The sequence below is a fragment of the Lygodium microphyllum genome, chromosome 12 (genome assembly GCF_053477565.2).
Source record: "Lygodium microphyllum isolate KBCC chromosome 12, Lygodium_microphyllum_v1.1.10, whole genome shotgun sequence".
NCBI classification, from domain to species: Eukaryota; Viridiplantae; Streptophyta; class Polypodiopsida; order Schizaeales; family Lygodiaceae; genus Lygodium; species Lygodium microphyllum.
In genome coordinates, this window is record NC_141146.1 from 104,355,017 (window position 1) to 104,499,195 (window position 144,179).

The window sequence follows — 144,179 nt, forward strand, 5'->3', positions numbered from 1 at the left end:
GACATAAAACATACATGTGGTATTTAATAATGATGATAAAGCATGTAACGAGATGTACAATGAGAAATGATAGTATGTCTAATCAAAATTTACCATTATGTAAGATAGAAGTGGTACAAAGTTTGGTATATCTAACTAATGAGAAGGAAGCAATGGTGGAATAAAGGTAGAAGTTATGGAGTGCAAGATGGTTGAGAGGGAGAGGAAGACGAGAGTTGTGTGGATACAAAATGAATGGTACATTGATTCTTTGTTAACTTTACTTATATGGCTACATTGTATGTATGTATACAATGGGTGCCCTCACGGCTATAGGACATTAGCTTATACCTCGACAACCTCCCACTTAAATGCCAAACTGCCTTCGTGGGAGTATAAGAAGAAACTAACAATACTATCCAAGACAGTAGCACTCTATAGTGTGCTTGGAAGGGAAACTCTTTGTAAGAAGATTTACAATGTTATCATTTGTATGGATCTTGACAAGCTCACTGTGCTTGTCCTTAAGCACCTTCTTTGTGAAGTGATACTTCCCCTCAATAATGTTTTTTCTTTGCATGAAAGATAGGGTTTTGTGCCAATTGAATGACACTTAGGCATGCAATGTAGTCACTTCTCCTATAATGCATATCTCCCATTAGACAATGTCATGAGAATTTAAGTCCATGCTACGAAAGCAAAACGAAAGTTGTATCCTAATGAGTTCAGTAGAATGCATACATGATATGTTGAGATGGGAATTCCAAGATGGTTTCACTATAATGACTTAACCATGGGCGCAATGACAAGTGTTGAACATGATTGGAAGAGGATGAAGTGACAAGTCAATTTGGAACTTGGGTAAGTGGAGGTTTGCATGTGGCTTGAGTTCACCCGTGACTACACGCTTATACATTATAGGTAGCGGGTGCCCCCATCAATGTCACTTTATTCTTTATTCTTTTAGTATCTATTGAATAAAGGAAGGCCGGTCACACATTGTGACTGTTGGAGTTCCCATATATTGTGTCTCTCTCTCTTGCTCTCTTGCTCCATTCAACATAGCTCTTGCTTTGGTCTTGCTTCTGCTTGTATGCTTCCACTCAGGCTCTACCTTTCAACTAGTATCAAAGTGTGCATTTGAGGAGATTCTTCATCCTTTGCTTTAGCCTGTATTCAAAGCTTCAACTCAAGGTTTCATGGCAGCCATTGTTTCTTCCTCCCAATGTATACATTTAGTTTTTTCCTTCTCCTAGCTTGTTCTAGCTTTGTCAAGGAGCTTCCCAAGGCTTAACTGGGGCTTATCAAGTGCCCATTGACTCAAGGAGCAATCATTCTATCCATTTTGAGTGGATACAAAGTATACTTCAAAAGTCATGGTAGAGAGCTATGATAGCTTGACGGTACTTTCGTATTTTTGGTCATAACTTTTATGTACAGTATTGGATTCAAGCATTTTATAGCTAAAAATGAAGAGCAAGACAAGAACTATAGATTTGAGCACTCATAAATTTGATTCCATATAGTTTTCAATTATTTGTTTCACACAAAACATAACATTTCCAGTTTGGATAGCAAACGATAAATTTTTGGGGATGCTATTTTGGTGCCCGAATGGTATAATTATGCATTGGGATGCTACTTGGATTCCTTTGAGGTTGATTAGCTCAAATTTGTAGAGGACTATTATTGTGATAACTATTTTAATAGAAAGCATACAATAATGAGTTCATGCTTTGAATGTCTATTGTGCCTATATGGTATTTCGGGTATGCTACGTCTATGGTGATGTCTAGAATTGATGTATGGGCCCAAATATGGTTATACCATTCTTTGGCACTTGGATTTGAGCTACATTTGATGTACTTGGACTATGGTTAGTTGCTTTGAGCTCTTATGCTTGCTCACTTATGGATATTGTGAAGCTTTGTTGGACAGTTAAGCTCCCAGATGTATTTGTGATGTGCTTGGGCTTCTAGGATGCTTTGATGTATATGTCTTGAGCTTTGCTTGCTTGCTCACATTGGATTCTTGAATTCACTTTCTATGGGAGACACTTGTACTTACTTGGTAGAGCTGGGTTCTTTGAGATAAGGGGACTCTTGGTTCATGCATATGCTCTTTTATATGCTACCGAACGTAGTTATCTCCACTTGTGAGTTGATTTGATTCCATATGATTTGGACATTGGTACTTACCTCTACTAGCAGTTTGTCAGTGATGTATATGCTTATGGAATGTATGGTTTAATGACACATTCAGTTCATGATAGTCTTTGGTACCGATTGTCTATGCTTGCTTACTACTAGTTGCATTCTTTGTATCTTGGTTACTACTTGGATATCCTTGATAGTGGGAGCTTACTTTCTTGGCTATTTTCCCACAATTGGATGGCGTATACTATTTTTTAAATTTCAATATTGTTGTAATTACAATTTTCAGCATTGTCTTGGAGAGGTGACATTGTATGTTGCCAGTTTATTGCTTGCACTTGGTGGATAGCTCTATAGTATTCCCTCGTGTTTTGCCCTTGTTTTGGCTGAGTCTTGTGGGCTGATTTGTAGTCATTTATAGCTGTCAATTCTCTTATATTATGCATTGATATATTGTCATCATCACTAGTTCTTCGAACAATAGTGTTGTTTTCTATATTCAAAAGCTTGATGGCATAATTTTCACCTATTGGAAGACACATATATGGTAGGTATTGGTTCAAGAGAAGCACGTTAGACCTTTGAAAACCAAGAGTGTGAAGCCCAAAGGCCTTGATAAGGATATTTGGGATGAGTTGGATGAGCTATGTGAATCCACTCTTATATTGTAATTGTCAAAACAGGTTTATTTCAATGTTGTGGCACCTAAGCATAATGCTTGGCAATTACAGAAAAATATATGTAATCTTTATGAGAAGGAAAGTCTTGCTTCATAGACATATTGGCTGAAACATGTCATGGATATTCGCATGAAGGAAGGGACTAGCATGTCTATGCATTTGAACGAATTTCATTATATTTTGAGCTAGTTAACTTTGCATGGCATTGGGTTCAAGGATATTCTCCCTCCCTTGTTCTTGCTTGTGACACTTCTCGAGTTATGAGATACTTTCCGTATTGCCATGTGTGCAAATATGCCTAACGATGGTTTGAAACTCCAAGATGTTGAGGGTGCCTTGCTCATAGTGGAGATAAATAGAAAGAATGTGGATGTAGCCTACACTTCTCATGCATTAACAACTAGAGGTAGACATGATGGTAACAGTGGTTATGACCATCGTGGTAGAGACTCACTGAGCAAGCAATCTTGGAGTACGTCTCATGATGTTAAGGCCTCTCTTACATATCATGATTGTGGGAAGCATGGCCATATTTGGTGCCAATACTATAAGATGTGTGATGATAAGTGCAAAGAGACAGGAAGGGCAAAGTGTACGAAAAGTCTCGTGATCATACCATTGTTCCTAGTAAGTCTAGTATGAAAATTGAGGAGATAAATGCCTTGGAGCCTAAGTCCGATAATGTTACATCTTGATAGATTCTTCTTTTGATGCTAGTTAGTTGGTTGATGCCTCATCCACTTTTTTTTAGTGTTTCCTGTTTGATTCAAGGTTTTCTTTCCACGTTACCCCACATAGGGATTGGTTTCATTCCTATCGCAACACGATAGGTTTTATGAGATTAGAAAATGACTTGGCATTGGATATTATATAGCATTGGTGATATTAGATTGCAATTTCCTTTAGGTAGCAATTTTATTTTGCATGATGTACACCTTGTTTTGGCTTTGACCAAAAGCCTACTCTTTGCTGGACAGTTGGATGATGTAGAATATCATGTATCCTTAACAGTTTTCACATGGAATATTATCTATGGGAATCTTGTCTTTGCTCAAGGTGCCAAGGTTGGTAGCCTCTATCCCTTGCTTGTACCTGGGTCTATTGACCATCTTTTGGCTATGGTTGATATACCACATGTATCTTTATGACATTGTCACCTTGGGTATATATCTTTAATAGGAATGAAAATGCTTTCTTATTTGCAGTATCTTTTGTCCCTTGACTATAAATATTTTGATTCGTGTGATTCATAAGAAGTTTGGCATTACGCACATGGGTGAACCTCTAGCTCTTATTCATTTTAATGTGTGTGGTCCCATGCCCTTTCAATAAATAGGTGGTGCAAAGTACTTAGTGACTTTCATAGATTAAAGTTTAGGCATATCCTATAAAGCAAAATCAAATATATTGGTTACCTTTTAGTGTTAGCTTGCTCTTATTGAGCACTAGTCTAGGTATAGGTTGAAATGCCTAAGGTCAGATAATGGGGATAAATATGTCTATAAACCATTCGAGAAACTTTGTGATGAGTGGGGTATTAAGAATTAGTTGACCGCCCCTTATCCCACCCCAAAATGGTGTTACAATGTATGTAAATAGGACACTTCACAAGATTCCATAGTATGGTTAGCCAAGTAGGCTTACTGCATCATTTTTGGATTGAGGCAATTACCACTGGCATATACTTGATAAATAAATCAATGTGCATTGCTACTTGTTCTCTAATTGTAGAGGATGTATGGTCAGGAAAACCTTCATCATATGCTCATTTGCATATCTTTGGATGTGAGACTTTTTGCCATGTTTCCATAGATAAATGCAATATGTTGAATCATAAATTAGTGAGATGCATCTTTCTTAGTTATGGGGATGCAGGTGAGATGGGCTATCGCCTATGGGATCCACAAGCTAGGTCATCAGTAGTCATGATGTTTTCCACAAGGAGAAGATGCATACACAGTCTAAGGAGGTAGTTGAGGTATGCATGGTGATATTTCGGGAGGAGTCTTCTTTTTACTACATAGCTAGCTAAAGAGCCTATAGTTGATGCTCTAGTGGCCCTGGGAAATAGACAAAATTGCTATTCGCACTCTCATCCAACCTAGGCTCTATTCTCTAGGATCTTTATTTTACTTGTTAATGTTCCTTGAAAGCATGCACTTTTCAAGTTAAGAAATTTGGGTAGACCAAATTAAGCAATGGTGTACACTCACAAGAGTCGAGTGTTACCCTATGTGCACATCCCTCAATATCTACCTCACATAGTAACGACAAACAACAAGCCTTTATTCAATCTATCATTGTTATTGAACTCAGTGCATAAGGTATAGCTTCCCTAGGTTCTCTTGTTTATGAAATACTATCCTTTACTTAATTATTATTAGAAGAAACTCTAATACATACCTTGTAAAGATCGAGCTTAGCTTGGTTGCCTCGTTTAATACAAAATATAAGTTTAGATCACAACCAAACAAGATAGTCCCATTGATCAGGTTGTTGGATAAGATGTATTGGGCCCACAAATTACTGTTTTGAGACGATCTATTAGAGATAGACGTTAGCTTGATTGGTTTGAGTGTTCCATAGACTAGGTTATGGTGATAGAACTTGATGAGCCTCTTACTTACGAGGAGGCTATGCGCAGAGGTGATAGTCACTCTTAGGAGAGAGCTATGCAATTAGAGTATGAGTCATTATAAAAAAAACATACATGGGATTTGGTTTCTTTGCCCCATGGAAAACATACATTGCTGTGCAAGTGGATGTATAAGTTGAAGAGTCCCCTTGGATATCTCAAGCTAGCATATAAGGATAGATTAATTGCAATCTTACTCCTGCAGTGATATGGATCCATGTCTCTACATGAAGAAGGCTCGTGATGGCAACCTTATTATCTTGGTACTTCATGTGGATGATATGTTGATTGCTAGCTAAGATCATGATGAGTTGAATGCTTTGAAAACTCAACCCAAGAAGAGCTTTGAGATGAAGGATATGGAGTAGCCCTCACATATACTTGGGATATGCATCACACATAATTACTCTCAGGGCCTCCTTTAGTTGTCAAATATGGCGTACATATAAAAGGTTCTTAAGGGCTTCCATATGCAAGATGTTAAGATTATTGGCTGTCCTTTACCTTCCCATACGAAGGTCAGTCAAGCATGTTATCCCCAATCAGATGGGCAAAAGGCAGAGATGGCCAAGATCCTTTATGCATCCATAGTGGGCAATTTGATGTATGCCATGATAGCCACTCGCCCTGATGTAGCATTTGCACTAGGAGTTGTGGCATGCTATATGGCTACACATGACCATCAACATTGGGACACCATGAAGGGTATCATGAGATACCTGAAAGGAACTACAGATATATGAGCATTTCCTATGGTGATCAAGATACCATAGTTGTGGATTATACTGACTCCGACTATGTAGGATATGCAAATAATAGGAAGCTGCCTTTGGGTATGTCTTCACTTTTGTTGGAGGTGTTGTTTCTTGGATGTTCACATTTGGGTATCTCACGAGGAAGCTTTACCAAATTCACCTCAATTTCTATATTGTTCTCAATTATCAAGTGAAAACCTTACTACTGAATTCTTCCCAAATCTTTCTCTCCTTTTGATGATAATTGAAAAGCCATATTGAAATCATCTTAGATCTTTCTCAAAATCCCACAAATACTTTGCAATATTAATTTAGAAGTAAGGACCTAGGAGACATCATGAAGAGAAGGCCCCTCACAAACAAGCAGAGGTATGTCAACAACAAGTGGACTTACGATTATTATTAATGTGAGTTACTTTCTTTGATTTGTTATGATGAGGGATATCAATCTCAACTATACTAGTGATGTGATGTAGTGCAATAAAGGTGGGACCCAAAGCATGAATACTTGTCACCTTTGGATGATTAGTAGCAACATCATGCACAATTGTTGGAGGAGCAAGTTCCCACCTCCTTTTGTGATTCCTTAATTTCATATTTGAAAGAGATTCATTTGTCTCCAATACACTTTAAAAAGAAAGTGAAGATACTATCCAATGCTCGTTGGTACTTTACGATATGCAAAGTGCTCTGAAGGTAAACTCTTCGTAAGAATATTTGCACGCTTATCATACATATGGATCTTGACATGTTCAATACACTTATACTCAAAAACCTCCCTAATGAAGTGATACTTCACCTTAATGTCCTTTGTCTTTGCAAGAAAGACGAGGTTTCATGCCAATTGAATTAACACATTGACTATCATAATGCAATGTATACACCTCTCTCCTGCAATGCCGGAGTCTTCCACTAGATGAGCTACAAAGTGGATTGAACTCATCTCAGAAATATGGTGGAATTCAAAAAAAGGAAAACTTGGAACTCTGATTGGGAAAGGGGATGTTATTAAGTGTTCACATTGCTTTCAAGGGTGGTGGGTTTTAAACTCCACGCGGGAAGCCGCTCTTAGGACGTAAAGAAACGTGCGTCTCGCTCACCCTAGCTCCCAACTTAGGTTGTCACCTCAGTGTGAAGTCATTCAGCCGAGCAGCGAGACACCAGCACCTGCGGAACACAGAGAGAGAGAGAGAGAGAGAGAGAGAGAGAGAGAGGCGCCTCATGAACGGGTTCAGCATGCCCAATGGAGGTGGCGCAAGGTCGTCGCAGGATGCAGGAGCCGTCGCCTGCACGCCTGACAAAGCTGCCGACTACGCCAACTATTTCTGCACCTACGCCTTCCTGTACCATCAGAAGGAGATGCTCTCTGACCGTGTGCGCATGAACGCTTACCACGACGCCATTTTCAAGAACACCAAGCACTTCAAAGACAAGGTGTGGACCTTCTCTGTTATGTTTTTAGATCGGCATAGGATGTCTGGATGCCGCAAAGGAGAGTTTATAACGAATCATTGCTGGCGACGTGTTGTGGTTTGCCGTAGGAAGTCCTAACAAATGTTTAGGAATGTACATAATATCTCGTGACTTATGCGCTTTACAGCAGAAGACAGGCCCATTAAAATTTAGTAAGTCAAAGATCTGCACCGAAGCGTGTATTCTCCATTTGTTTCTGTGCTAATTCGATTATTTGCTTTCTGTGTTGAGAGGACTAACCAGCTTCAAATCTAAGCATTTTGGGAGTCATCTTAATGGGAGTGCACTCGCATGCTTCTGTTTTAAGAAGCTTGGTTGCTTGGTCTACTACAGCCCACTGCTAATGTCATGCAACTTAGGCTGCAACATGGGTTTGCTATAACTGCATTGCAAGTGACCTTACATTGATGCATTTTGCAGTAGATTGTGACTCCAATGTGTGGTGGAGCATCTGACAAAACTGAGGATGGGCTCAACTGCCTAAGTTCTGTCACACTAATAACAGTTGCGGTACTAATTTGATACTTAACTATTGTTTTCTATATTCGAGAAATCTAACAAGCTTCAAGCCTGATCATTTTGGGAGTCATTTTTAGTAGGAGTCACTCACATGCTTCTGTTTTAAGAAGCTTGGTTGGTTGGTTGATAATTCACTGCAGATAGCATGCAACAGAGGTTGTAACACCAGTTTGCTGCAACTGCTTCAGTGACCATTTTCCCTGCAGTTTGCAATTGGTCATGAGTCCAATGTATAGTGGGATATCTAACAAAACTGAGGGTGGGCTCAAGTGCCTAAATTCTGTCCCACTAACAACATGTTATATATGACTGGCTCTACACATTTAACCACTTAAAGTTTGGGATCAGCGCAAAATAAGTTCTTAAACGTGTTCGAGCAAGCCAAAATTGTCCAAAGTTCTTTCTTTCATGTGTCGTGGCAAGAATAAGACATATGCTTTTAACTCCTACATTGGAAATATCTTCCTTCTCTAATATACTTCTGCACATGTTATAATGAGCTGATTTGCTAGGTCTTTCCTAGGCTTGAAAGGAGGCTTTTGCATCCAATATCATTTGTAGACGCTTTCAAACTAGTATCTTTTGCTTTCAATAATATGTGCTCTCTTTATCCATCCCTTTTTTAATTCTAGAACTTAGATCTAATGGTTGAACTTATTTTCTCCTTCAAATTGGCCTCGGGTGAGATGTCATCACTAAGAAGTAGTCATGTTAGGGGTGTTTTCATTTACATCTCATTGGTTAGTGGGCTGCTTGGGTGGGCATTTATGATTTTTCCTAGGTTGGGCAGCTCATTTATTGTCCTAGACACTTGCTTTTATGGCTGGCTGACTGTGCTCTAGAGATCTCAAGGATTGCTGCATAAGAGGTTCTACAACCCATAATGGCTATTTGTAGATGTTCCTCTACTTTGTCTTGCATTTGATGGAGAGAGAGATTGGGTGTGCTAAAGAGGGTCATCGAGAGTTGTGCTACCAAGGTGTATATTGTTTGCATCTCATCTGTGGATTCCATTGCTAGTTCTTGATCATTATTGTGTTTATCATTCTTGTGTTCTTTCTTTTTGTTTTCTTGAGTGCTTATGTTTCGATAGTTCCACTTCCTCTACACACTCTCACATGGTTTCTAATGCCTAGCATCCTTGAGTTTGGTGCTAGCTTGTTTGTGTGTTTTGCTATGCCTGTTGCAGTAGATTTTGGAGGACAACTTGCGTTATTTGCCTTCCTTGGCACGCTCTATCCTTGGGCAGCTTGTTGCAATATATAGAACATTATGTCTTCTCCCTTTGTCCCTCATTGAGACTCAAATGATGCTATGGCATATGTGATACTTCTTTAGTGCATCTTCAAAGAGGCCTTATGACAATTACCTTTTGTGGGATGGCTTTGGAGAGATGGGCCAAGCTTCATTTCAACCCTTAGGAACAGTTGGAATGCTTATCGAGGATCCCTTGACCCTTGAAACGGCTGTTCTCATTTCAAGTTCATACCGTGTCCTCCTTGTTGCATGTTATTTCTTGCCATTTCCACTTCCTTTGCCCTTCCACATCTTCTTTCTTTCTTATATTTAGCTAACATAGGTCTCACCTTAACCTAATATAAGTGCTTCATGGAATGTTATTTCATTTGCATCATCAATAAAAAATCTCCCTTATATGCACATGTTTCAGCGCGCACGCGTGCACACATTCACACGTGTGTGTGTGTGTGTGTGTATTTACTCCCTCATTGTCCACCATGTAGGTTATTCTTTATTTCCTCTACACCTAGGAAGCTTGTTGTGTTGCATAGAACAAATCACATCTTCTCTAATTGCTACTTATTGAGAATTGAATGATGCCAGAGCACATGTGATACTTATTCGATGCATGCCCAAAAAGGCCCTATTGCAACTACTCTTGTGGGGTGGCTTTAGAGGCATGGGCCAAGCTTCCGCACATGTAAATGATTAGGTTTAGACTCTTAAGCTCGAGGTTGGAGATTCCATACATGTGTTTCTTCTATGAGTTACCACAATCCAAGACTGTTTGTATCATGTTTGTGGCTTCACAAGAGGCATACTAGGTGGGAATTTTGCTTTACAAACTACCTGTGAGTATAATGGTAGGAAAACACATTGCAGACTTAAACTCACTAGCACAATGGCTAGCCTTTAGCACATGACCTCCATGTTGATAGAGTATGAATATGTTGAGGTTGTAGGGGGTTTGCCTTCTCCAGTTGGAAGTGGGTGTTTGACACCTTTGAGTGGAGAGGGACAAATAGGGATTATGGTCTCTCTCGTATTCTTGGTCAGATGATTTTCTATTTTGTGGTTTTTTTATGTGCTTTGATTTATTTGGTGATTTTGAAACCTTGAAGTTGGTGTTCCTTCAGGTTCATTATGGGAGACACAATAGTGAGTTCACTTTTCTCCTAGTTGGTTTTGACATGGGGAACCCCTTCGATATGATGGATGAAGGCGGGGAGTTTATGGCCATGTTAATGCTTTTGTTGGGCTGTTTGTGATCGTAGTCTTTCTAGATGCCTTTGAAATCTGCACAAGATGTTTCCAAAGGTTAGCAAACTTTAAGTATGAAATGATGGTTTTAGATGCATCATCATTTAGAGGCAATTCTTTCATAAAAAAGTAAAAAAGCATATTGATGGCTACTCGAAGTAAGACATTATTCATTTGTGTTGAGAGAAAGCATCGATTAAGGATAGATTTCAAGTTGCATCATTTAACAAAGAAGTTCCATACTTGGATGCACAATGGTCTTAAGTGAAGATCTCTCTCTCTCTCTATATATATTGTTGAAAAGCAACTTGCACTACTAAAGCTGGTTTTGGCAAAAGCAAAATGGGGCCATGTAACCATTGCCAAAATAGTTAGGAAAGGGTGGTAATAGGTATGCGGAGACACTTGGGATGGTGGTTTGCTACATATAAGGGTACATATTTGGATTTGATAGGTCTTGATGTGCGATGTAGCACATAAAGTGACAAGGATATAAATTGTGTATTACGTGTGGGTGTTGGAGCACAAGACTTCAAGACAAACATTGATGAATGTGTATCGGACTTGAATTTTGGAGGATGCTTGTCATGTCACTAACAATGTAGATACCCAAATGTGGCAAGTGTTGGTGGGTAGTTTGGGCTATTTAGCTCTCAAGGGTATGTAAGCCAAGAGAAGGAAGTATCAAAGTCGTAGGGTGCCTTGGCAAGAACTCGAGAGCTACAAGCACATAAGGAGGCAGATATTGCTGTTTGTCGCATCTCTATGTAGAAGGTATCCCTTTTCAGGAAGTAAAGTGCATGTATTTCCTTGGCATATGGTGAATACAATAGGTTAAGTTGGCTAGCTTAAAGTCTCCTTTGTATCATAATTTGCATACAAAGGACCTTGTGGATAAGTTTACCTTGTGGATAAGTTTAAATGCATCGATTGTGATTTGCTTGATATTATGGAAAAGTGAGAGAGATGGATGTAATACTATTTGTAATGAATGGTTAGATATAGATGCAAACTCATCATAAATATCATTGCTACATCTATTTAAAGAAATTATCGAAGTCATAGGGTATTTTGGCAAAAGCTTGGGAGAGACAAGCTTGTAAAAGACACATTTGTTGTTCTTCTAGCCATGTTATGAGAGTGATCAAAACTTGGCAAGGATAAGGATTGTTGTCTCATAACTTTTAAGAGAATAACTTAAAGAAAAAGAAGAAAAAGAACAAGCTGATTCTTTATTATAAGAAGATGGAGCACACAATATATTTCTTGATACAAGATCAATACAATGATGCAAACAACAAGGCCAGACTCATTGTACAAGAAAAGTTCTTGATATAAGGCTAGACCAAATATAAGACAAAACAAGAACTTGAGATACATGGATTGAACCAGGAGTGGAGATGATTTACCTTGTAGGAGCATCATAATTAGTGGAGGGGGTTTAAAGGGCTTGTAGCTCGAGATCCCTATTTATGTTATAGTAGGAGGCTAAGGGAAAGCTTCTAGATATGAGATGATGTAAGCATTGACATAAGAATATGATGACTAAGCATGATCACATCATTGATAATGTAAGTATTGTTGATATACGTAGTGATAGAATCAGTACTAATGTCAGTGCACTAATGGCTAAGGGAAAGCTTCTAGATATGAGATGATGTAAGCATTGACATAAGAATATGATGACTAAGCATGATCACATCACTGATAATGTAAGTATTGCTGATATACGTAGTGATAGAATCAATACTAATGTCAGTGCACTAATGCTAGTAGTCTTTTATAAATTTCCAATGAAGATTCTAGAACCTTCTAGGATCTTCAAAAACTTTCTAGAACGTTTTGAAAGTTTCAAAAGATACTAGATTTTTGTGTATCCATGACATTATCCCCTTTTTCAACAATGAGTTTTACAAGGAGCGATGGGTTTCTTGATATGACTCTTGGTTTCAGTAGATTGTTGGTGAAACTCTTTTACTTTAGTAGGTGCTTGATGGAGGTTGGAGGTTGGTTTCCATGTTTCCTCACTAGTATTGTAGCCCTTCCAATGAACAAGATATTTAAGTCTTGCATGAGAGATTTTGAAATCAAGGATTATCTTGATTGCGTACTTTTGGGTGTCCTTTAATCTCAATGGTGGTGGTGTTTGTAGGTTCCTTTCCCTTATTGAGGATGCATGGGAAGGCTCCAAGATTGAGACATGGAATGTTGGGTGAATTCTCATCGATTGCAATAAATGGGGGGGGGATAATTGATTGGATTTACCAGGTCAATGATCTTGAATGGCTTAAGTCCTTGATAATCCAACTTTTGGGAAGGGCAAGGAGTACAAATCTTGCCACCATAAAAGCTAACTCTATCTCTAGTATCGTAAGTTGGATGTTGCATTCGCTGTTGATCAATGATGTTTTAACTCCTTATAGATTTTTGAGGAGTGTTTAGCTAGATTCATAGTTGTTGGATTTTTTTTTTTTTTTGGGTGACTTGTATAAGTACTGATTTTAGGGTGTCTTTCATAGTTGGAAAAGAATGGGATTTGTCCAATAGAGGTATGACTAGCATTGTTGTAGGCTAATTTATCCATAGGAAGTATATCCACCTAATGATCTTGATGGTAGTTTATTCTACATCTGAGATATTGTTCCAAGACTTAATTTATTCTCTGTGTAGAAGGTTGCCACTCGGCAAAACTTGCCCATGCAAGTGAGGGAAAGGCTATTAGAGGCTAGTGGAGCCTCATTCCAACATTGTGGAGGTTAAGAGAGGAGGAGAGAGAGCTACTGCTACAAATTTCCAGCTATTGGTGATCAGCTCAGCCATTAGAGGTTGTCAAAGAGCTTCCCCTAGTTGATCAAGAGGCCATTGGAGGCAAGTGATAGCCTACCAGGGTTGTCTATAGACAAGGGACAACAATTTTGGGTCTACAAGGGTAGGCGACAATTGGGCTCTTGTTGATGGTGGGCTGCAATAAATCTACCATCCGCAATAGGGCAGCATTAAATTTTATATAATTTTTTGATGAAACTTTGAAATTTCTCTTTCCCTAGCTTCCTCTCTATTTTCTTAGCCAATTTATAGTTTGCTCAAGAGATCTCAGCCAAATTCAATCCCAAGATGGTGCAATTGAAGAATTTCTATCGCTAAACTCTACTCATCAGCAAAAATTAAGGTTTACCAATTGATGTGGGAAGAGTGTTGAGTAATTAAGGCATAGCATTGGAAAATCAGCAATTGAAATTTGGGCATTTCAAAGAATTTCAAGAGGTTAGCTAGCCCACATTAAGTTTGGGGCACGAGTTTTCATCCAAGGAGCACATTGAAGGCCAATCCCCAATCAAACCAAGAGGCAAATTAGTTTGAAGTCTTGTCGGTTTTGCTATGGACAACAAGATATATTGAAGATTGACTATTAGAGGAGATGAGGTTGGATTTCGGTGTATTTCAACCTTTAACAATACAAGTTATAGAAATATTGCAAGGGGTGCTAGTTTTGGGGCCAAGCGGATGTTCTCTATCCAAGATTAAATGGTAACATTTGCATTGCACTTTATGCAAATTTTGTGCTTGCTAGAACTAGTGTTAAATCAGGTCATCTACCACCCATTCCCAAAAGAATTGGCAGGTTTCATGGTTCCTTTGCTGGGACACCATCAACTCCCTTGATTTGGTGGGTTGTGCTACTTGAATGGAAGTCAAAAGCTTTGTTTTAGTGCTAAAATTGTAATCAATTGAGCATTACAATAAGAATGTCTTCATATGTGAGATGGAGTCAAGCAATGATGAGGCTTCTCAATTTGAAAATTCAGTGTGTTAGGGGAAATGCATTGACTAATCTTGGACAAGGCACTCAGCATGGGCAACAAGCATTTATTGTTGGTTTAGACCAAAATGCGGGTCTTCTAGGTTTCTTGAAGTTGATCATCAGCAAGAGGAAGAGGAAATTGATAACCAATTTACGGATCAACCAAGGACCATAGCTAAAATGTTTGTGCAATTGGCAAGCGAGCCTCAATTTATGTCCTTTTTGCCCTATCTAAAGGAGGGTAGCAAAGACAGAAATAGGAAATCGTTTTCAAGAGCTTTGGGACATCAAGATGCACTGAAGGAAGAGCCAAAGTAGCAAGATGATTCTCCAAATGTGGATAATGAGCATAAGCAAATGATGCCAATGGGGCAATGGATCCATATGCAAGGCCAACTTGGAAGTGCTAATCCAATGCTTTTTGGGCAACAAGGCATACATGTTAATGTGGATCACCCAAAATACTTTGGTTGTGGTTTGGTTTTCGAGCAATGGTTGGTAATGCCTCAGCCATGGAAATGCAAGGACCAAATGAATTTGGTATGCAGCCACCTATGCATGGTATGCAAGGTCCAATGTATCCAAGTATGGCAAGTGGGATGCAAAAACTTGTGTATAGTTATTAGTAATGTTGGCATGATACTTGGGACACAAGGTAGCATGGTTGCCAACGTGTATATGCAAGCTTTTGTATTTGGGACTCATGGTATTAATGTTGGTCATGCATATGCTTTGTATAGTACTGGTTATGAGGGTAATGCAATCAATGTATCATTTTTGGCAGCAATTTGAAAGTTCCAAGGATCTGCGTGATCTAAAGGGAAAAATATCTAGAACCTAGTGTAGGTTTTTAGGTAAGAAGAGTTAGAGGTAAATTGTAAAATTTCCATGTGCTTTTGGGTGAAGTTCTAGTATTGTTTCATTTATTGATGGATACAAATGGATGGAGGGTGACCTAGTAGATCATTCTCAGTGATGCACTTTACCTTGATGTGTTTCACCTAGAGTCGATTTGGGATTAGACTCATTTAGGTTCAATAGGGTTGAGGTTCAAAAGTATTGCTTGATGTTGAAGGGGGAGATTGCATCTCCACTCTTGTATTTATGGATGAGTTAGCTATGTAGTGGATCTTGGATATACTTGGTTTGTATCTGGGTTATTGTGTGCTTATAGTATTTTTGCTATTGGGATAATGATTTAGTGTATTAGTCATTGTAAGTTCGCACATAGATGTGTATGGTTTGCACCTAGGCTCTGAAACTATACATTTTTAAGGCTATGGACATGTGGAGTACATGGGATACATGGAATGTACATTTGCATGTGATGTATATGTACAAGGTATGTACGGGTAACATGGATGGTATACAAGTATACTTGTAGGTCATGTATGAGAAGTACATTTGCTTAAGTTACATGCAATTTGCAACTAATGTATGCTTTACATAAGTATCATGCAGTACATCATTGATATGCAGCAGTAGCTATGCTTAGTTGATTCATGTGTGTGGATCATAACTATTTTCAGTAGCTAGAATTTTAGTCATGCAAAGGACACGAGCATGCTTAAGCAACAAGTGCGTATGTTGTTTGACTGTGATGTCAATATGTATTTCTAGTAGTGGCAATGAATGATTTTGATAAATTGCAGTACAATCAATGGTGGTCTCAATGATTTCAAGAGAGGAAGGTCTGTCATAGGGAGTGAATTTTTTAATACATTGCTTAGCATTTGATTTAGTTGTTAATCATTAATTGGTTTTGAAAGCAAAAGTATAATAAGCTATATTGGATAGGTACTAGGTGGTGCTTGGTGTCAATTTTGGCCTAGGGCATTTATTTGAGCAATAAGTGTTAGTAGCGACACTAGGAACTAGGCTTAAATTAATAGCTAGTTCAAGGGTCAATTCATGCATAGGACCACTTGGGGGTAGAAATTTTAGCCAATTTAATTGTGGATGGGTATTGCTAATTTTCTAGGTAGAGACAAAGGGCTAAATTAATTTTCGAATGATTAATTTTGACAAATCAATTAAATGGTTGAAAGATGTCTTCAAAAGGGTGCCACTTGGCAAAACTTGCCCATTCAAGTGAGAAGAAGGCTATTAGAGGTTGGTGGAGCCTCATTCCAACATTGTGGAGGCAAGGAGAGGAGAGAGAGTTGCTACTCCAATTTTCTAGCCATTGGAGGTTGTTAAAGAGTAGCCCCTAGCTCATCAAGAGGCCATTGAAGGCATGTGATAGCACTTTAGGTTGTCTACAAGTAGGTGACATTAAATTTGGGGCCCACAAGGACAAACAATTGCATGTGGGGCTCTTGTTGATGGTGGGTTGTAGTCCATTAACTATTCACAAGGCATCATTAAATTTCAGCCAATTTTGGTGATGAAACTTTGAATTTATTTTTTCTCTCTCTCTCTAGCTTTCTCTCTATTTTCTTAGCCAATTCACATCTTCTCTTAAGAGATCTTAGTCAAATTCAGTCCAAGAAAGGTGCAGTTGAAGAATTTTTGTTGCTAAAATCAAATTATAGTAGAAATTAGGGTTTAGTAGCCACCTGTAAGAGTGCTAAAAAATTAGGTCCTAGTATTGAAAATTCAGTAGCTGAAATTTGGGTATTTCGAAGGAATTTCATGAGGCTAGCTAGCCAACATTATGTTTGATGCATAATTTGTCATTCAAGGAGCAAATTGAATCTCGTGCAAACCAAGGCGTAAATTGGTTTTAAGGCTTGTTGGTTACTGTCGACAATAAGATACATTGAAGATTGAAGGAGATTAGGTTGGATCTTAGTATATTTAACCTTTAGCAATATAAGTTAAAGAAATATCACAAGGAGCACTGGTTTCAGGGCTGATCGTTTGTCCAATGTCCAAGATTAAGTGGTAGCATTTGTATTTTAGTTTGTTGTTCAATGTTCAAGATTAAGTGGTAACACTTGTATTTTAGTTTATTTAAATGCTTGTTGTAATTAGTGTGAAATGAGATCATCTACCACCCATTTCCAAAAGGATTGGTTGGTTTTACTATCAACCACTACAACAGTCTTGTGGGTAGAAATAAAGTGTGCCATCTTGGTGAATCTATTAACAACCATGAGAATGGGGTTCAATCCCTTTAAAGGAGGTAGATTGATCATAGCAAAAAATTGAGATAGATGACCTAGTGTTATTAAGGATAGGTGAGAGGTGCAGTAACCCATGAGGTCGATGGTAGGGATTATGGCTCTATTGCATGTATCATATGTATGTTTGAATTGTTTGATTAATTTTTACATTTGAGGCCATTAGAAGTCTTGATATATGGGCTCTATTGTCTTGTTGACTCTAAAATGTCTTTCAGTTGGAAGGTCATGCCTTGTTTGAAGTATATGTAATCAAAGTGATTTGGGTCGTATATTAGAAGCACTTGATATTAGAAGAGACGTTAAACTTCTTGGAAATCTTCAAAATTTGTACATCTTTCTTGCATTTTTTGTTTAATATTTTGAGCAAAGAGATCCTTGGAAAGTTTTTTCTTTACTATTAGAAGGAAGCTGGATCTTTTGGAGCCTTGCTTGATATTGAATATGTGAAGAAAACTGCTAGGGTTTGCAAAGAGGACACATAGAGTATATGACCACGACAGAAACACAAAGAGACAGACATAGACACAGAGGGCAAAACTCAAACCCTAAATGCAAAACTCATAAACTCAAACCCTAAACGCAAAACTCAAAACTCAAACGCAGAAACTCAAATACAAACATAAGAAGGGAGAGAGAGCACAACTCTGAAGTGAATGAATGCTGTAAATGAATGTAAGAGTGTACATTGTGGTCAAGGGTAGAGCAATGCTAGAGTGTGATGTCTATTGGAGACGGATCCCAAGTCTGTGACCACTAGTCGGAGTGTAGGAGTGCTGAATAGTGAATGGAGCAGCAGGCTGGTCACCAAAATGCAATAGTCTGGAGGTTGGAAACTGGTAAACGCAGTAGTGTACCGCCGATCGGAGGCTGGAAATTGCGCACAGTCTGCCGTAAACAGCAGGCTGAAACAATGTTTGATGCGGTTGGCAATGAGTGGATGATCAGATCGCAGCAGATGATAATGTCACCAGCTGCTGACACCAGCATGGATGAAGGCGCCAATAGCAGGAGCAAACACGGATGGAGTGGTTGCAGTCTCGAGGGTTGGACTGCCACGTGGGAGGAGGTTGATGGCTGAAATTTGCACGTGGAGTGAGAAACCTGCACAGATGGAACGAGGCTGAATGGGGACAGCCTGTCTATTTATAGATGTGAAAGGGCGCCCCAAAAATTAGGGTTTCCACTAAACTCTCTTGAATCGCTCCCCATTTTAGGGTTTCCACTGAACTCTCTCGAACCGCTCCTTGTTTTAGGGTTTTACTCTAGAAGAGCATTTTCTAGTGTGTTTTGGGGCTGTTGAAGAGGCTAATCAACAAGTAATGCATGGTTTAGCTCAACACCCTCTCTTAGGTCCAAAATTAAGTCGAAAGGTTAGGCCAACCACTTTGATGTTTATTGATCCCAAGGCGTTCCATCCCAAAGCAACAAGGGCATCCGACAAAGGGTGCATGTCGGCTACCCAGTGGCCTACCAAGACGATAGAGATGATGGTTATCTTACCAAGAGAATCCAAGTAGTCACCCTAGAGAGGACAGAGCATCGGACAAAGGGTGCACGTCCGCTGCCCAGTGTCCTATCAAGCACTACAAAGGCGGATGGAACTACATGGAACTTTTATTTTGTGAATAAGTGAGGTAAATTTTATGGGATGCGGTTGATTGAGTAATAGTTACCTAAAATTTGAGAGTAGGGAGAGTATACTCAACACATCACAAAACAGAACAAGCTAACCCATCCACTAAGGGTGTTGATGACGAGGAAAAATAGGTGATGAGGTATCCATGTGATGAAGAAGGATAGTGGTGTGGTGATATTTGCCGCCGTTGGAAACAGCTTAGGATTTACTCAAGTGATGCTTTGCACAATGGGATGCAAAGTATGCTACATGTTGAAGAATGCTCATGTAGCAAGTGTCACTTGGACGGTGTCCCTCATGGGGAAATTGTTCACTTGCCCAAGCGCCTTAGTACAAAGATGATGAAATCATGCAATGTAAAGGGTAAGGTACAACAGGGGGGAAAAGCCGATATCGAAGACAAAGTGCTAAAGTCTGTAGAATACCAAGAAGGGTAGGAACCCCCTCTCAACGTGGATGTAGATGTCGAAGAAGGAAGAGGAGCTTGATGTCGGTCTTTGGATGGTATTGAGAGCCATAAGGAATGAAAGAAGAGGAAGTAGATGAAGTGGATGAAGCACCTCGCTAGAAGAGCAAGGTAGAAGTCACTGCTATGATAGCATCGAGAGAGATGTTACACGATCCATCTTAGGAGGGGAAACTGCCGTATTGGAAGAAGAGCAAGAACTCCTAGGATAATGAAAACATAAAAGGAACGGTGCGCATCCCCATGTCTCTTGTCCAGGTAGGACCAAAGCAATCTGCAAGTTAGCCCTACATTGAAAGACAAAACCTTGCAAAAGAGATGAGAATCTGCAAACACAGAGGTAAGTGATGAGATGCTCCAGAGCAAAACATAACAGAAAGAAAATCATACGTAAAATAAATGCGATGAATGTGTATGTGTGTGAGTAAATACAACGGAAGTTAAAATAATGGAAAGCTAAGGACAATGAATCCTATGGGCCCGACTCTAAGAGTGAAAAATGAATGCTAGACTGACCTAGGGTATCCGAAAGGACCTAGAGACATTCTAGTCTAAGAAGGTGGCCACTATTGCGTACGTCCAATAGCAGGGCTTTGCCAAGGGAATGCCTGACGAGGTGGGGAGGAAGGTGAGATAGATGCATGAAGTGCAACGGGATCGGAATCTGCGGAATCAGCTAGTCCCTCAGGGGTAGTGAAAGAGATATGCTGTTGAGGTTGTCCTCGAGCCACATGTCGAGCAGCAACAACGGGTGTTGAAGGAGCAGATGAAGCAGGAGCGGAAGATGTAGCCCCCCTGGGCTGTGCAATCGCAATGGTCTGTAGAGGCTTTTTAGGTGGAAGATCTTGGGCCTTGGAGCGACACTCTTCGTCCACATGGCTTGCTCTCTGGCAATGTGTGCAAAACCGGTTTTTCTTAGGGAGTTGTTGCCCGATAGGTCTAGCTTCTTTGGTTCCATTTGAGGAAGAGGAGGCACCCTTTGATTGACTTGCCTTTGCATCTTGCGAGTTCTTGCCACTGGTGGATTTTCCTCCTGAAGAAAAGGCAACCAACCCCCTCTGCTTTGAATAAGATTGTGATGAGGATTTCTTGGGGACTTGATCATGCAGTCTTGCGTAATGCAAGAACTAGCACTCAAACTTGTAGAAGGTTGGCAATCGAGATTGAGAGATGATGGGAAACTTATTAAAGAAGAATATAACTTGATCGTCATTTGACTTTGGAGAGCCAGTAGTGGCGAACTCGGCAAGTAACCGCCTATATTTAACCAGCTTGACTTTCACATCGTTTCCTTTCTTAATTGAGAACTCTTGAAGCTCAAAGTCGAGATTGATGTTCTGAGTACGATCGCGAACCGTATAGCGGTCGAGAAGGTGACTCCAACACTCTGATGCGAGCAGGAAGTGCTACAACTGAGAGTGAAACTCAAGAAGCAATCCCTGCATCAGATCAACAGATGAGGTCCCAAAGACATTGAGACTTAAGCACTTGTTGTATGAAATTAGACCAAGTGGTGAAATTTGACCCGTTAAAACGTGTCTTATTCGCGAAGGCATTCTTGGCCGTTGCAACATGAGTGGTAGTGGGCTCGGAGATGGACAGTGTGAAAAAGTGTAGTGTGGGTAGGATGGGGGAGTGGAGTACACTTGGGAATGGGCCCTAGAGTGCCCACCAGGCATACGAGTAGTGTGCAAGGTGGATCCATAGGTAGGGATGGGTTGAGTAGGCATGGGCATGATAGCCACATTAGGAACCCGAGGAGGTGGGACGGTAACACGGGAAGCAGAAGAGGGGAATCCCTGTGTAGGTGTCACCCAAGGATGCCCATCATAATCGACCCAGGAGTTATGGGTGTGCTCATTTGCGGAAAGGTGAGAGGCACTGTGTTAAAGGGTGGCATTCCCCCTAACGAAGTACCATGGTGCAAAGAGGTAGAAAATGGGGTGGAGAAGGAAAAGGTGCTAGGGGTAGAGATGGAAGATCCAACCCCTAGGGTGTGATGCATATGTGGAGTGTAATCCAAGGTTTTGGAAAGATGATGAGAGGTGATCAAGGTGTGATAGTGAAGAGGGTGGGATGGGAGGGAAGTGAGAAGTGTGTGTGATAAGCTCAAATGAAACATAAGCCGTGAGTCCCCTCTATTGAAGTTCACATATGCAAAGCCATCCGGATCTTGTACCTCAAAAGAAGAAACAGGGGAGGGTTTTGATTCATGCAACACAAAAGAATTGGTACAAAACTTGGCATTGGACCTGGTTGAGATGATGAAGATGGATCGCCGGATGTTCCGAATGCCGTATGTCCTCCATGATTGGGGAGAGGTGGCCAGCCTCACCAACCAGTCCGAATGTGGTAGCAAAATGTAGGAGGGGTGTAAACATCACCGTACTTGTTGCGATAGTACTCCTCAAAGTCCTCTATTATGTTAATGAAATTTGGTGAATGTGGAGTGTCGTCCTCCTCATCGAGTCCGTAATGCCGTCTCAGGTCCTCCAATGATGGAGAAGTTTAATAAGACATCATACGAATTGAAGGTCTTTGGGACATTGTGATTCAGGTACAAGTCGTATTGTGTGCCTTGCACAAAGACTAGCTCTCCACAATATTCGTAGGATACTCTTCACAAGAGCATCGGCTCTGATACCATGTGAAGAAAACTGTTAGGGTTTGCATTGAGGATACGCAGAGTGTACGACCACGACAGAAACACAAAGAGACAGATACAGACACTGAGGGCAAAACTCAAACCCTAAATGCAAAACTCAAAACTTAAACTCTAAACGCAAAAGTCAAAAACTTAAACCCTAAATGCAAAACTTAAAACTCAAACACAGAAACTTAAACACAATTCTGAAGTGAATGAATGCTGTAAATGAATGTAAGTGTACAGTGTGGTCAAGGCAAGAGCAATGCCGGAGTGTGATGTCCATTGGAGACGGATCTCAAGTCTGTTACCACCAATTGGAGTGTAGGAATGTTGAATAGTGAATGGTAGCAGGCTAGTCACCAAAACGCAGTACTCTGGAGGTTGGAAACTGGTAAACGCAGAAGTGTATTGTTGATCGGAGGTTGGAAACTGGGTATAGTTTGCTCTAAACAGCAGGCTGAAACAATGTCTGATGTGGCTGGCGATGATTGGATGATCAGATCGCAGCAAATGATGATGTTGCCAGCAGCTGATGTCAACATGGATGAAGGCGCCAATAGGAGGAGCAAACACGGATGGAGTGGTTGTAACCTGCCTGTTCACTGGGAAGGGCGGTAGTGTACAACCAAAATAAATAAATGCTTTCACCCAATTTAACAGTCGCCCACTTTACCTGAACTTAAAGACACAGAATCAAGAAGACATATAGGAAGCTAGAATGCTCTTGTTGCAACACATACACCCTGTTGGCCCCTAAGTTAGGCGCCCCTTGCGGTATTTCTTTATTTTTAAAAAGAGAAAGTACAATGGGCTGTCTTTCACCTATTCTGGGTGAAATTTGACAGCATAACAGTACAATTACTGACCCAAATCAAGTTGACCAGGATGGGAAACTCTGCCCAAGTCTGAATCTTCTGGTTGGAGTGCAGAATTGACCATTTCAACCTGCTGTATTTACTGGTTCAGACCTGTTCTGAAACCTGTTTACAACTCATACTCTTCCCTGTACTGTTCAGCCCACTGTAATTACTGGTTCAGATCTGTTCTGACACCTGTTCTCAGCTCATATTGTTCCCTCTACTGTTCAGCCCACTGTAATTACTGGTTCAGACCTGTTCTGACACCTATTCTCAGCTCATTTTGTTCCCTGCACTGTCTTGCATCATCTGGGCCAAATGCTCCTTGATTCTGGCATCGATTGGGCTCTGAAATAGCCTCTGAACAGTCCAGAATCAGAACTGATTTAGTGCTGTTTCAGACACTTGCTTGGTGAGGTTACCACCCTCACTTGTTCCTGCTTGTGGGCAGCAAACAACTGCTCCTGTTCCTAGAGAAAAGAGGCTCTTGCCTCATGCAAAAACAGCATATTCTACACAGCTGTACCTGAATCAGAAGAAAAGCCCTTGATTCTGCAGTATAACCGTACTGTCAGGGAGAGAGAGAGAGAGTAGGAAGCAAGCCCAGCCCTAGTGCATCATAGACAAGGTAGACCAGCTCTCAAGAGCTCTCCATCTGCAGCTGTTACTCACAAATGAGCCCCTTTTTGCCCAAAAACTGCATGCCAGCCCTCTTTAAAGAGGTAAGTACACCAATTTGTGCCAAGTGGCAGCACTAGAAGATATTTCCCGTTCCAGCCTTCTGGTCTAAAATTCTCCATGCTCGGTGCAGAATTTGAGCCCAGCATAAACCAGAGGATTGATCCTCGTGCAAAAACGAAGATAATGACGCAAACAGATTCTGGGGTCCAAAAATAGTAACTCCCTAAATTTTAGGAGTTGCTTCCATTGCATCCCACTAGTCTTCTGACCATCTTTGCAGACTATAGCTACATCCAAATTTGTAATGTAGCTCAACTGAAAGTGAATTTTCACTGATGACCCCATATGGACTAATCTCTTGCAGATTTGTCCATCTTCACTTTGAACTAGTCTCTTCAGGCTAGTTCTTCAACACACTTGTCCATATACACTTTCACAAGTCTCTTCCAGGCTTGTCAATCTACAGTGCCATCAGTCTCTTCCAGATTTGTAGTGGACCTTAACTGTCCAGTCTTGACTCACTGAACATTCCTGTCCGTTTCACATACTGGCCATGCAACCTAGGCGTTTAGATTTTAAGAGGGATCCTTCCAAAGAGAAAAACCAAATAAAATATGTAATAAAGAAATCAACAAAAAGGTAATAGTTGTCACAGTCTTGTGACATACCTCCCTCTCGAAATCGCAAACGTCCTCGTTTGCATGAATGTTATACATGCTTCCAGCTAACCCAGTGAACTTACACCTGGCAGCACATGTACAACACATACATGCTATTAGTCAACATTGTGTATTGAACACACTGTTAACACATGTATGTTCTAATTGTGAAACATGGCGGACTATCATCATGTGACTCCACATCACTGTTTCCAGATATAGTGGCCGTTACACCACAATGATATCCCCATAGTGGCAGATTCTCATTTGATGACTCCACATCACCCTGACTAGAGATCTAGTGACCGGTACATCAAAATGATATCCCCACTGAGTCAATTCACAAAATACATGTCCGATCGAGTAACCATTGTTACAACATGTATTCAATTCAATAGAAGTAAAAACTGTATTCTTGCAAGCAATACTTACTTCTTTAGCATTGAGAAAACCATATGGACACAATAAGTGTTAACGTGTACAAAATCTGTTTCTGTACATAATTTCTTTCTTGAGCAATTGTCACCTTGACAATCTATTTCAGCTTAGAGATACAAGGGGTCAAGGTAGGTTGCAAGCGAAATGCTTCAAGGTAAAGTTCCAACACATTAGGTGACTCTGCAAGTTCACCTTCGTCCGTCCACTTAGCATCTATAGTTGGATAGTTCTTGAACTTAACCAAATACCTTCTAGCAACTTTGCCTTTTACTTTCCTTTCCTTGTGTGCCAATACTTGTTCTGGAACAAGAATTTCATCAAGTTCCTCAACTTCGGGCTGTTCCTCAGTTGGCATATCTTCTGGCACATCACCCACATAAGGTCTAAGAAGACTTACATGGAAAGCATTATGAATCTTCCAATTGTCAGGCAATTTCAGCCTATAGCTAACATCACTAATCTTCTCTGTTACTTGAAAAGGCCCATAGTATCGCATACTAAGCTTAGTGAAAAGACTTTCCTTGCCTTTCCGCTTCTTTAAGCGTGCCTTTTCAAACTGCAACAATACCCAATCACCAAGTGAAAATATCAATTCACAACGGTGATGATCAGCAGCTTTCTTTTGCTTTGCCAGAGTCCTTTCAAGGGCATGCTTAACTTTCTGATACATTTCACCCATACTCTGCACATACTGATCTGCCTGAAAGATCTTATCCTTTATATGCAAAATGGGAGAGACCTTTTTACCACCTTCAACAATTTCAAAAGGGGCTTTGCCTGTTGACGAATGCACAGCATTATTGTATGCATACTCGACCAAAGGCAAATACTGCTCCCACTTTGACTTGTGTTCTGACACATAGCACTTAAGCAGATCCAAGACAGTAGAATTTGCCTCTTCTGACTGTCCATCAGTCTGTGGATGAAATGACGATGAGAACTTAAGCGTTGTGCCCATGTTCTCAAATATGCCTCTCCAGAATAGACTTGTCATCTGTGGATCACGGTCACTGACAATAGATTGTGGCATACCATGATACTTGAAAATATTGTACATAAACAAACGTGCCATCTGATCTGGTTTTATCTTCTTCTTGACAGGAATGAAATGAGCCTGTTTGCTAAACCTACAAATAATAGTCTATATCCCATCATTTCTTGTCTGTGTCCTTGGAAGATCAAAGATAAAATCCATAGCTATGCTTTCCCATGGTTTATCCGGAATGGGCAATGGCTGTAAAAGCCTTGGTGCTTTTTGCCTGTCAAACTTGACCTTCTGGCAAATCAAACACTGCCGCACAAAAGCATCCACATCTCTTTTCAGAGTAGGCCAATAAAAGAATGTCTCTACTGCTTTGACTGTTGCATCAATACCACGATGCCCTGCATACGGTGGAGAATGACTCTCTGTCATAACTTTCCGTCTCAATGGCATAGTCAAACATAGTCTACCATGCATCAACATGAAACCGTCCTTGAGAAGATAATGCTCATGATGTTGTCCATTAACAAGTTGGTCAAAGATCCTTGCAAAATCTTCATCATCAGCATACTGTTCCTTCATATCATCAAGCTCATGATGATAAGGAATTGACACAGCTGAAATTTGTGGCTTCCTTGACAAAGCATCAGCCACAACATTCTTTTTGCCTTCCACATGCACAATTTGAAACTAGAACATTGACAAAAAGTTTGCCCAACGCATATGCTTTTCTGACAGCTTAGTCTGAGTTAAGAAATAACGCAATGTCTGATGATCTGTCTGGACTACAAAATCTGCCCCAAGTAGGTAGTGTTTCCAATAAAAAAGCGCAGGAATCACAGCCAACAATTCTTTCTCATAGACCTGCATAGTCTTCTCTGGCCCTCGCAAGATTCTGCTTTCATAAGCACTACCCGGCCATCTTGCATTAACACTGCACCAATGCTATCGCCACAGGCGTCACACTGGACAACAAATGCCTTCCTAAGATTTGGTAGAATGATCACTGGACTAGAAGTCATATTTTCTTTAAGAAGATTAAAAGCTGAAATCTCTTTGTGTCCATTGGAAAGGGATTCCTTTCTTCTGTAAAGCATGTAAAGGTGAAGCAATCTTTGCAAAATTGCGAATGAACCTCTTGTAATAAGAACACAAACCCAAGAAGCTTCTAACATCATGGACAGTCTTCAGATCTGGCCATGTTCTAGTTGCTTCAACCTTAGCAGGATCCATTCGGACACCATCCTTTGACACTATGTGCCCCAGGAACCGGATTTCTTCCAAGAAGAACTCACTTTTCTTGCCATTGATAAGCAATCTATTACTGCAAAGCGCATCAAAGACTGCTTTCAAGTGTTCTCTATGCTCCTGTTCATTCTTTGAAAAGACAATCATGTCATCAAAGAATGTACCAACAAATTGCCTGTATGGACGAAAAATCCTGTCCGTCATTCGATTAAACGTAGCAGGAGCATTAGTAAGTCCAAATGGCATTACCAAGAACTCATAGAGACCAAACGTTGTCCTAAATGTAGTCTTATGCACATCCTCTTGCTTAATCCTGATTTGGTGGTATCCACTCTTCAAATCTATCCTGCTGAAAATTGACGCTCCTTCCAAACGGTCAAGGATGTCGTCAATTCTTGGAATGGGGAATCTATTCTTGATGGTACTCTTGTTCAACGCTCGATAATCTATACACATTCGCCAAGAGCCATCCTTCTTCTGCACTAAGAGCACTGGTGAGCAAAAGGGAGATGAACTTGGCTGAATCAACCCCTTTTCTAACAGCTCATTCACCTGGCTCAATCTCTCTTTTTGTTGGGCTGCTCTAACCCTATACGGAGGTCTATTTGGTGGGCTACTGCCTGGCACCAAATCTATTGCATGATCCTCAGACCTCTCTGGTGGCAACTGTGATGGTAATGAGTCAGAAAAACAATCACTGAACTGAGACAAGAAAGCAGACCTGTCTCTATCTAACATAGAGAAATTTGACTCATCATTATCCTTGACATCACGTGTAAAAATCAAGTATGCAGAAAGATGATTCTTTATTACAGATGTAATGGCAGAAGCCGATACAACAGGCACAGACTCTCCTTTAAGCTTCACATCAAGCACATGAGTCTTTTCCCTATGTTCCAAAGTCAGTGTCTTGTTAAAGGCATCCAACACAGTATGCTTTCTGAACATCCATGGCATTCCCAACAAGACATCACAACCTTCAAGTGGCATGATATAAAATTCTTCTGCATCAACATAAGACTGTACATGAAGATGCAACTTTCCAAGAATGGGTGTCACAGACTCTGAGTGACTAGGACATGCCAACCGTGCCTCTGCTGTGTAGCCAATCTCATATGCTCTGATGCCCAAAGTAGAAGCCAACTCTGGTGAGATAAAGTTTGCCCTAGCTCCAGGATCAAAGAAAATGAGTACATGTTGATCCCTAACTTTACCCCAAGCTTTGCAAAGCTCATTAGCATCCGAGTGTATCTGGCACTAAACTTGCTGAAGGTTTGGGCTTCTTTCCTTTCCTATCCTCTTTATCATCATCAGCTGATCTCTTGTTCTTGTCCGGACAATTAGATGCAATATGACGAGTCTGCTCACAGTTAAAGCACTTCCTTTCAGCCATTAAAGCCTTTTTCTCTTCAAGAGACTTGCGCACAAAAGGTTTCTTCTGGTCCTTTGGCTGCTGTCCAAAGAACTTGGTTGGCTTCTTCTTGAACTGCCAAGATTTACCTGTGCTTTGAGAAATCTGAAAAACCTGTTTACCAAATGGCTTCTTTGCTGAAAAATTTTCAGATTTGTCCTGTTTAATGCTGCCCCCAAAACCACTTGACTGTCCCAACAATAATGCATTTCCTGTGGTAGCATTCTCAATTAACTAAGTCAAAGTGGTGACCTTTGTCTTTGTACAATAATTCCGGAGTTCCTTGGGCAGCCCACAACAATATTTCTCTATTTGCTCGGTCAATGGCACAACCCTGTAAGAAGTGACGTGAAGCAAAGCCTCCCAAAACTTCTTGTTATAATCTTCCAGATCCTTGCATTTAGATGCATCCAAATTGTGCCAAGCTGACATAACATCAATCTCAAATTCATTGGTCAACCAAGCAGAAGCAAATACTTGCTTAAAGTAAGTCCAAGTGGCAGGAGCCTGTCCTTGCATCAACAGTGTACTCCACCACTAACTAGCATTGTCCTTAAGAAAAGTGGCAGCTTTCCGGACCTTAGAAGGCTTTGTAAAGTTCCCCCCTAAAAATGCGGCATCAAACTGCTGTACGAAAGAGAGTGCCTTAGTCCTATCTTCAAACCCTCGAAAGATATCAAACTGTACGGCTGCACCACCTTCCTTGTATGGCTTTGGCTTCTCATGAGCCATCAAAGGGTCCATAGGATATGCCTGCAACATAGGAACACTAACAGGTGGCATAGGAGTTGCCTGACCACTGACTACAGGGCTTGTAGACACAATACTTGCTTGCTGGTTTTGATAACCAGCCATACCAAAAGTGCCATGTGGCATGCCAAAACTGCCCTGAACACCCTAAAATCCAAGCTGCATACCTATATTACCATACATGGGTTTGGCATAAAACCCTGTGTACCCCCAAACACTGTTCCTGGTACATAAATCTGATTTCCAAGTGCATAACCAGCCATACTCTGAAATACAGATCCACCTCCAAAGTACCTAGGATGTACAGAGGTCGGTGGGAAAACCTGTGGTAAAGCCTGAAAACTGTTTCCCTGTCCATTTAGGCCAAAATTTGGCTGCTATAAAGTGGCGAGCTGAATTGGCAATGCCTGTGTAGCTAGCGTTTCCGCCACCTGTTCCTAGACAGTCGGAACCAATCTTGGAGTCTCCATTGACTCCGCAAGCTCCCTTGGTTTTTCCACTAAATCTGCAGCATGCTTACCCTTATCCAGGACCTCTACTGGATCCAAAATCTTTGCAGATGGCTGCAAAAATGCCAAAAACCTTGGATTCTGCATCACTTGAGTAAACATACTCACAGCAACAACTAACTAAGTCTTGAAAGTGTCTTCATCCATAGAAGAAACCGTGAGAACTTGTGGCTCAACCATAACAGGAGGAGTAACAAACTGTGGAGGTCTAGAAGACTCTCCCACCTCATGAACAACAGGGATCCCTTGTGATGAAGACGCTTCCTCTCTGGTGTCTTCCTTTCTATCAGCCATAATGCACAATTCTGTGTCTACACCCAAATAAACCCTGGCTCACTCTTTAGGGAAAAGGTGATTTCGTCCCGGCAACGGAATCATGTAACCCGCCTGTTCACTGGGAAGGGCGGTAGTGTACAACCAAAATAAATAAATGCTTTCACCCAATTTAACAGTCGTCCACTTTACTTGAACTTAAAGACACAGAATCAAGAAGACATACTGGAAGCTAGAATGCTCTTGTTGCAACATATACCCGTTGGCCCCTAAGTTAGGCGCCCCTTGCGGTATTTCTTTATTTTTAAAAAGAGAAAGTACAATGGGTTGTCTTTCACCTATTCTGGGTGAATTTTGATAGCATAACAGTACAATTACTGACCCAAATCAAGTTGACCAGGAGGGGAAACTCTGCCCAAGTTTGAATCTTCTGGTTGGAGTGCAGAATTGACCATTTCAACCTACTGTATTTACTGGTTCAGACCTGTTCTGAAACCTGTTTACAACTCATATTCTTCCCTGTACTGTTCAGCCCACTGTAATTACTGGTTCAGACCTGTTCTGACACCTGTTCTCAGCTCATATTGTTCCCTGTACTGTTCAGCCCACTGTAATTACTGGTTCAGACCTGTTCTAACACCTGTTCTCAGCTCATTTTGTTCCCTGCACTGTCTTGCATCATCTGGGCCAAATGCTCCTTGATTCTGGCATCGATTGGGCTTTGAAATAACCTCTGAACAATCCAGAATCAGAACTGATTTAGTGCTGTTTCAGACACTTGCTTGGTGAGGTTACTACCTACCCTCACCTGTTCCTGCTTGTGGGCAGCAAACAACTACTCCTGTTCCTGGAGAAAAGAGGCTCTTGCCTCATGCAAAAACAGCATATTCCACACAGCTGTACCTGAATCAGAAGAAAAGCCCTTGATTTTGTAGTATAACCGTACTGTCAGGGAGAGAGAGAGAGAGTAGGAAGCAAGCCCAGCCCTAGTGCATCATAGACAAGGTAGACCAGCTCTCAAGAGCTCTCCATCTGCAGCTGTTACTCACAAATGAGCCCCTTTTTGCCCAAAAACTGCACGCCAGCCCTCTTTAAAGAGGTAAGTACACCAATTTGTGCCAAGTGGCAGCACTGGAAGATATTTCCCGTTCTAGCCTTCTGGTCTAAAATTCTCCATGCTCGGTGCAGAATTTGACCCCGGCAGAGACCAGAGGATTGATCCTCGTGCAAAAACGAAGATAATGACGCGATCAGATTCTGGGGTCCAAAAATAGTAACTCCCTAAATTTTAGGAGTTGCTTCCATTGCATCCCACTAGTCTTCTGACCATCTTTGGAGACTATAGCTACATCCAAATTTGTAATGTAGCTCAACTGAAAGTGAATTTTCACTGATGACCCCATATGGACTAATCTCTTGCAGATTTGTCCATCTTCACTTTGAACTAGTCTCTTCCAGGCTAGTTCTTCAACACACTTGTCCATATACACTTTCACAAGTCTCTTCTAGGCTTGTCAATCTACAGTGCCATCAGTCTCTTCCAGACTTGTAGTGGACCTTAACTGTCCAGTCTTGACTCACTGAACATTCCTGTCCGTTTCACATACTGGCCATGCAACTCAGGCGTTTAGATTTCAAGAGGGATCCTTCCAAAGAGAAAAACCAAATAAAATATGTAATAAAGAAATCAACAAAAAGGTAATAGTTGTCACAGTCTTGTGACAGTGGTAGCAGTCTGGAGGATTGGACAGCCACGTGGGAGGAGGCTAATGGCTGAAATCTGCACGTGGAGTGAGAAACTTGCACAGAAAGAATGAGGCTGAATGGGGGCAGCCTGTCTATTTATAGATGTGGAAGGGTGTCCCAGAAATTAGGGATTCTACTAAACTCTCTCGAATTGCTCCCCGTTTTAGGGTTTCCATTGAACTCTCTCAAACTGCTTCCCTTTTTAGGGTATTACTTTAAAAAGCATTTTTTAGTGTGTTTTGGGGTGTTTTAAGAGGCTAATCAGCAAGTAATGCATGTTTTAACTCAACAAAATAAAGTTGAAATTGTTCTAGTTTTAAGAGAACAAAATCTTGTTGGTCATGAATTGTATCTTTTTTCTTAGGTGCAAGATGTGAGTGTGGAGACAATGCATCCTGTTTTCTTTATTGGTTGCCTAGCCAATATGATATGACAAAATCAAATCTAGAAAAGAGGATGCTTCATCTTGCTTGCTATTGATTCAAGATGTGAGAATATATGAAATACTCTAGATTTGTAGTCTTGAAAGACTGTGATTCTGTGGGGAGCTGCTACTAGAAGATGTCTCCATTTTTAAAAGGATTTAATAATGGGCAGAAGTTTCTATTATGAATTTCATAATCTATTTTAGCTTCTTAGAATTTTCTAGAATAAAACGCTACTAGATGTACTGGATGGTTATCACTAGTTTACAAAAGAACATCACCAAGAGCAAAATCTAATATATTAGTCTCTCTAAGAAGAAAGCTTAGATGGATTTGTATATATCAATAGGCGGTTTGTAGTGGAGGTTGCTACTAGAAGATGTCTCCATTTTTAAAATGATTCAATAATGGGCAAAAGTTTCTATTATGAATTTCATAATCTATTTTAGCTTTTAAGAATTTTCTAGAATAAAACGCTACTAGATGTACTGGATGATTACCACTAGTTTGGAAAAGAACATCACTTAGAGCAAAATCTAATATATTAGTCTCTCTAAGAAGAAAGCTTAGATGGATTTGTATATATCAATAGGCGGTTTGTAGTGGAGGCTTGTATAATTGTTTAAAAAACGTTTTTCGGATCAAAGTTCATGTAAATTTCTAATTTCCAGTGAATTGCGTGGGGTGCCTAATGATCTTGGAATAATTTTTAATGAAGATTAGATAAGTTTGCAAATCCCAAGAAACATTGCACATCTTGAATTGATCATGGTGTTTCTTCTTCAATGATAGTCTTTGCCTTCCTTCCATCCATAGAAATTCTATTTTTAAGAAATAATGTATTGAAGGAATTCTACCTTTAGTTGGTGAAAATAACACTTTCATAATTTAGCATATAAACCCTTGTAGCTTATCAATAACCATCTGCATATGATGCTCGTGCTCTTAATGATTCTTTGAAAATATAGGAATGCCATCTAAATATATTATCACAAAGTCACCTAGGTACTTGCGAAATATATCATTCATTAAATGTTGGAAGACTACTAGAGCATTTGTGAGACAAAATAGCATGGCAATATACTCAAAGTGGCCATATCTTGTATAAAAGGTTGGCTTTCCTTGTTTTGACTAGGTTATAAGCTTCATGAAGATCAATCTTTGCAAATAGCTTTGCTCTTACATGTCGCAGCAAGAGTTTTGGAATCAAAGGAAATGGAGAATGATTGTGGATTATTATCTTGTTGAGTCCTTAATAGTCAACACACATATGGAGAGAGACATGACATTAAATGCTATCTTTGTTACAAAGTTTCTTGATGTTACTTTTATAGGATGGGTTTTGTGTTTGACATCTCTTGAAGCAAGGGTTCAGCCATCTATAACTTTTATTGCTATTAGCATAGACTTCTCTACGAGTGTGATACCATGCTGTCTTACACACTTCTCATTTAAAAAACATGCCGAGCTCTCCAAAGTCTAGAAGTGCTTTAACATCTAGTTGTCATTGTGGTGCATAGACTCTTACTTTTCGAAGATGAGAAGGTTGTAGAGCTTCATATTTGCAGCTTCTTGCTAGGGCAATGTTGAGCAATATGCCTAGGCTCTCTGTAATACAAACATAATTTATGAGAGTAATGTTGTTGCTTCTCTTGAGCTAACAATGGCTTGAATTGGACCAAATGAATGTACATAGGCTCAATACTAGTTCCTCACTTGCCTTCGGCGGTTTTATCTATCATTGTTGTCAAGGGCTCTAAACATGATGAAGCCCTTTGATGCTTCTCTTAGCGTCTCTCAAATAGTCAATTTCCACATTCTATTGCTTGTGTAATAAAGTTACTTAATGTGTGAACCTTTGGTATATTCAATACAAGTTTATTCACATGATCTTTCAATCTTGAATGAAATTGGTTGATAAAATAATCCTCATGCCAAGTGAAATCGCAAGTGACATGTTGAAATTCATATGCATGAATTGATGCTGATCAAGAATTTTGATATAGAATTTTTAATTTGGTCTCGATAACTCTAGCTCTATTAGTATCTCCAAAGGTAGCATTAGTCTCTTAAACGAAGGCTTTAAAATCATGAAAAGTAAATATTTTTTCTCAAGCAAATATGCAAACTAAGAGAGTTGAGTTTGAGAGAAGTTTGTCAATAAGATTCACTTGACAATCGCTATTAGGATAATACTTGGATTGCATATAGAATCCATATGAATAATTGTACTTCTTGGAGAAAACGTTTGAACTTTAATTTGGTCCTATCGAACTTTTAAGTAGGCTAAGCTTTTACTCTTCTCTTAATTCTATCGCTTGGAAGGCAATTGCAAGCTGTCAAAGAGCTTTTTGGTCTTGGATGGCTAATCTCCAAGCTTGGGATTTCTTTGCTTGTAATTGTGCATTACTCTCATGGAGTTCTTGGATTTGTTTTTGAACTTTTTGCAATGTGATGATGACATCTTTCATCATTGTATTCATCATGATTAGGTAAGATAAAAGTGTGGAGTCTTGCCAAATTTGTTATGAGGGGCAAAAGAACTTGGCAAGAACAAAGATTGTTGTCTCACAACTTTCAAGGGGAAGAAAAGGCCTTGATTCTTTTTTGCAAAAAGATGGAGTACAATAATATATTTCTTGATACGAGAATGATACAATGATGTTTACAACAAGATCGAACTTAATACAATACAAGATATTGATATAAATGCCCAAATACAAGACAAGACAAGATTTGGAGATACAAAGGCTTAAACTAAGAATGGAGAGGATTTACCTCTTACAATTGATGTAGGCAAGATTGAAGGGCTTGTAGCCCAAGATCTCTATTTATGCTAGATTTAAGGAGGTTAAGGAAAAGCTTCTAGAAACAAGATGATTTGGGACACATGCACTGATATAAATGTGTGACGACTTAGCATGATGACATCATCAATGACATAAGCATTGTTGATATAAGGAGTGCTCTTTCATGTGAACTTAGACTAGGATCCAATTCCACTCTGTGTCAAACATCTCATCATGAACCTGGATGCTAATCCCAGCTCTAGGATTTGAGAACTTGCGAGACTTTAGTTGATGCGCCAGGGGAATCTCTCTTTGGATCGTGTGCACTTGTATTAAAGTATAAATGGGGTTGAACCATCCCATATCACCACTCTCTCTCACTCCTCTCTTGCATTGGAGAGTTGTGAGGGATGATATACATCACTTGCACTAGCAAGTTGGAAGGTAGGCCCTTGCAGTCTCTGTTGGAGCCGCATGGATAAAGCTTAAACTTGGATGTGTAGATGATAAAGACTCGTTGAGAGAATTGTCACTCTTTATCAAAGTCCGCTCCTTCTTTCGTAAAGCTGCTAATATCTTGTAGTCCTTTCAGAGATGTTTTTTCTTGATACAATAATAGCATTGAGACTTCCTCTTCTTCAGCCATATGTCACCCCTCTCTGAAACCGGAACATCTGGAGTAAGCGATAACAACCTAAGGTTCTTTGGTGCAGATGATAGCATATAGGAGAGGGGCAACAGTCTTCTTGGTGATCCTAAGTTCTACATGACAGCTATCATGGCTGTTTGAGTAGGGCAACAATAGCTTTTCGACATTTTTCACCATGAAACTCTAAATTTTCTCTCTATAGCATTCTCTCTCATCCCCTAGCCATCTCTCAAGTTATCTCAGCATTTTCTAGCAGTTTGAGAAATGAGAGGAAGAGACTTTAGTCAATTTCTATCGTAAATTCTAATTTATAGCAAAAATTAGGGTTTGACAGCCACCTCGTGATGTATGCTCAAAATAGAGGCCCTAGGACTTGAATTCTAAGAGTTGAAGTCAGGGGATTTCAAAGAGATTCAAGAGGCTAGCCAACCATGTTGGGTATTTGACTCACGCCTTACTTACGCCTATGCTCATATGGGAGTGTCGATGATCAGTAGGACACTGGGGCACTTTTTACTCTCGGTAGGAGAGGTTTTTTCCCCCAGACTTATGGTCTTATTGTCATATGTACTTATGTGCTTATGTTACACACATTTGGGCACTTAGTGTGTGTCGGGTGTGAACACCCCCCTACAACCCTAAGGTTTAAGGGTTGTACTTTGTACTTTCAGGTTACACTCATTCAGTCTATTCTCTTGGGTGTCGTGCTTCAACTCTGTCTCTCACTTTCACACTGTCTACTGAATCTCTGCTGTACCTTGATCCTCTGTTCTCACATTTGGTATCAGAGCACAGCTCTGAACTCAGCTTCAGTCTTCATTCTGCAGTCTGCAGCACACTCCAGTTTAGCTCTAGGCCGTCAGCTCCAGCCGCCAGCACAGCTCCACTTGCCTGTCCCAGCGCGCCACCAGCAGGAGCCGTCAACGTCAGTCTCGTCAGTCACGTCTAACATCAGTCTCGTCACGTCAGCTACAGGCGCTGACGTTTGCTAGCGCGCTGTTCGACAACGCAGTCCTCGTCAGCCCAGGTGTCGCCTAAGTTGATTGTTCGCCCACGCGACTTCAGTCAGACCACCGTCAGACCAGCGCACCTCCGCCTGCCCAGTCCACGTCACTCAACGTAAACACTGCACGCGACTGTCCTGCGCCCGCCTGTCAACGTCTTGCCCACCGTTTTGACCACGCGTAGCCTGCTCGTCCGACGACCACGTCAGGTAAAATTGTCAACAAATTTTTTTAATTTCAGCCCAGAACACAGTTCTGGAAGCAGAGGTTCACACGTGGCAAGCACAGAACAAGTGCGGGGATAAATTTCATGCAAATTTCTGGACTGGGTCGTCAGAAATTTTGGGGCTTTTGTGTATTTGGAGGATAGTTGCATTTGAACTACTGATACAGTCACAGAAAGACTGTTTTTGACAGAAATTTTGGCAAAATTTTTGGGAATTTTGAGATAACAGTGATGCAGTGCACTGTTTGCACCTTGGGAAGTGTGCATTAGAAGACAGTTTTCTGACAGAGTACGCCCTTGCACATTAAATGCAGAAACGTATTTTGCTGCAATTTCTGGAAATTTGCAGATTTCCAGTTAATACTGCTTTGACATTGCTCATTTTGTCTTTGGAAATTTGTCATCATGGCAAATCAGGGAGGTGATGTTTTTACGTATGTATCCAAGGAAGATAGACTGGACGGAAACAACTATTCCCTTTGGTCATTCATGATGAAGAATGTACTAGTGGCCAAGAATTTATGGGATTATGTCAGTGGAGAGGAAACTCGACCGGGAGTTGTAGCTCCCGTTACTCCTCCTCCCCAAGGCGCACGTGGACAATGGGGACCTCAGCCCGCTCCACTTCAGCAACTTCCACCCAGAACTGCAGCTCAAAAAGCTTGGGATACCCGTGATGCACAGGCCTTGTCGCTGATTGCTCTGGCAGTTCAACGGTCCATCATACCTCATATCTGTTCGGCATCTTCTTCACAAGATGCATGGTTGACTTTGGAGCATATGTTTGCAGGAAAGAATGAGACTCGGATCTCTTTCTTGAAGAAAGAGTTGGAAACTCTGAAGATGCATGAAGGTGATTCTATGCAGGATCACTTAAACAAGATTCAGGACTTGAGAGAGCAGCTCATGAATGTAGATGAGTATTTTTCGGATGCACAGTTGATATCCACCACCTTGAATTCCTTACCTCCTTCGTACTTGTCTTTTCATACTGCATTGAACCTCACCATGAGGATTGCTGAGCACCCACTCACTTTTATTCAGCTGGTTAGCTTGCTTCTAGAGGAGGAGTAAACACGGAAAAATAGTGGTGTGGATGCTATAGTCTCTGAGCAGGCTTTTATGGCAAGACAGAAAGGCAAGAACAACAAGGTTAAAAATGCTCCACAGAGTTCAGGCACTTCAGGCACTTCAGGCACATCGCAAAATCAGTCACAAGGGGGGACGCAAGCAAAGAAAGGAAAATGTCATTATTGTAAGAAGCCCGGCCACTATATCACTGAGTGCTGAAAGCGCATTGCCAAAGAGAAGGAGTCAGGAATGTCTGTTTCTACTACTCCTTCCACTGCTAGTGAGTCCGCGTCCTTTGTTGTGGACAGGGACTATTGTTTTTACACTTGCAGTTATGACATCTCTTGGGCCGATAGAGCACTTAGCTCTACAGAGGATGTTGACACTTGGTTCTTTGACAGTGGTGCTTCTAGACATATCACATCTCGTAGAGATTTGTTTGCTTCAGTTAGTGCATCTCCCGTTGGGAAATCGGTACAGTGTGCCAATAATGCATCATACCCTGTTCGTGGTATTGGGGAGATTCAGCTCACAGCCATTGATGGCTCTATTCTCCGCCTGCAGGATGCTTTGTTTGTGCCTGGAATAAAGAAGGATTTGCTTTCTATTTCTTCTTTGGCACGTTGTGGTATGCAGGTCACCTTTGATGATGACCGTTGCATGGTTCGAGAAAAAGAACGCATGACATTGGTCTTGACAGGATCTTTGTGTAATGGTTTATATGAGTTGGATGCTCTTTCAGTAGATCAGTCAGTATACTTGACATCCACTCTTACTCCTTCTATGATACAGGCGGAATTATGGCATGCTCATTTAGGGCATGTAAACTTTGGCAGCTTGATGCTTTTACAGCGTTCTCAGATGCTGGATGGCTTACCTCTCTTGGAGAGACCTCCTGAGCACTTATGCGAGGGATGCATTTTGGGAAAAATGCATCGGTTCTCATTTCCTCATGATGTTGCTTTCAGAGCAACAACCAGATTGCAGTTGGTGCATTCAGATGTTTGTGGGCCTATGCAGACCATGTCATTGGGTGGTTGTTATTATTTTGTGACATTTATTGATGACTTCACACGTTTTTGCTGGGTCTATTGTTTGAAAAAGAAGTCAGAAGTGTATGATGCATTTTTGGCTTTTAGTGCACTTGTTGAAAACCAATCTGGATGCCACATTAAGACTCTCCGTTCGGACCGAGGGGGGGAATACATGTCCTCTATGCTGAATTCTTTTTTGCAGCAGAAGGGCATAGTACATCAGTATACTATAGCTTATACTCCACAGCAGAATGGGGTGGCAGAGAGGAAAAATCGGTCACTCATGGAGATGGCCAGATGTATGCTGAAGGCAAAGAGCTTGCCTCATAGTTTTTGGATGGAAGCAGTCATGTGTGCTTGCCATATTTTGAACAGATGCCCTACCAAAGCCTTGAAGACCATCACACCATTTGAGGCTTGGAACAGCCATAAACCTTCGGTTGGTCACTTTCGTACCTTTGGGTGTCTTGCCTATGCCCATATTCCATAGGTACTTAGAAGAAAATTGGACAACAAGGCTGTTAAGTGCATTTTTATGGGATATAGCAATGAGAGCAAAGGCTACAGACTGTATGATCCCGTTACGAAGAAGGTTTTTGTCAGCAGGGATGTTGTTTTGGATGAAAAATCAGAATTATCCTTGGCTGGTTTGGACACATATCAGGCTGCCAGTGATGTTTTTGAAGGGCTGCTGCCCATTACTTTTGGTGATTCAGCTGGAGGTTCACAAAATGAACCTAATGTTCAGCCAGCTGCTCCTATGGAAAGTGCAGAAATTCAGCCATTGGCTGATCAGAATACTCAGCATCATGCTGAAACAGAAATTCAGCAAGAGCTTGCACACAGCCAGGATGCTAGACAGCTACCTAGATGGTATTTGCAGACTATGCAAGATAGTCCTTTGGATGCACCCATGGCTGGTCGTACTAGAAGGCAAACTCGTTTGCATGATTCAGCACATACTATGGAGTTTATTATGGCAGCAAGTACTTTTGATAATGAAGAGCCTGAATGTTATGAGGATGTACAACACAATGTGCATTGGAAGGCAGCCATGCAAGCTGAATTAGATTCTATTACTAAGAATCAAACTTGGGATTTGGTGTCCTTGCCATTTGGAAAGAAAGCCATTGGAACGAAATGGGTCTACAAATTGAAAAGAAAAGCAGATGGATCCATTGATAAATACAAGGCACGGCTGGTAGCTAAAGGCTACGCACAGAAAAAGGGCATTGATTATGAGGAGACATTTGCTCCTACTTCCCGTATGACGACCATCAGGTCTATGATTGATTTGGCTGCACATTATGGTTGGACAGCACATCAGCTAGATATCAAGACTGCATTTTTACATGGGGAACTTCAGGAGGAAGTTTATGTACAGCAGCCCATTGGTTTTGCAGTTGAAGGCTCAGAACATTTGGTATGCAAGCTCAAAAAGGCACTATATGGTTTAAAACAAGCTCCTAGAGCTTGGTATGAAAAGATAGATGCTTTTTTGCTTGGTCAGGGGTTTCTAAACAGCTCATCTGAGTCTACCCTTTACGTATGTAAAGAAGGGGGATCTATGCTGATTTTATGTATTTATGTTGATGACCTTTTGCTCATTGGAACACATGCTGATCAGATTTCAGCATTCAAACAAAATTTGCAGTAAACTTTTGACATGTTTGACTTGGGAGTTTTGCATTACTACTTGGGCATCCAGTTCATACATAATGCTCGAGGTATTGGGTTATCACAGTCAAGGTATATTGGGCAGCTTCTTGAGAAATTTGGCTTACAGGATTGCAAGCCAGTTAGTACTCCCATGATGCTCGAGGTATTGGGTTATCACAGTCAAGGTATATTGGGCAGCTTCTTGAGAAATTTGGCTTACAGGATTGCAAGCCAGTTAGTACTCCCATGGAACCTGGACTGAAACTGTCATTACATGATGACAGTGATTTGTTTGATATACATACATATGCTCCTGCAGTTGGATGTCTTATCTATCTATGCAATACTAGGCCGGACATACAGTTTGCAGTTTCAGCTTTGAGCAGGTATATGCATCAGCCACATATGTCACATTGGCAAGCTGTCAAGCGTGTTTTTCGCTACTTGCAGGGTACTCGTTCTCTTGGGTTGCTTTATGCCAAGGGGGGACCACTGCATTTACATGCTAACAGTGATTCTGATTGGGCTGGTGATTATGATACACGTCACTCTAATAGTGGCAATTGTTTCTTTCTTGGCACTTCTTGCATTTCTTGGCTTAGCAAGAAACAATCCACTGTTGCCACATCGTCATGTGAAGCTGAATACAAGGCAGCTTTCACTACCACAGTTGAATGCATATGGCTTAGACGCTTGCTAACTGATTTGGATGTATCTGTTACTGAGCCTACTCCATTGTTCACTGACAGCCAGAGTGCCATTGCAGTGGCATGGAACCCAGTGTTTCATGCTTGCACGAAACACATTGAGATTCACTATCACTTTGTCAGAGAGAGGCTACATGCAGGTGATATCAGCCTTGTCTATTGTCCTACCACTAGTAATGTGGCAGACATCTTCACCAAAGCTCTTCCTCGTGACAAATTTGAAGCATTTCGCGATGCTATAAATTTGATATCCTTTGGCGGTGGATGATCCTTGTACTCTTGATCACTCTTCACTCCAGGGGGGTTTGTTGGTATTTGACTCACGCCTTACTTACGCCTACGCTCATATGGGAGTGTCGGTGATCAGTAGGACACTGGGGCACTTTTTACTCTCGGTAGGAGAGGTTTTTTCCCCCAGACTTACGGTCTTATTGTCGTATGTACTTATGTGCTTATGTTACACACATTTGGGCACTCAGTGTGTGTCGGGTGTTAACACTCCTCTACAACCCTAAGGTTTAAGGGTTGTACTTTGTACTTTCAGATTACACTCATTCAGTCTATTCTCTTGGGTGTCGTGCTTCAACTCTGTCTCTCACTCTCACACTGTCTACTGAATCTCTGCTGTACCTTGATCCTCTGTTCTCACAAACCAATATTAGATTTGGGGCTAAATTTGTCTTTTAAGGAGCAAGGTGAAGGCTAATTCCCAAGCAAACCAAGGGGCAAATTGGTTTGGAGTCTTGTTGATTAGCTTTGACAACAAGAGACACTTGGACTAGTAGAGGAGAATAGAGGATCTCAATTGTATTCCTCTCATTTGCAAAATAAGGTAAAGAAATATTGCAGGGGGCATTAATTTTGGGGTCAATAGGGTGTCCAATGTCCAATATTAAAGTGGTAAAGTGTGCAGTTTCAGTTTACATGAAGTTTATGCTTGTTGTAATTAGTGCTTAATCAGGTTATCCTATCCGAGGAGGAAAGTTGGTTTCAAGGTTTCATTACCGAGATATCATTAATTCCCTTGACTTGGTAGACCTGTGGCACTTGTTTTTGAAGGTTAGAAGCTTTGCTCTAGTGCTGAAATTATATTTAGCTTAGCATTATAGCAAGAATGTATTTAGATAGTGAGATAGGATTAAGCAAGGATGAGGCCTCTCAATCTAAAAATTCACAAGGTGTTGGAAAAAATGCAATACTTGATTGTGGACAAGGCATGCAGTATGGACAGCAAGCTGATAATGTTGGTTTAGACCAAAATGTCATCCCACACTAGTAGTCCACATTGTCCCAATATACGGATGTATTTGCCCATGGGCTAAGGGTCCAAGAGTGATTGCCTCACAATGATATGCACAATTGGGCATTGAGCTCCATAAATAGGAGTTGGTTGCCCTAACCATTAAGTGTGTAGAGTGCATTCACACTAGGTCACTTTATGACAAGTGTGACCAATGCTACTAGCACCCATTTGTATGTTTAGGGATGCAACACTCTTGGACTCTTGGTTTCACATTTGTTTTGTCACATTCCTTTCACTCTTGGACTCTTGGTTTGCAAGATGACTCATCCGCCAATGGGTCAAGATTCCAAGAGTGGTGATCACACAACAATTTACAAAATAGGGCCTTGAGTCCTATAATTAAGACTTGGTTGCACTAAACTTAAAATGTCCTTGGTGCATTCACATTAGGGTCACTTTAATGACCGTTGCGACCCATGTTACTTGCACCCATCCGAATCTTTAGAGGACATAACATGTAGATATAAAGGATTGAGATTATTGTAGGCATGCATTTTAAAGACCAATGCCATATGTATATTATTGCCTTTTGGAGCAAGGAAGTTTGTCTTGGATTCTTCTAGTGAAACTAGATGTTTGACATCTGTAGATTAAAGATTTGAACAATTTTACTCCGATTTTGGTTGTGATAGAATCTCTTTTTTGCAACATTTGCTTTTCCTTGATGTTAAACCTTTGTAGGGATGAGGGTGTGAATTGAGGAGGCACTCTTTCAGAAATAGATCTAGGACTCTCAAGGAGCTTGGGCATGGGATCTTAGAGGAGTTGTGAGAGCTTGGCATGACTCAACTGGTTAGGGTTTGTTGTGTTTCCCTAGATTTTTTTATTGGTGCAGTGATTCCAAGTCTTCTAGGGCGATTTAATTTTGAAAGTGTTATTTGAGGAAGACTAATTTTAGAAAACAATATTTGGTGAGGTTGCTCCATTAATCTGTGGGTTTGGCTATGTTTTGTTGGAGGGAGAGAGAAGAGAGAATGACACATGCTGTTCAAACTTATTATAGGCTGTTCATATGCATAGCCTGTTTCTCTTTCTAGACTGACAATTATTTTTGAAAAGAAGACGCTAAATGTTTCCTAGAGAACATGGTCTAGAAGGAATCAAAGATATGACTTCTTAATTGTTTTGGCATCAAGGGTTGCTCACACTAAGCAGCTTAGCGCCCAATGCTGTGGGAGTTGAGTGCCCATTTTGGATGTCCAAGGTAACAAGCACGTGTTGTGTGAAAGGGAGAGAGACCAGAGAATGACACATGATTTTCAAACTTGCTGTAGGCTGTTCATAGGCATATGCTATTTTGCTTTCTAGATTGATAGCTGCTTTTGAAAAGAAGACATGGAATGTTTCCAGGAGAACTCTTAAAGAAACAAGTTTAACCACAAGGAAGCAAAGATAGGACTCAATTCCTTTGACGTCCAGCAACTTTCACAATGCTGTCAGCATTGGGAGCCCATTGTGGATTTCCAAGGTAACTTGCACATTAGTCACCCCAATGTGGTTGCCAGCATAGTGAATTGGTTATGATAGTGATGGCCTCGAGGCAGTTATTGAGCCTGTAGACTGGGAAGAAACAAGTTAAACCACAAGGAATCAATGATAGGACTCAATTCCTTTGACGTCCATTGACTTTCACAATGCTGTGGGCACTGGGCACCCATTTTGGATGTCCAAGGTAACCTGCACATTAGTCACTCCAATGTGGTTGGCAGCATAGTGAATTGGCTATGATGGTAATGGCCTTGAGGCCATTATTGAGCCTGTAGACTGGGACCTTTGATTTAGGTTTGAGCATGGCAATTTTTAAAGAGGAGAGGGGAAGCTAAGAAGGGATGAATGTTGTCAGTTGCAGGTCTGGCAGGCTAGTTGTGGGCATTGCCTGTGACCAGCGTGGGCTTCGGGTCCACATGAAGTCTGTACTTGTGAATGTTTGACTTGACTCTAGGTTGGGTGTTAGCTCATCAAAGTCTGGTCCTATGCATTAACTGTGGATATCCAAACAGTGCATGATGTGATAAAGATCACACAAGCAACACCAGGAAGCTTAGGCCATGTAAGCAGTAGTTGTAAGGGGGAATGTACAGTGTGATGGTAGGCCAGGCCATGACTGAGTGCAGCATGAATAGCATGAATATTATATATATGAGGGAGGGACCAAATGCAGCATGAATGTGATGGTAAGTAGATATGAGGGAGGGAGGTCTGAATGCAGCATGAATGTAATAGTAAATACACATGAGGGAGGGAGGACTGAATGCCACATGGATGTAATATATATGAGGGAGGGAGGATGGGAGGATGGGAGGGAGGGAATGGCTCACAAGTATTGCTACTTTTGAAGGCTGTATTGGATGTCGGAACTGGCAGTGGGATTCTGGCTATTTGGGCAGCTCAAGCAGGTGCAAGGAAGGTATATGCCGTTGAAGCTACAAAAATGGCTCAACATGCTCGTCAACTAGTTGCAGGCAATGGTGTTGAAAACATTGTCGAAGTGATAGAAGGATCTGTCGAAGAAATAGATCTACCTGAACAAGGTCTCAGGATACAATGTTTAAATATTTGGGTATTTTCAAAATAGAAATGGAGGGCTCTTAATTTAAAAAATCATGTGCAGTTGAATGCGTCTGTATGAAAGTTTGGTGCTACTTATAGAACATTAATTTGAAAATGCTATTATAAAGAGCTCTGCTAATACAGACTTGACTCTTTTGCTTCACAGTTGATGTCATCATATCTGAGTGGATGGGGTACTTCCTTGTTCGTGAATCAATGTTTGATTCTGTCATTCATGCTCGTGATCGGTGGTTGAAACCAACAGGAATCATGTAAGAGCTGGGTCCCGTCCTTATATGGCAGGCACTTGGTACTGCAAAGTGTAAAACACTGAAAATTGAGTGGCATTCAGAATTAAAGCACTTGCTTCTATTGGTTTCTAGAAAATAGAGAAGGCATATCAATGGTGAAATTCTCTAGTTCTGTGAGATTACAAGACAGCAGTTATGAGTTGAGTTTTGCAGCTTGCTGAGATGTTATGTATATGACCTAAGCTGAAGCAGCTGTGGACTAGGCTTGTTATTTCACTGTAGTCTGAGCTACCTTGGTAAAGAACTTGTAGATCTTCAAGTTGAATATTTTAGTATTGGCCCTAAAATATACATGTTGTAAGCACTAGACATTATTGGCTATACCAAAGACTCACATTCTTATGCACTCTCTCCTGAAAATTAAGGTTTGGTGTCAAGTGAATTGTTAAAATTGGGAAAAAAAAACATTTGATTAAGATAAGTTTGTTTTAGTTATATTTTGGTGTGAAGCCATTCAAAAATTGGTAAAAGATTTGCTATTTTCAAGTTGAAAGTTTGCATATTGGCTATTTAAAAACATATTTCTTGACATTAGAAATTACTTGGCTACACAAGAAAGAGCCACATCCTTATGGGATTGCCCCACTGTCCACATAAACCATCTTCTAGAGCTTGTCACTCAGCTGTCAAAGTATTAAGGAAGTCACACACCTGGTCTTGTATCGTGTAGCATGTAACAAACTTAGAAAACATGGAAAAATATCCAAATTTTACTCAATATGAAATTTCTCATTAGTATACTGAGAGTGTATATAATACATGTGATCTTAGTCACATTACTTTCTAAAGAATTCAACCAAGCAGCCTTGTCTTTTTACTGTTTTTAGCTTCCTCATCTTTGTTTTTCTTTTTAGCAAGAATCTTTTTTTTTGGTATGCATGAGATATGTTTACCTCTTGTAGCCTTGTAATGGGGGTTATCTTGAGGATTAGTGGGCAAGACATAAGCACTACAACATAGAAAATATCCACTTCTTGAACCTTGGAAGCCGGGATCATAGTTAGAAATCCTAATTGCGCCATACTTTTCAATTGATATAGCCTTACCTCTACAAAGTTTTTAGCATGTGTAGTAGCAAGATGGAATCATCTAAGACTTAGTATGATAAATCTTCAAAATGTTCATATTAATCCTTGACAAATACTAGACAAGTGTAGAATCCACCTCAGTATTATTCCTTGGGCCACCAAAATAAGGAAGATAATAATCATTACAATAAACTAGTACATGTTGGGGATCTCTTGAGATTGTAGGTCTAACAAGCGTTTAGCAGACTAGGGTTTAGAGCTGCATGTTTATCTTATTCTTGGATGGTTCTTGTCTTGAGATGTTCTTTGGATTACTGTGATTTACACCATCCCCACTAGTCTTGGGATGGATGTTTACATTAGTTGAGTGGTCAAAACACCCTATAGCTTCACAAAGACCTTTAACTAGATACTACAAACAAAGATGATGCTGTCTACAGCTACAATGGCTTGAACCCAGTGATAGCACATGCAAGTCTATACTGTTGCAAAACTTAGCAAACAGAAGGTGAAATGCAACAAGAAAAGGCAAGCAAATTTAAGGAAATCTTTAGTGAGGGCCCCCAATTGCTCGCACAGAAGCTGATTGCTCTGTGCCTTACTAAACAAGTGCTGTAGACAAACATAGTGACACAGTGCTGTCTATAACTATTGCTGATTGTTCCATTGAAACAGACATTAAAAAGTTTCAAGCTGATAGGACAACAGGCGAAACTTAAAATGCAACTGCCCAAGTCTGAGTGGCTGCAAATTGGGGCACAAGCAGCTTGGTCACAAATGCAAGTCAAAATTGCACTATGTAGTATGCCTGACCTGTGAGTGTGTGCAAAACACGAACATAGAGAGAAAGAAATAGATAGAGATTGCAAGAAGAGAATGGAAGAAAATCTGCATTGAACAATGAAAGAAAGCTGAATACAAAGAGGGTTGATCAATCCTTGCACGTAGACCAATGTGTCAACCAGGGCATCAGATCAGGCTGATGATGAAAGCAACACTAGAGACGAAGGGGAATGCTGAAGTCGGAGTATGTACTTGCAAAAAAAAAGGAGAGGAATGATCTGCTCCAAATGAAACCAGTCTTCCTTTTCGGATAGGTTGGTAAATAACCTGATTTAACACTAATTACAACAAGCACAAAATTCACATAAATTGAAAAATGCAAACATTACCACTTTAATCTTGGACAATGCACAGCTTATTGGCCCCAAGACTAGCGCCCCTTTTGGTATTTCTTTAATTTCAATTGCCAATGGATGTATTACAAGGCAAGATTTCACGATCTCTTTGGTTGACCTAAAAAGCCCCTTATTGATCCAACAATCCACAAATAAATTGGGCAATTTGCCCCTTTACTCACTTAGAATTTGCTCTAATTCGACCCCATTTGGCCAAATGTTGCCCCAGTTTACAATGGATGCATTGGCATTTGAAATTCTGGACCCCATCAGGGTAAAAGCAAGTTGTGGCATAGATACATGATCAAATTGAGACATATGCAGGGGGTATACATCATAGACGCGTAGGGACACGCCTCCACACTTAAAACCTTAACGGGAAGGGTAAATCGAATATCAGGGACTTAGAACCACATATCAGACTAACTACTGATGTCCCACATTTAAGACCTGACCATCACTAATAAACAAAAGGGGTAGGGTTAGAAAAACTTGGCCCATGTTGGAGAGAATCGAGGTTGACTGTTTGATGTCACATATTGTGTCGCAATCGGATGCAGGAGAGACCAAGGTATCTTTGCATCACATACACATCAAGCAGGGTAGGGACCATGCAGTAGCAATACCTAGGGAGGCAGCTTTGTTGAGGGAATCGCTGGTAATCGTCGATGGCAAATAATATTACATTCAACTCATGATATTGTTGGATCGAAAGATCCAATTGTTGTATCACTTGGTTCTCGCAAACCAGTGTAGAGTCCTTTGTATATTGGATACGATAACTTTGGTCAGTAGGTGGTATGTGGGGTTGGAGTCTTTGTATCAAGTATGAAGAAATAAAATTATGATCAGAACCATCATCAAATAAAAATGTAATGTCTTAGCTATTTAAACGTCAAATGACCTTTAAAAGATTAAATACAATTGTAGCATCTTATCCATTTAGAATGAGATCGGTATGGTCAAGGTTTATAACTTGAAAATCTATGATTTGATGATATTGTTGGATTAAAAGATCCGAGTCTGGTACCACTTGATCCTTGCGATCTATTGTAGAGTTCTCTGCATATTGGACACAATAAACTTGGTCAATGGATACTATGTGGAGTCACAATCTTTGTATCAAGTGAGAAAGAATAAAATTTTTGAGTAGAACTATTATTAAATTAAATTGTAATGTCTTGGCCATTTATATGCGTAGTGACCTCTAAAAGATCATGTACGCCAAAAACAAATTTACTAATGGGATTGCTGTTGCTATTGCTAGCATTAACAAAACATTCCAACAGCAATCCAAAAAGGTATCTCATGTAGAGCAGCACTTGAGGATCGTCCAAGGCTTTCGTTTTTTGCAATAAATCTTTAAATTCTTAAGAATGTGCATCCGAGCTTTATTTTTTCATATCCAATTGATAATTTTTGAAAAATTTCAATTTGATCATTGGTTATAAAATATTTTTGAAAGCAGATTGAAAATCAACCCAAGTCATTGCCTTAGGGGGTAAGCGTGTCTACTAAGTGTATGCCTTTCCTTGTACCATGATTTGTACTTTCCCCGGGGTTCAATAGGTTGGTTTTGTATTGGGTGTTGATGTCAATGGACATGACAATAAATTTCAGCAAGTGCGGTAGGTACAAGCAATTTCATTAGTATCTTGATTCTTTCCATTGGGTTTATTTCGAAGGCAGTTGTGTGTTTTAGGTTATGGTAGCCAATGTTCAAGGTGGCCAAGTTTCTAGTGGTGGTGTATAGGTAGGGATGCAATTTCTATTGGAATCAAGCAAATCCATCCAACGTTATACATGAAAATGTGGTTGTGCAGCGTAATTTTAAGGTTGAGATGTAGTCATGTCTACAAGTATGTTTGTGTGGGTGTCTTAGAATGTGAAATTAGCATGCTAGATAATCGACATTGCAAATCAATCCATGTTCTTACGATTACTTGTTTATGATAATCTCACTTTGAGGGAAAAAGCAAAGGATTATAGAGAAGAGGAGAACTTGTGAAGTTTGAGACACCTAGTAGTGTGTGTGATACAATGAGCCTTAGATTTTTATTCAATAGCTTGACATATCCTATTCAAGTGGAAACTGTACTAAGTTTTTCCATTGTGTGCAAGGCATCTACTTTCCTAAAAGGGAATGCACAACAATGGTGGATTAATCTTTTGGTCAAGGGAAAACATGGTCCATTGAGTTTAGTTCAAGCAAGAGTTTTGTGTCATGTGGCTTATTAGTTGTTTTAAAGCAAAGGTGAAGATTGCATGAATTGGTTGATGGTAATAGATTGCAAGGATTCTTGGCGTATAATAAAAAGTTTGGGAAGCCTTTGTTGCGTGTTAGTTCTTATAGAGAGAATCCAAGGGAGGAGCAAATGGAAAAGCATTGTTATGGACTTCCTTAGTAGGTGCATGGTTATTGCACAAAGTGTCAAGATTGTGGGAGAGAAGGAAGGAGTCTCACTTGTAGCTTTTTTGCTTGCACAATGGGGGAACACACACAAAGGTGGAGGCTGAAAACAGTTTTTCTCTTTTTAGTTGTGTAAGCTAAAAAAACTCAAGTACATAGAAATAGAAAAACCCTATATATGGGTCTCAAACCAAACTCAACTAACTAAGGTGGCATACTAACTAACTGAGCCACAAACTAGAGTAGATAAGGATAGCTGTCATCTAGCTATTATTCATGGGCGGTGTACCAACCGCATCCGCAACTAATAAGTCGGTGACATAAATGCACAACGGTCACCCTGGCATACTACGAGTAGAGCTCGATATCTCAACACTCCCCCTCGAGCTCAATCCCAATTCCTGCACACCAAGCAGGTATCTGAACTTGCGCAGCTTCTCTGCGCCCAATGCCTTCGTAAATATGTCAGCTATTTGATCCTCTGTGCTAATACAAACTAGATCAATAAGACCTAGTAAAACCCTCTCTCGCACATAGTGATAATGCATCTCAATGTGCTTTGTTCTAGCATGATAAAGTGGGTTATTTGCTAAGTGCATACTATTCATGTTGTCACAATAAATGACAACTAGCCCATCTATAGGTTGATGCATATCATAAAGTAGCTTATGCAACCAAGCTACCTCACATGCAGCCATTGCTGCGCCCCTGTACTCAACCTCTGTGCTCGACAAGGCAACTGTAGGCTGTTTCTTGCTGCTCCAAGTGATTGGAGCACTCCCAAAAGAGAACACATATCCACTAGTAGATTGTCTATCAGAAATACTACCAGTCCAATCAGCATCAGTGTATCCATGCAACAGTATCTGAACCCCAGTCTCATAAAGTAGTCCATACTGCAATGTGGACTTCACATACTTGAGTATACGTCTAGCCGCATCCAAATGCGGTTTCCTTGGAGCCTGCATAAACTGACTTACCAATCCAATAGCATAGCTCAAATCTGGCCTGGTAATAGTCATATAAATCAAACTTCCTAGTATGCGTCTGTATATAGTAGGGTCTTTTAGAAGCTCACTTGCATCTGCGCTCAGCTTCACATTCTGCTCCAAAGGAATTGAAATAGGCTTACAGCCTGTCATCCCATATTTGGACAGCATGTCCAATCCATACTGTCTCTGCAAGAGCCGTATCCCACTTGGTGATCTAATCACCTCAATACCCAAGAAATAACGTAGCTCTTCCAAATCCTTTATCTCAAACTTCTGTTTCAATAGCATTTTCATATGAAGGATATCTTCATCACTATCACCTGTCATAATCAAATCATCAACATAAATGATAAGTAGCAAAATACATTTCTTTGTTTTTCTCATATAAAGTGAGAAATTTGCCTTGGAAATCTGAAAGCCAATAGTGACAAGATATTGTTCTATCTTGTCAGACCATGCTCTAGGTGCTTGCTTTAAGCCATACAAGGCTTTCTTTAACCTGCAAACAAACTCAGGATGAACATCATGCACATAATCTGGTGGCTGCTCTATATAGACCTCTTATTGCAAATCACCATGCAAGAAGGCATTCATTACATTCATCTGATGTAAAGACCATTCCTTTGATGCAGCCATAGCAATGACTGCTCTTACGGTTGTCATCCTTGCAATCGGACTGAATGTTTCTTCATAATCAATGCCATATGTTTGTGCATATCCTCTGATTACTAATCTTGCCTTGTATATGTTCACAGAACCATCTGCATTGCGCTTCATCTTATAAACCCACTTACAACCAATTGTATTCTTATCTTTAGGCAAAGGTATCAATTCCCATGTAGCATTTGCTTCCAAGGCATCCATTTTTTCATCCATGGCTTTCTTCCTTTTTTTTTTTCCCATGGCTAGCTCAAAAGAAGTCGGTTCGGGTTCCTGTATCACTTTGACCATATATGCATAGTGAATGGCTGTAAATCCATCATATTTCAACCTATCCATAGGATACCTAGCTCTGGTAGGCAGCTTTAGTAGTCCACACAACATGTCTAGGAAATGGTTTCCTTGCCTGTTTTCCAAATTGACAGGCTTCACATACCTTATGCATTTCTGCAACCTTGAATTTAGGCAATCCTGCAACAATATTTTGGACTTGCATTGATTTAAGTCGCTGTACATTAACATGACCAATGCGTTTATGCTAGATATCAATATCTGCAACTACACCGGTTCCATGTGCAAACATTGCTGCACTCAATTCAGGCATGTCTGCATCCAACGTAAACATTCTGCCCTTCTTCTTTCCTTTTGCTATCAAGCTACCTTTATTTTTCATATCCTCAACAAAGCATCCATGAGGATTAAATCTGACCTGCAAGCCTTGCTCAACCATTTGACTAACAGAAATCAGATTCTTGGTGATATTCGGGACATGAAATACATTGCACAGATATTTATTTTTCCCATTCTGCATAGACAAAGGAATTTTTTCAATCTGCACAATAGGATGTGCAGTATCATCACCAGTCTCCACAAATCTTGGTTTTTCCATTTTCCTTGTATCCTCTATCCATTCTGCATGACCTGTCATGTGGTTTGATGCACCTGAGTCAATATACCATACATCGTTGCTTTCTTTTGCACTTGTCACAGAATTGTTCATGTGCTGCATCATAAATAAATGCTCATTTCTGTCATCACCTTGTCTACTAGAAGATGCATAATTCCCTTGTTGCAATTTTCCATTCATGATGTCATTTTGCTTTTTATAGTAGTCTTTAGCTATATGATCCATTTTACCACAGTAGTAGCATTCAACATTACTGTTTGCATTTTGGCCTCTTTGCCATCCACCACGACCTCTTTGGCTCCCGCTGCCTCTAGAGTTACCACGTCCTCCTCCATAGGATTGGTTTTCTTGAGTTTGTTGCATATTCTGATTTCTACCACGGCCTCCAGATCGGCCTCCTCTACCTCTGTCTCTACCTCTTCTAGCATTTGAGTAGAAGACAGCTTCTTTTGAAGTTTCTCCTGAAGAAGATGTACCACCATTTCTCTGCTCCTTAGAAATTAGAAGAGCAATCAACTCCTCAAAATCAGGAAATCTTTCACGGACGGAAATGGATGTTCGGAACTGTAATCCTTTCCTAGACCATTCAAGGTCACAGAAACTAAATCATCTTTCACTGGCGACTCAATGGAAGCAAGTGCATCTGTAATCTTCTTCACCTTCATGTGGTAGTCATTGATGCTCATATTTTCTCTTTGCACATTGTGCAACTCTTGCTTGAGCTGCATTTTTCTGGCTTGCGTATTTGTGCTATACATTTTTGACAAAGTATCCCGTGCCTCCTTTGGCGTATTTGCATCTTGAATATGCACAATCATAGAGTCTGAAATACTGATAGACAGCCAGCATATAACTTTTCTGGCTCTCTCATGCTATGCTTTAAATGCCTGCATTTGCTGTTGATTGGGAACATCAGGAAAAACTGGTTCTTCTTCATTTCTTGCAACGAATTCCCAATATCCTTTTCCAATAAGGAAATTCGTTATTCTGAACTTCCATGCTTGGAAGTTGTTCTTGTCAAGCTTTTCAGTGACAATTTGTGAAAGAGAATCAGACGCCATTACAGAACACTGTAAAAAATTCTGTCACTGCAAAGAACACAGCTTTAGTCTCACAAGGGGAAATCTACAAAACTGACGAAAGTGGTATTTGACTAAATAGTCACTTCCTAGTGACGATTTTGCATCAACAGGCAATAAGGATGATTCTGTACCTCCCAATGTCTCTGCGCACAGGCATATGATGCAATTTCTACAGTAACTTTTCACCGACCTGTAGAACAGTGGTCGCACAGCATAAAACTGGGCCTTTTCCTGAGTGCATGCAGAAAAATTCCGCCTCCAAAACAGGCCCCGAAATGTCCTTAAATAAAAAAACAGAGGTACCAAAGACTAAAGCCCCCTCCCGTAGCATATATTACCCTCTTATTACACCGCGAAGGGCGTCTCAATCTGAGGCAATACACTCTTGCACTTTCCGGTTGTGCTACCTGTAGAGACTTGCTCCCAAAACAGAAAAATGAAAGCAACACTAGTCTTCTTACCAGAACACCGCGAGCTTGGTTTGCTTTCTTGAGCTCCTTACCACGAACAAGGCTCTGATACCATGTCAAGATTGTGGGAGAGAAGGAATGAGTCTCACTTGTAGCTTTCTTGCTTGCATAATGGGGGAATACACACAAAGGTGGAGGCTGAAAACAGTTTTCCTCTTCTTAGTTGTGTAAGCCAAAAGAACTCAAGTACATAGAAATAAAAGAACCCAATATATGGGTCTCAAACCAAACTCAACTAACTAAGGTGGCATACTAACTGAGCCACGAACTAGAGTGGATAAGGATAGCTTTCATCTAGCTATTATTCATGGGCGGTGTACCAACCGCATCCGCAACTAACAAGTCGGTGATATAAATGCACAACGGTCACCCTGGCATACCACGAGTGGAGCTCAATATCTCAACACAAAGACCCAAGTGCACAACATATTTCGGATGATTGAGAATGCTCCCATGGTTGATGAATTGTTGCACGGAAAAGGTATTGGCTACAAGAGTTACAAGTCAAGGAATATGACAAGAATCCAATCAAGCTTGGTATTGTTCATTAGAATGTTAGGTTACAATCTCGTGGATAGAAAGGTTAGAACTAGAAGATACAAGAGCAATGTGATGTTTTGAGGGTTGCTGCCAAGATTTTTCTTTTTGGAGAGAAGGGTCACATAGCACGCGAATCGTGATTGTCCTAATAAGAAGAGAGTAAGTAACAAATAGTAAGAGCAATAGGATGACAAAGGTACGAAGATAAAACCAATTGTTTGTTTGATTCTACATATGGTCAATAAAAGGCCAATTTAGTTGCTGTTGTATAGGGCTTGTGGCTATGTGACAGGTTAGATGGCTTCGATTTTCTTTGATTTAGATGCATGTGCAAACTTCTTCTTGGGTATTGGCGAGAAGATTGGGCATTTATATAGGGATGATGGGGCTTATGAGTGAGGCAAGATTGGCATGTCGTGGTCATATTTAGCTTGTAAGTTATGACCCCCATTGTTGGGAAATTGGAGATCAAGCCCGATATTTGGGCTTACTAATGCTCAAGTAACATGAATTGGGTAATGGATGGGATCTTTTGCATGCATGTTTAAATCCTTTGTGGGGCATTTTTCGATGATATCATTATTTATTCAAAGAATAAATTGGAGTGTAGGAAACATTTGACCATGGTTTTTCAAGAACTTCTTAGGTATTGGCTTGTCATTCATTGCACAAAGAGTGAGTTCTTCTTAGAGGAGAATACTTTTTGGGACACACATAGTCTGTAAGGATGGTGGTAGGATAGATCCAACAATAGTGGAGGCCATTTGTGGTTGCCTAGATTTGTGGACTTTGCAAGATGTTTATGATTGCCTTGGATTATGTTCTTACTATAGGATTTTCACTTTCCATTTTGTAGAGATTGCTATCAAAAGTGGATGTAGCAATGGAAGCATAAAAGAATGCTGAAATAGACTATTGAACACAAGATAGAAGAGAGAGGAAAGAGAAAACACAATAACATTGGATAGGAGAACTCAAAGTCTATATATGTGCTTGGAAAACGGAATCCATATATCAAACACAAGCCATTCTCGCACAATAGTGAGTCATTGGTTGCGTGGGCACAGACACAGGCTCCCTCTCTCCAACAAGACCTTGCATTGGAATTCGCATTCAGATAGATTTTAGCTTTCATTATATGATTGTTTGCCACTTTGGATGCTTACGTTTCCAATTTGGTAAACTTTGTTCAAACTTAGTCCATGGTTGAACATTCCTCTAGGAGCTCATGATGGTTGGAGTTCTAGTTCTATGCTTAGGTGGTTAGATTTTTCGTCTTAGAGACTCTCTATTTCAATGGAGGTTTTATATTGGAGTTTAGATTTTTCGTCTTAGAGACTCTCCATTTCAATGGAGGTTTTATATTGGAATTTGGATTGTGTGAATGAATATATGCTACTCCTTTCGCATATATTCTCTTGCTGGCTTCATAGAGTAATATGTATATATGCTTCCTACTTCACATGGGGCTTTGGTGTTCTTTGTTGTTGGGATGTAGGTAGGAGGGCTTTAAAGGTTATTGGGTATGTGGGTTAGATTGTGGGATGTCTACTCTAAAGGTTATTGGGACTATATTTATCCATTTTGAGCTTACCTTGCTCCTCTAGACATTTCCGATTTGCTTTCGTGAGTACTTTGGCATTTCCTTTGTAGAGCTTGGTTCATTAGAGAAAATGAGAGTCTTGTTTATGTAAATGCATAGTTGGTTTATGCATACATTGTCTTTGTAGACATTGCCTATTGTTCTTGTCAGCACGTTGTTAGTGGTGGATACACTTTGGTATGCATCTTTGTATTGATATCTTTGGATGTTTGATAATATTTGGTACTTCGTGGTTTATGCTCTTCTTGACATTGCTAGTTGCATTGTATATCTGGGTTGCTACTGGGTTTTCCTAGCAGTGGGAGCTTGTCATTTTGGACTTTTGCCTATAGTTACTCTTTTACTATGGTTTTATGGATGGCAATGCTGAAACTGAGATTCGAGATACTTTCTTGAGAGGGACACTTGTATCAAACACTCGTGCTTTCATTTTGTGGACAACGATACATTGGGATGTTCTTCCCCTTGTTGCATTTGATGATTTTTTGCATAAAATGTGGATCTATCCTATAAAGTAGAAGTTAGAGATTTGAGCCACATTTCAACGCTTTCTTGCCTTGGTTGAGAATTGGTTTGGGTATAGGTTGAAATGGCTAAGATTTGACAATGGGGGTGAGTAGTCTCATGTAGTTTTGAGCAGTTTTGTGATGATCGAGGTATTAAGCATCAGTTGACAACCCTTTATACCCTACTCTAGAATGGTGTTTTAGAGTGAATGAACATGAACATTCAAGAGAGAGTCCATAATATGCTTAGTCATGTAGGCTTACCTCATTCATTTCAGATTGAGACAATTACTACTATGGTTCACTTGATTAATAGATTTCTATGCACTGATCTTGTTGGCAGAGTCTAATAAACCTCCCTCATATGCCCACATGCGGTATTTGGATGTGAGGCTTTCTGTCATATTTCTAAAGAGAAGCACAACAACTTGGATCCAAAGTTTGTCAAATGTATCTTTCTAGGGTATGGTGATGGAGGTGAGATGAGCTGTTGCCTTTTGGACTCAGCATAAGAAAGTTATCTATAGCCATGATGTTGTGTTTCATGAGGAAAATATGTATAAGTAACTTGAGTAGGTCATTGAGGTGCGCAATATGATATTTCAGGAGCCTCTTGTTATTGTACAGCTAGCCCTATTTAGCTTGCAATTGCTATTGATGTTTCAGTGGCCGAGGATCAGCTTGTTGTGTAGTATCATGTTGATGATGGACAAGGAGGATAGGATGTATCGGCTCCATCAATTAGATGTTTAAGGTGCAGAAATGCCTCATCTTGTCTACTACCGATGTTGAGTACATTGCAGCCATTGAGGCTTGCAAGGAGGCCCTATGGTTAGGCCGCTTAGTTGTAGACCTTGGTATCATAGATATGATTGCTACATTGCATTTAGACTCTATGAGTGCCATCCAAATGGTATGTAATCTAGTCTTTCATGTGAAGGCCAAATATATTGAGATTTGTTATTAGTTTATCAGAGAGGTCGTTAAGGACAAGCCAATATCTCTACAAATGAGAATCCTGTTGATCTGCTCACTAAAGATCTTTCAGGTGGAATGTTATGTTATCGTTAGGAGGATGATGGGTGTAGGATGAGATGGCATCTTTTCCTCATCCAATTGGTACTTATATGTACTTTGTCATTTTTTTCTTGTTTTCTCCTCACTTAGGCACATTTATCCTCAAGTGGGAGGTTGTTGGGGGTTAAAGGTTGCATATGCCTAGCCGAGGTGCGATCGCCTCGATGACGGTGTAGTATCCTGTGTATATGTAGATGACGCCTCATATGGGGTTGTGGACCGATTGGACATGGATGACTATGTCTTTGTAGCTATTTTTAGGGTGGTTTTGTGTGGGGTTGCTAGTTGGTTTGAGGAGGGCACTATAGTGGGAGGAGGGGATATTCAATGCTCTGTAGAACTGTGTGAGCGCTCGTTGGTGTGCAGCTCCCAATCTTTGCTCTTGGGTTTGTAAGAGGTGCTCTCTGTGACGGCGTAGCTCTAGTAAGAAGAGCCATACACATCTCTGATCTGAAAAATTCATCACCTTGGATAGTGCCCTAAATCCCTCTCTAAACAAGCAACGAAAACGCTCTCTGATCTCATAATACATTGAACATTTATATAAGTAGTGCGCCTGTATTTGTGGCTCAAGTTGAGAGAGGTAGCAAATCTTGTCCTTCGAGGGAGGAAGTTTGCATCATATCTACATGTCTCAATTCGTAGTTGGTGTGAGGATGTATGGAGTGCACAACTTTGAAGAAGCTTGGTGCTGTAGCACCATAAATTTTCCATAACTCTTCCATTCCAAGTGGTTATACCTTTCAAGTCCATGGATCAATATATTATCACATATGTTGTTTGCTTCCAAATGAGAATGAACGACAGATGCCAAAGTTTGCACAATTATATGTTTATGATACTGAGCATGAGCTATTGAATCGCATGGGGGTTATATTTTCGCTTTTGCCTAACTTATTAGAGGGCCTTCAACAAGTGATGCATGATCACAATGTTTATGCCCAAACATTTAGAAGAGTGGGTGCTAATTTGCAAGCCGATCCTTGTATGGAAGTAAGAATGATAATGTATGCGAATCAGTCTACTTATAGACTGTTATGCCCTGTGGCGCGCGAGGATCAAGACACGCATTGCTTTCACACAGCAGAGAGACAGAGAGAGAGAAAGAGTGCAGAGTAGAGAGGAGAGTGAGCACGACTTGTGGGTACAATGATATATATATATATGAAAGTACAAATGTGCTAAGGGTGTGACCACACCCGTGCATATGTAAAATGTTAGATTTCATGGATACAAGAAGGAGAGCAACACAGAGTGAAGCAACATGCTTCCTCTCTCTATTCTTCTCATCATTCATTTAGCACACTCATAGTGCATATACAACCTAAGGTCATAAAGACCATTCACACTAGAAGTAGAACCGACTTATTTAATATACCTAATTGATCTAGCCAGACTAGCTGTGTCCAGCTCATGTCGGTCAAACACACATGTACGAGCTTGATATTCTAACACCCCCCCTCAAGCTCAAGATAGCATATGTACTCCAAGCAGCTGTCTAAAACCACAGAACTTATCTTTACCCAAGGACTTGGTAAAGATATCCGCTACCTGTTCATCAATCTTCACATGCATAAGATCAACTCGTCCTGTAAGAACCATCTCTCTGATGAAATGGTAGTGTATCTCTATGTGTTTCGTCCTGGCATGATAGACTGGATTCATAGCCAGGAGTACACTACTCAGATTATCACATAGTAACTTCACTGGAGCATCTACCTGTATGTCCAAATCAGCCATAAGCTTGAGCAGCCATGAAATCTCGCATGCTGCCAATTCAGCACCCTTGTACTCTGCCTCAGTACTCGACAAAGTAGCCGTAGGCTGCTTCTTGCTGCTCCAGCTAATCATGCCGCTACCAAATCCAAATGCATGTCCACTCGTAGATCTACGATCATATGAGCAACCTGCCCAATCTGCATCCGTGTATCCAGTCAATATCAAGGGTTTATCTCTGACATAGAATAGCCCATACTCTACAGTGGACTTAACATATCTCATAATGCGTCTAACTGTATCCAAGTGCAGCTTTCTAGGCTTCTGCATAAACTGGCTTATGAGCCCTACAACATAGCTCAAGTCAGGCCTACTGATGGTCAAGTGAATCAAGCTGCCAACCATCTGCCTGTACATAGTCACATCCTCTACTTCAGCCCCAGTGTTCATGTCTAGCTTGACATTCTGATCAAGAGGTGTATCCAGCGGTTTGCATTCAGCTATGCCATACTTCTTCAGCATCTCTATGGCATAGTGCTTCTGCATCAGCCATAACCCATTGTCAACTGGAATTACCTCAATGCCTAAGAAATACTTCAGTTCTCCCAGGTCTTTCATGTCAAATTCGGATTTCAGCATCTTCATTACATGCTGTATGCCCAAGTCATCACCACCAGTGGTTATCAAATCATCAACATATATGACCAGCACTACTAAACCACTGTTAGTCTTCTTTGTAAATAGGCTATGATCAGCCCTGCCAACAGTAAAACCCAATCTCTGCAAGTAGTTACTGATCCTAGCATGCCAAGCTCTCGGAGCCTATTTCAGCCCGTACAATGTCTTTTTCAGCCTGCATACATAATGTTGAAAATCAGGGTGAACATACCCTTCCGGCTGAACCATATAGACATCCTCTACTAGGTCACCGTTAAGGAATGCATTCTTAACGTCCATCTGCTGCAATTTGCAGCCTTTAGCAGCAGCTAAGGCAATCACAGTGCGTATAGTTGCCATCTTGGCAACAGGGCTGAATGTTTCCTCATAATCAAGTCCATACTGTTGGGCATACCCCTTTGCGACTAGCCTGGCTTTGCATCTCTCCACACTGCCATCTGACTTGCATTTGATTTTGTAGACCCATTTGCAGCCAATGGTCTTTTTCCCTTCAGGCAGTGGTATTAAATCCCATGTTTTATTTTCAGCCAAGGCATTCATTTCTTCATCCATGGCTACACACCAATTCTCATCTTTCACTGCTTTAGCATATGTACTTGGTTCTTTGACCTCCATAACTTTTGACATGTACGCATAATGCTTTGCAGAGTGGCCACTATATGTCAACCTGTCAACAGGGTATCTGACCCTCTGCGAGCGTTTAAGCTGTGGTGCACTACTCGATTCCCCTCTCTCATGAGGCGGAATATACTTGCTCTGCCTTGTGCCAGGCGTATAGACAGTCGGAATACCAAGTTTGCTGTCTAAAGTATCACCAGACTCATAGCCAGAAGTCATTCTGCCAGGTGTCATCATACTAGATGCATCCTCAATAACCCTCTTTTCCTTTGCTGTCCAAGACATCATGTCTCCCCCTCACTGACATACTGGTGTCAGTGGACGGTGAGCTCCTCAATCTCCCTGTCCATGGGGATACTGTCTGACTACGAGGTCCTGTCATAACGCTGCTCTGTTGTAAATCAATTGTAGAGGCATGAGTGAAAGGCATATCCGCTGGCACTGCAACTGGTGATACATACCAAGAACCCATCTCATCAAAGATAACATCCCTGCTTACCAGAGTCTCCCTGGTAGAGGGATCATAGCATTTGTATGCCTTCTTCTCCTGCGAATATCCAATGAAAACACACTTATGTGCTTTGGGATCCAACTTCTTCCTTTTCTCATCTGGAATATGCACATAAGCAAGACAGCCAAAGACTTTCATGTGACTTACATCCGGCTTATAGCCATACAACTTCTCAAACGGTGTCATCTCATGAATACTTGTAGTGGGAGTCTTGTTCAAAATGTATACGGCTGTCATAACAGCCTCTGCCCAATAGTAAAGTGGCATATGCTTTTCATTCATCATAGCCCTAGCAGCTTCCATCAGAATTCTATTCTTCCTTTCAGCTACTCCGTTTTGCTGCGGAGTGTAGCTGCAGGTGAGTTGCCTACGAATGCCATTTTCAGCCAAGAAATCATCAAATTCATTTGATACATACTCCCCACCACTATCAGATCTCAAGCAAGAGATGTAGCATTCAAACTCCTTCTCAACCTGTGCTTTAAATTGCTGAAAAGCAACAAAGACCTCATCTTTTGTTTTCAATATGTAAAGCCAAGTATAGCGACTGTAGTCATCAATGAAGGATACATAATATCTGGAACCTCCCATAGATACATTATGAGCTGGCCCCCAAACATCAGAGTGCACTAACTGCAATGGACGTGTACTCTGTCGTACATGCCTGACAAATGGCAATCGTGACTGCTTACCAAATTGGCAAGCCTCACATACATGACCAATCTTGAATATTGGAACTTCGGTAAACCTGTAACTAGCTGTTTCTTTTGCATAATTTGCAGCCTTTGCAAATTGACACGCCCCACTCTCTTGTGCCATATTCCCAAATCCCTAACAGTGCCAGAACCATGGGCAAACATAGCTGAATTCAGCTCTGGCAAAGAAGCATCAAGAGTAAACATTCTACCATTCCTGTGACCACGAGCTATCAACTTGCAGCCATTGCCAAACTCTTCAATAAAGCAGCCATGCTTATTGAATCTAACCTGCAAGTTCTGCTCCGTCATCTGACCAATAGATAACAAGTTCTTTGTAATTGAAGGAACATGCAATACATCATGCAAATTTTTCTTTCTGCCATTATGGACCACAAGAGGCACTTTGCCTTTATGCTCAATGCTATGCTGCGTGTCATCACCTGTGCATACATAGCCATGCTTTTCAGCCACCATATCCGTGAACCAATCGCCGTGAGGGGTCATGTGATTCGACGTCCTCGAGTCAATGTACCACACTGTATCATCAGATGATTTTTCAGCAGCTCTATCTTTGACATACTGCATGGCAAACAGTCTATCACCAGAGTCATCTGCTTGACTGGACGTAGCATAATGTCCATGCTGCTTGCCTTTTTGGTTTCCTTGCTTGTTCCAGCAGTCCTTTGCAATATGCCCATACTTTCCGTAGTCCTTATCTTTATTTGGATTGTCTCACTGACGCTGCTGTTGCCATGAGCCTCTGCCACGGGAGTTAGATCTCCCCCTGCCTCGAAAGTTTCCACCACCTCTTGCATTTGATGACTGCTGATTGCTATTACTATAGGATGCATTCTGTTGGCCTCCTCTGCCAGATCCATAGTCTCTACCACGGCTACCACGACCACGCTGATTCGAGTAAAAAACTGCATCCTTATTCTTTGAGCTGCTTGACCCTGTAGCTAAGCCAAGCTTCACCTCTTCATGAATCAATAATGTAACCAGCTCATTAAAGTCAGGCATCTCAGCCCGCACAGATACTGAAGTGTCAAAAGACTTGTACTCTGGACCCAAGCCATTTAAGGTCACTGCAACCATATCCTCATCTTCAACCTGTGAGCCAACAGATGCCAGCTGATCTGCTATGGTCTTAACCTCTGTGACATAATCTTGTATGGATATGTTTTTCCTCTCCATGTTATTGAATTTTTGCTTCAGTTGTATCTTCCTTGCACTTGTAGTTGTGTCATAGTATTTGACCAATATATTCCATGCATCTGCTGGGGATTTATAGTTCATGATTTGCATCACCATAGCATCCGAGATACATAATGACAACCAATCTAAAACTTTGGAGCTCTTTCCGTCCAAGCTCGATGCGCTCGTCTTTGATCAGCTGTAGGATTCCTATCTGGAACTTCAGGTTCAGCCTCAGCACCTGTCACTAAGTCCCAATATCCTTTGCCTATCAGAAAGTTCTCCATGCGGAACTTTTTTATTGCATAATTTTTGCTATCAAGCTTTTCTCCCACAATCTGGGTTACATTATCAGTTCTATCAGTATTTGCCATGTTGTAGAGCTTGCTTGACTACTTGCAAACCAAGATCTTCTTAACAGTTCAACTTCAGCCCGGAACTGTTTATGACAGTTTTCTGCAATTAATTGCAGTAAAAAACCAGGGTATTTCAGCCCACTGACAGTCCAAAACAGCTTACACCAAGTGGCTTAACCTGTGAGTAAAGCAGTCAGTGCAAATACTATGTATTCACTTCGGTTTGAACTCCTGCAACCTCACTGCCAGGGTACCTATATGCAATCTGAAAACTGTAATTCTGTGAGTGACCAGCAGTGATTTCAAGCCCAAAACTGAGTGATATACATGTCATACATGTCCCAAACCTTCATAGACATCTGCTAGTACATGTAACAATCCAAGCATAACCAATGGGGCACTAATCAGTGCATAGATAGCAGGTATAAGTATCGAGCCTTCTGCTTACAAATTGCAATTAGCAACTTCTCAGCAAACCAAAGTCAATCCAGCTCCAAAACAGCCTCAAATCATGTCAGACATTCACTTTGAAGTGTTAGGTTCAATACATGAGCATTCGGGTAACTATAGGCATCCTGTCTTCATGAATCCAATTCATAGATTGCATTTACTGCTTGCAACCACCGAGACAATATCACTGCAGTAATCACTAGCCTTAGACTTCAACTTCCATGATCCCTCGATGCTCAACCCAATCCATAAGCCTCCAGCATACATATCCCATGTCATACATATGATAAATCCCAGCCAAGTGTCAAGTAATGCTTCAATGAAAGCTAATGCTTGCTGCCCACTGTTTTGAGATAGGTTTCCAGCCTGTTTACACTTCCAGATCTGAGTATTTTCTTCAAGGAATTTCAGCTCAAAGGCATGAGAACTGATACATATGTCTTCGAGAGTGCTCCTAGGCTCCAATGAGGTCCATAAAGCATGTCAGAGAGCTTCAAGGCTCTTCCAAAGTGTTGCATATGTTGTATATACTCTGTATACAGCAGTTCAACCTTTTGTCCCAGGTCTGTGTACTCTGATTTTAGCTCATAACAGAGCTCCAACACAAGCAATGGCTTCTTGTAACCTTGAACTACCTTCCAATGTATGCTCACAAGCATTTGATGACTTCTTATATAGTGCTCATGTCAATTTTGCTTCAGCAGGAGTCATGCCTTCATCAGGCGCAAACACGCATGTCTGTCAGGAGTGTACAGCAGCACCATTTGATGATAATGATCATGATAGGGCCCACACTAATACTTAATCAAGCCTTGGAAGACTCCTCAGCAAGCTACAACTCCTCCTTCAAGCAATAGGAATCCAATGCTCAACAATGCATACCTCTGTGTGACCATTGATGGAAATGACAGTCAGTCCTCTTCTTTTTCCAGCCCTTCAAGTCAGTCTTCAAGTCTTCTTCTTCAGTGCATTCCACTAGTGAGCCCATTCATGGCTGTGATACCATGTTAGATTTCATGGATGCAAGAAGGAGAGCAACACAGAGTGAAGCAACATGCTTCCTCTCTCTATTCTTCTCATCATTCATTTAGCACACTCATAGTGCATATACAACCTAAGGTCAAAGACCATTCACACTAGAAGTAGAACCGACTTATTTAATATACCTAACTAATCTAGCCAGACTAGCTGTGTCCAGCTCCTGTCGGTCAAACACATATGTACGAGCTTGATATTCTAACATAAAAGGCACGATGGCCCTTTATTTCCAACAACCTTCCACCTAAAGGCAATGTGCCTTAAGAGGAGAAAAGAATCAGCAAAGTTTAGGTATGTATAAAGTTGAAATACATATATTGAAGGGCAGAGAGTGTGCAATGAGATGCGAGATAGAGGTGCGAGCAACAGAGTCGAGAGTTAGAGAGAGTGAACGCAAAGATAGGTTTACCGTTTGTGATGGTACACAAAGAACAAAAGAATGTATTTATATGTTAGGGTACATTAAGGGTGTGTTCACACCCGTAAGTCTATTTACACGGAGACGAAGGGACTTTACACCCAACAACCTCCCACCTAAAGGCTCGAAGTGGTACCTTTAAGCTAACCAACTCCCACTAAACAAATGCAATGCTCATGTTGAGCCTTTGCAAGAGACTTAGTGAGAACATTTGCAGGGCTATCTTGGGTTTTGACCTTAGTCAGTGTGACAAGACCATCATCTAAGACCTGTCAAATTAAGTGATACCGAACATCTATGTGCTTGGTACGTGCATGGAATATGGTATTGTGAGCTAGACAAACTGCACTTTGGCTATCACAACCAAGCATTGGAGTACTTGAAGAAAGAACCAAATCCTTGACGAGACGGCCAAGCCAAATAGCTTCTTTAGAAGCTTCAATGGCTGAAATATATTCAGCTTTTGTAGTACTCAGTGCCACAAATTTCTGCAATCTTGAACACCAAGAGATAGCCCTACTAGCCAAAGTAAAAACCTACCCATTAGTAGATTTCCTAATGTCAAGATCTCCTGCCATGTTTGAATCACAAAATCCTTGCAACTCTAGTGTACCCTTTCCATAGCATATACACTTTTCTTGTGTACCTTTCAAGTATCTGAAGATACATTTCACTGCTTCCCAATGTGGCTTGTTAGGTTTAAACATTAATCTACTAACAACCCCAACTACATGAGCAATGTCAGGGCGAGTTGGAACCATGGCATATATCAAAGATCCACAAGCTGATACATAAGGTATACCCTTCATGGCATTAGCAAGTGCATTATCCTTAAGGCAATCAGATTTGCTAAGCTTTGTATGTGGCGGTAAAGGCACACTAAGAGGCTTAGCATTAGCCATATTAAACCTGTCAAGTACTTTGCTGATGTACTTGTCCGGTGAGAGAAACAACAAATGCTGCCCTCTATCTCTTTTAATTCGCATGCCCAAAATGTGTTTAGTTGCCCCCAAATCTTTCATGGAGAAGGCTTAACTTAGTTGCCTTTAAAGAGCATTCAAAGTACTCTTATGCTGTCTTGTAATCAGCACATCATCCACATATAAAACCAGCACAATAAGGCTACCATCATCAGCCTTTTTAGTGTACAAGCAGTGATTTGCATGACTGCGTTTAAATCCATGGTTGAGCATAAAGGTATCAAATTTTTTGTACCATTGTCTAGGGGCTTGTTTTAGCCCATATAAGCTGCGTTTCAGCTTACAAACCAAATGCTCTTTTCTTGGAATAGCAAATCCTTCTGGTTGCTTCATGTACAACTCTTCATCCAAGTCACCATGAAGAAAAACAGTCTTCATATCCATCTGATCCAACTCTAAATCCAAGGATGTAGTGAGAGCAAACAAAACACGGAGCATAGTCATCTTCACATTGGTGAAAAGGCCTCCTGGAAGTCTATGCCTTCCTTCTGTGTATAGCCGGTAACAACCAGCCGTGTCTTGTACTTGGGCTTCCTATCAATACATTTCACTTTGTAAACCCATTTTCAGCATTTTCTTGCTGCTGTAATCTGTTTTCAGCATGTTCTTCTTGCTGTCCTGTTTCATCGTGTGCATCTATTTGCTGTCCATGATCTTCTGGCTGTAGCACAATAGGTTGCTACTCATTTTCAGCATCAAAAGGGACAGAATTTTTAGCTAATGGCTGTTGAATGACTGGTTGTTCATGCTGAAATTTGACCTTTTTGTTAAGATCACCATGTGTAGCATTTTTCAGCAACTTTGCCTCATTAAATACTACATCTCGGTTGCATACTATCTTCTTGCCCTGAGGAAGCCAAACTCTATAATCCATCTCTCCCTCATCTCCATATCCCATGAAGATGCTCTTGATGGATTTCATGTCTAGTTTGGTCCTCTGCTCTACAAGTACATGCACAAAGGCATCACATCCCAAGACATGCAAATGGTCATACGAAGCAGGTTTGCTAGACCAAATCTCTTCAAGAATGCCATTTTCCAATGCATGATTGGTAGAGCGATTGCATACACGAACTGGAGTTTTAAGAGCCTCTCTCCAAAATTGCTGTGGGAGATTAGCTGTGGACAACATGCCTTTGACTCTCTCACAAAGTGTGTGATTAAATCTTTTAGCCACGCCATTTGATGCAGGATTATAAGGGGCTGTCAACTCCCTCTTAATCCTATGCATCACACAAAACTTGTTAAATTCATTTGAGATATACTCACCTCCATTATCTGTTCTTATGGCTTTCAACTTAAGCCCTTTTGTGTGGGAATAAAAGGATGAAACTTTTTAAAAACATCCAACATTTCCTTTTTGCTCTTAAGTACATACACCCATGACTTTCTACTGAAATCATCAATGAAAGTAACAAAGTAGTGTGCACCTCTATGTGAATTAACAGGCATAGTGCAGACATCAAAGTGTACTAAGTCAAGAGCATTAGACTTCTTAACGACACCAGAGTAATTAGGAGACTTGACTTGTTTTCCATATAAGCAATCATTACAAAATTCGAGACCAGAGCCTTTTACATCAAATCTCCCTAAAGAAGAGAGAACTTGAAGGTCTTTTTGGCTCATATGATCAAGTCTTTTGTGCCAAAGCTCCATTTGTGAATGGACTTTAGCCACAGCCAAGAACTTGCCAAGTAATGCTTTACAATGCTAATAATAAAAAGTCCCCCTTTTGCTACCTTTAACAATCAGCATAGAGCCCTTATGGACCTTCCAAGATCCACCACCAAATGTAGTAAAATACCCTTTAGCATCAAGCTGCCCAACTGATAGTAGACTCTTTTTTATGCTAGGTACAAATCTGACATCTTGTAAAATCAGCTCTTGGTCATTTTCAAGAGCGAAGTGAATGGTGCCAACACCCTCTATCTCACATTCATAGTTATTACCTAAGTAAACCTTGCCTAGGCAACTTGCAGTGTATTCAGAAAATTACACCAAAGAGGGAGTAACATGAAAGGAGGCACCGCTGTCCACTATCCATGATTGTGACATCCCATCATGAGCTGAAAGTAAGGCATCAATTACCTCTTTTTTGGTGATCTGCATATTACCTGTTGTTGCCATAATATTTGCATCATTACATTAGGCTACAACAACTATCTCTTCAGTGTCAGGAAGCTCTTCAATGACCACACTAGATGCAACATTTGCCTTTGCAACTTCTTTTGAGGAAAAGCTGTCATCATCTTTTTTATCATCCTTCTTTTTCTTACCTTGCTGTTTCTTTCTTTCTTGCTCTTTCTTGAAGTATCGGCAATCGGGCTTTTCATGCCCTTTACTCCCAAACTGATAGCATGTGACATCCTGCTGTTTGCCCTTGCTTTTGCTTCCGCTTTTCCCTTTACTGGTTGCATTACCCCTCTTTTCTGACTTGCCTCTCACATGGTAAGCCCAGCCACTGCTTTCACCACTAGACTTTCTTCTGATTTCTTCATTAAGGATTGAACCTCTTACGCCATCAAAAGTCAAAGCATGATTGCTACTAAGTGACACAACCAAAGATTCCCACCTGTCAGGCAAAGTCATCAATAGGAAAATAGCTTTCAATTTATCATCGAAAGCCATCAAACCAGAGTCGTGCAATTGACTCAAAACCCTTGTGAAAGTACTCAAATGCTCAGATGTTGGCTTAGGCTCATCCAACTCCATGTTCACAAGTTTATGCATAAGATGCACTTGATTCACAGGAGTTGTATTTTCATAAGTGTCCTTAAGCTTTTTCCATATAGCATAACCTGTGTCAAGACGTTTGATGTATGTAAGTACATCATCAGACATTGCCATCTTAATGTATGCAATGGCTTTCTTATTAAGTCTACCTCAATCCACGTGTCATAGCTGCAGGCTTAGTCTCCAAGAGAGCATCTTCACAGTCCTTGAGAAACAAAATGGCTTGCATCCTATCTTTCCACAAGTCAAAGCCTATGCCATCAAACCTCTTGATTTCAAAGAGGGATTTAGTGTCACTGTTGCTAGAAGCATTTGCAGCCATTTTTCAGCAATAAACCAGAAATTCAATGCTGCAATTTATGACAGCAAAAAATGACTTGGATATTCAGCTGACTTCAGCCCATTTTTTCAGCAAATAATAGCAAGATTCAGTCCAAGTACCTGTACAACAGTAGAACGAATGACTTTCAGCAATATGACTGCAATTTCAGCATACGTTAAATGCATACATCATTGCCAGGTAATTCTCACTTCAACAATATCACCAAAAATACATCTGCACCAATCCCAGATTTGCAAATGATCACTAAGACTACTGCAACATGAATAATCAGCATTACATCAACTCAATGGGAGCTGTCCAGCAAGGGTACTGCATACGTATGTGCTCGTATCATCTTTTGATACCCAAAACACTAAGAAATCTTTGCAATTTCTCCAAAATCGCACAAGGGGGAGATAAAAATGCTCAAATCACTTTGCTTATAACCACAAGATTGCTTCAGTAGTATTCCCAAAGTGCATTTCACGCATTAACTTTGCCAAAATCCACAGATTTCAGCAAAAGCCCCAAAAATTTCACTATGAAATCAGCCCCAATTGCATTGACACATGTTCTTGAGAGCATAAAACGGGCAAATTTAGCAAAATTTTACAAAATTTTGCAAAAGCCCCAAAATTTTCGGGTCCAAGTGTGTACGAATGTTAGCCAATTTGACTCAACTAAACAAAATTTCACCAATACAGCAAAAGCCCCAAATTTTATGGATCGAATGTTGAGAAATTTACTCAAATGAGCAAAATTTCACCAAATTTGGCGAAATCCCCAATTTAAACGTGCACAATGTCTGCAATTTTTGATGCAAATGCCTCAATCTTGCATGAACAGCACTCAATTTGAAAAAGCCCCAAATTTTTGGGGCTAAAATTGCACAAACTTGCGCATTGTGCTTGCATGCACGAACCCTTTTAGTGAGCAAGGGGTCTCCTTGCAGAATTAATGAAAAATTGATGAAAATTGCTGATAACGTGACGAAAATATCAGCCGTTGACCAGCCAACTGTCTTGCATGGTTGTGGCTTGACGAATTTGCTTGCGCTTGTCCTCGTGAGTTGTCGCCTGTTGTTCATGATTGCACCTGCTCTCGCTGATCTGCTGGGAGTGACAAAAACTGTTGCGCTGACCAGAATCAGCTGTCGCCTGCTGTTCGAGACTGCACGTGTTGACGCCTGGCTGGGAACTGTTGACTGTCTATCCTAGCAATACACACTTGTGTCAAAACAATGACGACCTGAACAGTATTGGCTTGCAAAAGCTGTGCGTGGTCTGTTTGGTCACAATCTGAGCCAAAACAAGCTTGAAGCACTGTGGCTTGTCTCGCACGTGCTCCCGCTTGACTAGCATAAATGATGACTTGCTGATTTCTTGTGAGCGTAGTGTTGGCGATGTCTCGAATGGGCTTCGAGAAGGGCACACACCTTAGCCACAGCTTTGATACTAGTTTGAAGGGGAGAGAGTGTGCAATGAAGTGCAAGAGCCATTAATATATGCAATTATCATGGATAACAACTCAAAATAAAGCTATGGCAATCAATATCGACATCCATGCCAATGTTTTAAGTAAATCCACGATAAACGATGATTACAAAAGTCTCAAGACATTAAGGATGTGACATTTGTGAAAGTTAAAACGCCTTGGTATGAAATGAGTTTCCTAACCTTATGAAATGAGTTTCTTGGCAACTATGTATTTGGTGGATTGTGCATACTTAGAATGGCAAATATTAGGAAAACAAGGATCTAGTGAAAATGAGTGGGAAGATCAAACAATTCGGAGAAAGAAAGATCTTTTGATTAGACGAATCAATTTGGGCATGAATCCATGTAGCCATAACCATGCCTCTATCCAAGCATGCTAGTACTTGGTATCCCCTTGTAATTCTAGTTGTCTAGACGATTCTAGTGCGAGGTAAGAGTATCTCTGTCCCATCAATTCCCAAAGCTGATGCAAGAAGATCACTGTTTGGAAGAGGACCTTTGCTACTATTGTTGGTGCTCCCATCTCTACTCTCATAATCCCATGTGGTAAGGAGAGCTTACTTTGGATCATCCGTGAAATCATCAATACTAGGGGTCTCTCCATTTGTTCCCATCCTTGATATATCTCCCCTCTCCTCGGTTTTGGCTGATCTTGCATGACTTCTCTTGTGGGAGAGGTTGGATCCCTACATGGGGACCCCACATAGAAGTGTTGGTGTGACCAAAGTGTTGATGAAGCATCTGAGGCTCCTAAAACTGCATGCATGCACACTCGCTCTCCATTGACCCTAGAGCTACATAGCCTCATGTCAATCTATCCTTTGTTGCTCTCCTTAAAGTGAATCTCGGCCTTGAAAATGTAATCCTCAAACAAACATATCTTTGGACCACCTCCATTGTCTCCTCTCCATATGTGCATGAGATCTCCTTCTTGATAGAAGGCATGTGGTGCATGTAGGTGGTGGTGCAATCCCTCTGGTGTGCTAGAGGTGAGTATTATGTCATGTGCATTTAGTATATGGGTGTCAAAAAAGAGAGAGAGAGGTGTGAATGAAATTACAAGGATTAACATGTCCACAGTGATGTGCTTAAAATGCACATATTGGGTTCATATAGAAAACCCATGAACTAAACATCTTAACTATCCTAGCAAACCCTAGCCTTAATTGTGTTAGGTACCTTAACTCTCTTAAGTGATAGTTTAGGCTATCTAGGAGGCCCAAACCAAGGGAAAAAGGGTATCAATGCTTAGCCCATGAGATGGTCAATACTAATGTATTTGCACATTGTAACTAAACTAGTTGAGGAAGACATATGAGTGGCCTATACTTACACAATCATCCTGAGGTAAGTATGTACCCCGGTCCCCAACCACGGAGTACCTACACAATCATTGTACCATTATTTGTTGGGGTGGCCATTTTTAGTCATGGATGCTTATATTAAGGACCTTGAACAAGTGGAAACCATACACATCCATAGGTACATGTTCAAGTGTATACTTACACAATCATCCTGAGGTAAGTATGTACCCCGGTCCCCAACCACGGAGTACCTACACAATCATTGTACCATTATTTGTTGGGGTGGCCATTTTTAGTCATGGATGCTTATATTAAGGACCTTGAACAAGTGGAAACCATACACATCCATAGGTACATGTTCAAGTGTAAGTACTTGTGAGAGTGCACAACAGAGGAGGAACATGAATATGGTGAGAGAAGGGAAGAGAGAGATGGCAATGAAAGAAGAGAATGAAGTGATATATCTGCACTGAATTTGAATGGAATCCGAATTCAAAGAGAATTCAAAGAGTGGACTGATTGGTCCCTACACACAGCTCAAGGCGTCATGAGGGCATCGGATGAGGCTGATAAGAGAAGGCAGCACCGGAAGACAGGAATGCCTTGGATGTTGGAGTGTACGGAAGATGTGCAAAAGAAGAATGATTACCAGCAACTGCAGGTAGGCTAGAAATAGTGAAAAATGCTGGAAAATTGTCAACCTGGTCATATTGATGCCAAAGATGCTGGCTGACCTGATCAACAATATCAAAGAAGTACTGGTCGCCAACTGAAAAGGCTGATTGCCCTATTTGCTAGTTTACATACAGTTTGCAGTCATTGAAAAAGAAATGAAGTGGGCTGGGAAGTAAGTCAGCCAGTGTGAACACACCTAAGAGTGATTGGAAAAGAAATGCATGCTCTAAACAGAGCTGCCTCCTCTATCAAGAAGCAGACTGAGTGTTAGAGCTCCTAGTGTCCTTGTTTGGCTCAAATTGAGGCTCAGAGGTAGGAGAGGATTGTGCCCGACACATATGATCACTAACACATCCAACTGTCTTGCAGCCCTTGCTCATGCCTATTGATGTATCTTGTCTTCCATAGTGCATTGTATATATTAGGCTATCCAATCTATGAGTTTTAATGATCACATGGTTTCAAAACTTTTGTGTTTCTTTAGAATAGATTCTTGAGGCTTTTGTCTTTCTCTCTACTTGTGAATTATCAAGTTTACTTTTTTTTTTCCCTTAGAGGATATTGTATTAATTATTGGAAAAGTACAAGTCACAAATAAACTAAATAGGTAGCAAAGAAATTGAAGAAATTGCCATTTGCTAAGAGACCAAATCATCCTTGGGGAGAATGCTTGCATATTGTATGAAACCTAACTACCAGTGAAGAAGACCTCTTAGTTGAGCAATGTGACTTTATGCTTTGTAATGGCAATAAAAATGAAGGCATTAAAGGTTGTACAATTATGTCAGCAACCCTAGAGGTGTAGGAAGTGGAACTCAATCTTCATATATGGATGCACAGGGTCTGAAAATTTAGTCTTTCCAAATATCCAATCACTAGGACGCATGGTGGCTCCAACCACACTTGGATGAAAGGGACTAGATCTTTCGTGCCAACGGGCATGAAATAAACTGATGATGGCATGCATGTTTCCACACTTGCAATACAGAAGAAGCACGAACCATTGGAGATAATGCGTAGAAAGTGTGCAAGAGGGAGGCTACCTGCCAACCTTCATCAATAAATACTTTGTATTTGAAGGGGATTTTGTTGAGCCAACCCCCCCATCACTGTTGATGCCACCGTTTCAGGCTTTTATAAAGGCTTCGTAATGGTGCCCTTGTATGCCAACCAGTCATGATCTGTAACAAGCAATGATAAATCTGATTAATCCATGCACGGTGCAAGCCTATTTTTCCAGTAATTCTTCAATCTTGCTAGGGACTATCCAAAGGAAGTCTTTTTCAAGCTCTGTGTGCTTGCATGCACACATATTCCAACCAACCTTACCACCCGTACACACCTGCACGCACGCACCACCCACACACCCCCCACCCCCATCCCCATGATTGCCCTGTTACTTGCGTGAATATTGTAGCATGAAAGTGAAGAAATCCTTTTCTCCATTTGGCTGGTGAAGAACTAGTCCTCATCACTTGCGAAAGTGTAAGCCTTTTACATCTCATGGGTCATTTTAACAGTAGCCACACATGTTAATATGTGTGTGTGTGTATGCGGTGCATGCATTTCTTAATTAATACAACCGCAACTATGCTTGTTGAAAAGTTACTTTCCCATGCTTGCCCCATAGTAGAATTGATACTGTTCTTGATGAAAGCATATAGTTTGCAAACGGCCCCTTTTTTGATAAAGCATACAGTTCAGAGACATGCCTTTGTTCCCGTGACTTGAATTCACTCGGGGCCTCTTTACTTTGAAAAATACGAAGCTAGTTTCTTTAAAGTGTGCTCACTTTTGTCACGAGAACTGTTGTCTTTGATAACATATAGTGTTCTTGTTTGTGGATCTTGGTGATTGAGACCAATAGGAAAAATCGGTGGTCCTGAAAAAGCTTGATATGCTTTCTTTATCATTTTGCATCCCTCACAAAGGGCAAGCTTTGTCAAATCTTTTCTATTTCTCACCAGAGGTCAAGCTTGATGTTTAGTATCTATTTTCATGAATAACCTGCTTTTGTCTTGTATGTAGATAAAACAGGATGGTTTGTGCACGTTATCAAAGACTGAAAGAAACCAGTATTGGCTTAGGAGCTTTGCCTTTGGGCTTGATATGCATGCGATAAATAGATTTTGCTTCTTAATTTTGAATAGCGATTCATAGAAGTGTTTCATTGCATGCATCTGTATTGTGATTGTAGATGCCTGAACTTGAGAAGACAAATCCAGGTACCCCAGTCATGCAAGAATGCTGATAGCTCCCATACGCTCAAACCTTGGGGAGGTAAAACTGCAAGATTATGAAAATGTTGTGGCCAACTGGGATGGCTTTGTACAAGATACTCAAGACTATTATGGAGTAGATATGAGTGTCCTTACTGATCCTTTTTGCGAAGAGCAAAAGAAGTATTATTTACAGGTCAGAGAAATGTACCAAACTGAATTCCTTGTCAGGTTTCAGGCTTTCTGATTGAATAAACTGTATCTGATATTGACAACTGATGCAATGCATATATTAATGGCATGTGCTTTTGAAATTGTGAAGTACCTGAAATCAAAGAAAACGAACTTAGTAATACACCCTGGTTGTGAAATCGTAGAATGCACGTACTTTTGAAATCAAAGAATAATAAATTTCTTGTCTGAATGTCCTTGTGTAGAGGATTAATGCATAACAGAATCATTAGCCCCCTTGATTTTCTGTTCACCGGACAAACATTCTCATGAATCTCTCTATCCAAAAAAGTGAATCACCATCCACAAAATAGAGAACTTGAGAAATGCATCAAGCTAAGTAATCGCTATATAGCCTAATGAGGAAGCATCTAGAATAGGCAATACTCTGACAGATATGTGTCAATAGACTAGAGATCCACTCACTCTAACTGATTCCAGATGAGCTTGGGGGACTATTGCTAAGTGTATAAAATCACTTCTTGGCATCAGGTGCCCTTGAAAGTATGAGTAGAAGATGCCAGGCTTTTTGGTCCTAAATTCTTATGCCAGGCTCTACAGAATTCTGGTTCAAGTATAGAAAGATTGCTTTCTTCCAAGGAAAAAACGAAGAAACTCCGTCTTCTAATTCTGATTTTGGTTCAATAGATTGAGAATTCTAACTTGGAAATTCTTACACTGTTGTGGATGTTATAATTATTGTGGATTGTGCAAAAAGGATCAGTCAGTATGGTGCATTTGTAAGGAGTTATAAAACTGTGTGGTTTCTCTGTAGATCTCAAAGCTTTTGAAGCCTGAATTCTTCACACCTGTAAAAGCATGGGAGCTTAAAGAGGAGAGAGAAAGATACACAATCATAAAAGCATAAAACTGTACGAGGTCCTAGTAGAACATATATCTGTTGCTGTTAGAAACTAGTGCAGCTATTAAAGCACAGCACAGTGCACAGAGAGAGAGAGAGAGAGAGAGAGAGAGAGAGAGAGAGAGAGAGAGAGAGAGAGAGAGAGAGAGAGAGAGAGAGAGAGAGAGAGAGAGAGAGAGAGCGAGCCTGCAGGCCTCGTGTAAATATTTCCAGTGAGAGAGTGTTTATGTCTGTTACTTCTATGCTGGCCTGATGGTCTGATGTAATTATTTACTACTTAATTCAATTATCTTCACGAAAAAAGAGAGAGAGGGAGGTGTGGGTGTCGTCCTTCAGTCCTGCGCAGGCCTTTAGCCTGTCTCGACAGCCTGTTCCATCGCCTCTGCACCCTGCAGGGAACCGCCCTGCTTGTGTTGATTGCTGCTGGCAGGTATGCAGCTTGCTTTTACTCTACTGCTGTGCCTGCATTGTCTCCTCTGCCTGCTGTGTACATGGGTCAGGCAGTGCAAGAAAGCGAGAGAGGAAGAATGATGTTTTGACAGCCCCTAGTCTCGATGAAGATGGAATCACATTGTCAGCTAAATTCATGATCTTAGAGGTGGCATGGCTCTAAGCTTCCCTCTTATTGAGTAGCCACCCAAAGCTTCCCTTCATACATTGACAGCTCATGCTCCAACTGCGATATTTTTTTCCCCTTCATGACTCCTTTCAACACTATGGAAGATTTTCCTTTGTAGACACCCTACTCTTACATGTCGTGTAGGAATTTGAGCTTTGGTTGCATTGTCTAGTTTCATTACTTAGGGATTGTGGCACAAGGTATTTGGTATTTATTTAGATATGGAAAAAGGGTGGTAACCAAGTTTCTTTGCTAACACTTGGAACTCAATTGTGTGTGCACTAGTCCTTATTAATCATTTGCCTCACCAGCTTTGCAACTACTAGGAGCAATCACTCTATATGGTAATTACTAGATTCTTTCAATCACTAATGATATGGATCAGATTGGCAAGGCCTCGATGCTTCCTTGAAGCATTACAGTTCACCACAATTTATCAACATTAGATAATCAACAACATAATTCGCATCAAGGACAAACCTATTTGGCTGTTTAGTATTTCTAGTCAACCTACTGACCCAATGATCAATGTTCAAGTATTCAAAGGACATTGTTTTGATTTTGTCTTTTTAAGAAAAGGTCTATTGTTTTAGGAAAGAGATGGCCTTCCTAGTCAATATAAGTTGGTTTATTCATATGGAATATTCAAAGTGATTATTTGATTGACGTTATGGAAAAAGAATGTTTTTCTAGCTAATGATATGACAACTTGGTCACCTTGGTTGTGTATTTTAAAAAGGTTAAAGAAAAGGATTCTACTAGACCTTTCCCAAGGCTAGCTATGGAACCTAATACCAAGGGAGTTGATTTTATTGCTTTGGAGAGCTTGAATTGGCCATGAGTGCAAGAGGTCTCTCCATAGGGAGGAGTTAGGTAGCATGTGTTAAAGGTTGTTGTGATCGATTTATCTAGTGTATGGCTGTCATAAGAGCCTCTATCCAAAATCCATGAGGTAATGCAGGATGAGATAGTATGATTCGAACCTTCTCTTGTATGGTCCTAGTCATATGCTTTGTGGCACCATTTTGGGGCGGATTATAATGAGCAATGAGCTTCCTTTTTATCCCTTTGTTGTCACAAAAGGCTTCAAAGGCTTTTGATACATATTTTTCAACATTGTCAGAGCAAAGACACTTTAATGTATTGTTGGTCATATTTTTAGTAAGTATCAGGAACTTTTAAAACTTATCTAAAGCCTCGTCTTTACGATGGATCGGATAAATCCATTCTTTGCGTGTGACATCATCAACAAAAGTGATAAAATATTTCTTTTCCTCTAGAGACAACCATAGCATCTCACATATATCTGAATGTATTAACTCTAAGGGTGAAGATTTTAATGAAAGAGACTTTGTATGTGATGTTTAAGCATGCTTCAAAAATACAATGATCACAATGGATCAAAATCAACATATCTCAAACACGACGAATAACCCAAATGAGAAAGTACTTTCATTCCAGTTTGACTCATGTGTCACAAAGACACTCGGCTGCTCGGTTATGGTGACAACATGATCACACACACTTGATACTTGTAATGAATACATAGTATCACTTTTAAAGCCTTTAGCAACAATCCTAAAGCCCTTATATATCTTGCATTTGCTATTCCCAAAAGTGATGTGATAGCCTTCATCATCTAGTTGCCTTGTGCTTATCAAGCTCTTCTTGAGTTGAGATACATGCCTCACATCATGCAAAGTGAACGTTGAACCATGTTGAAATGCTAACTGTGCATTGCCAATCTCTGAAATGCCACATGCATAATTGTTTCCCAAGTGGATAACATTATGTCTATCACCACTGTAGTTAGAGAGTCACTCACGGTGTGGTGTTACAGGGAATGAAACACCTAAATCAAGAATCGGGGTGCGCATGTCATTATCAAAAGCTGCAATCAATGATTGTGCACTAAAAGAAGCAAAGAGTACATCACTGTGAGTGTCACTTTTGTGATTGATGACATTGACTTCCTCTATCTTCACATCGCTCTTTTTTGCATGTTAGTTGTCCTTTTTTTCATTTTTGTTATGATCAAGATTTTTGCCTTTGTCTTTTTTTTTTCTCCTAGCAATCCCGCTTGAAATGTCTTTTCTTGCGACAACAATGGCACATCACATTCTTACCACAAGACTTGCCACGTGCTTTGTTGTGAGAGTTTTCCTTTTGCTGGGATTTGCCTCTAGTATGCAATGCATTGGAATACTTGTTTGCTTAAATATTTTGCCTGTAGAGCTTCTCTAGAGTAAAGAGCTGTCCACATTTGAATATAGTAGTATAGCATTAGAATTACTCATTGCTGTCCTAAAAGTGTCCCAACTTTTAGGCAAAGTGCATAACAAAAAGGTTGACTTGAACTCCTCATAAATGTTAAATTCTAAAGCAATCAGCTGTTCGTAAATAGAGTTAAACTCATTCAAATGTTCAGACATGGTTGTACCTTTTCTCGTACGAAAGTCCATCAAAATTTTCAACCAACAAACCTTGATGGTTGCACTTTCTTGAGCATATAACTCCTAAAGTCGTTGCCACATATCCTAAATTGATTTCAATTTCTTTATGTTGAAGAGCAAAGTGTCTGACACCAAAGCTCTATGATAGAGTCTGCAAGCTCATTTAACTCATCCTACTCATTTGGATCCATGGTTGCTAGTTTTACCCTTTTTGTCTTTATAGACTTCACGTGTTTCTTCTACACCAAGAATTACAACACTGCTATTGCCATATAGCAAAGTTGTGCCCTCAAGCTTCTTAATATGCAAATGATTGTTGCTATCACTTCTGCCAGCCATGATTTACAGTGCAAAAGTGACTCAAATCTCAACAAATGTGAGCCCAACTGTGGTGCAAATGAGTAAGGTACGAAGCAAGTACTAACTAGAAATGAAAATTCAAGTAATTGCAAAAATTTTAGATCTTCATATCAATTTTCAGAGGTACGAATTATGTGCTATGGCACATCATAAGCAGTTACAGCCGTATCATGGGCTAATACATCAATTTCATGAGAAAGTCCCAAAATTTAGCTGCAATTTTTGCTCCAAATGCATCTAGGGACATGAACTCGACTTCCATGATCAAAAGCACTCAAATTCCTCTGCTCAAACAGCTCAAGTGACATCAAACATAACTCGCGGATTGCACAAGCCACTTTTGCCAAAAATTTCACAAATTTCGCAAAAGCCCCAAATTTGCTCGGGGTCCTATGTGCCCAATTTGTATAGAGATTGCACTGCAAGACACACCGATACCAAATTTGACCCATACTTTGCAAATTTTGCAAAAGCCCCAAATTGTACGGGATCCAATGTGTTAAATTTCAAGAATTGTAATTGTCCCATTGCCATTTTTGCACATATGCAAAAATCCCTAATTTTTGAGACTGGAGAGTGTGCAAAAATCCACAAATTTTGCTCAGTCGAGTAAAATCTCCATGCATACTCTAAAATGCCTAAATTTTGGTAGGAGCTGCCTGCTAAATCTCTCTAATTTGTTGAGCTATGCTTATGCCCACATGACAGCTTGCACAACACCAAAGAAAAAATAATTTCTTTACAAGAAAAGGACTTGTTGGCAAGTCGTGCAACATGGGACTTGTGCTTGGGAGCTGACATTAAATTGCTTGCAACATGGCTTGATTGGTGCCTCTTGCCTATCTACTCTTGATAATGTGGCTTGTCAGTCACTGTGTGCTTGCTCGTTGAACTGCCTGCGTCGCCTATCCCTTGCGTTGACATGGCCTGCCTATTGGGTTCTACTGCTGAAGCCTAGCGTGAAGACAATTGCAACTTGCTTCCATCTTTGACCTGCCACTTGCTCTTGCACATGCGTGACTTGTTTGTCTATCCCCTTCTTCTGCGGAATGTGAGAGGTGAGCAACCTTCAGCTCTGATACTAGTTTGTGGTGGCCTATGAGCAATGAATGTTTGATATTCAGCAATGGCAATGGCGGAGAGAGAGAGAGAGAGAGAGAGAGAGAGAGAGAGAGAGAGAGAGAGAGTGAGAGTGAGAGTGAGAGTGTGTGTGTGTGTGTGTGTGTGTGTGTGTGTGTGTGTGATGTGGTACAAGGGTTGTACCTCTCTTAGGTTTTTGTGATAGTTATATGTAAAGTGCTAAAGTACAAGTGAAGGGTGTGTTCACACTCGAGCACGAACATAAAAACGCACGGTGGCCCTTTATTCCCAACCATTCTTCTATGTGGAGTCAATCTCTTCTTGCATAGCATGATGCTGAGTATCTTGGTGAAAAGGTTTTGAATGGTTGTAGGGTCTTGATCTTGTGTAATTTAGTCATGAGGGCATAGCTCACACAAAGCTAATGCTCTTGGTGTTGATGCTGCTATATTGGGCTGATCATTGAGGTCCTTTGGGGGACTTGAGTAAAGAAGTTGCTTGAGGGTCTTGCACCAATGCATGAACCATTGAGAAATGTCACGGGGCTGATCTTTTGGAGGAGGCAATGAAGCCTCTCCCTTGCCATGATTGAAATGTGTATTCAAAATCCCATTTGAAACGAGAGGAGGACTTCTTTCCTTTCTTTGACTTTTGTCCGTACCTTGACGTGCCAGTCGCAAAAGCATGGCTAGTTGATCTAACTCCTCTCAAGTGATAATATCCCAAACAAAAGAGGCGAGGAATTTATGGAAGATATCTCATTTCAAGGACAGTAGATGTGTTTACAAAGTCATAGCCATGTCATTTGAAGCCAAATTCCTGCGGAGGAATGCAAGCTTGTCCTATATCTTGTCCATCTTCCATCTTGGTGATATGTGCTTCATGGTTTGGGGAGTTTGTGATAGAGAGCTGTTGTAGCTTCATCTTGAGGGTCAACTTGTGTGTGAAGGTCTTGATTGGATAGAGATTGAGATAGAACAATCAAGTCCAAACCCCAAGCATTACAAATGCGGTGTATATGGACAAGCATTCAGTCATGGCAGCTCATGAATGGGAATGAATTGGCTCGAGAGTTGAGCTGGTCTTACAAGGCCACTGCATTTGCTATACAACCAATGTGTGACGGGGAGCATAGTGACAAAGTCCTAGAGATAGAATGTGTCAAGGATGTAGCTTATCTTGCAAGACCAAAAGTGCCAATTTTTAAGGCATCTAGATTGTCTTTATTTGGAAGGTTGGGGAGGATGGGTACATGTACGGGAGGTGCCATGGTGGCCACCCATGGAATAGAGGATGTGGAAGGTGGAGGGGGTAAGGAAAGATGAAGGAATGGGGACCGGATGGAGGCCGATCACAGCCTACATCTTGATCCTTGTTATGATCTTTTCGATGTTCACGTCAATCCATGTGATCGACAGGGTCACGATTGTCTTCACAATGAAGCTTTCGATCTTCGTGGTCTTCCGAAGAATCCTCTTGATCTTGGCGGTCTTTGCGATGATCATTATGGTTAAAGCAGTCAAAACTCTGGTCTTTACGGTCTTGGTTGTAACCGATCATAGTGCCATGTGCATCCTTCAAAAAAATTGCAAAAAGTATAGTTTAAAAGCTGATGATCTCTCCTAGTAGGTTATGTCCTCATGTTGTTGATCTCATGGGTGTGAAGGTGACCTGCAGCAAACTGTGTTTAACATAACTACTTGTGAGTTGATGACGACAGTTGCATTTCAGGAGAGACAACTGTTGCAAGACCTGTGTTTTGATGTCATCTGATGAAGAGAGGGCTGAGGGAAGGCAAAATGCAACAGTTGGGTGACAAACACAGCAACTTGTAGGAGTCTCTGTGGACTGCACTTTGGCAATGATACCAAGTGAGAGTGTGCAAGGGAACAAAAGACCACAGAGAGAAGAGAAGAGATTATGAGAAAAGATGCAGCACGAGAGAAATCTGAAGGAAAACACTCTGATCTGAATGCAGTACAAGGCTGCAAACAGTCACCCCTGCACTTTGGTGTGCCATTGTCAGTACAGGTGCTAGACTTATGACAAATAATGATCATGATGCAGGTGATGATGTTGAGGTGAAAGGCTGCTGGAGTCAATAGAGGACTGAATGTGTCTGCCTTATATAAGCAATAGCATGAAGAAGAGGCCACCCTGGTGCCGTGAAATCTGGCTGACCTACTGCAGCCACCAAATCTGACTGATTTTAGCAGTTTAGCATGCCGATGAAGGTTCAGAACTGGCTGCCCATGAGGTGAATGCTGCAGCCCAAGAGAGAAATCCTAATGAATGACATATCAGAGCTTCTCCAACTCTGTCAGAGCGACACATCTCACAACCAGGAGATGACATTTGAATACATAGAATGCTAACATCACTTGCTCCTCCACAAAACTGCAGCAATGATCTGCTTTTGTTGGACTGCACAAGAAACATCTTGTATGCACTTGAGTGATCATCAGTTGCACTGGAATCTCCGAAGAATGGTGCCATAACTGAGCAGGACTGCAGAACTCTCCAAAACACAGGCTGTTGCTGCTGCAAACAGTTGTAAAATGGATGCAGATGTGCTGATTGCTGCTACACCAACAAAGACAATCAGGTGCAAAGGCCTTTGTCATGACAATCAGATGCAAATGCCTTTATTTGATTTTTCATCACTGTTTCTTTGCTTGTAGAACGTTTTTTCCTCTGCAAGGTTTCTTTAGGAAGGCTTTCTTGTTGGTTGCAAATCTGTTCAGATTGAGGCATTTTCCTTCAAGTGTCCATATCTGAAGGATTCTTATGTGCCAAGTGTTCATGCAGATGCCTACATTCATCCTTTCCTCTGCTGTGGTTATGCGTGCCAATAGCTCCCAGCACTGGCTATTCAATCCAATGGCTGCACATTTCAACAATCTAATAATTTATTCCCATACATCCCATAGCTAGTGGTACACATTGCCAAAGTTGTCATGACTAGATATACACCCTACAGTTTCACAAAGTTCACATTTTCTTTGTTAATCATTTGTAGAACCTGTGCTAATAGCTGGGGTAAAACATGTCTGCTTTCCTTTTCTGGTTCTTCAATTTAGCTTTTTGAACTTGATTGAGACATAGTCAGCTCATGCAATTCTGCAATTTTTTGTATACATCGGCAGCATTATGCTTTTGTGCCAATTGATTCAGATTGAGGTTCCTGAAATGGTTATGTTGTAAACCCAGCTTTTTGGTTGGGGTGGCTCTTCAAGTTTGGCTAGTAGTCTCTTTGGGATCCTATTATCGTTGTCATGGACCTTGGTTGCACAAGTACCATTACTGCCTTGGTTGCAAAGTTGCACCTTCCAAATTGTACTTGCTTGCAAATGGTACTCAGTTACTGTTTGCATTAACTATAGTGTGCGCTAGTGTTAGGAGTCATGTTTGTTATGCCTTGTTATCTCCTACTTGTGAGCCTTTGTTTGAGTCAGATGAGGATTGTAGCAGTTTTGATTTGTCTATCACTTGTTTTGATGGAGGAGGTGGCTCATTCTAGAGCACTCAGTTTTGTGTGTGTTTCTTTAGCAGTTATTGCTTTCCACAGTTTGCAGACACTTGCCGGACATTGTTTACTCTTTTTGAGATTTTTCTTGAGCATTTTTTACATTTTTACCAAACGTTGGTCAGTCACATTTTTGGCCCTAAATTTTAGGTTTGCTTGATTTGGGGATATTTGGCTATTGATAGCCCCTCCCCACTCAGTTGGCAGATCATTCATTCATCTTCCTCCTTTCGTGGTAGGTGCCATAGTTACCTCCATATGTTGTACGGTACTAATGGTATCGTACGGATTTGTACAGAAAAGCGGACTGTTTTTGGCTATGCATTTGCGTGTCCTCCCGTGCTCTACTTGCGCTTTAATTCGGCACGTTTTGCTTGCGTGGCACTTTTGGGGGGGGGTGGGTAGCCTTGGATACCTCATCTCACCTCCTTTAGATTCCATCCAGTTGGTAGTTCTCTTTGATTGTTTGACCTTTCTCTCATCTACAAAAGGGCAAGTTGTTCCATGGAAGGAGATCCCTCAAAACATGGCGGAGGAGATTCTCGCCAAGATGAAAGAGGCATGCACAAGAGGAGGAGGAAGTGGCTTATTGGCAACAAATCCTATGCCTACTAATGAGGAAGCATCGAATGTGGGCATATCTTCAACCGATGCGGGAGAGGTCTCTACCATGGTGGTGGGGGCTTCACATCCTCATCTAGCTTCTGTAAAACACAAAGAGTACAGGCTCATTCGGCGCACGAGAGAATCCTCTCTCTCTCAAGCTTTCGGTCATGTACGTGGATTGATTGCTTGCCTAAGAGAAAGATAACGCCTTGTGGACATTGAAATTGCATGCACGATGATTGAGTGTAATCTTGCATTCAATGTCCTAAAGCAAGGGCAATGGAAGAAAATGGTAGAAGCCATTGCCAATGTCGGTCCATGTAAAGGATGGGCCGATATTACATACAACAACATGAGGACGAAGAAGATTGATGAAGAGAAGGAGAGGATTGACAGAGCCCTTGATCCTACTCGGTTGCATAGATAAAATATGGTTGCTCCATTCTCACCGATGGACAGAGTGATCGTAAGAAACGAAGCATTATCAATATACTTGTCTCATGTCCACTTGGCACTTACTTTTTGTGAGTGGTAGATACCGATAAGAGGGGGATGAAAACGACAGGTGCATTCATCTATTTTAATTTTTCTCTAATATCTATCTCGAATCTCTTTTTTCCCTCAAGCTCTAATCCCCATCTCTCTTCATTCTTGAATATTGAAAGTTGAAACTTGAAAGGCTCAGCACTCTCTTTCTCTTTTTAATCTCCAAGTATTGTTAGTATAATTACTTGTAATTTGTAAATTGTGGTTCTAGGTAGGCCCCTCTAATGTGGTGCATGGGCCGTTTGCTTGAGGTTGAGTTTCCCACGATTGTATGGGCTCCATGTGCAAGTTATTGTTTGGACTTGCTTATGGAGAATATTGGAAAGCTCCAGTGGGTGAAAAGGGTGGTCCGCAAAGCTACATCAGTTGTCACTTTCTTCACGGTAAAGGTAAAGGTGCTTGCGATGTATCATGAGCATAACACATTGGAGTTAAAGAAGCCTTCTTCAACTTGCTTTGCTTACATGTGGTTATTATTGGAGCGCCTTTATGAGGTGAGGTCTGCTTTGCGCCAGACAGTGTGTCTACTCTATGGAATGAGTGGGATGAGCATGAAACAGAGGAGGCCAAAGCCATGCAACGCTTGTGCCTTAATGAGGAGCTTTGGCAAAAAGATTTGTGCCGTTGTCATTCTTGTGACTTTCTTTTATAGGGTGTTATGCATGCAAGGGGTCCATCGTGAGCCTTCTCGTTCACTTCTTTAGAGAGGCATTGGAGGCAGGTGTTTGTAGAGCAGTCACAGAGACACAATGTGCACATGTTTTAGAGATAGTAGAGAGATGGACATGGATACATAAGCCCATCCATGGTTTTACTGCATTGGTACATTCGGCCTATAAGTCGCTGGCGGTCATGGATGATAGAGAGTTCTGTCCGGACTAGCTTGCTTATTTGACTCATGCGGTCCTTGTGGATGTTATGCAAATCAGAGATGACATGGCTTTTGCTTCTCCCACTTATTGGAGGAGAGAGTCACTTGTAAAGCCTTTTTTTTGGTGGCAAAACTTTGGATACGCATTGGAGACCCTTCAACCCTTAGCCATGAGGGTCCTTGTTGAGGATTGCTCTTCGAGTGCTTGTGAGAGAAACTGGAGTGTTTGTTCTCTCATTTACAGAAAGATTCGCAATCGGCTTAGCACACGGTAGTTAAAGTGGCTAGTCTATTGTTGCACTAACTTATGCATGATGAGGGCTATGATGAGCATGGGTAGTCTGTAGTAGATAAAGTTTAAACACTTAACCATAAAATTTAAAATTTGTTATTTTAAACTTTGAACTTAAAAGTTTATACTTCACAATCTAGACTTTAGCATTTACAATCTTACGTGCATTGTGTAGGTGAATGTTGATATATTCAAGTTGATGGCGGCACTCTTTCGAGTGTACATTAGGAGGTGGATGAGGAGGAGGAGATGATTTTTGCAGAGCTCTATAGAGAGCTTATAGTAGCAAATACTCGTGATATTTACACTGAGCATGCTCGTGGGCGAGGAGTTTGAGTATGTGGTAATAGGGGCATAGTCATTTGACGCCCTCCAATGTCGAGGAGGGGTGGTTCGAGTGGCTTGTAGACATATCTAAGGTGGGGCTCTAGTAGCTCACATCCGCATGGTATCATTGTCTGAGAAAGACACAAAGTCTCTTGTAGAGGAGGCCATCCGCATTTGCGTTTTGTTTGAAAACACAACTTTATTTTCAAAGGGAACATCTTCTTTGTGCATGCAATAATATTTTCCTGCCAAGCGGACACTCTACATCAACTTTCTTGTGATCCTGTAGCCGTTTCCTCCTGCTTTGGGGCTTTCTATTTCCAAAATACAAATTTCTTGTGGGTGTCTTGTAAGATTTTGAAGATATCTTACCACCAATATCACGGTTTTGATGATACAGATGAGAAGCTTTCTCAACACTTCTTCGAATAGTGGCAAGATTATTGTGCAGATCGTGAAGAACAAAGGTCACCTAGCTCGTGTGTTTGAGAGCCCTCTCCTCCTGCCTCTCTCTATGTCTCATAGAAGGCCCATTCTACTGGTCTCTATATGTGTCCGTGCTCGCTTCTTTACCCAAAGAGGACCAGCTTGATGATTCAAACTACTGACTTTGGTCATGTAAGTTGGAGTGTATCCTTGATACTTTCGATTTTTGAGAGTTTATTATTGACCCTATTCCCCTTCTAGTGGAGGATCCCACCGTTGGATCATTGATCAATCATAACGGCCTTATGGGATTGGCTCAATTTTAGAGCCCAATCTTTCCTCTTTATGAGCTTACAAGATTTTGTCCTAGTGCATTTGCACAGGTTGCAAAAAGCAGTGGAAGTGTGGACAAAGCTTGCTTCTTCGTACCATCAAAAGACATTTGCCCATCACATTACTCTCGAGAAGAAATTACGAATGCTCACTGTTGATGACTCTCCTTCCTTGAAGAATTATATTAACAGGTTGGAGGATATGAGGGATGAGCTTGCATCCCTTAGCAGGATGATCTCTTTAGAGGATCTAGCTATGATTCTTTTGACTTAGTTGCCATCTCCTTGGTTGGATGCCCTCTACACCAGCCTTCTTATATCGAGGACTCATGGAAAGCTTCTATGGGAGATGCTTACTTGCTTGTTTTGGAGCATGATGAGTGTGCCACAGAGGTTGCTAGTAGATTCACCTCTAGTAAAGCTTTTGTTGTGGGTTCGAGATGGGGGGAAGAAGAAGGGGAAGTCAAAGGCTACAAGTCAGGAGAGTTTTCCAGGCTTTGACTCCGACTCGGAGAGCCCATATTGTTATTAGTCTAGTGAGCTCATGTGTGAGTCTAGGCTTTGCTTATTGGGTATTTTAGATATTTTTTTGGTGGTCATCTTGGTGATATTTTAGGCATTTATTATTGGTAAACTAGCATTAAATGTTGGTCGACTAGTTGCTGTATTTGGTATATTTTGGGCCTATTTATTTAGTGGCTCCTCCTCCTCTCATTCAAGTATCATCATTCTTCACGTGGTCTTCTTCTGGAAGAGGAGCCAATGCTAGTGCCCACAAAGCTAGTGACTCATTGTTGTACGCGTCATTCTTGAATTTGGTATATGGATCCCATTTCTAGAGCACATCTTTGAGTTTTCTTCTTTTGCAATGTTCTTTTGTTTTCTTTCTCTTCTGTCTTGTGTTCAACAGTTTATTTCAGTACTTGTTTATGCTTCCATTGCTGCACCACTTCTGACACATATTGTGGCAAGGGGATGCATTGAGAGGAGAAATGTTGGAAGAAGTACCCTCATCTTCGTTTGGGAGCAAAGAATGGAGCTAAAACATCCAAGCATCTTACCTCTACTCTGCCGGCTACCCATGAGTAAGTGTTTCTTTATATTGTTGAGGTGAAGGAGCCTTCTTCAATGGTTGCCTCGTGCTTTGAGAGGCCTTGGCTGGTTGAGCAAAGCTTCTAGTCATATGACTCCATGAGGTGGTTTGTTGCAGGATATATGCCCTTTTGAGGGTTCTATCACTGTTGGTGACATTGTATCGATGCTTATTTGTGGTATTGGCATTCTACCTTTGTTTCCCGACTGCACTTTGAGCTCCCTTTCAAAGATCCTTTATGTTTCGGACTTGGGCTTTTCACTTCTCTCAGTTTATGGCCTTACTTGGCTTGGTACACATGTTGTCTTCATCGAGTAGGCTGTTTGTATTGAGTATTTTTCTATAGGGGTTGGGGCTTTACAGGCTCCATTCCCCTTCTTTTATGTAGGGTCCATTGAGGGAGTTGTTTATTGCTATACTTGTTCCCTCTTGTGCACCATCTACTTCATAGGTTCCTTCCCATCCCCCACCCTCTCCTCCGATGGTTTCCTCGTGCCCCCCATCCCTTTTAGAGGGGGATGATTTTGGTGATGCGGTTGTGGATTCTGTGGCCCCTAGTGTTTGAGAGGGGTTTCCCAAAATCGTAAGGAGCTTCCTCATCAGCGGTCTACCTTGGCAGATTGCATTGACTTGGCATTCCTCTTGCCACCCCAAGATCCGTTTCTTCCTTGGCCTTTTGCCATATCAAGGCTTTGAGAGGGGGTGTTAGTAGTCATGTTTGTCATGCCTTGTCATCTCTTGCATGTGAGTTTCAGTCCGAGTCAGATGAGGACTTTAGGAGCTCTGATTTGTCTGTCACTTGCTTTGATGGAGGAGGTAGCTCATTCTAGAGCACTCGGTTTTGTTTGCATTTCCGGGGCAGTTACTGCTTTCCATTGTTTGCCTACACCCGTTCGACATTGTCCACCCTTTTCGGGGTTTTTTTGGAGGATTTTTGGCATTTTTACCAAATGTTGGTCAGCCATATTTTTGCCCCCTGATTTTAGATTGGCCACATTTGGGGATATTTGGCTATTTGCACCCTCCCTCAGTTGGCAAATCATTCATTCATCTTCCTCCTTTCGTGTAAGTGCACATTTCGACTCTGTTATCTTCCTCCATCTTCGGTGCTGCTGTCACCATCAGCCCAATCTGGTGCCCTCACTGACGCTGTGGATTTCATGCAGGGGCTGATCAGTCTCCTGCTGCTTTCCTGTTTTTATCAGTATTCTTTCTTCTTCAGTGCAGATTTCATTCTTCTTTCCTTGCAGTCTCTCTTTGTTCCTGTCTCTATGTTCCCGTTCTTTCCTGTTGCGTACTCTCACAGTTAGAACATCTGGTCTCTTGTATCAGGAGTGGCAAGACTCCCTGTCTGGTCATTACCATTGTTGGAAGTGAAGAATTCAATCAGTGGCCTCAAGATCGAATCTTCAAACAGTGTAGGGAAGCCAATTAATCTTCAGCCAGCCAAAGGATTTATCGAAGTCTTAGACTAATTTATCAGCCCTTGTGTATTTTTAAAGGACCCTAGTAAGATTGAAATGATTGCTTGAAGGACTGAAATATATCCCAATGCCCCTGAGGTTGAGCCATCCAAGGCAAAGTTCTGCAACCAGAATTAAGGAATTTAAAGAGGCTTAAACCTGCAGGGCAGACTGAGCTTCGACTGCAACCCTCATTGCAACCTGCCACCACCTTCCTGTCATTTGCTACTTCCTGTTTGTTCTGTGAGTGGCTATATCTGGGCTAGCTTGTAGACCTTCATAACAAAGAGCTTCTTGAACCCTGTTTAAATGTTCTTTTGTAGTATGAGCTTTGTCTTCAATCCCCATTGGATGCACTATTTATTTATAATGATTGCCACTTTGCTGTTAAGGGAAGGTGAGAATTCTCTGTTAGTTGGAGTTGAAGGTGAGAACATGCTGATGATGGAAGTGATTGAGCTTGGGTATATTTAGGGGTGCTGTTTTCTTGAAACAAGGGAAACAACTTGTCTGTTAATGTGTTTTTATTGTATGACTTTCAAATGGGGCTTAGTTATTTGTATTCTGTTGCTTAATGCAGACATCTCTGTGGAATAATCTCTACCCGAATCAGATTATTGGGACTCCAGTAGTCATTAAGGAGTTAGACTGTCTTACTGCATCGCTCAAGGATGTTGCCACAGTGCATTCTTTATTTCAGATGACACTGAGGGAGAGCCAATCAAAAGTTGCTGGGTTTGCTGGATGGTTTGATGTTCATTTTAAGGTTTGTTGTTCTGTTATAGGTCTCAGGTTTTGTACGTATAAATTTTGGCCATATTCTCTGTATGATCATATGCTTTGGAATTTTGCAGGGTAGCCCACATGATCCTGCAAGCAAGGAAGTGGAGCTGACAACTGCACCAAGTTCTAACAGAACAACTCATTGGGGTCAGCAGGTATTACAATTTGAAAGTCCTGTGAAGTGTAGCTAGGAGTTTCAGAGCAAAGGTTCCATATGTAGGAAATGGTCCGGTATGAGTTAATTGGAAAGAAATAAAATTTGTAGAAGATAGAGTGAGTGAACAGCATCTTATGTGTAAGCAATAATGATCCAAACAAGGAAAACAAACACTTAAAAGGTTTAAACACATAAGGGGATCATTGTCTGGCCTCTGAAAAGTCAAGCTTTTTCTTTTAAAAGGACTATTTCAAGAACATGTTTCATCAGTATGAAATGGTTATGTATGAAAGTATTTTGCAAACTTGTGTCACGAGTTTCTATGCAACACTGTCTGTGCTGCCTCGTTTGTCAGATTTGCTCTCTTTGCCTGCAGGTGTTCCTTCTCCATCCTCCCTTGAATTATGACACTGGAGATGTTATTGAAGGAGAGATTGAAATTACCCGGTCCAAGGATAATCACAGGCTTATGGATTTGGTTGTCAGACACAGAATAAGAAAGTCAACTGGTGAAGTTGCTCCGCAAGTCTCCTCAGAGTACTATATGGAATAAGTTGGTGGTATGATGTTTCATACTGGTATGATGCTGCATGCGCTCTTGGGTTGAACTTTGAGCGAAAGTTTTGCAAACTCAGCAGTTACTTTCTCAAGCATTTCAGAAAGTGAAGTCATGTACCTATATCAAATATGACATATAAAAGTGGTGTGTTTCTACTACCTACTATAAACAGCATGGAAGATAGTGGGTACTGTGCCCTAGTGGGGTACTGTGCCCTTCGTTTCCAGGCTGTATAAGATCGTCTGGGTTCAGCAAATGAAGCTATCTTTACAATCTGACGTTCTGGTTCTAATTGTTCTACAGTCTAAATTTTGCACCAGGTAATTTTAACAGTTCATTGCATTCTTTTTAATGTGCGCTCTATATGTTTAGCTGATGTAACTTATATTTGTACTGTTTTCCCTTCTATTGCAGGTTGGCTGATCAAGCTCAGTTTCTCCTGATTCTCTTGTAGAGCTCTTTTTTCACTAGTTTTACAACTTGTCCTGTTTTTGATCTACGGTTGTTTGATTTTGTTTGCTGAGATTACAGTCTGCTTCAAGTAGACACATTTTCATGTTCAACTAAGCACAATATTTTGTAATTTTGAAGCCCTTGGTTTTCCTGGGAGGGTTCAGGTTGTGTCAAGGCACAAAATCTCACTCTAAACCTTCATGCTCAACTTTAACTGTTGCAATGATGTAAAATCCAGGCACCCATAGCATACTGTATGACGTTTCAGATTGTGGAGTTCCCCCTCCACCCAAAAAAAAAGAATAAAAATTGAACTGTGGATGTTTGATATCATTAGCACAAATGATGCAGGCCTTTGTGGACTGTGTGGAGCCACATTTGATGGAGATCTGTGTGGCATAATGTTTCAGATTGTTTGAGTGCAGCATTGGGTGGAGCGATGCAGATACTGCATACATTTTTCTCTTCTTTTGTGCAACTCTTAACCCCTTTTTGAAGGTTTTTTGCACGTTTCAAATTTGGAATTTTGTAGTTACGTGAAAGGAACTATCTGCCAACCAGTTTGTGAAATTCTACATATAGTAGTAGCAATCTTTAGTAAGGCATTGAGAGAAACTATCCCCATTTCAAGTGGGTGCCCCTTCATTTTGCTGTTTATAGACCAACTGCTGTTTATAGACCAAACCATAGTAGTGACCTACAGTAAGGTATTGACAGGAACTATCCCCATCTTCAAGTGGGTTCCTTCTAATGTTGCTACTTATAGATCAAACGTGGACGCATGTATACCTAGATATAAATCAAGGTTTTTCAAGGAGTCATGCTTGGATACTGCAGCTTCATCTTTCGATCTAAACAGAATTGCAAAAGCAATGAGCTCTTGCAGTCGATTTGCTTTCTTGTAGATGCAAAACATGATTTCTTTTACTGAACTGTCTGACGATTAAGTTGACTATGATGTGTTTATGATTTGTTATAGCATGCGATGACGATGTTAGGTGTTTTGAGTGTAGATGTATATTGTGTGCCGTAAACCTTGAACCCTAATGTCTGTATGGGTTTATGCCTCTGTTATTGGATGTTAGGTGTTTTGAGTGTAGATATATATTGTGTGCTGTAAACCTTGAACCCTTGATGTCTGTATGGGTTTATGCCTCTGTTATTGGATGTTTGTTTATCTTGAGAGGCTAGCAAGAAACTCATGGCTTAGTGTGCATCTTGTGTGAAAAGACTTCTCATGTAAACGCGTTTCGCTGCCACTGGAACGTGGAACGCCTGAAATGCCAGAAATGTTTCAGTGAAGTGCGAAAGGCCTGAGTGAAATTGATTACTGAAACAACATTTTCAAGTGGGAAAAAGCTATATTTTCTTGCTCTTTTGAGAGTTTTTACACACTACAAATAGGATAGATATCATTTCTTGACATGAAAGGTTTGCATGGTAAGTTGTAACTCATTGTTTATAAAGAAAACTATCTCATATATATTATTCGATTGTTTCACTTGGGATTTGCCCAAAGGTGAAGCGTTTCGATGTTAAACACAACGTTTTAGGGTGAAAAGATTTGAGGGTGAAATGTTTAGCGACTCCATTAATATGTAAACTAACAACTCAAGACATCATTATAGGACCTTATCTATGCTCTTCGAAAATTGGATTCTTTTAATATTTATGACTCACAGTGTAGATCGTGTTCAGCTTGGTCATGATGCCTTTATTCATGTGGTGTGTATAAACTAACTTGTAAAGTAGTATCAATTGACATTTCTCAAATCATAAGTCACATCTTAGTTACGGCCATGTTTGATGGGACTACTTCAATGTCCTGTTAACTATTAAATTAAATTAAGCTATAAAAATTAAATGGTTTGTTTGACAAAGTGTATTATTTAATGTTGAAGCCATCTATTGATAGTGAAGAGACTGTATCCTTATACAAATTGTTTGGCTTCAGAGGTTAATATGATAACTTGATGGTTACAGGAGGCTTGAATTTCTTATCACTACACGTGTGAACATTTATCACTTATCACTTATCATAGCCCTTTGTAAGATTTCAAGAGATTCAAGCATTGGTTACATATCTTATTATTACACATTATGCACAGCCCATTTGTAAGATTTCAAGTGATAAGCTATTGCTCCTAACTCTATTTTCTCAAAATATAAGCTTAAGGTAGCAAGCATTCTTAATATTTGTAAACATTTTGTGATGCATCTTTCATCAACTTAATGAGCAAGTATATCTACTGGATGTTGCATTCAATTCTTTTGGTCAAATGCCGTAGCCCAGTAGGTGTTTATCAATTTGTTATATACTATTTTCAATTGTTAAATTGATATTAGAAACCTATGAAAACATCACTAATATTGAGATTGATCTCACCTCAATCATTGGGAGAATAATAACATTGTTATTCACCCACAAATAAAATTTCTTCATTGGTATCAAGTTGGTTAGTAGTGAAACACATGAAACTAATAGAGTTAAAGATAAGTTATGTACATTCTCACTAGATGATTGTGTCATGAAGTGTTTGGATTGTTGACAATACTTTAATCAATAGGGTTGGTACAACTAGGCAATAGTGTCATGATGTTTTCCAATGGGTTTATGGTAATTTAGGGCAAGTCTTTCTACGGATCATTAAGCATCATTGTACATGATATTTAGACTCGGCTCCTTTTCAAAATGAAATATAAAGTGGCTTGCATGCTCAAGTTATCCCAAAACTTTTTTTAATAGTTTGAACAAACCCTTTGCTCACCTTTTTTTGGGTTTCAAAGCCTTAACCCTTGTATTATTTGTACCTTGTCCTCTCCCCCTCTAACTAGGGTTGCTCATTGTCCCAATCTCTAGCCATTTTATTGTTGTTCTAATAGTTTACTTTTTAGTTTTATCCTTCGGAGTCAAACTATATAATTTAGAGTATGCATGCATACACAATGTGAGAATAATGTGGCCATTTGTTGACCTCAATTCTTATGTTGCATAGTTTAAACATTGGTTTATGATTAAATAATTATGGTTACCTCGAGTATTTTTAACCATGGTGATGTTCTAGGGCTCACATTTTGAATGAAGCATGCATGTCATAATAACCTTCCAATTTAGTAAGAATTCACCCCCTTTACTTACTTTCTCATCCTCAATTCAATAATTATCTTGTTTGGACACTACTCTACTTGTTTGAAAGATTGTTATATTTTAATATATACTACATGCGGTGTATCACTATATACTAGCTTAAAATAGAATGTAGTAAATAGAATGTTATGTACTAAATAGAATGTTATGTACTAAATAGAATGTTATGTACTATATTGCAGAAAATGTTATGTACTAGATTGTTGTAGAATGATACTAATATGTAGATGTTCCACTAGAATGAAATGTATAAAGAAGATGAACATTTGTCTTATTCTTGCTTTACCTAATATTGAGGGATAAGGGGCCATGGTTTAGGCCTCACGGTATTAAATATCATAAATTATCTTATTTACATGAAAGGCTATATTAAACAGATGTTAAGAGTTCGTTGTGAAATTAAATACATAAGGTGACTAGAAGATGGACAATTTATTCAATATCAAGAATAATGGGCCATATTCTCACAATCATACTTTTGGCATGAAATACTATGCTATTTGATATTACATTAATATTGAGATCATGATGTAATTAAAAGAGTAACTATAGGTACCCCTACCACCCTATTTGTCTAATCCATATGCTAGAATGATTACTTCATTGACCCTTTTTTTATTCTCTTAGCCCTCATATTTTCATGCTACTGAATGATGCATTGGAGGTACTTCCAATGCACAGACTTGCTTGTAATACATAGTAATTGAACTTTTCTCTTGAACCATGTTGGTTAAAGATTTTCCCTATGTTGGTTGAAATCCCTCCTAAATTTGGTGGATTTAAAGATATATTAAGCTTTTTTAGCTTTTGGTTAGGTATGATAACATATTATTACTTTAGTAGTTTTAACTTTATCTTGTATTATTATTTTCAGATAAATAATAAAATTTGGATGCCAATTCAAAATCTTTGATGATTTCAACTTATTTAATAGTGTAATAAAATAAATAAAAATTTAAGTTGTCCTTGAATGAGGTTATAGCTAGCAAATGCCTTATGCACTAGTAGCCATAATATAGTTTTAACTTTATCTTGTATTATTATTTTCACATAAATAATAAAATTTGGATGCCAATTCAAAACCTTTGATGATTTCAACTTATTTGATAGTGTAATAAAATAAATAAAAATTTAAGTTATCCTTGAATGAGGTTATAGCTAGCAAATGCCTTATAATCTAGTAGCCATAATAACAATATGATACATTTATCAGTAATATACTTATATGTATAAGACTAGGGACCTTAGGCCTAGCCCATACCTATCTTTAATTTTTTGTGGCCAAGGAATTATGAAATTCACTTAACCCATTGCAAGTACTATAATTCATATGGCTTTGTTCTCAAGTGGAACAAGCAAGCTATCCATCCCCAAGACTATCCTTGGCTTCTTTCATTGTACTACTAATGCGGCTCCATAACATACCATCCTTCTTATTCTAATTTAAGGGGCTCCTTGCATATATAAGCATATGATCTTTCCCTCTACCCCTTCAACAACTTTCACTTACTTTTTCAATACCCCACTCAGAAGGGGATACCATTGTTAGATATCATAATGGACACAAGAAATATAAACTTGTATCATGGGGGTGACATGGATAACAATTAGATATTGCCCTTGACACTCATAGTTATGAAGTTATGTATGCATGATTATCTAGTTCTCACTCATAATATTCCTCTTCAATTTGGTAGGTAACATAGGTGTCCTTCCCTCTTGGGCTTGTTTAGTTAGTTGTGTTTTGGCTATCATATGAACTTAAGCTTGATGTTGGTGTCTCTACGGCCGAATGTGAAGTGGAGATAGTGCTATGTGGTCCGATGTACCTTCAAGACTTTAATGTGATAAATGCCTCTTTTTTCATAGCATTATTGGTTAATTGTCTTATTGAGAGGTACACTTACACACCCTTGCAAACTACAACACCAGCATAAAGAACACTTTACCATGCCTAGTCCAAGTTTCAAATAGCAAAATAATGGCACTTATATCCCGTAACATGTATCAAGCCTTATCACTATATCACACACATATTTAAGAGGGAGGATAGTTGGGATTGCCGTTTAAAAATGAGGCTCTCAAAATAATCATAGAAAATACAGCTTATATAAGTGAATGAGGTATGAGAGAGACTTAACTATCACATAAATCTACACAAGGATAAAATTTCTAATTATCCCCCTCTTGGACAAAGGTAGATCTTGATTTAACTTCAAATGATGAGCAATACATGCATTTATGAGATGGTCTAGACTTGCACACAAGGAACACATTAGAATGTTGCGGATACAATTAGTTACAATACCTCATTAGACAGCAATGGATTATGTATGTCATTCTTAGGGCATAAGCTAGCACTTGCGTAATATCAAAGACAAAGAAGGAAAATATTCATACATATGAACTTACGTTATATCACACAAGCTAGCACTTGTGTAATATCAAAGACAAAGAAGGAAAATATTCATACATTTGAACTTATGGGTGGAAAGGCAAAGTATATGGGATTGTTAGGAATGGATACAACTCTAAGATAAGTGCCATTAGGATATGGTTGTCTAGAAAAGGATGTAGTGTTGCTGCTGACTATTTACAAAGGTACATGATGATCAAGATAAGGATCGATGCATATGCCTATTAGTTGAGTTACGCAAGAAGTTTTTGACATTTTTCGGACTTTCTTCTCTTCTTATTCCCTATAGTGTTCAACATCATAAGCTTCTCCTTGGGAGGCTAGGTGCAATTGGGGGCAAGGGGCTCCTAGCTCCATTACCCTTAGGGTGGTGTCAGTTAGTCCTCTACCCTTGATTGCACCTAGCTAGGTATGCAATGCCTCCCCCATACAAGCTCATGATGTTTTTGTAATTCACAGTGTGGGAATTTAGAAGATAATTCGAAGATGAAGTACAACCCTTTTGAGATGTTGAATGCATGTTGAAGGGAGTAGAAATAAGAAACATAGTTTGACGAAATCAGAGGCTTAAGTGTTTGGCATTGTGATAGTGTTTGCACAACCTAGTTGTGCATACTTGACTTGCAAAACAAAACAAGCTACGGATCTACACGAGTCAGAGTAGATCTGTAATGTTTGCAACAAAGACATGGTTGTTTTTAATAGAATTCAATGATGTAGAGGTAGGGACAAGATTCGGAATAGGTAAAACCAATGGTGTAATGAGTGATTTCTTGGAAATGCTTGTGACAACCTCCAACAAATGAGCATTAAGTCTCACAATCCACTATTTGTAATAATTTCTCAAATGTCATGGGACTTCTTGGACAATTAAAGGGAAGGATCCTAAAACATATTTTTTGTGTCCACTTTAGAGTTGTAAATCATTATTAAATCTCCCTTCTTGATTGTCTTCCCTATTAGCTTCTCATTGAACTTAGTGATCCTCTTCTTTGTTTGTTACATAGAGAAAGTCTACAATTGCATCCCTATCCATATGCAACCTTGCAACTATAGAATCATATCTCCTATTTTTCCTTGATGGGACTTACTATGCTTTTCAATAAACTTGAATGCATCTAGTTGTATATGCAAAGGAACTTTAGTTTTCTATATATAAATCAAGTCAAATGATGTGAATGAAGCATGAGCTTTGGCAAATGTCTTATATGCCCACAAACTCCTATTACTCCTTATTCTAAGTTTTTTTTTGCCTAGAGATATGCTTGGAAAGTGGTCTTTCTCTTTTGCACATCATTTTTGCCATACCTCGTGAGACCATCTTCTATTGATATAACCTCCTTGCCTTGCATATTAATGCTCTATTTTGTGATGAGCTCAAATGAGCTAGTTCTATACTAGATTGCAAAAATTCTTCAATAGCAGTCTATCTCCCCTTTCGAAGATTGGTTTACTTACAAAGATTATATGTTTGCTTGGAAATTCAGGATACTTTGTGGATTAGCCCCTTGATTCTCAGTTCTAGACGCATCTATATTGGATGGTCTAATGATTAAAGGTCTGTGTGTTTGATATCTCAAGTATAACATGATATCAACCCTAAAAAGCATCCCCATTGACAATCAATATCTTGATCCCAAGATCTATGAATTTTTCGATTCCAAAGTACAATGCATGATCATCATCTTCCTTGTTGATTTGAATTGTAACTAGTGTGTATGCCTTGCTAAATATCCTCTACTTGAAGGACCATAATTGAATACACTTGTTCCACCTTTATGTGAAGTCTTGTATCCTCCATCAAATAAGAAAAGTATAATCCAACTGTTCTACACATTTCTTCAACTCCTCTATGAGAAGTCTTGTATGCTCCATCACATAAGAAAAGTATAATCCAACTGTTCTACACATTTCTTCAACTCCTCTATGAGAAGTCTTGTATGCTCCATCACATAAGAAAAGTATAATCCAACTCTTCTACACATTCAATACTCTTGTTCCATCTCTATGTGAAGTCTTGTATGCTCCATCAAATAAGAAAAGTGTAATCCAACTCTTCTACACATTTCTTCAACTCCTCAATCTACCTTGGATAGATAGGTTGCCCATCCCATTATTACATAATGACATTAACAAGTTGCTCTCTTGCGCATTTACCTAGAATTCTATCCCAAACTCTTGCACGATACTTTCCTCATCTAACATGTTGAATCATAAGTACAAGAATGAAAGAAGTTGAGAGATAAAACCTTTTAGAAATCAAGAAAGGAATGAATTTCTTGCATGCCAAGACTAAGGCAAAGGCTCATTACTCCACCTCTGCATAATCTTTGTGACTTCACATTGATATTAAAGTATACATACTTTTTGTATTGTCTTTTACCACAACATTGCTCCATAAGATAGAATTTAAACTACTGGATGTATAGAAACCCTTCAAAAATACCCAAACTACTAGATGCATAGAAACCCTTCAAAAATGCCTAGACATCTCAACTTCTTATGATTGACTAACCTTGTGTTCACTCTTGTTGGTCTAGTTACTTGGATTCCTAGCATCTCCAAAGTATTTTGTGTCATTACATAAACTTGAGCTCCTCCTATATATACATGCATTGTCTAGGATTCCATTAAGAATCGGATCAAGGTCTCTAAGTTGCATTATCCTTACCATCTCTAACAAACTTAGTCCAGTTTATCATGAACTTGGAAGTTAAAGGCAAGCTTTCGACAAAAATTAAATTATTTTTGAAAAACATATAATTCCACCTACTAAAGTTTCAAAATTTTACTTTTCTATTTTAGAAGAAAATAGCAAATTGATAAATATTAGCCACTAAAATAATCCATAATTACAACCTATTTGCATTGCATCACGTTCCTTGTAGCCCAAGGTTCCCTTTTGGCAATTCCTTATGATTTCCAATAGTCTCTATAGTCACCAAACCTTGATCCATCTTTTGCTTCAAGAACTTGCTCTTGTTTTGGGTTTCCAAGACTATAACATGATATCTAGGCTCCTCCAACCCCACCTTCTCTCAAACCTTTGGATCCAAACACTCAATGAATTTCCCAATATTGAAGTAGTCTCCTTGTTGCACTTGAGTAACCTTCTCAAACTGTGACCACAAGCTTTCAAATCTACTCTGGAAGTCCTCATGTAAGATCTGATAACGATCTCTTAACTTTGCATCAATTTTAGTTGGTGTAATCATATGTCTAAATTTTGTAACAAAGATTGCTTGAACTTGGTCCAATTGCACCTAACATCAAACATAGACCCTAAACATACTTTAACACTTGATGAGCTATACATTTGTACTTATGAGATGATCTAGATTTGTACACAAGAGGGATACATTATTGATTTTGCAAGTACTATTGGTTTAAATATATTATTTGGTAGCAATAGGTTGCATACATTGATTTGTAGTATGTAGGACAAGTGATGAGCAATATAAATGTCTATGTTGAGAATAATGCTCAATTGATAGACATCATATTCAAAACATGCATAGTTTGAGATAACAATCTCTTAAAAAGTGGGCTAACTATAATAGACCACATGTATAGATAAAAGAGAAACACATCAAAACTGATCCAAATGAACTTATCTAAGAGTGAAGGTTAAGGTATATCTATAGTATGTCCTCATGTTTGGGATTGGCGATGATTGACCCAATCGTGTTACAAAAGATATCATAGCTCTAAGATATGTCTACAAATTGTTGTAGATTGTTTACTAAGATTTATGACAATCAAGACAAGGTTTGATACAAATGGTTGTTGATTGAGCTATAAGATACATTGAGGTTGAAGTACAACACCTTTGGGACCATGAGTGCCTACTACAAATGTTTTATAGATTGAGGAGCAACATTGAAATGTTTGCAACAAAGAAATGGTCGGCTATCATAGTCTATGATGATGTAGATGATAGATACATGAAATGCGACAATGGGAACCATTGGTGGAACTAGTGGTCTCTTGGAAATGCTTGGGACAAACTCTAGTAGATGAGCAACAAGTCTCAAACTACAGCCTTCCCTTATTTCCACAATAAAGGCATGCTTCCCAAAGCTCAAATTTGCTGGCACATGGTGGTGACAGGTTTTTCCAATAGAGAAGCATATGTTTCAAAGAATGCATAAGTAATACCATCCCAACCAAGGCTTTTATCATGTGGAAAAACCAACAAGGCATCCATCACTTCATGCTTATGAATATCAACATCTAGGAAGTCTCACATGCTCTAACTAAAGTACAAAAGGTTTCACAAGCCTTAGCAACTTGAGGAGAACATGCTTGCCATGAACCTAAAAGGCTTGCAAAGTAATCCCAACACATACCAACAATAGATTGGGGTTCATGACCATGTGACCATTTGCATTTTACAATCTCACCACATTCTCCCACATGGGGGATACATGCGAAGCTGGAAAAAATTTATGAATTTGAAAAAAATTGTCTCTCAAACAATCGATTAGATCCCGTAGCTTAGCTTGTTGATAACACCGCATCTGAAAGCCTTGAATAAATTGATCCAACTTGGCAAATAACAAGATCAGAAAAGCATCATATGGGTAATCAAGAAACCTTAGATGAACCAAGGCCAACATGTCCTTCATAGCATGCAAAAGCTTCGTAATAGGTGAGGCATGGTAATCTCCATATTGCTCTAACAGCTTTGGCACATTAAGAATCATACGTTCAAACAAGTCCAAGCTTTATAGTGGAAAATCACATAGAAATCTTTCAAGCAGCTGGCTCACGTATCCCTTAAAAACAACATGACTTGAAAAGGAAGAGTTAAATTGTAAGAGCAATGTGCCCAAGAGACCCACAAAAGCATCCAAAAATAGTCTAACCATTTCTAATTGCAAAGATAAATGATTGGATAGATGTATTGTAGCAACATCCACATTTCCAAGATTCTAGTAGAAAAGAATCCTCATGCATAGCATAAATATGGTCCAAGTGAGACCATGTGGCCAAATATTGGGATGAATGAAATGTAAACCCTAAAGCTAATGGAGAAAGCCATGAGCAAAGATCCTATTTGAGAAGATCCCTCGCAAAAGCATTCCAAGCCAATCCTTTTGGGTTGTTTCTGAAGTAGGTTGGGAAGAGTCAACATACATGTTAAAATCACCCATAAGCAAACTTGGTCTACCCAAGGATAGAGACACTTGAAGAGGGGTCCACAAAGTTTGATGATGCAATACATCATTAGGCCATATAGAGCTTCCATAAAATATGCCCTTCAAAAATGATTTCAAGCACTAGAAAGCATCCATGAATGTCATTCTTAATAAGAATTGATTGGAATTTCTCATGTATCACCAATAGGATACTTGAGTAGTGCATTGCTTTGCAATCAACATAAAAGATATGGAATCCACGATAGTCCAAAATTCAACAAACATCATCATCACTTTTGTGCTCAACAACACAACACATCCCAAATGCTCTCGTGCAAAATTTTTCACATGTTGTCTATTGTGGGAACAAATCACATAAACATTCTATTTGGCAATCCTCATATGTAAAACCAAAGAAATCATGCACAAAGTGGCTCATGCCTTACTTGAACTTTTTCTACCAATGCCTCTAAAATCCCATCATCGAGTAATTCAGCCATACTTGCACAAGTATTCTATCCCAGGCAAGTAGATCTTGAAGAGGAAAGGTTACTTGCATTTTTTGGGCTTGAATGAGAATATCTACAATCTCGTAGGGTGACAACCTTGCCTTTACAATCAAAAGCAAGGTGTGAAAGTGGGTCCCTAGAATAATTCCAAGAACACTTATCCCACAATCTCGACTGCGTGGGCTACTTTGAAGTAGAAGGATCCATAATAGATGCATTTGACACATCAGAAGATCTATCTTTTCAATGTATATATGTATAAAAGGAATCTTGGGAGCCTAATGAAGGACCCACCACAACAATTGAACTTCAACCTTCTTACTCTTTCTATTCTCGACATCAACCCATCGAGAATAGTTAGAATTTGAAGTTAATACATGCTAATCCTAAATCAAATCCTTTTGTAGAGTCTGTTTCCCAGTGATAGGTGCATCAACCATCGCATCAATATCTAGAGTATGAGTAGGAAAAAAATAAAATTTTTTGACACTCAACCATGAACTGACCAAGCTTGCAATAAGAAAAGCATCACCTTGTAAAGATACCCCATTTGAGTCTGAACACAGTGGATGCATATCCATACAATTAAGATGCAACCAATTGGACCTTTTTATTGAGCTATCCCACAACATGCATAATTGATTCGTGTTGCCTATCCTCAATACTTGGAGGCACCAAAATTGTACAAATGGTTGCCATCGTATCCCTCATTAGTAGAGGCCAATAAACTATAAGATAGCTTTCCACCTCAACCCACATTGAACATTCATGTTTAAGAAGCATTGAAAATTAGCCATGGGTCTCCATGGCACCACATGCACCAACTATCTATCAAGAAGAGTAGCAGTCTACCCAAAAGGTCATCTCTCACGACTAATGTAAACACGACCTCATAGAAGCCCCTAGGTCCCACGTGAAAAAAAAGGATAATCCCACAATCATAAAAAACAGAGAAGGATCGAAGCACTTTTTATGTGAAGACATGTGCATCCACAATGTCTTGTTCATCACAACTTGGATGATTGCTATGCTTGTGTTGAACATATTCGTCCAACAAAGAGTTATCAAATTCTAGCAAATGTTGTTGTCTCTCTCCTCTTTCAAATTGTGTGTCTTTCTTCGTTGTCTCTCTTTGCTCTCCCAAGGTGTGTGTTTGCATGCATGGTAGTAAATACCTTGCCTAGGCATGGGAACCACACCTATATAGAGGTATGAGAAAAGTTTTTAGGTAGCATGTAGGGTAGGACATACCCTACATAGGTGTGAGAAAAGATTTCAAGTAGGATGCCAATAGAGGGGAAGGAAATTTTGACATTTCCACGTTCATCTCTCTCTCTCTCTCTCTCTCATATAAAGGGTATTTATGTTAATTACAAAGAAAAGTGCAGGATAATAAAATTACAAAGTTTAGTGTGGCTCTAAGCTTCATGTATAAACTAGATACAATAGAATAAGCAAAACAAAAGATGAGAGTGCAAAGGCACCTCGAGACTAGAGGGGGTCTTGTGAAGAAGAAGGGGTGGTAAGTATTGCATGCATGGAAGTCTCCTTTGCTTTTCTTTTTTATGTTAGCAGTCTTCTATCCACCATTTGTGTGTTTCCAAATCTGAAGGAGTAGCTTGCTTGCCTTTGGATGGACTTGGCCAAATAATCTATTGCTCGATAGAATGGGGGCATGTGTTAGTCTCGGTCCATGGGATGGTCCACCAAGGTACTCTTGAGATTTGGTCATTTGACCATGAAGTGACCTAGTTGAGTTGACCACGTGAGAAATGATGGCCAACAAAAGTACCCCACTTCACCATTTCTCAAAGAAGAGGGGCTACTTTGGAGGAGGAAGTACCGGGTGGAAGTGGAGAGAAGCACAACCTCATAAAATCCACATGGGCCCATAGGTGGCAAGAAACCTGTTTCAAAAGGTTAGGAAACTCATTTTATACTTGTGTGTTTCAAAAATCTATGAAGCACGTATTTTAAATTTCCAAAAAGACCCTATCCTAAAAAATATGTTTGAGCTTTTGCAATTGACATTTGTCATGGATTCATTTGAAACACTAACATGGGCATTGACATGGATTCCAAGATTTTTTCTTGAGTTTTTGTTTATGATGCATGTACACATCAATGCTTCTTCCATAATTAAAGCCAATACAGTCTTGGATAATGGACCATGATGCATGTATTGCCTAAGTACTCTATATTAGCATGTGTTAGATCAATTAGTACTATTTTTGTTTGTACTCTTCTATGCTAGTACTATGTGTCAATAGTCTTTTGCCTGAGTACTCTATGTTAGCGTGTGTTAGATCAATTAGTATCCTCTGTTAGTACTCTATGTTACTCCATGTTAAAACTTATTAGTAATAATATTTTTTAAAGTACTATATGGTAGTATTTTCTATGTCATTCCTTCTATTGATTCCTCTTTTGTGCTAGTATTATTGAAGTTAGAATAATCTTTGTTCGTATTATGTGTTACTAGTTTTTTAATTGTGTTAATACTTTGTGTTAATGCTCCTGTTCAGTATACCTAAGTACCATATGTATGAGTACTATGTTAGTTTATGATAGTATTGTTTATATAAGAACTTTGTTTAATTTGTGTAAGCACTATGTTTAATCTATGTAAGTACTATGTGTGTGAGTATTATGTTAACAATGTGTGTGAGTTTTGTGTTAGTCTTTGTTGGATCATGTTAGTCTTATGTTAGTGTTGTGTGTTGGTGCTCTATCTTAGTTTGTGTTAATGCTCTATGTATTATGTTCTACATTAGTGTGTGTTGATTCAATGTGAATATTGACTTGATACTCAATTGGTATGTGTTTATTTCTCTATGTGTACAAGATTAGTATTATGTGTAAGTAATACACTAGTCTATGTTGGTAGTGACATGTTACTCTCAATAACCTACAAGCGAGTGCTATGGAACTAATTTGGTATTGGGCATGGTAAGGGAGAGCATGATGGCATGAGTGTTGTGATAAAGCATGCCTTTACCATTGAGCAAGTGGTACAAAGCTACAAAATAACCACGATGTTGTTGAGTGGTTGACTTGGAAGATGGTAGATGATGGAAATCATAGGCTTTACATGGAGGTGAAGACCAATGATGTCAATAGGAGCAATGCATACACATATCAAATGATGAAAGGTACTCACTAAATATAAGCAAGGTACAACCACAAAGTTGCATAAGCTAGAGCTTGATAAAGATTGAAATGACACAATACATGTGGAGAAAGATCACATTGTCTAATTAGAGCAAGAGGATCAATTGGTTGATATATTGGAGGTTGAAGACCATCTAGCAATGCTAAAGTCTCCTACAAACCTAGACAATCAGGACTACATTGTTATGTGTAAAGAAGCCAATACAATCACTTAAGAGTAAATGAAATATACCTAGGGCAATGTATTTAAGATTAGATATATAGTGATGTAGGGTATTTATTATGCCAAATTTCCACAATGCAAAAATACTTATGCCTCGCTAAGGGATGCACCTACAACTATGTTGGATGATAATGAAATAGTCATAATAAAGTTCCTATGATATAGGAAAAAAATAAGGTAAAAGAGTAAAAACAATTTATCATGTCCCTTGAGAGATGCATAAGTGCATCCTAAGCAATGTCTTGATTCCTAGGTACAATGTTGAAGAGTTCAATTTGATAGCCAAGTATTGTGTTCTTAGGGGTTTCACCACACACACACACACACACACACACACACACACACACACACACACACACACACACACACACACACACACACACACACACACACACACACACACACACACACACACACACACACACACACACACACACACACACACACACACACACACACACACACACACACACACACACACACACACACACACACACACACACACACACACACACACACACACACATGAAAACTTCCTTATGTTGAATCCACATGATATGCATATAAATTTACAAGCTCCCCCCCATCGAGATTGTGTTAGTATTTGATCAACAAGAACTTCGATCATACTATATCTAGATAGTACTCACTTAGTACTGGGTTAATAGTGTGGTGATTTGAAAATAAAACCCTTGTAATAGTTCACAACTAATGGTCTCAAGGTATATTGTTTCAACCTCTTTTACCTATGTCATATCCTTTGAGTGTGTATTTTCAAAAAATATATACGTTTCTAGTTCTCTATTAAATCAGTTTTTTAGTCATGGAGTTGTGTATTTCATCTTAGGACAACTTTATATCAAGGGTGTCCGTTAATCGCTAGCTCATTATTGGGTTATTACAATGGGGATCCAAAATTTGGCCCTTTGTAGTGGTTGGCAACTAATGGTCTCAAGATGTGTTGTTTCAATACTATTAAAACTTGATGGTCCTTGGAGAGAAACTAGTGAAAAACGTTCATTTTCTTATAGGAATATGAGTACCATTTGCTAAGCTGAGTTGTATAATTCCTGACCTAATTCGTTCCTCTTTTGATGTACCTCTTGAATTATGCACCGTCATGGGATCTGATGTGATGTTTCGTAGACATTTTCTTCCACATACGGAGAGCTTTTGGGAAAATGCAGGCTCCCCTTTCTCTGACCTATGACATCCAAAGTTTCTAAATAGATGTGGATCACATCACTCTAGAATTTGCCATAGTATCGACTATAATCATAGAGGTGACAACCATTGATTTCCCATGAGAGGAGGCTCTTGGCCTAGCCTACTCAATGAAGATATCCTATAACTTAATTACGGGCAACCATATTCTTGACTCTACCTCTACTCATTCCTACTATTTGGGCCAAAAACTTGACAAAGAACTAGATCAATAGTTAGCAATATGGACACGGGGGACCAACAAACCCATATATATTAACATGCAAGGCATTTTGAAGATAGGAGGGTACCTCCCCCAATATTAGTATCATCAAGCATTTGAAGCCACATTCCAACAAACCCATATAGATTAACATGCACGTCATTTTGAAGATAGGAGGGGGTGTTCTCCCCCCCCAAATATTAGTACCATCAAACATTTGAAGCCACATTCCAACATCCACCTCTTGGACTTGAGCGAGATACCCCTAGCAGAAGTCAATTGACACATGCAACTAGATACAAGGTGGTTGGAGTGTTAGGAGGTCAAATGAAAAACCAAGAAGAGGGTATAGTGCTAGTCTTTGTGCCAAAAATAGGTTTGAATATTTGCTCAACCATGGTCATGTGTGCGAGCACCATACTGAGCACTTTATGATGATGTTAATGCCATTTCTTTATCTAGTAGTACTCTCCCTGAAAATTACTATGAGAATGTGTTTTCCACCATGCGAACATGGTAATATCACCATGTGTCAACTGCATGTGCATTTTGCTTCCTAAATTAGCTTATATGCTTATTTTTCTAGTATTGAGGTTATTACAAATCAATTTGGAAAAATTTACAGACTCTCCCTACTATTTTGGAATCGGCTAATAAGTCTTTATCTTTGAAATATTTGTATTTCTAGGAATCAAGTTGGTTTTCATAATGTTATGATTGATCCAATTATTGGATGTCAAATCTAATTTTTGTGGTTGTAGTTGATTCTAAGAAATTTGTGGATGTCCAAAATAAATCAAGAAGAACAAAAAACAACTCAAAAGGGGAGCCAAGTTTGTGAAAGCCTTTGAAGAGTAATTTGAGATAGAGGAGATTCACAAAAGAGTTCAAGCAACTATTAATAGAAACTAGCACATGAAAATTAACTGCTTATAATTTTTTAAGATTCAAGCTTACAACCCAACTACTTATGATGTATGTGCATGCCACACATTAGGGTTATGCTTCCTGATAAAAACTATTTTATCCTTCATTTTTTTCCCACTTAGATGTGATGCTTCAACCTCATTTGCTAATATTATATCCTTCTAAGATCTTTGCACGCACAAACACACACACACACACACACACACACACACACACACACACACACACACACACGCACGCCCACGCACACGCGCACGCGCACGCGCACGCACACGCACACGCATGAGACTTTTGAATTTCTCGTCTTTCAAATTGGTGAAAGGTTGTACTAGTGGTGTAAAATAATGGTTCTTAATCCTAGGCAATCTGTAGTGCAATAGTCCCCAGGTGCTTTTATTTGGATCCTCCCCATTTTGCACAATGATTAAATGCAATACCCCCCTATCTATGCATGTGGGATTGGATACTTAGCATTCCTCCCTCCCTCCTCACTACACATATGTATTGAGAAATCCAACCTTTTGGTAGAATGTTGAGCACCATTGGAACCATGGACTTGAGAGGAATGCATGAAGTTCAAGGAGAACCAACCTATGTAGTAAGGGTCAACAAACCTTGGACACCCAAGAGGCTACCAAACAAACTTTATCCTCAAGGACACCAATGGTGGCTTCAATGGCTCCCATTGAAGCTAGTGGACACCCAAGCGGCTACCAAACAAACTCTATCCTCAAGGACACTAGTGGTGACTTCAATGGCTCCCATTGAGGAGTTATGGTTGCATTAGTAGGACCTATAGAAGGGTGTCCTTCTATGCCTAAGGCCCCCATAAAAAATCTATAACCTTTGGCCCAATTTTGAAACCTCCTCATTCAATGGTGAAATAATTCATTTTGGTTTCAGTGAGTCGCCTATTCACAAAGCTCATTGGAAAGTCCATGTTATATTCATCAAGTTGGCACAATATAACTCTAATAGAAATTTTGGATGCATTAATATGTACATGGAAGGTGCTTGTCCAATTGGGGCTTGTAAAATGGGTGCAAAAAAAAGAGCCTTCTTTAGGGCCCCATAGGCTTAAACATTAGTCATCCACTCCCATATAACCGAAAGATTGTAAAGTGGCATGACAGTAGCTACATAGTTCAAAACAAATTGGTGATAATAGCTAGTGCACTTGAGGAAAACATTGGATGCCTTTTAGATTGTTGGAAGGTAGAAGATTATAATAACCTTAATCTTAGCTATATCAATTACAATGCCATTCTTGGACACAACATGTCTAAGAATGATGCCATGATTTACCCAAAATTGGCATTTTCTATGGATTTAGAGATAGTTGTTACCATAGATATCTTTCAAAGACAAGACAGAGCTTGGTTAAGTGCTCTTTCCAAGTGGTATACACACACAAATAATCTATAAAAGTTTATTGCCATTTGTGCAACATTTTCTTAAAGATGGCATACATCATTCATTGAAAGGTGGTAGGTGCATTAGCTAATTCAAATGGCATGAAAAAGTAAGCAAAGGCACCCTACTGAGTGGCAAAAGTAGTCTTACGCTTGTCATCCAAGTGAACATGAACTTGATTATAGCGAGAGAATCAATCTATGAAGCTATAAGCCTCTTCTTGTGTTCACTCTCCCAATCATGTAATATGTGTAAGGCAATGTATAAAGATCTTGTTTAGTCATTGCTTTGGCCTTCTTATGGATAATGATCTCGTTTAATAATTGCTTTAGCCTTCTTATAGTGATGCGTACTCTGATTTTGTTCTTTTTCTTGAGGAGCAAAACCATGGGTGATACCCAACCAATATCCTACTTCCTATAATTTATGGAGAGTTCCTCCTTTACATGCTGAGCATAACAAGGATTCATGGGACATGGCTCCTACTTGACAAGTTTGGCACCAAGCCACAAAGGAATGGTGTAAGTGAGCACCTAGGGTGGTATTCCCTTGAGATCAGTATAATTTCATGCAAACATATCATGGAACTCCTTGAGTAATTGAATGAGCACATCCTCATCTTCTTGCTTAGATCCTCAACAACAATAAACAAAGGCTTACATATTTTCCCCTCACTAAGATCAACTTTCTTGACTCAAGCTAGGCCTTCAATATGTTCATTGCTTGTGCTGTAATGTCTCCATTACTTAGTTTATTTTAATGTGAGTATACATTCCAAATCTTTTTTGATTTATGCTACACATAAAAAAAACTAGCTCTAATTATGAAACTGATTCTTCTTATGAACGTAATTATTATTATGCCAGTTCATGGATGAAAGACTTGGGAGACCCTCCCAAGATTATCTTATTAAATATAACAACAAAAAGAACTAGCCTAGTGGATAGTCACTTGGCAGTTAAGTGCAATTGGGCAACGACACTGCCGAGATAGGTGACCTCTCGGGAAGATTTTCCTACAAGCTAGTGGGAGCTTCTCACGTGTAGCCAACGGCACCAACGAAGCCTTCGTAGCCCATTGCCAAGTATACCAAGGCCAAGATGCCAAGGTCTATGCCTTGGTCATCGCCTTAGTCGTATGCCTTGGAGTGACGGATCTTCTCCACATTTTGATCTACTCATATCCACATTCCAAGCTGCTCCCTGCCATCGCGATGCAACACTGCCCCATCTCGACTGTCAATTGCACCATTTTTCCCCTCGCCAATGCCAGTCTTCTTCCCCCCTGCCCTATGCCTTCTTGCAAGGCCTCTCCCCTCCCGCTAGGCATGGGCCATCTTCCCCCTCACCAACGCCAGTCTTCTTTCCCCCCGCCCTGTGCCTTCTCGCCATGCCTCTCCCCGCTAGCCAGGCCTACCCCCTAGTCACTTGCCATGCGCTCCCCCCTGCCCTCTTGCCAGGCCTACCCTGTGGCCGCCCGTCCTATGCCCTCCCCCCTCTCCCGCCTTGCCCGCTCACCCGCCCTGGGCCACCTGCACTCTGCCTTCCCCCCCAGTGTGCGTTCTCCCTCCTCTTTTTCCTTGAGATAACACCACCTCTTTGAAAACGAGAACAAATTTCTCGCTTCCTCCCCCCTGTCCACCCCACTCGGTAGGACTGCAGTCCCCCACAGCCACCACCTGCACCACAGACTACCCCACCTGAGATTCCACAGCCCCCATACCCACCCCCCCACCTCCTAGGCTCCCCCCACTGACCCTAGTCCACAACCCCCCCTCCAAGGCCACCAGCCCCCCCACACTCGCCATGTACCTCCGACCATCTCACCATCCCTCGATCCTCTTCCATCCCATCACCCCCTACTGAGCACCCCTGCTGTTCCACACCCGTTTTAGGAGATCCCCCTAGACCCACCCCCCCTCCTCCCATAGGTGGCGATGAGCCACACATGCCCACATCCTCCTCACATTAGCAGAATTCCCCCACCCACACAACCACCAGCTCATCTACCCCTGTCGCCCGTCACACTTTCCCAAGATAGACACAGTTACTATCATAGGAGTTCTTCCGTGGTGGCCCATGGTCTTATCTGAGAGTTGCGGAGCATGGAGAGTTCCTGCTACCTCTAGAGGTGGGAATCTTTGTGGTTTGTAAGTCAAGGAGGGGCAAGGTCCATCTACTAGCACCAACGGATGGACCAAACTACACCTTTTTCTTTCAATCCTCCCACTTAGGGGATTGGACAATGACACAGATTGAGGAGGAGTTGAAGAGTCAAGTGGCAGATCACATCTCCTAGTGGATGGGAGAAGGAGGACTAGCACTGTTTGCATAGCAATGGCCTAGTTGCATGATGGACATTAACTAGTGGGCTGGAGCCGAGGTACCACACTTGAGCATGATCTTTCGAGTCCCCCCACAATGGAGAGCTCCGAGGGATGTGATCGAGTGGCCCCTAGTCACAACTCTCAGCATGGCTTATAGACACATTGATAGTACCACCTGGAGCATCCATCACCCCTTTGGTTCTTTGGGTGAGGGCCACCATGGGGGATTGGAGCTCGCCATCCAGACCTGTGGCAAAGCGTACTTGCATGCCCCATAGTTTTTCCTCCTCATCAGTAGCCTCCACACAGAATAGATGCTTGTTCGGTCAGTTATAGGTTTCCCCATGAGCTTACACCTTGCATCCTAGAATGTGAATAGTCTCCACTTTAGTGGGGCACGTGGTTCCAGGAAGTTGATTATTTGGCAAGAGCTGCAGCCTGCCCTCTTCGGTAGACAGATCGACATCTTACTTCTACACAAGCACAAGCTCACTCCCCCCAAGCCCAACAGGCTGGGATAGTACTTCTGGGCAACTCGCACACCTATTGGGGGCACGCCATAGGTGCCCACGGCAGGAGTAGAGGCATATACACCTCTATTGGCCCGAGTCTCACCGCCTGTGTACGAGACCACAGGACGATAGTGGCAGGGAGGGTTCTATGGATCAGATTGGATATTGGGGACTCGTGCCTTGGAGTCCTCAATGTCTATGCCCTTACGGAGGTTAGGGCATGTAGTAGGTTTTGGGTGGAGATTGCGGATGGAATCCCAAAGGTGGACTCTTGGATTGTTGGTGAAGACTTCAACAACCTGGAAGCTTTGGAGGACCAACAGGGCAAAGGTAGAAACTACCACGGCATGGCTGGGGAGGAGCAGGAGGCATGGGAGGTCTTTCTACTAGCAGTAGGAGCACACGATGCTTGGAGAGACCTTGCCTTCCATAGGAGGGAGAGGTCGCTAGACTTCTCTTGGGGATACATGCGGCTAGGTGGAGTCCTGCTAGAGTGGTTGGATAAGTTTTATGTGGGAGAGTGGGGTGGCTCTCGTGGAGGGGCTAGATTGGGCAGTTTCTTAGCACCATGTTGTCCTACCATTGCCCGGTTCTCCTGACACTAGATCCCCCAGCATGTGCCCTAGATACATGAGCATGTCGGATCAAGGAGATGACGAGATAGATTGAGCAGGTTTGGACCAAGGAGTAGAGTAGCAGGGATTGGGTCGCAGAGGTCCTAGTCGAGCCGACCAGAATCTGCCAAGAGGCAACTAGGCATCAAAGATGGGAGGGGGAGAGAGCACTCCAGCGGGACCTTGCAGCCATGTAGAGATTATTAGAGGAGGCACCAACGGATCCCACCCTCCACGCACAGGAGGTGCGCATGTGAGCAGCCATTGCTGGCCTAGAGGACAAGCGCTCGGGGTTCTCTTTTTGCATCTTACCAACTTAATAGGCACAAAAGGGAGATACAATGTGCAGGGAGTTCTTCTAGGTGCCTTTGCTCCTCAGGAGAGCAGATACATAGCCTTCGAGATCAGTATGGGAGGACTCATTCTAGCCCAGACAAGGTGATGGAGATCGCCAATGACTACTACAGTCACTTGTTCTAGTAGGAGACAACCCCAGCTAGAGGACAGTGATGCAGACAGCACGTTTGGGATCACATCCCATCCCTCGTCTTAGAGGAGATGGGATGCTCCCTCCTAGCCCCCTTCATAGAGAAGGAACTAGAGGAGGCTTTCCATACATAGGACAAGCAGAAATGCCCGAGAGAGGATGGCCTCTCTAAGAACTTCTTTACTACCTACTGGGAAGTGGTGAAGGACCCCCTATTAATGGCCTTCTAGGAGATCTTCACTTCAGAACAAATGCCAAGGAGTCTTTCGATAGGCCTTATCAGTCTTCTCCCCACAGGGGGAGACCGATTGGAGTTTTTCCAATGGAGACTAATCACATTATTGTCAGTGGCCTATAAGGCAATGGCAAAGATGATTGGTAGAAGACTACGCCCTGTGCTTCCAGACATCATCCATGACACACAGGCATGCTTTATCCAGGATAGGAGCATCCTGGACAATGTATTCAGTTTCTTTGAGGTGACAGAGTGGGCTTAGCACAGTGGGCAGAGACTGGTTGTGCTACTCTTGGATTTTGAGAAAGCTTATGACAGGGTGGACTGGGACTTTCTAGAGGGCACCATGGTGAGGTTGGGTTTCCCCCAGGCTTGGATTTGCTGGGTCTCCGCACTTTACAGATCAACTACCAGCAAGGTTCTCATAGGTGGCAGGTGTGGGGAGGAGTTTCAGCTGGAGAGATCGGTACGGCTGGCGGAGTTTCGGTTGCAGAGGCGATGTCCAACTTCCAGTGAGAGAGGAGACTGAGTTGTTAGACTCAGAGTATGTAGATGATGCATCACTCTACATAGAGAACGGTGAGTTGATGCTGGAGAGAGTGAGGCTCGCTCTTGAGGTGTTTTGTCTTGCAACGAGAGCAAAGATCAACTGGTAAAAGTCGGTGGGTTTCCTCCCAGACTCTAGCACGGAGTGGGGCATCCACCTGGGATTTAGATGGGTGAGCAGAGGGCAGACTGTGCGGTAGCTAGGGTTCCAAGTGGGACTTGAAATCACCTCCGTCCAATAGTTTCTTCCTGTCCTTGATTCTATTCGGAGGAAGTTGACCTATTGGAGCATGGCTTGCCTCTCACTGGCCAGCCGATCCCTGGTGGTCAACTAGGTCCTCCTAGCAATGGCCTGGTATATCGCCTTGTGTTGGTGCTTCTCCTCATCATGCGTAGTGCAACTTTGCGGTCTAGTGCGGAACTTCCTTTGGTTAGGGTCAGATGGCTCCAAGGATTCCAGGGCCAAGGTGGCATGGGTGACCATCATACATCATTCGTCAAAGGGAGGACTTGGGATCATAGACCCAGAGTATCAGAGTATGGCCCTCCTAGGCAAGCTAGTTGTCCATAGCCTCACACCAAGAGGGCAGACCTAGAAGGTTTTATTGTAGGAGGGTCTTTAGGATTGTAGATTGAGGCTTGGCGGTGAGTGGAGGCCGTTCCTGAGATGGATCTTCACATAGCCCGGATCACCCCCCCCCCCCGCCGCCCTTCCCCCCCCAAGATCACCTTTCCTATGCAGCTTACTCTGTGTGTGGCAGGGCCTCCATAAGGCCCTAATCTAGAGCCCCCCAAGCTGCCAAGGGGAGATAGATCATCAATTGGTGATTTGGAAACCCCAGGTCAAAGATCGGGAAGGGGCATAGATTGGCGAGCGCGCCCACATCCAGCAGGTTGGTTGGGAGGTCGACCTGGCTCGTACCATTAGAACATGTCGAGAGGTATACATGATGGCAGACGAGGAGGTGTTGCAACGAGTATTAGGATGCCAAAGAGGAGTGGAGTTGAGAAAAAGGGAGATAGATACAACAATACCTCTGGAGTGGCTTGCTCCCCCGATACGAGTGCCGATAGAGCCTGTGGAGGTATGGGCCACTAGGTTTTCACCAACAGGCACCCTCCTACAGGTGGCAGGTGGAGTGGGCGGCACCTCGCAGGGGACTTTCTTCATCGTTCAAGAGGAGGGGCGTCTGGCTCTTGATAGAGGGCAGTAGGATGAGGGGATAGCTACCCTTTCATGGAGAAGGATTTGGGTGGTGGGCCTTCAGGGGAAGACATGGTGACTGGACCCCTATGTTTTCTAGAAGGAGCCCAGGGAGTGGCTATGGCCGGCCACTGCAGTTGCCAAGAAGCCATTGAGGCTCCTGGAGTACACTGCTAGGATTAGCAGACACATATTGATACCACGATTATATGGATTGGGTGGTGTCACGTAGCAGCCAGTAGGCGGAGCACAACATCATGGAGCTGTTTCGACGGACCTTCTGGCGCTGCCTATGGGATAGCTGGAGGCCGAGGAGGGTATCGTATTTCTTATGGCTTGTAGTACATGGAGGCTTGGTGGTGGGAAGTTGGCTTCCCCAAATGCAAGAGGGAGGTTGTAAGCATTGCACACAGTAGCATCTGGAAACTCCAAAGCGTTGCCTTTGGTCATGTGAGGAGGCGTAGCTCGTGTGGAGAGGAGTATGCCGCATCTTTCGCCGTATAGCACACAGCCTTGGTTGCATCTCATGGGGAGCTTTCAGCTGGCATGCAGTTAGCTAGTTCCATCACCTTCTGTATGAGGTTGGGATGGAGGACACGATATTCATCATCAAGGCAGGGTCGTGCGCAGTGGTCAGTTTGGAGGCTCTACCCATTCGTCACATGCAGGAGCCCACAGCAGACCACTCTGAGGTATAGGAGATCATAGGGAGTCTTAATGGATGGCATATTTAGAAGGTGCGGTGTCAGGAGGCTGTCGACGGAGAGAGACTTTTAGTACATGTAACCTTAACATAGCTTCTTTGGATCTCCATTATCCACTTCCTTTCGTGGCCGGTGGGATCAGCTGTTTGCTGCAGGGTGAGTCCAGGGCTCGTCAGGAGCTTCATTGTCATTTCATGCATACTTGGGGAGGCCACGACCTATTTTTCGTAATGCAACCAGGTAGCCTTAGATGGTGATATACCCCTTTTCCATGGCTTCTTGCTCCCATCCTCTCTAGACCCCCTTGAGAGACTTGTATACATGATGTATTTGTGACTTTGCATAAGTTCCAGCTAGTCTGTTGAGCATGAGCACTCCGTTGTAATCAAATTTTTTGAGTAGTATAATCAACCACATTTCATTTGGAATAAAAAGAAAAAAGCCTTGGAGTGACGGTCACCCAACGACATGCCATGTGGTGCTTGCTCATATATTCATGCTACAAAAATGAATCTCCCTCTCTGACGTCAACAATGATGTCATCAAAAGCGCTTAAAGAAAGCATTCTCTCTTTGTCATCGATGATGTCATCAAAAAAGCAAGTGTCCTCTCTTTTATCCCTATGCAAAACTATAAATTGAGGACTTGGGGATAAACATGGAAGGGAGACAAGAGCAATCTTGACGAGGACGAGATGCAGAAGGAGGAGACTCTATTCCGCGAGACGAGGAGACATCATTCCACTCAACCCAAGGAAGGGGATATGCTGAAGGTCTCTCATTCTCTTCTACTCTAATACGAGAAGAGAAGATAGTGAAGAACTTTATTCTATTCTATCAATTTGGTTAGAAGTCATACCTCTACTCTCGTCCCTATTCCGTCAACTAGAGAGAGAGAGACCATACCTATTCTCTCGCTCTTGCTCTATACTAGAGAAAGAGCTAGCCTTGTTCTTACCCTTGCTTGCCATGGTGAGAGAGAGAGATGTATTGCTCTCCACAAAGCAAGAAGAACCATCCGCGAGGCCTACATCATTGAATTCCGCAATAACCATCATCATCATTGAGAGTCTTACACCCTTGCTAATTGGTATTACTGCTGTGTTCTTCTTCTTCTACGAATCATATTTGGTCATTGCCCTACTAATGAAAAGAATTCAAAAGTGAAAATCGTGAATGACCCTACTAACGTGGAAGTAACGGTTGGAGTTGTGAGCACAGGAGTCACTAACAAAGTCACGTGCACGGATAACAATCCTTAACCAACTTCAATACCACAGGTTTTTCTAAAAATTTCTATCCGAATTCAATAGAAATATAAGTCTCTTAAAAAATACTACAATCTTAGAGTATTCACTTGGTAAATTATTAGAACATCTTATAGGCTAGAAATTGTTAGAAAAACTATGAAATTATAAAACTCGAGAAATCATGAGAAATTTTTTAAGATGGATCTATTAAGAATGAACCCCAAAGAAACTAGCTAAGGATGTAGTTTTAATCTAGAAGCTCTAATAGAAGATTTTAGAAACTGGAAATAACTCAAAGTTAAAGAAATTGACTTAAGGCCAAGAAACTTAATTATAAGAATAAACCTTAAACTGGGAAGTTAGAGACTCCAAAATCTAGATACCCTTAGTTAAATTCCAAGGGGAAGAGTTCATTATGTGAAATTCAAGTGTCGATTGCTACTAGATTAGTCATCACTTGAAAGTTGCATGATTGATTGAAGCCATAACTACTTGAAGACATCAATCTTGTTTGTGATTTTCTAGATTTGATCCTAATTGAATTAAGTATTGGAACATATAAAAATTGAGGAACCCTATACCTCCCCCAAGGATAGGTGTTGCATCCCCATACCAAGAGGGGATGCTTTTACTGCCGCGAAAGCATGGACCAACCCCGATGGCGAGAGGTCTCCCAGCAGGGATTGCATTAAGTAGGAGGTGGTTAGGGTGTTAGGGGGGTTCTGGCTAGTAAATCATTTATGCACATAGGAACTACTTGGTCCCCTGTATGGCCGGATTTCTACTTGGGACACCTAAAAATGCATAGGTGGATTGATCTTGGTGACGTGCAGATGGTCCGGATGAGGCAGCACGTGAAATTGTAAATTTTCTCCTGTATGGATGGGAGAACACATATTATGGAACATAATCAATGAATTTGTTTTACTCTGATTGTATGTCCGTGAGTAAATTACACAAACAAACAACTGTGCATAAAAGGATTCTTTTTAATTAATGAAGCTATTTTTATATGTTTCATGTAATGTGGTAGGTAATTAAATAACTAAGGACTTCCATAGAGGGAAGCGGGTGGATGAATTCCTGACGAATCCAGTCCTATGGCAGGGTGGCCTCGGTTAGCCGAGAAGTTTCCCAAAAAACAAACGCTAGGAAGGGCCGATGTCTTGCAGACTTCGGGGAATCAAAAGAAGTATTGGCCAAAGTTAATGGCCTAGGAGTTTTTTTGAAACATAGACATGGCATCTATTACATCTTGGTATGTTGTAATAACACATTACCTATCTATAGGAGAGACTTGAACCTCTTTGTCTAAGGCTAAGAAAATGAAAATTAAATAACAAGCCTTAAAGTTTTCCTTAATTATAGGAACTCTATATCGACAAGGAGTAGATAATGCTTATCATCGATGCATTATGAATGATGAAGTTTCATTAATCTTAGAAGAGTATCATGAATTCTTGTGAAGGGCACTTTGTTGGATGATTGACCATGTAGAAACCCCTACTAGGGTTTGGTCTCAAAACCCAAACTATAAATTATCTTAAGGGAAATGTATGATGGCTATGCTAGAGCACTACAAGGGATTTCATAAATCCTTAGTCTAGTACTGGAAAAAAGTATTGTACTCCATGAACCAAGGGTAATGGTAATCACTTCTTCCGGACAAGAAGCCTCTCGAAGGACACATTTGGATGTGAGCTAGTTGTTGATAGGTGATGGGCTAGGTCAATTCGAAACCTTCAGGTCCATCCTCCGTGGGTAGCGACAGGATGCTTCCCCTGCAGGGTAGACTTAGGATTAACTAGCAGATAAAATCTGATCATTCTGGTTAGAGTACGGATGGCTACTACTAGAAGGTAAACTCTAGGAAACTACTAAAACGTTATTCGTCACATAATCAAGGATGGTATGTTACATGTGCTCTGGTGTATGATACCAAGAATAACGGTTTGATCTTCTTTCCTAAAGCTGGTAAAAAGATATTGAGGCTTACACTGAGAGTTTGCATTGGAGTCAAGGTTCATTTGAGCTTTCTTAAGTTACTTCCATATTAAGTGAATTGGAAAATTCATCTTTGAGCCTAGAGCTAGGGTAGATTGAGGTATTTGAGCTTTCTTAAGATGCTTCCATATTAAGTGAATTGGAGAATTCATCTTTGAGCCTAGAGTTGGGGTAGGTTGAGGTATTTCGTGGTCAAAGTCAATGCTAGCATCAGAGTTTGAATCTAATTTCATTGATGTCATAGGAGTGTCAAAGGGTAGGTCTTTTGATGGTGTAGTGGTAAATAGGTCAAGGTTGAAAGTTGGGTCCAGGGTGTGTAATTGCAGTTGCTCATAATCCATGGTGTGCAAGTATTCCAAACATTCTAACACAAACTTTGACATGGGCAAGTCTTGCATCAATGAGGAGCTTGTATTTAGAGAGCTTTAGATCCATTATGATTTGCTCAATGGTTCCATCCATTCGTGTCAAAATCGATGTCGCTTTCATAGTCAATGGAGGCATTCTAAAGGTCACTCTTTCAATATCCAAGCTCTCAATATCCATGATTGAGATAAAGAGCCTATTATGGTAGTCAAATAACCAGATGTAGCTCGATTCACTACCAAGTTGGATTGATAATAAGTAATTCTTCAAAGATCAATAGATTTGCCTCCTCTATCCTACACTAAAAACAAGGTTGCTATTGAGATAGGATTTTGTGAAGTACAAGTCTATCAATGGGTGGGAAAAGCCCTTAGACTTAGATGATTTTGATGGGCTAGGGTTCATCATCAAGAATGGCATTTAAAGAAATTCTTTAAGGGTATCAACATGCCTGATCTAAGCTCTTGTTAGGGCTTATTGAATCGAGCATTCATTAATTGCTTTATACTCTACTTTCTCAAGGAATGGGAGCTCTAGGGTAGCAAGAGTATGCATCCAAACTTAATCATCCTCGAGGCATGGCATGTATTTGTTCAAGGGTTTCTATATTGGAGAACATGTGGTGTATTCTTGTAATAAGCTCGAAATAGTATCTAGGTCACTCAGAGTAGTATTCTAGTTATTCATTTGAATGCATACTTCTCTTATTTCCTTCTATTTCTCTCTTGGGTTAGTCATGCAAAGGTTCCATCCACATCAATCTAAACCTATCAGCCCAAAATGAATTGGTTCTCAAAAATTTCTTTACTTACTTGAAATCTTGGTGTCTCTATCATGGTACATTATTGAACTATATTGACAACCCGAACCTCAATGTGGAGAAGGGAATACTTAGTAAAGTTCAAGAAATCTAATATATCATTCCTAAATTAAAAATGCTTGAGTTTTTCAAACAAAGTATTGATAAAAAAAATAGAATTAGGCATAAAAAATGTTAGGTAGTGTTGAGACCAATCAAACTAGAAACATTGTCCCCATTGTTCTATCTTAATAGATAAATTGCCTCTAGAAACCCTTATTGAACGGTATTCCAACATTTTTAGCATGATCAATTGAAGCCCTCCATTGCAACCCCTTTGGTACAATCATAAATTCTAGATCTAAGTCCTTCAACTCCAACCTTGCTTATTTTTTGTAGTGAGGTGTGAAAAATCAAAGCAACAAGTAAGAAAAAAACAAGTACAAGGAAGGCTTCTACTTGGTTTTGTGTAGTATTGAATTAAAGTGGTTTTTAAAGATTAGGCCAACATATTAATGCATTACCTAACATTTGGGTTTACAAGGCAGGTTGAACCTCTTCATGTATTAGTCAATATAGAGCGATGAGCTCATTTAGCAAAGGATTTTCTCCAATCCATAACATGCCTAGAAGTAGTTGACAATGCAATTTAGGGAAGATCTGACTTCTAAAATAGAGAGTAGTAATTTCTAATTAAAGTTGATTGGGTATTTGAGGAGAAAAAGACATGATATGATGGCCAAGGATGCCCCAAGTTGAAGGAGCTAAGAATGTCAAATGTCAAAATGACAACTAGTTGCTATGGGATATGATCAAGAAAACTGCACCCAATGCCTTTGTGAAAATGTCAGCTATTTGATCCTGTGTGCTGACATATACCAAGTCAATCTCTCTTGCAAGTACCTTCTCTCTCACAAAGTGGTAGTGCACCTCAATGTGTTTTGTCCTAGCATGGAACACTGGATTCCACAACTGGACCATCTTCCTGCACGTCCAAATCACCTAATAACTTTTGCAGCCATACCACCTCACATGCTGCCATAGCAGCATCTCTATACTCAGCCTTTGTACTCAATAAAGCAACTGTAGGTTGCTTTTTGCTGCTTCCTGTAACTGCTGCACTACCAAGAGAAAACATGAATCCACTTGTAGATCTTCTGTTTGACATGCTACCAGCCCAATCTGCATATGTGTATCCAAAGACCTATACATCCTTACCTGCCTCATAAAAAAATCCATAATGTAAAGTGGACTTTACATACCTCAATATACGTCTAACTGCATCCAAATGAGGCTTTCTAGGCATCTGCATAAACTGATTGACAAGACCAACATCATAGCTCAAGTCTGGCCTTGTGATAGTCATGTAAATCAAACTTCCTACTATCTTCATGAACATAGTAGGGTCTTCTATCTCATCTCCAACATTAGCACTCACCTTCACATTTTGCTTCAATGGTACTAAAAGAGGCTTACATGCTGTCACTCCATACTTGGAGAACATATCCAAGCCATACTGCCTTTGGGATAGCCATATAACAATCAATATCTAAAACTACTCCTTTTCCTTTAGTATACATAGCAGCATCCATTGCAGGAATTCCAATTTGCATTGAATCGGACCTACAACCCCTACTCTACCATTTGGCCAATATACACTAGATTCTTTGTGATTGATGGCACATGTAATACATCTGTCAAACTCTTTGTCTAGCCATCATACAAGGACAATGAAATATTTTTAATGTGTGAAATTGGGTGGCATGAATCATCACCCGTCTGTACATAACCTAGATTTTGTAAGTCCTGCATCTCTCCAAACCATTCAACATGACTGGACATATGATTAGATGCATCTGAATCGGCATACCATACATCATGTATCTCCTTTTCTATAACTGCACTCATCATATGCTGCATAACAAACAAGTGCTCATTTTTATCTTCATTATGTCATAAAGATGATGCATAGTTTCCTTGCTGCAATTTACCACTACAAATATAATCCTTCTTAGCATAACAATTGGCTGCAATATGCCATGTTTTGCCACAATAATGACAAACAATAGCAGACTTTTCAGAGCCTCTGTTCTGCCATCCACCTCTTCCTTTAGAGCTCCCCCTGCCTCTAAAGTTTCCTTTGCCTCCAGAAACCTACATTTCACCAAACTGTTGATTAAACCTGTTTTGCTGGTTATCGCCAGTACGTCCTATACCATGGCCTCTCGAAGAGGATCTACCACGTCCCTTTCTGGACTGGAGTAAAATGCTTGGATCTGTTCACCATTTATTTTAGACGAATCACCCTGCATATTGATCTCTTCAGTAATCATGAGAGAGATCAGCTCATCGAAATTTGGAAATGGCTTTCATATATATACTGAAGTAACAAATGATTTTCATGCCTTCTCATTGTGAAGGCCACTCAGAGTGGATAAAACCAAATCATCATCATCCGACATTGCATCAATCGCTGCTAAAGTATCTACAATGCTCCTCAACTTCAACACATACTCATTGACATACATTTTTTCTTTCTTCAAAGCATTAAACTCTTGCTTGAGTTGAATCTTTCGTGCCTTTGTATTTACTGAAAACATGCTCTCAGAAATTGTCAAAGCTGCATGTGAAGTTTCTGTATTTCTGATATGTCCAAGCATAGTATTATCAATGACTGTAGATAACCAGTACATCACCTTTTTGTCTTTCACATTCCATTCTTTCCATGCTTTTAATTCGTCTACAGTCGAGAGGGATACCCAGCTCTGGCTCCTTTTCTTCACCTGAAACAAACTCATAAAGGCCCTTTCCAATGAGGAAGTTCGTCACACGAAACTTCCATGAAGGGTAGTTGTTCTTGTCGAGCTTCTCAATAATGGGATTTTCACTGTTCTCTGCCATTATCACAAACAAGGATACAATACAACAAGCTAGTCTTCTGCAATCTTTCACAACACGTACACATCTATACACCAAGCAACCTTTTTCACTGATTGCTCAATAGTACATGTAATCTGCAACCTGTTAGCAGATAAATCTTATGTTTACTTTCTGTAAACACCTCAAAAATTACAGATTCGAAATCTGTAACATGTGCATCCACTTTTGGTCAATACAGCCGAAATCACAGTGTACCCTAAAACTGATGTCCATAATCTTGCAGCTCTAAATCAGGGTCTAAAACAATCTCAGATGCCAAAAATAACTGCGGATAAGTCCAAAAGGGCTTGTTTGTAGAATATACAGTGCTTTGTTCGCACACCAAATATCACAGCAGTCTGAGATTTTCGCTTTACCTTGCTTCCGATGCCTCCGCAGGCACTATCCAAGAGAAAGAGTGGAACAATGGGAGAGCTTCTTATCCGTTGCTTGCTTGTTCGAACCTTGCTTCTTCTCCTTTACTTCAACCTTCAAAATCAGCCTCTCTCAGTGGCGTGGCTCTGATACCATATCAAGAATCGCGTGATGAGGGGACTCGCTTGAGCTGCTGTGCCAAACACACACACTGTATACACAAGAGGAAGCTCACTCAAGAACACAAGAAGAGAGATGGAGGCCAAAACATTTTCTTACTGATTTTTTTTTCTTCTTTCACACACTATGCAATCTACACAAAGTATAGATAAGATACAACATAAAGGAAAGTGGCCTACTAAGTCAAACAGTGCATAACAAACTACACTAATTGACTCACGCTATGCATTTGCCAGTTGTAGGTAGATGCAAACAAACTAAATATAATAAGTGATAAGTCAGTGGTCATGTGAGCATCATAATGACTACCAATGTGCTAAGTGTAGACGTGCGGACCCATCTAGCCAGGTGGTCCATCATCAATTTTCACACGTGTTGAGCTTGCCATCTCAATAGCAATCATGTTAAGGGATACATAATAGTATCTCTAGTATTTAAGATATGATACTTCTTAACCCCTCTTCATATTTTTCCAAAGGTCATAAGCTTTCCTCTAGATGATAGAACATGTTAGCATACAATACTTTAATATGCATGGACAAGACATCTATCTTTACTCCTATTAGTTCTATTCTTTAAGGGTTAATTATAATTAGTTTATAATGGACAATTCATTTTTGTATTCTAAGTTGTTGTAAGTTGCAATTCCCTCCTAAATGCACAATAATTTAAGGAACTTGACTACATGTGTGGAAACTACTATTTACTCTTCATTGTTGCAAGTAGTAACAATAATAAACTAGATATAAACTAATAAATTATATTACTTAATGAAAATCCCTTTAAATCTATCCAAGGCACTTGAATAGAAGCTAGTGCGGATGGTACTTCATTTACAGTGGATTTATTAATAGTAAAATAAATAAATGGGAGTGTAATGATGGTGAATATCCAAGAGAGATAAATCGAGAGAGGAGTCATGAGCATGGATTGCGATCAAGCCTAGCTGGAGCACGTAGGGGCAATTGACTACGACCAATTGACTATGACCAAGCAGGCATTGCCCATCCAAGTGCTTTGCTAGTACTTAGGATAAAGTCATCGTCCGAACTACGACCACCAGGCGAGACTCTCTCTTCTAGCGAAGATGGAGAGTTTGATTCTGATTCGATAAGTTTAGAGAGTGATCTTGAGGTGCCACAACCACGTAAGACCAGACGCATCAAAGGGGACCTACCAATCCACCTGAGGCACCGAAGGTTGAAGGAAGAGTGACACAAACAACTAGGGATATGCAGGCTGAAGAGCAAAGGAAGCCGCAAGACCTACCAAAGCAATTTACTAAGTTTAAGAAAGGCGATAGGGTAGTGATCTTGCTAGGAGCCAAACGAAAAGAGTAAGCAAGTGAACCAATAGAAGGACTAGCCAAAGTCAAGGAGGTTAATCTAGCTAAGAAATGGGTGACATCTCGACTTGTCTTTATTGTCGATGACTTGACCGAGAAAGAGGAGGCAAGTCTCATTTCTCTCTTGCGAGAGTACATGGACGTCTTTGCTTGGTCCCTCGATGAGTTGAAAGGGCTAGATCCAAGTATCGTAACTCATAATATCCCCATGACCCCCGACGCAACGCCAATCAAGCAATGACTGTACCCTATGAATCCCAAGCATGCTCATGCTTGGGATTCAAGGAAGAAATTGACAAGCTGCTAAGGGCAAGATTCATTTACAAGATTGAGCACACGGATTGGCTCTCGCCCATAGTGATCGTATTGAAGAAGAATGGAAAGATCAAAGTGTGTGTCAACTACAAGAAGGTAAACACTGCTACTAAGAGGGACAATTATCCATTGCCATATACTGAACACATGCTCAAGAGAGTAGCATGCAAAGAGGCCTAAAATTTTCTAGATGGCTTCTCAGGATATAATTAGGTGCAAGTGCACCCTCATGACATGTCTTTGCCTACATAGTTATGCCTTTCGGGTTGACTAATGCACTTGCTACTTTTGAGAGGCTCATGTGCGTAATATTCAAGGACATGCTTAGGAAAGAGTTAGAGGTCTTCGTTGACGACTTATGTGTTCACTCCACCTGGAACGAATACTTAAGACAAACTTTGAAGCAATCTTTGAACGATGTAGACTATATTGTCTCTCATTGAACCCCTTAAAGTGCCAGTTCTGGGTAAATCATGGATGCATCCTAGGGCATGTGGTGTCCAAGAATGGCATTGCCACTGACTTCTCAAAGGTCAAGGTTATTGTTGATCTTCCACCCCCAACAATTACAAGGGAGTTCAATGCTTTCTTGGCCATACATGGTACTATCAATGGTTTGTACTAAACTATGCATTGATTGCTAGACCTCTATACAAGCTGTTGATAATATTCGAATGGACTCAAGAATGTCAGTATACATATAGCGAATTGAAAAAGGCTCTAACCACTGCACCAATCTTAAGGGTCCCAAATTGGAGCGTAACCTTTCATGTTTATTTATGCTTAGAAATTTATAGTTGCAATTGTGTTGTGCCAGTCTAGTGACCACAATCTAGACTATCCAATGAGTTTTGCTAGGAAATAACTCACGGATATAGAAATGAATTACTCCACAACCGAACAAGAGGGGTTAGCCATGTTGTTTGCCATAAAGAAAATTCGGCATTATCTTTTGGCTACGCCCTTTATTTTCTTCGTTGACCATCAAACCTTGTTGTATCTAGTGAACAAACTCTGCGCTATAGTACGCATAGCTCGATGGTTACTTTTGCTTCTCGAATTTGACTTCTCCGTCATCGTACACAAGGGAAAGCAACACTATATGGCTGATCAAATGTCTCGTATACCCACGGGAGAAGCCGTTGGACAGGGCATTGGAGACAAATTACCTAATACACATCTATTCACTCTATCTAGCGAAAGAGATCTGTTTAGAGCCAACTTGATGCCATACTAGGCAGACGATGTAGTCCAAGTGCTGGAGCACAGACTACCTGACCGACCCATAGAAAAGGGCCAATTAAGGCAACTCATTCTCAAAATCCAACCCTATCTATTAATAGCACGACAACCATTCGAGAAATGGGGGATTGACTTCATTGGGCCTATTAGTCCCGCAGCTCAATATTTGCAAGCCAAATACAGTATTGTTACCACCGATTATCTCATAAAGTGGGCGGAAGCTTGAACCACCTGGAAGAATGACGCAGAAACCATCACTAAGTTCTTATGGGAGCATGTAATCTCTTGTTTTGGTTGCCCCATCGAACTTTTCAATGATTAAGGCATGCACTTCATCAATGAGGTGATTGCTTATATGCTGTCCACCTTCCTAATCATCCATTGGAAATCCTCACCCTACTACCCTCAAGCGAATGGCTAAGTAGAAGCAACAAATAAGATTCTGGTAAACATTCTGACCAAGGTAGTCTACTTCACGCACGACTCGAATAACAAACTAATGGCAACCTTATGGGCCTATTGGACAACCTATAAAATGACTGTGTGGGACGTAATCCCTTCAAGTTGACCTACGAAACGGAGGCAATTCTACCTGTAGAATTCTTTGCCCTAGCTGGAGAATCGCCATGCAAGAGAGATGGGAGGGAAAGGCAATATGGACGGAACGTCTAGTTGAGCTCGAACGCTTATCAGAGACTCGGCTTCTAGCCACCCATGCGATGATCTGCGAAAAGACACAACACAAGAGCTAGTTTGACAAACATGTCAAGCAACGAGATTTGAAACAAGAAGACTTGGTATTATTGTACTCGATCAAGGGACATAAGCAGAAAATGAAGTTTAGGGGGTTAGGACCTTTCAGAGTTTGCACCATAAGCCGAACCAATAATATAGAACTCGAAACCTTGGAAGGTGAGAGCATAGGCTTCTTTAATGGCAACCGCATAAAAGGTATTACCCCCCCATGCATCCATTTCACAAATCCCTGATACTAGAAGCCCTTGTCAATGTATGAGAAACCACTATTATGGAGATTGAAGCGAAGGATGAGGAAGTAGTAGCTCCGGATTACCTGCACATGACTATTATAGGCCAGCAAACACGTGCCATTGATGCATTGATGGATGAGTAACTCACAATCATTGGACTCAAATCGGCAAACCATAGTTGCAGCCCACTAACACTAAACAACCCATTTGGCGGCCGATCGTATGTACTTCTGGAAAAGTGCAAAGTTGCAGTCTCTATCGAGTTTGAAAGCTTGCCCATGTCCTTTTATGTGTTGCAAACACGAAAGATGTAGGCTCGGAATCACTGTTAGCTCGAACCTTTAAGAAGCAGGCTCACTATAATGTCAACTACTAGTAACAACACATCCACCTTGCCATCGACAATGCATAAATTGTCACAGCCTTTAGCGTGGGCTAAGCAACTCTATTACCATTTGCAAAGCCACCGGTAGAGAGAACCACCATCAAGGCTAAGGAGGGGGGTCATGATTCATCACCACCTACCAAACCTTAGCACCAGTACAAAGCTAACCACAAAGCTAAAACCCTTGAACACTAGCTTGAATGGGTGCAAAAACATCCAAGACCGCCACCTAGGAGCGCCCAATCACGTACTCGCAAGCCTCGAGGAAACTACAAGCATCGACAAGCCACGATGGGTCCCCAAGACCTTTTTGTAAGCACAAGGCTCTTACGAGGGTAATACCTCGATTTGGATACCTAAAGCCTCAAGCTTGACCACATGAAGCATCATGACGAATCAAGCATCAGCATTACAAAAGCCTTTGGTTGTAGGGCTCATTACCCTTCCAAAATCTAAACCCATAGATACTCAACAAGTCCTTCGACCGAAACCGTAGCTCGCTACTCCTAAATCGTGTCAACCTTGCTCTACTAGTACCCCAACTGCTGCCCAAGCATCTAGTAGCGTGCCACCCATTGCACTGGCCATGCCTAGTACACCAAGGCCACACCCCTAATCGGATCTGCACCCAAAGCTACACCCGTCAACTACTAAACTATTAAGCCCAACCAAGCCAAAGCCGCATGCCAGTCTTAGACCCTCTTACCAACAAAGATCCATTCTAACATTGGCCGCTGACTTGGCTGAGAATACAGACGACGACTTGGTTGCTTGCCTCACACACTTGGATGCTACGTTTAGCATGCTGGCTAAAAGCTACGATCGGCTAGACCTAGGTCTTTTGGATGAGCCTTTAGCAACGGAAGTGCAAACACTACCTTGCTCATGGGAGGAATCAAAATCCGTGTTTGTCAAAGTTTCCTAGGCAACTGAGGAACTCATTGTCACCAGGATTTCAATTGAACAAGCACGCAAACGCCTTATCACATCTTATAATAAGAGCAAAGTCCTTGCCAACAGACCAAGAAATTGAGAAGTTGAAGCAGCTTGCGGACGACAACTTCTCTTTCTTACGCAAATGGTACGACCTTCGCCTTCAGTGGGCACTAGAAGGATGCCAAATCATGATAAATGTTGAACAGAGATGTGTGATCAAAATTGCGGAGTATGACCCAACATATGTAGCTCCAACTTCCTATAGGGTGTTGACTACCGCTCGTAATCGACCCCTTGAAGACCACGTCAAATGGAACCCCTATTTAGATCAAATTCTCAATGAGGAGGAGCTACACTTTGCCAGTTGAATCAACTTCGGTGACTTCCTCATGGATGTTCTCACCTACATTACTCAAGTAGACATCCGTCCTTACGACATGGACCACTATGCTAATCTAGAATACAATCTGAACTTCTATGATTGACTCATGCAAAAGTGAAACCCCCGCAACCAAGCGCTAAAAACACTTGACCTCTCAAACCTTAATCCTAGGAAGGATTCTTATTCTTTCTGCAGGGAGGAGGTACTGTGGGAATATGAATAAAACTCAAAAGCAAAGGAAAACAAATCAAAACCAATTCACGATTAAGAAAAAGGGTCATAAAATTTGGGATGCATGGACTACTTGAGGGAGAAGTTTAATGCTATAATTAAGCATCTCAATTCCCCAAGCATGTGATCTTTGTCGTATATGCAAATAATTGTTTTGAAAAGCACTAATGGTGAATATGGCTTCGTGACTAGCACCCAAAATGGCAGGCCAAGAGAAAGCTAGCAAGTTGCCATTTTCAGAAAAAGAGCAGGCAACATATGGCCTTGCTGTGGAAATAAGGGTTTTTAGCCAGGCACATCTTGAACTTGGAGGATGTTACCATGGAGGAACAAGCAGTGAAGTAAATTGTCCAACAATGCCATCTACAAAAGTACATGGAAGCAATCAGTCAAGCCGTCAACTATGAAAAGTGTGTAGAATTTCTTCGGACCTTTGGTAGAAACCGCGGCACTATGATAGAGAGAGAAGAAACTCGCCAAGTCCTGATGATCAAGTTAACCCCAAAGTTGGTGGAGAAAGCATTGGGTCTACCCAATAAGGTGGAAAGGCGACCGAAGAGAGATGTGTACGTCCTGTTAGGAATGGACAAGATGGTGGTCCACACAAACGATGGCATCAGCTTGGCAGACATCCTCAACCCCGAAATCCAGCCCCACGCCAAAATGATACACGGGCTGTTCTCCAACCATAGGTACAACTCAATAATGAGCTGAATCAACGTGCCTATGCTGGAGAGCATTGCAACAAGATCCCTTAATGAAGTGAATCTAAATGGCTTTGTGCGAAAGACCATTGAGTCTTCAGTAAAAGCATTGGCAAAAGGAGGGAGACCAGCAGGAGGAGAGTCCCCTGCTACCAAGAAAAAAAGAAGTGTGTTATCATCAAAGGCCTCTACCATCGGATTCGATGGGGTCTTGACAGCCATAAAAAGAGAAGCATTGGGGGAAGGATAGGGTGAAGAAGGAGTCGGAGAAACACCAAAGAGGTCATCTCCTCACCACAAACAACAGTCACACTCTAGTAAAAGAATGGTGAGTGAGGATGAGGAAGAAAAACAAGAAATGGAAAGTAGCCAACGAAAACCCAAAAAACCAAAGAAGAGGATTCACAAAAGAAGGGTGAGAAGAAAAGCAAGAAAAAACAAAAAGCAGACTTATAAAAAGCTAAAAGAGAGTCTAAGAAGGAAGAGGAAGAGAGGAAGAAGAAAGAAACGGAGTTGGAGAGATTGGAGGAAGAATCAAGAGAATCTGAGGAGGAGATGAAAAGAAAGGCAGCAGAAGAAGAGGAGTTGAAAAGGAAGGAAAACGAAGATATGGCTCTGGCAACATGCCTATCTATAGAGCAACTATGTAGGCAGGACGAGTTGGGCACCATGAGCTTGTCTAGAGATGAGGGCCCGAGCTTAGGCACACAAGCGCTAGAAATCATGCCAACTGCAGTGAAGGAAGGCAAGGGCAAGGCCCCGATCGATCCCACCCCTACCCTCATAGTGTCTGCCACTCCCACAATCATATCCGCACTGAGCTCCACGGCCAAAGTAGATGCTACTAACCTCATAGCCTGGGTACAATACTTTGTTAATGAGGAAATGGCCTAAGGAACGGGGAAGGGTACCCCCGTAACAAGAACTAAAAGATCGGCGATAGTACATGTCGAGTCTAGGCAGGATCCCAAGAAGTAGAAGAGGGAAACCTCCATAACCTCCATGCCCACGGCAGAGCTGCCACCTAGAGATTATGACGAATACGTCAAGGAGCTTCTCTCGCAACTAGAGAAGGAAAAGGAAGATAAGAGGATGGCAGTGGCTGAACTAGAGGCAAAAAAGGAGGCCATGGCTACGTCACGATTAGAGAATACTCGTTAAGTAGCCATGTGCCAAAGGGAGATAAGTGAGTTGAAGGAGTAGCTGCTGCGAGCCAAGGACGAACCAGAAACCGAGTAGCAAGCAAGGCTGGATGAAGAGACTCAAGCCTTAATAAGCTTGTGACGCCATAATGATGAGCTCGTAGGGATCTATGAAGACCTGGAAGGGGAGATGGAAAAGGTCCATAAAGCCATACAAGAGTTAGAGGTGGTGAGGGAAGAAAGAACACATAGATACCGAGAGGAGATCCAAAAATTGAAGCAAGAGGCAACTTCGGAGCAGGAGAAGCAATATAGGTTGAAAAGAGAGATCAAAGATCAAGAGCAAAGGTTGATGACATTGGCTCAAAGGCAAGGAGAAAGCCTTGAGGAAATGGAGAAGAGAGCACAGGATTGGGCGAACCACAATGAGAGAAAAGTCAAAACTTTGGTTCGCTTGGCTCAGGTGGAAAAGGACAAAGTGCTAGCTAAGAGCAGAGCAGAGGCTGCCCAAGCGAGTTTCGAAGTCCAGCAATGCACCTTCCTAAACACATTGTTGGATGTCACTCAAACGAAGGAAGGGGAGGCCATTGAATCCATAAAGAAGAAGCTAGGGATTGCATGGAGGGCCCTAAGAGTAGGCATGTAGATGCTAGTGCAACCCGTGGGTGTCAGCCTTGGCCTTGAAGAGCAACAAAACAATCTATTGCAACAAGCAAACTTGACCCCACAAGAAGTCGATGCACTAGGGTTCTATGAGAGGGTACAACAAGCGGGCTAACAAGGAGAAAAGGCTAGCGTGAGCTTTGACATGGGACCTCACGAAGAACTTGTCCCATAGTCTCCTTCCCCATGCCCAGAAGAACAAAATCACAACAGGTAGACACCCCTACTAAAAGAAAAGCAGAGCTTAAAAGAAAGAGGCAACGGATGGTGGAGCAAGTAAAGTGCAAATTGAATGTCAAGCCAGCAGTGGTGTCGACTGCGCCCATTGCACCAAGCCAGGACGACGGCCCACAATGAGCTTCAATATCAAACTTGTGATCTGGGAGCAACAAGACGCCGCAAGAAGGCCCTTCGACCTTAATTTTCAATTCCCCGCCAACTTGCATAGAGTACTGCCAATCAAGGTGGTGGAAGAAGTGATTAATGTGGAAAATTGGCTAGGAGGCAAATGGACCTCGGAGAGAGCATAGAATCCCACCTTATGGGGGACCGATAATGCATAATTTTGGCAGGATAAAGTTTTTGAAGTGCCCAAGGCTGTGAAGGGCTATGAGTGCCAACCCACATGGAGGAGGCACATTTTTTATGTGAACATGGAAGCCTCGATGGCTTTTTGTAACGCCTACTCTTCGAGTGAAATAATCGAACCTTCATACCATACTCGAGAAGGGTAGGAGTGGATTTTAACCTAAGCATCCATGGCCAGTACAACTTCCCATGGATCTACAATACCAATGCTACTAAACTCGAAGAGGCCCTCGTTTTCGCGAGAGCACCTATCTCCAAGTACGCATGAACCTCAAAGGGTACCTACAGAGAGCTGGCAATTCCTTAGTAAATCTCTTAAACCCCCAACTCCACCCTCTCTCGACACGAATGACGAAGATCAGCCCTCATCATGACTATGTAATTTCAAAAAGAAGAAGAAGCTAATTAGTATGGTGTGGCCTATCAATGAAGACTGGGTCTATACTTTGTACTTTGACGAAGCTTCAAGAGGGCCCGCTAAACATGCGAGCATTGGTGTTGCCATTAAAGATTCCTGATGTCGAGTTGTTATGAAAATGGGAGTATATTCAAGGCACTCTTTTACTAATAATATGACAAAATACAAGGCCTTGATTATGGGCCTGAATGTAGCCCAATGTGGTGATATCTGCCGGTTATGGGTGAAAGGTGACTCGCAGTTATAGTGATCAACCAGTTGAATGGGACCTATAGTGTGCAGGATCCCATCCTATGGATCTACCGTTATGCAACCTTGAACATGTTATATATTTTTGAGATGGTGACTTGTCAGCTAGTTCCTCGATAGTGGAATTGCTTTGCAGATTCCCTGGCCAATTATGCTTTTGTTGGAGATTTCCTTTTCAATTGTGGTCCACGGAAGCTTTTACAATTACCTTCTAACATTAGCCCAGGACTACTTTAGGGTCTTCTTGCTAACATGTCCTATTTTGGTCGCCGATGGGGCTAGTTTGGGTTATGAGTCAAGTAGCAATTGAGCACCTTCTTATTCTATCATGGACGCATAGGATCATTTATCAACATATTCGTTGAACATCCCTTACTATTTATGCAGGGGAGTCAGAAAATAACTTGATGCATTTAGTGTAGGGCCTGAGAAGCCCTTATCCTTGGTTAGTCTTGTGCTTCAGAAGAGTCATGTCAGGACCAAGGATTTGTTTCAATAGTCAATTGATGAATGGTCATTTTGTAGATTATTTCGTTAGCCCAAGAGGGCTAGGCATTTTGTAGTGAAATGTTATATTTCGTTAGGCCAAGAGGGCCTTGTGTCTGTTTAGTGCATGTACGGTTAATGGGTTCTATTTTAGTGTTGTGCTATACAGATTTAGCGGAACCTAGAGGGAGTCTCTTGTTGCACGAAAGCTTCTTGTAGCCAAGTCCAAGTGATGTTCTTTCTTTATGAATACTTTCTTTTTATGCTATATGTGTTCATATACTTGGGAAAAATTAATCTTTTGTTACAGATCGGAAATCAAGGCGTGAAGTCCTAGGTTAGTTACGTATAACTTGGGAAGGTTTGAGTAGTTGTCTACCTCCTGTAAAGCCATTCGCAAGCATTGAAAGATCTATTTTTAAAAGGAATTCCTTGCTAGGCAATTATTCTAGGAGTCCTTGTTAGTGTGAGGTAGTTAGCAAAGCCTGCCCCGAAATAAAAAGAAGAGACAAGCATGAGTATACTTGAAATATCAAAATACAGAGGTGTGTAAACAGGGGTCCTAACCCCTAAAATCGAAAAGACAAGAAAGAAAAATCTCAAGAGCACTTTATTATCGCTTTGTGAAGGCCTGGTAAGTTCTTGGGGACGAGTGGCCGATGCCTTATCTTCTTGGGGATGGCATCTAGTTGAAAAAGGAATGCTAAGAAAGGTTGGAGCGGAAACAAAAGTGAGTGTGAAAAAATAATTAAGTGTTGCCTCTGAGAGACCAGAGTATGGAAACCTTGAATGAAAAATATGTTAAAAGAACATCATGACCAAGCTATAGGAGTCCTCGCCTAGTAGTAGTTCTTGGTCTAGTTGTTTTAAGTTAGTTAGGTAGTTCAGGCCACCACCTAGGATGACTTCTTTGATAGGTTTTTTTTTTGAAAATAAAATGTGGCTGATTATATTACTTCAGAATAAACCCTGAATACAAGGAAGTGCTCATGCTCAACAGACTAGTTGGAGTTGATGTAGATTCACAGACATATCATATGTACAAGCCTCTCAGGGAAATCTAGGGGGCATAGGGGCAAGAATCCATGGAGGTCCTGCCTACCTGCATCACGAAAAACAAGTCCTAGCCGCACAAAGTGTGCATGAAATGACAACGGAGCTCCTGACAAACCCTCGGCTCGCCTTGCACCTAATCCTATCAGGCCGCAAAGGAAGTGGATGATGGAGGTCTAGAGCTCTGCTAAGGTCGCCTATACTGAAAGTCTCTCTCCAGCAAAACCCTCTTGACACCACGCCTTCCAGATATGACATCCAGTAAGACTCCCTATGATCTCCCACACCTCAAAGCGGTCTAATGTGGGCTCTAGTACCTAGCAGATGGGTAGAGTCTCCAAACCGACCACTGTGCATGACCCTGCCTCGATGATGAATATCGTGTCCTGCATCCCGGCCTCATACAGAAGGTGACGGCCTTGGCTGACTGCTTGCTAATAGAAAGCTCCCCATGAGATACAACCAAGGCAGGCTCCTCTCCACACGAGCTGTGCCTCTTCACATGACCAAAGGCAGCATGCAGTGCTTTGGGGTTTCCAAAGGTTGATTGTGTGCAATGCTTACAACCTCCCTCTTGCATTTGGGCAAGCAAACTTCCCACCGCCAAGCCTCCATGTGCCACCAACCATAAGAAATACGATACCCTCCACAACCTCCAGCTATCCCATAGGTGGTGCCAGAAGGTCCCTCGGAAAGGCTTCATGATGCTGTGCACCACCCAGTGCCTGCTACGTAACGATGCCCAATCTATGTCCTCCTGCATCAGTATGTGTTTACTAATCCTAGCAGTGTACTCCAGGAACCTCGGTGGCTTCTTAGCGACCGCAGTGGCCGGCCATAGCCACTCTCCCAGATCCCACTCCAGCTCATCAAGTGGCATGTGCTCCCAAATACAGAGGCGCCACTCCCTGAGATCCTCCCAGAAGAAAAAAGGGTCCAGCCGCCATGTCTTCCCCTAAAAGCCAATCACCCGGATCCTCCTCCATAAAAGGATAGCTATCCCCTCATCCTGTTGCCCTCTATCAAGAGCTAGATGCCCCCCCTCCTGCACGATGAAGGTTCCAAGTGAAGCGCTTGTTGGTGAAAACCTAGTGGCCCATACCTCCCCGGGCTCTATCGGCTCTTGTATATCGGGGGAGCAACCACTCATGAGGTATTGTTGTGTCTATCTCCCTTCTCCTCAACTCCATTTTTCTCTAGCAGCCTTATACTCATTGCAGCACCTTCTCGTCCCCAATCACTGGATGTGGGGGCACTCGCAAATCTATGCCCCTTCCAATCTTTGACCTGGGGGTTCCAGATTACCAACTGACGCTCTACCTTCTCCTGGCAACCTAGGGGGCTCTGGATTAGGGCCTTACAAAAGCCTTGCCACACACGGAGCAAACTGCATAGGAAGGGGGATGAGGGGGGTGATCTAGGCTATCATAAAGATCCATCTCAAGGACGGCCTCTACTCACCGCCAAGTCTACACTCCTGAAGACCCTTCTGCAACAGGACCTTCCAGGTCTACCCTCCTGGTGTGAGGCCACGGACTACTAGCTTGCCCAAGAGGGCCATACTTTGATACTCTGGGCCTATGATCTCAAGCCCTTCCTCTGAGCAATGCCGGATGATGGTCGCCCACACCACCTTGGCCCTGGAATCCTTGGAACTATCTGACCCAGACCAAATGAAGTTTCGCACTAAGCAACAAAGCTACACTGCACAGGATGAGGAGAAGCACCAACATGAGGTGATGTACCAGCCCGTCGCTAAGAGAACCTAGTTAACCACCAAGGCTCGGCCTACTAGTGAGAGGCGAGCACTACTCCAGTAGGTCAGCTTCCTCCAAATAGAGTCAAGGACTAGAAGAAACTGTTGGGAGAGAGTGATGTCGAGTCCCACTTGGAACCCTAGGTAACGGATGGTCTGCTCACCCATCTAAATCCCAGGTGGACGCCCCACTCCATGCTAGAGTTCGGTTTGCGAGAAAACCAACTGACTTTCGTCAATTGATTTTCTCTCCCACTGTAGTACAGAAGACCTTAAGATCTAGCCTCACTCTCTCTAGCATCAACTCATCATCCTCTATGTAGAGTGTTGTATCATTTGCATACTCTGAGTCTAACAACTTAGTCTCCTCTCTCACTGGAACTCAGAGGCCGTGTAACTTGCTCACACATGACCTGAGGAAGTGAGAGATCGCCTCTGCAAAGGGTAGGAATAGGTACGGGGCCAGGGGACAGCTCAACCGGACCGATCTCTCTAGCCGAAACTCCTCCCCTTGCCTACCACCTATGAGAACCATGTTGGTGGCCAATTTGTAAAGTGCCGAGACACCACGGATCCATGCTTGGGGGAAGCCCAACCTCACCATGGTGCCCTCTAGGAAATCCCAATCCACCCTGTCATAAGCTTTCTCGAAATCCAAGAGTAGTACAGCCAGTCCCTGCCCACTGTGCTGAGCCCACTCTGTCATCTCAAAGAAGGTGAATACATTGTCTAGGATGCTTCTATCCTGGACAAAGCCTGTATGTGTGTCATGAATGATGTCTGGAAGAACAAGGCATAGTCGCCAACAAATCATCTTTGCCAGTGCCTTATAGGCCACTAACAATAAGGTGATCGGTCTCCACTAGGAAAGCTCCAACTGATCTTCCCCTTTGGGAAGAAGATTGATGAGACCTGCCAAAAGACTCCTTGACATCTGTCTAGAAGTGAAAATCTCCTGGAAGGCCATCAATAGGGGGTCCTTCACCACCTCCCAATAGGTAGTGAAGAAAGCCTTAGAGAGGCCATCCTCTCCCAAGCATTTCTACCAGTCCTGTGTATGAAAAGCCTTATGTAGTTTCTTCTCTGTGAAGGGGTTTAGGAGGGAGCATCCCATCTTCTCTGTGATGAGGGACGGTATGTGATCCCAGATTTGAGGTCTACATCGTTGTCCTCTAGCTGAGACGATCTCTTGCTAGAAAAGGTGTCTGTAGTAGTCGGTGGCAATCTCCATCACCTTGATTGGGCTAGAACGAGTCCTCCCATACTGATCTCGAAGGCTGTGTATTTGCTCTCCTGAGGTGCGAGGCTGGTGCTCCTGAAAAAACTCCCTGCACATCGTGTCCCCCTTTTGCACCCAAAAGGCTACTGAGGTGCGAAAAGAGAACTCCGAGCACATGTCCTCTTCTTTGATAGTTATTCTTCCCGAGTTTGTGTTAAAGCACTTCATTAGCGACTTGCTCTAAATTTATGTCAAATTATGCTAGGCCTATCCCTTGAGGATTTTCATGCCTTAATTTTGTCAAGGGGTAGGGTGAGAGGTCTTATTGTGCTTTGTTGAGTATTATTTTTTGTGGCAGCTTGATGCTTTTATGGTTGTTTGTGTAGATCAATTTGTGAGATTCGACGGGTTGAATCGCCCTATCCTGTGGCCGGCAATAAGAGTGGATTTTGGGACCCATTTTTAAAGCAAACAAGTGGCTCGAGAGACATAAAAGACCAAATTTTCATGCAAAATGAAACAATTGCGGATTGATAAGCTAAAGTTTGCCTAAATGGAGTTTGATGCCATGGACCCAATGCAAGTCTCAGTTTTTCAATCGAAGTCAATTTGACCCGCCATTTAATCCCCTCAAGGTTTGACATTATAAAGCAGCTATGTGATCCAAGAGCCGAAAAGAGCATGACGAAGACCAAGTTAATAGATTTTGATGCCATGAAGTCGACCGTCAAATCCATTCACCAATCAGAGCTCGTTTGGACCTCCGTTTGGCAAAAAATCACTTTGCGCAGTGTGAACCCAAAGTTGGAACTAGTTTTTTTAAAGTTTAAAAGTCTTAAGCATCATTTAAGAGGCTAAACTCAACAAACATGAAATGTGGGATGGGGAGGCACAGTTTTTTTTTTTTCCTCCATGAATAAAAAGTTGATTTTTTTGCCCTTTGGCATCAGATAGAGAAAACAGGGCAACAAGATGTTGAATTTCCATGCTCTCCAATGCTTCGATCTATTCAAAAATTGATGCATTCTATAAAGAGATCAGTTTTTAGTCTCTCTTCTCTCTCCTCTCTCCTTGTGTGTTTCCATGGATCAATGTATGAGAGAAGAGAGTGGGTTGAGATGAAAGATTTTGATTGTGGGATGATGGTGGAGCGTAAAGGAGCATAGCTTGAGGTTGGAAGGATCGTCAGTGGGACAGTTGGGGAGCATCACAATGCCTCCAATTACAAGATATGCACGTCATAAGAAGGCACAATTTTATGAGTAAGTAATAGATTTAATGAATTTTGGTTGAAAATAGTTAGAAATTGTTACATTTCATTACCAATGCTCTGATCTATTAGAAATGTTAAAGAAATCAAGAAAAAATCAATCTTATAATTTCTTTGTAAACACGTAAAACCTGCAACATTGCGATTTAAGATAAATCATGTGGTTTTAAGATTTTGTTATGCGTATAGTATTCGTATGGGATGCAATATGATAGAAAACTAATTCTCAGTAAGATCAATCAGTCTAAATCAGTAAAGCAAAAAATATTGAAATTTATCAATATAGGATACGTGTGGTTTAAAATTAAGAGGATCCAATAGTGCAAGCATGCTCTCGGTGCTGGCCCTAAGCAACACATCAATCTCGGTTTAAAAAAAGGCATGAAAAGAACTATTTTAAACCTTCACAATGCTAGTTGTTGATGAATAAACTTGTTTGAGCACTAAGAATCATACACAACTGCATTGCACACACCATATGGTATCATTTTGGATACAAAATAATTATTTTCACGAACGATAACCTACGTTGAGAGGTTGAGGTACCCTAAGCTGTAATGTTAGTGGTTCAATCTCTTTTGGGAATATTGAGTGAGAATTATCTATTATCTCTCGGATCGATCGATTAAAAGAGTGGAGAATGTTTTCTATGTGATTTATGTGTTCATGGCGCATCTTAGGGTCAATCCCCGAGGTGTAGGAGAGCCGTAGTGGAGCCGTGGCAATCAACCGAGGGGTACTCCCTTTGTTTGTGCTTACATGGTGTGTAACATCGATATGTGTACTCCCTTTGTTTGTACGAACTCCCTCTAAGGAGTGTGGGAAGGATTATCCATTGGATTACAATTCATACAAACACAAATTTATGTATTTGAGATTAGGGTAGTATATCCCTTAGACGCTCCTAGCCATGAGGCCATGAGGGGTGGTTTGAGGTGTGTAGTAGAGGCCCAGCTAGTGTCATAGAGCCAATGTCGGGCCCGTTTTAGATTCCAACATAAATGTTGATATATTCAAGTTGGCAAAAGCAATACTCTTTCGAGTGTACATCAGGAGATGGATGAGAAGATGATCTTTGTGGAGCTCTATAGAGAGCTTATAGCAGCAAATACTAATGGCACTCATAGTCAGCATGCTCATGGATAAGGAGTTTGAGTCGATGGTAGCAAGGGCATGGTCATTCAGTGCCCTCCAATATCGAGGAGTAATTTGAGTGGCTTGCAAATATATATAAGGTGAGGCTCTAGTAGCTCCCATCTCATGCATCCCTTGCTTACATAGCCAACGCCTAGGGAGCCATCATTTGATGATGACGGTAACCTCATCGGTGAGAATGAGTATGAGAGTGTCTCATCATTTGCTAACACCAAGGAGTCATCTTGGGACTCTCTTAATGAGCACTCAAATGGTTTTGATAATGATGATAGTGATGCCTCATCGTAGTCTATAGTTTCGTAGCTCTCTCTTTTTTGTATCTACTATCATTGTATCCACATGCCACTATGATCCATTATCCATATATGTACTAGTCTTTAGACTCTAGTTGCATGATGTATCACATGTTGCGCACAACACATGCAACCTTGAGGGCCGTTCTCATGTATTCATCTTATTTTGTAATGAAATGGCTACTTCCACTTTAAAGATATGTTCTATAATTTAATGATTTATAGCTTTTTTAAAATCAAGTTTTTTTTTTCATACTAATATCATATTGTACCTTATGAAATCATAAGGTACTATTTAGTACCGTATTTTATCGTACCATACCTTTCATACATTTATGAAGAGTATGAAAAAGGTTGCATAAGAATCGACGAACAATACAAACTAGTAAGCTTGAGAAGTGACATGGTTGTGCTTGTATAGTTTATGATGTTCTAAGTCAAGACCATGTGCTCCTTCCATTGTTCTCAAGGTCAAAATATTAATGTTCTAAGTCAAGACCTTGTGCCCCTTCTATCGTTCTCAAGGTTAAAATATTAATGTTTTTTCACAAAAAAGATAGTAAAGCATGTCATATGGGAGTTAAAGAATGGGATAACTCATGCTCATGATGGCTTAGTGGCTAAACACTTTACATGTGTCCAATATCTTGGCACAAATGTTGGCTCATATTTTCAATAGAGCAATTTGTGAGAGATCTCCAACTAGTTGGTTAAACCACACAATTATACGACTCTTTAAGAGTGGAGATCCTATGATACTTAGTAATTACAGAACAATTATAATTAGCCACATGTTAGCTAAGATACACAGATCTATTGTGGAGCAAGCCCTAAGTGACTAGGTTGATATGGCATGAGATTGAGAGGTCAAGCTACTTTCACACAGATATATACCACACTTGACCATTTCTTCACTCTAAGGGCTATTATTGAGAAAGGTCGAGCACACAAAAAGAGAGATATTATTGCCTTGTGGATTTCAATAAGGCATTTGATACGGTACCACTTACCAAACTTATGAAGGAGATTAGAAGATATCCGTGTCCTTAGTAGATATAGTGGAGTATCTACACTCCATACGAGACAGTGACACGCAAAATACGAGTAACAAGGGGTATCTTAGACTCACTTATACTATAGGAGTGAAACAAGAGTACCCACTCTTACTTATATAGATGAGGTCTCAAATTATATTGATAGAGGAGGGGTTGAAGCCAATTTAGCTAAAATGTTGGTCTCAACATTGCTTTATACAAATGACATTGTACTTATATTTGACTCACCCAAAAGATTATAAGGACATTTGGATGTACTATCAGCCTTTTGCAAAGATAGAGACCTTAACTCAAACCTTGAGAAAACCAAGGTTATTATATTCAACACCTCAATCACTTGGGTAACAACGAGATCTTAGCATCCAATGGAATCTATTAGATAGAATGTATTCTTGGGAGTCACTTTGTAAGGGCCACAACTTTCTTAGAGGGAGACATGGAGGCTTAACTAGCACGAGTGTATACAGCAATGGTTGTATTGAAAAGATTGTGCACACACATCAAATTGTGGCTCTTTGATACACTGATTACACCCACACTTCTCTACAAGGCAACCATTTGGGGCCCAAACCTCTATAGAGAAGTATGGGTATAACCAATGTATCAAAGAGCCATAATTGTGACTTTCTTACATAGATTATGGAAGCTACCTCAAGATAAATAACCATAATTAGCATTGACTTCATCTAGACAATTAGCAATGGAGAGTAACAAACATTGCTGGTATGGGTTATATGGATCAGTTTGCATATTGATAGGTTACCCACCTACGATTACAATTTGGATTGCCCTATACTCAAGCTTAGTCGATGAGAGCTTAACCATGTGATCAAAGCAAACATACTGAGGTCGGATAC

The 144,179-nt window shown here is 40.8% G+C and overlaps 1 protein-coding gene across 1 annotated transcript; it reads left to right on the top strand.

The window, feature by feature from the left end:
• The first annotated feature begins 7,317 nt into the window (after positions 1 to 7,317).
• PRMT10 (protein arginine methyltransferase 10) lies at positions 7,318 to 92,986 on the top strand. Its single transcript, XM_087689802.1, has 8 exons — positions 7,318 to 7,636; positions 45,132 to 45,324; positions 45,510 to 45,615; positions 75,520 to 75,709; positions 91,181 to 91,366; positions 91,455 to 91,538; positions 91,917 to 92,419; positions 92,514 to 92,986. The coding sequence occupies exons 1-7, from the start codon at positions 7,424 to 7,426 to the stop codon at positions 92,091 to 92,093; spliced, it is 1,149 nt and encodes a 382-aa protein (XP_087545928.1). The 5' UTR covers positions 7,318 to 7,423; the 3' UTR covers positions 92,094 to 92,419; positions 92,514 to 92,986.
• The last annotated feature ends 51,193 nt before the right edge of the window (positions 92,987 to 144,179 follow it).

What these genes read in the sequence shown, in the direction of transcription:
- PRMT10 (XM_087689802.1), top strand. Translation starts at nt 7,424, where the DNA reads ATGAACGGGTTCAGCATGCCCAATGGAGGTGGCGCAAGGTCGTCGCAG. An exon ending in CCAAGCACTTCAAAGACAAG is followed by an intron (nt 7,637 to 45,131) that starts GTGTGGACCTTC and finishes CTACTTTTGAAG; the next exon opens with GCTGTATTGGATGTCGGAAC. An exon ending in TTGAAACCAACAGGAATCAT is followed by an intron (nt 45,616 to 75,519) that starts GTAAGAGCTGGG and finishes AGACAAATCCAG; the next exon opens with GTACCCCAGTCATGCAAGAA.